The sequence below is a fragment of the Pinus tabuliformis genome, chromosome 9, assembly GCF_031772625.1.
Source record: "Pinus tabuliformis cultivar Carrire ecotype Pingquan chromosome 9, CPIR1, whole genome shotgun sequence".
In the NCBI taxonomy this organism is placed as follows: Eukaryota; Viridiplantae; Streptophyta; class Pinopsida; order Pinales; family Pinaceae; genus Pinus; species Pinus tabuliformis.
Genome location: NC_142307.1, coordinates 24,507,834 through 24,652,012, shown reverse-complemented (window position 1 = coordinate 24,652,012; position 144,179 = coordinate 24,507,834).

The window sequence follows — 144,179 nt, the reverse complement described above, 5'->3', positions numbered from 1 at the left end:
AACTCCTATGTAAAACTCTGAACATCCTGACCTTTGCCTTGCCTTAAATATTGCCAATTCCTTAAAGCTTTTTGCTTGTATCCCAAGGGATAAAATTGTTCCTTTAACGCAGAAATAAAATTAGGCCATGACGAAAAGAGGTTACCCACATTCTTACTACTCTGCAATTTGCTCTCCCACGAAACGAGAGTGGTGCTGCTCAGCCGTAGAGAGGCCGGTTGAATCTTTACCTCATCCTCCACCATCTGCTGAATCCTGTAGTAGACCTCAATATGCCTAATCCAATTATTAAGCTTTTCTGCATTACTTTCACCATTAAACATGGGAAGGTCAAATTTAACATCGAATTTAAAGAAAGGTTTCTTAGATGCATCCCTTGAATTTCTGCGATTATGGTGGTGAGAGGAAGAAGAACTTCCACTCACGAAAGGAGAAGGAGGGGGTTCTTCTCCACCATTTCCATGCGTTGAACTTTGTTCGTCTGGGTTTCTCTCTTCTACTTTCTCTAGCCTTAAAACCAACTTACCGACATTCTCTTCCATTGAGTAGAAGGTCTTGTGGAAACTGCGCTCCTCTTCAAGATGAGCTTCATTTTCTACCATGTTTCTCCTTTGTTGTGCACACCCCGCTTCGGGATCGAAAGGCTCTAGTTCCACTTCATCTCTTCGGAGTCTGTTTTTTGTTAGCATACAAACATGCAATTCACATCTAAAAATACTTGCTCTAATACCACTTGATCCTAGGATCTTTTGCTTATAGATGTTTGAAAAGAATCACATGTAGAAATTGCAGCTTAACATAGAAATTTAATGTGCACACAAGAAAGAAGAAGGAACACATAAAGGCACGAAAAAGAAGACAACAAGACTTGATAATGGAGTTCTTCCAACTCAAACTACGTCTCCGAGCCCTACTCAATCAATGGGGAGGCCTTCATTCATTAAATGGCATGAAAAGAATAGAATACAACCATCAATTACATCAACAAGAGTCTTATACCACTATTCTGGAAAATGGCTGTGAAAATGAGAACTCAGATGGAGAAATGGATAGCACCACTGCGTCTGTGGCATTGAGAGGGTTAGAAACCATATAAAATTTTCCCAATTCAGACAAAATGACCTCTCGCCCTTTCCTGCAAGCTTTGCCTCGAACTGCGTGCCAAAAATCCTCTTCCCTTGCCTTTCGGTGTTCATCAGGCTTTATAATATTTCTTTGTTACAAAGGCCGCTTAAATCGAGGTTTTTTTTTTTATAATAGAAGTCGTTTCCTCGAAAGGATCGGTGGGCTGACCGTCCAACCTTTCTATGCAACAAACCCCTTTAAAATGGCCTTTTTCCATTTAAACAGATAATACACAAAACATTGGAAAAACCTGACCGAAAGCCTTTTACTTGGATTTCAAATTATATGAAATTGGGCTTTATAACATAATTGGGGCTGGTCCCCATATCGTAATTGCATATCGCTTGTTCCATAGTCCTATTAGCGGGGAATTGCTGACCGTCGATCACCGATATTGCTGATCTCCAATCACTGATATCGACGTATCACATCGGCCCGATCGTATCGCTACGTCCTAGGGGTTCTGGTCCTATCCTTTAGGTTTCACCAACCCAATCTGCCGATCCGATCATCCCAATATCGCCGATTTCTTACCCACGACTTCGATTAATCAGAGGTCACTGATCGTGGTTCGGCTACGCCTGCCTTAAGCCCACCTCTTGACTTCTCTGATTGCGATTTTCCTTTTAAAGGCTTAAAGCCATTTTTTAGGGAAAAAACCTCATTTTCCAAAGGAACAAGGCAACCTTCTTTCTGCCATAACTTCATCATCCGAACTCGGATTGGAGTGTTGTTCGCACTGTTGGAATCAGGGTGATGAGAACTTTGATATGATGTCAAGATACTTGCTTTTCTACCACTTTGAATTTGGAGCTTTTCCATGCCATTGTATTTGAAGATCCACTTGGATTAGTGACACTTCTATGAAACCATCAGTGCATTGGTCGACCCATGTTGGTGAAGGCATGGTTTGCGATCATCGCAGTTGTGCAAACCAGCAATCATGAAAGGTATAACGATGAATATGTACACACTCCAAGCTTACAAGCATCCATAGAAAAAAAATGAGTGAAAGTGCATATCATGAACTCTATGGACTTGCCATGGTGTTGTGCTACACTACGTACAGATGTTGAGTGTATGAATTCTCTTGACTATGGCATGCAAGCAAACGTGAGAAAGGTAGACCACTTATGTTGTGCAAGTGTGATTGTTGTGTAAAAGTCCTCCAATGCATGAGCGATGGGATCGTGTAGTTCGCGTGGAGGAAGTGAAATTTGAGTGTTAGATTGATCTTGAATGAAAAGAAGAGAGTGATGAGGAGCCTAGCGTGTTTCAACAATTTCCTGATCATAAGAGAAACCAACCTCAGGACAACGATGACCGGACATAACAATCAGCTTGGGCTGAATTGCCTCAACAGTCTGCAAGGTTTTGACTTTGTCAATAGATAGATCATTGTAGACTAGTGTCTTAGATATATTAACAACGATTTAATCAACATCGTGATTAGATGAAGAAGTAGAGAGATCACAACAACCAAGATCAGAAAATTCATGACGTTTTTCGGCATCCTCATGATTTGGTGAATTAGGTAGTGGGGTAGATGAGAAGCAAGGATGTTCACCCTCTGTGTTTTCATAGATGACAGATGACATATTGGAAGGATTTTTGGAGGAAGAGGTGTCCTCTCCATAATGTACTGATAGACTGATAGCCAACGTGTCATGTGAACGATCGGAAGTAGGAACATCCAGGAATGAGTTTTCATAGGGGAAATCAACAGTGGCATAATCACAAAGGATGTCAGGATAGAGCGGGTGAGACGCGGATGGAAGGGAGTCATCCTTCACCAAGGGGTTCTTCATTAGTTCCCTCACACACTCATCATGAATGATAGTGCAGATTGGCTACATACCACCAACTCCTTTGTCAACTTGATCATCATTCAAAACAGGTGAGGAGTCCAAAACAGAAGAGCACAAGATAGTACAATCTGGAGGATCAAGAGAACACAGGGATGATGGTTGAGGGAATGAATCAATGTGACAACCAACAGGCTTGCAAGCCAAATCTGCGCAGATATCAAGAGTAGATGGGGTGGGACAATGTGACAGTTCAACATATGTGTATGCATGTTCTCCCACATCACTCTGCGGTGGTAGAGTTGTTAGATGAAGTGAAGGTGGACAATCACTTGTGACAACAACTGTGCCTGCCTGTGATTGCGCAGCTCCATCACCGAGGTATGTTGAGAAGGATTCGAATGATTTCAAGAATTGCAGATTTTTGGATATGTAAAGAAGATACTCAAATATTCCATTGAGAAATTCCCAATCAATTTCATCTTCGGGAAATCGGTATGCAAGATTACAAAAGCGTGTGTGAAATTGTTCAACAGATTCATTGGGTGCTTTTCGTAATTCCAGAATTTCTTTGTCGTGTGGTCTATCTCTATGACAAGATGAGAAAGAGAATGAATATATTTTTTAGGCAGCGTGGCACACCAGTGCATGGGGTGCCTTCGAAGCGTCTAGATGAACAATGCGCAAGTCATGTATTCTTCAAAGGTTCCATGTCTTTCGAATGGGCCTACAACACTGACCACGTGCCTAACCAAGGCTGCATAGCCTCCACCATCATATGTCTTATGCGACAAGTTATCTGAGATCTTCTCCAAGATAATGAAGTCGTTTCCATAAGACATACACTCTTGAAGAGAAACTCTGTAGTTAGTCATGATAGATATGTATAGATTTAAGACATATGTGAGGACTCAACTTGTCATATGGCCCTCCTTCTAGCGCCAGAAATGTTGACGATGCTAGACCCACCAACATTTAGGGGATCACCCCGGTATGAAGTCCCAATTAGACCTCAGACCATTTGGTGTGGGAGTCACATTCGATATGATGGCCCAGTTGCTATTATCTTAAATAATTTCCTTAACTCTTTCTTGTCATCACAGGAGAGTGGTCTACTTTGTCTTTCGAGAAGTGAGGTTTGCGTGCCTGGTGATTGTAAGTGCCTCTTGTGTCAATGGTTCTTTCACCGTAGAGGGAGAGGGTGGGTGTGAGTCCCAAGTCGATTGGGAGAAGTCCCAACTCTGTTAGGAAGACACAACACAATAGGACATGCACAGCTTCTGGTGGAACAGTCCCATTGGATGCAACAGTCACAACACATAAGGGAAGATAACACGTATAACACTCAAAGGATTAGTCCGCGCGAGTGTAATGGTTTTTATAGCAAGTTTTATATGAAAGGTTTGTTTGATGTCCGAAATATTAGTCTACATGGGCGAGACAATGCTAATAGAATATACAACACATTTTCATTAATAGATATGTATTATGGCCCGGTTTCCATTATCTTAAAGATTTGCCTCAACTCTTGCTTGTCATAACAAGAGAGTGGTCTACTTTGTCTTTCGAGAAGTGAGGTTCGTGTGCCTAGTGATTGCAAGTGTCTCTTGTTTCAATGGTTCTTTCACCATAGAGGGAGAGGGTGAGAGTGAGTCCCAAGTCAGTTGGGAGAAGTCCCAACTCTGCTAGGAACAGACAACACAACAGGACGTGCACAACTTTCGGTGGAATAGTCCACATGGATGCAACAACCACAACACATAAGGGAAGATAACAAGTATAACACTCAGTAGATTAGTCTACGCGAGTACAACGGTTTCTATAGCAAGTTTTATGTGAAAGGTCTGTTTGATGTCCAGGAGAGTAGTCTACATGGGTGAGACAACATTAATAGCATATACAACACATTTTCATTAATAGATATGTATTACAACAAGTGAATTAGTTCAAGTGTTAAACATAGGTTAAAGCAACATGCATTACAAGTGTTAAAGATTAGTCTTACAACAGTTACAATGCATGTGTGAAAACGTGCTGGCTTGTTAGTAGGCTTCTGAATTAAGCAAAAGTTCCAAGACACATCGTTACACCATACATCACTAACCCCGCGTACGGAGCGTTGGAGCCACTACTTACTCAAAGAAAATATTATTGATTCTCAAGGCTATGTGGGAGGAGCTGAGGTGAAAATTCCCTTGTATGTGCAAATGAGGGGGTATTTATAGCCAAGGTTGAAACTGACCCTTGTGGTTGTTCGACTACCCTCATGATTGTTTGATTTCCATGACTTTTCGACTTTACATGACTCTTCGTACAACAAGTGGGTCTCTTGGACTTCCACGTTACATTAAATTGATTGACACTATGGCCCACATTAGATATGTGGACGACATGACTCACGACATGACTCGTCATGACAATGCTGGTACATTCGTGCTACTGCTAGTGTGCATGTCGAGCTGCAATGTTGGTGGGTGATGGATATCCTCATGGTGTGTCACAGCTTCACCACTGCATAACAAAGTACTTAGAGTCTTTGATGGTCATTAGTTCGCTTGATGTTGCATTCACACATTTCTCATTGCTTGTATGTTGGTAAGCTTGACAGTTCGTTTGTTCGCGAAAGGTGCATGTTCATTTGTCCATCTGTTCATGAACACATCTTGCATGTTTGTTTGTCTGTCCATCCACGAACACATCTTTGCATGATCATCTGTTCACGAGCACATCTCTTTGCATGCATCGTCTGTTCGTCTGTTAGTGAACCTATCATTCTGCATGTGCTCCCTTTGTTCATCCCATCCGTCGTCGCACCATGTTTGTTTGTGTACCTCTATCTACAATCACTCATGACAGGATGACATCAAATCCATAAACCTCCTATTCTACCATAATGCATGATCATTTCAGATGCAGGTGACTGGGAGAGGTGACAATGTTGCGAGGCGGGATGGAGGCTCCAGGTACTGCTGATGGAAATTGCGCAAGAGTCACTGGGTGATGAAGATAGAAAATCTGGATCGACAGTGACTGTTTGTGAGGTCTGGCTCAGCTGGAGGACAAAAATGCGTAGCTTTTGAGAGGAACAGTTTGGGCTACGGAAAGGCTGGGCAGGAAAAATCTACGTAATTTGTGGAATGAGAGGGCAGCGGGAGCTTGGCAGCAAAAACTGCGCAATTCCTAGAGGAAACTGGCAGTTAGCTGCTGGGTCACTAGCAAAAAAAACTGCGCAATTCCTGAGGGGAACTGGCAGTCATATGCCGGGATCTTGGCAGCAAAAACTGTGCAATTCCTCGAGGGAACTAGCAATCAGCTGCTGGAGCTTGGCAGCAAAAATTGCGTAATTCCTAGAGGGTACTGTTAGTCGATTTCCAGGAGTTGCTACTAAGAAAAACTACGCTGATGCTGGGAATTTGGCCTACTGGCCACCTCCACGCAATTTCTCAGTTGAGCGGACTGCTGGGAAGCAGAGGACTTGCTCATGAAAACTGCGCAATTTTCTGGGTGAGCAGTCATTTGACTGTCGGGAGGGTTGGCTACAAAAACTGCACAATTTTTTGAGGGAGACAGGGATGGGCATTGGGTGTCTGTCCAACCTGTCTACGCAATTTTGTCAGTCAGTGGAGTGGGCAAGGTCTGCAACCTCTGCGCAATTTTTGAGGGTAGTCAGTCCCAGGGTGGCTGCCAGGTCAAACTCTTCAGTTGACCAGCATGAATGTTGATTGATTTTCTTGCAAACAACGCAGCTTGAAATGGATTTCTTGGTGCTTCTACGTTGTTTTGGGTAACAGTCGATCAAGTCGATGGTGGGGTGATGGTCCAGCTATCGGAGGGGAATACGGTCATCAAAACTTCAACAAAGTGACTAAGTGTGTGAACGAGCAAAAGATGTATACGTGCTCTTGCAAACACACACTTACATGACTTGGCGACGAGACGACTCAAACCATCCCAACACACATGCTCAACTTGACTGATCGACGGTATAAGCGACAAGCGCGACACTTGTGATTGATCATCGATTGGTCGTGACGACGCTTGCACGACAGTGAATGTGACTTCGTGTGTGAGTGCGACAAATGTTTTCATAGCGAACACAACAAGTATACACAATGTGAAGGCTTTGAGTATAACCAGAACATGGTCACAAGCATGACTTTGACATCAACATGCAAGAGTTTGGGTGAAATGATCAAGCAAGGTGGTGTGAAGACTCACACGAGCTCACAAACTGATCCCGAGTGTGTGCATTCATCAAGGGAAGTTCTCAAGGGAGGCTCTGAAATTGGGTGCAGACCAAAATTTTGGAGGGTGGTTGTAGCTGCTACAACAGTGCCCCATTCCCATTTCCATATCATAAATTGAATTTTGTAAAATAAGAGTGTGGATATGGTTATCTATGTTTGGAATAAACGATCTTTCTTTTCAAGGGTCCTATAGGGTTTATGATTGACAATTTTCATTTAGCTTTTGAGTTTTGAAGGTAAATTTAAAGTGAAAAGAGAAACAAATATAATTTCATGGATTTATAGGTGCCAATTTATGACTTAGTTATATGATTTATGTTCCAAAATCAATGTATACCTTTCTACCTATGTGTAGTTGCAAAAACTAAATAGCTTATGTGTCAAAGTACTTGCATAATAATCCATTCACCAATGAACAAATGAGAAAATATTTTATTAATCTCTAAAACATATTAAAACATGTCTTACTTTTTCTTCTAAGAGCTCTATGGCTAATGGGTTAAGTTAAATTAACTTTGTTGTTGTTTAATGAAAATGTTAAATGTGATTCTGGTATTTAATTGAGAAACAATAAATAATAAAAATTAAAAAGACATAATATGAATAATTTTTATATGTAAATTTATATAAATGAAATTTGGCGTAAGACTCTAAGTTGGTTTGAATCTATTCTAGTTTCAGTCAGGGTAGCTGACATTCATGTGAAACTTTACTCTTTGGGCCCAAGTAATCCCTTGCATCATCTTTTGTCTCTGTTTTGCTTTCTTACTGGTCTCTTCATGTTCTGGTGTCAAGTGGGTTGTTTTCTTAACAAGAATGGTGCCAGTCAACCGCAAGTGAGTAGGTGACATTCCTTTGTCTTGGGAAACCAATATCTCTTTGAGTATGCTTGAGAAAAGGAAAGTCAAAGTGACATTTCTTGTGTCAATGGATTTTTGGACAAAAATGTATCTTTGGCTTGGCCTTTTGAGATTTTGTCATGAAAACTAAGTCACCATACATTCTCATTTACTAAAGTTTATGAGATTGGTGAGATTTCTGAAAACTTTCCTCAATAAAAACTAATGTGCTCTTCAACAAATTATAACTCATACACCTACTTAAAATTGTGATCTCTATTAAAAAAAATTAAATATAATTACTCTTAAAACTAACTTGTTTGAAATAAATTATTATAAATAATTTAATTTGTTAAATAATTTAATTATAATTATAATATAATTTCATATAATTTTATATGAAAGCCACTAAAATATCTAATTATAATATATCTAATGGTCACAATTTTGTATAATTTTATATAGAAATTGTTCAATAGATTTTTATAATTTTATATAAAAATTGAACATGAAATAAGTAATTGTTTTTTCTTAATAAATACAATTTAAATAAATTTTTTTATATTTAAATTTATTTTCAAAATTTATAATTAAAAATATATATTGGTTACAAAACTTAACCTATTTCATATGATTTTTGAACTATTATTTTATTTTAATAATCTTATCTTTAAAAAAACCACTTTAATATATCTCCCGATGTTTCAACTAATGTTGGTCACATTAATCTAGTGGCACTATGATCCGAGCATGGAAATCAAACTTGTGTTTCTGATGCATGCTTGCTTGACACTCCAACATGCATGCATTGAATGAATCTAACAAAAGCTGCATATCATGTTGTGCGTTTTTCCCACAACTCAGAGATTGTCTCTGAGAAATAATTTCTAATTGATAATTAGAATAGGAGAACTATTCATCTCTTAGAAATAATTTCTAATTGACTATCATATGGATTATGGTATATTTAAAGGTATAGAGCTTTCAATGCATGCATGAGGATCATATGAAATTGAGGATTATATGAAATTGACTTTAGGATATTTAAAAATAATCCAAAGGGTGTGTTGTAGTTAAATTTTCGAAAGAATATCTTTGTTCTAACTGCATGGGTAATCTTTCTTAGCTGTTCATAGACTAATTTAATTTAGGATATATAAAGTTTTTGAGTTTACGAATATTTACACTCTCTTTTCCAAACCTATTATATTTTTTAATTTTTTTTCTGACCAATTTGAGAGTTATTATAAAGGGTCATTATCAAAATTAGGAAGAGACTTCAAGTAAGAATAATTACAATATTTGTATGGTTCTAATTAACAACATTATGAATATTTATTTTGATTATTTTGTTATTTACATATGTTTATTTTGAAACATGTTAGTTTGTAGAGATTATTTATTAGAATTAAAATTTTAATTTTTTAAGGAAAGAAATTAAAATCAATAGTAGTTATTTTTATTTTTTAAGATTTAATATAAAGTAATAGTAATGTTAAATTACATAAATATTAATTGAGGGTCAATGTTTCGAACTTTCTAATGAGGTTTATTATCAAGATCAAGATGAAAAAAATGATATATCAATAAGATTAAATAGTAAAGGGATGCATCAAGTTTCAAACCTATCCGTTAGAAAATAATATTATTTTATTTTAGTACTAAGACTAGTCTTTAGTCAAAAAAAACTATTTATTAAGTCAAAAGGGAAAAATTTTATCAAATAAAAATTAATTATAAATTTATTAATTAATTATTATAACAAACTAGGGAATATGTTTATATATATATATATATAATTAAAATTTAAAATTTTATATTAATCTTTAATCAATAAAAATTCTTAATCCTTTCAACCATGGTACTAGAAGTAAAATATCTCTTTCAAAAAAGTAAAAGAATAATGTTTTTCAATATCAACAATTTTCTTGTTCAAAGAACATTAACATATTAACAATGTAAATTAATGACAAGATCCTTTTTGTGATGGTGGACATGTCCTTTGACTTGTCCCGAATTGGAATAAAGGGGTTGTTGGTATGCTTTGATCTTGTGTGCCATGGAAAATGGATTTTTGATTGAATATTTTGTGTTTAGTTTCAATAGTTTGAATTCATATATATAACTTGGTTATTTCACCATATAGATATGGAGTAACAAGACATAAAAACTTGATCATTCAATAACAAATGACATAAATTCAATAATAAACAAAGAATATAGATAAAAATTGTGAAAAAATTGTTTTGAATTAAGAATTGTTTGAATTATTAAATCATAAAAATTAATAAAATGGCTCAGTAATTTGTTGAGAACTCAACAACCTTTATTTGTCAAGAAAAATGAAAGATCTTTCGTATAAAATTTTGGAAATATCGCCTTGCTTTGCATTTGGATTTCTATTTTTAGTGATTTTTTATTTTGTCATTTTCTATATTTTCATCACCCTATCTTGTCAAGACATTTTCAATAATATAAGATATCTCGAATTTCAACTCCCAAATCAAAAAACACTAATGTTTCAAGTTTTTGTGTTTTTTTAACTATTTTTTATTATTGGTCAGATGTCAAGAAGATTCAATTGAGATTTCATTTTATTTCTCCCAACCTCCTCACTATATTATTATTATATTATTATTTGATTTATTTTAATTTATTATTTAATTCAATTTAGTACTAGTCGGGAGTCCGAGATCGAGGAGAGTGATTTAATTTAATATACATGTTTACCTAACCCTAGACTCACTTCACGCAGGTTTATTTACATTAAAAACAAATATTATTTTAACCCCACATGCCTTTATCCCATACCCCATATCTCTAAACATACCAAGCCTTCCCCACAGCTCCATACATACCATTTCATTCAAATAAAAATGAAAACTATTAAACCATATAAAGCCCAAGAGTTCGACTTTTCCCATGCATGTAGGATTTTTGTTAACCGTTGAAAAAAAGCACATAAACGATTCTGCAAATTGCGCATAAGTTGTTACATGACTCAAACTTCCGAAGTGGAGATCTTGAGCTACAAGCCACGAAATCAGGTCCAAAATAGTGATGACAGGAAATCGAGAACAAGAATATAGAAACATTTATTTCAGCAAATCCGCAATCTAAACTACCCAAAATTTCAACCAAAAAAAACTACATTTTTTAATTAAATTTAAATTTCTCCGTTATTTCCTCGAAATAAAATTTGATGCTAAAATTTAGTTGCTTTAATCTCATCAATATATTATCTATCTATCAAAATTATAGCAACATAAAATGATTTGGCTCAGATTTTCTAATATATTGCTAATTCATAGGAATCAAGTTTTCTTTGAGTGATTAGCTTTGATTATTTTAGATTGGTTTTTTTTTTTTAAGTTTTAATATATTTTTAATGATAAATTTGGTGGATATTTTATGCAGAATTTGTAGAGGGTTGTTATGGCTTGCAGCATCAGAATTTATGGATTAAAATTGAAGATAGAAAAAAAGATTATTCAGATTCCAAGAAACTAATTTTTTTTTTTTCCTGAAATTGGCAATATATATATATATATATATATATATATATATATATATATATATATATATATATTTTTAAATTGAATTCTTTGGTTATAAATAAAGGGTTTGTAGAAGAGACAAGGAAAGGTTGAACCAAGGCAAGAAAGAAATGATATTATTGTGGGATCTTTCTTCTCAAATCACAATCCCAAGATGGTTGAAAATTGTTGCACTTTAAGATATTGGTTTTGTAATCAGAGGATTTGAGGCAATTTTTTGAAGACCAGTTAGGTGTTGATGTATTTCTAAATATTATGGTTTGAGTACAACATGATATTTTAATTTTTAAAAGACGTTGTTGGTTTATTATATCATTTTCATTTATATCGATACATATTGAGTGTTGGAATGTACTTTTGTATTTTTTTTTGAAATGATAAAGTATATTGTATTGTCGAATCGTTTTAATTAACTCAGATTTATCTCACTTTATTTTAAGTGAATCAACATTACTTTCTCATACTAAAAAATATAGTTTATTAATCTTGCTCTCCTTATCGAAATATATTTATTTTATGTCATTTAGATTAATTTCATTATATGCAAATAAACATTAAAAAACATAAAAATTATAATCAAATTTTCATAAGCATTTTAAACGAGAGTCCAAAAATCAATTTAAGTGAATGTTTGGACCTACATTCTAGTCAGGGTTATCACTAATTAAAACATATGCGAAGTTCTGCATTTGGGTGATTTCCCCATCCCTTGTTTTTTTTCCCATGGAAAAAAGTCGTAATTTCTATTGATATATGAGAAATTACATTTTGTAGATGCTAAGGCATATGCATATGGAGGCAGAGTTGCCTGTCAAGTTCAAAAAACTGTTGACCAGAAAAAAGAAAAGAAATAGTTGTATCTCCACGCAGGGAGTCTGTTATCTGTTGTACTGTGTCTATGCCTGCTCTCTAACATAGAGAGAACAAGATCAAAATTGAAAGTTGTCTCTTCGCAGAGAGAGAAACTAAGTATCAAAATCTGGACTGTATATCCAAAGTCATAAATATAGACCAAAAAGTTGTAAATACAAACATGATATATACAAGATTATCAGAAAATATTATAGGGCTTAAAGCCCATTTTCTCTAAGATCCACAAAAGGTCTGTGGTAATGCTGGTGGAAGGTCCCATCTATTTCCTCCTAGATCAACCAGTCATTGCCCTGTCTAAGCGCTGCCTCTTTGGAAAGGTGATCTGCCCCCGTATTTTGCTCCCTGTAAATGTGGCGATAGGCAAAGGAGTCAAAAGAAGATATCAATCTTTGTGCTTCTTCTAATATATGCCTCAATGAAAATGCATTACAGTGGGATGCATTATTTAACCAATTACAAACGATTTTGGAATCACCAAACAGCTGTAGATGTCTGCAATGCTTTTCCAATGCAAAATGAATGAGATGTTTAGCAGTACAGAGTTCAGCATAATTATTAGTTCCCCTGCCTAAACTTATTTGGATCTTGAAACAATGTGTATCATTTAGGTAGAGTATGGCTCCGCCACCACATCCTGCCTCCTGCGCAGAGCCATCAAAGTATGCCCACGGTTTTGATTTGTCTATGATTTCTGGTATAATGGTGCGGGGAGGGGCATTGGAGTCCTCCTCGGGAAGAAGATCATAATCTGCAATGGTATGGAGCAAGATGGCGGGCCAATGGGGTGTTTTGTGGTTGAAAATAGAATGATTTCTAGCAATCCATAATGACCAGCAAACTAGAAGAGGCATGTTTCTGGATTTTCCATTTTGGTTTTGACACCATGTACTCCAGGCATCCAGAATGTTGTGTCCATGCCAGTTTTTAAAGCTTGGATAGTGAGTAATGATGGAATTCCAATGTTCCTTAGAGGTGGGGCAATTTAGGAAGAGATGTTCAGTATTCTCTTCATCATTGCAACACAAGTGACACCAGAAAGGGCCATGAAAAGATCTTTTCATCAGATTTGACCCTGTAGGGATCTTATCAAACAAAATGTTCCACATCAGTAAGCGGGTACGAGGGGCTGCCTTAAGCTTCCAGAGTAATCTCCAAGTCAGGTTTATGTTCTAGGGTTTGAATGGTTCCATTAATCTAATATAACCCTCTTTTGGAGAATATGTTCCGTGTTTGGTGAAGGCCCATATAATCTCGTCTGGTCCTTCAGATAGTCGGATGTGTGCCTGTGTAAGAGCATCCGTGTATTCCTACCAATCAAGTCGCCACTGTATAGGGATGTCCAGATCAAGAGCCGATTTCCATGCCTGCTGTAGAAAGGAGGAATTGTTTCTGTCACCGATGTGTTTGATGTGGGTGATACCCCTGCTATGTAAATGCCTTATCAAGTCTGCCGGTAGTCTGTGTGCATTGCCACAACCAACCCATGGGTCCGTGCCAATACGAATAGCATTGCCCTCCTTTATTCTCCATGTTATGCCTTCACGTAGGAGTGGTAATGCATTTATAACTGCTTTCCATATATTGGAGATGTTATTACTAGTTTTGTGCTGCTGTCTGAACCAGTCCATCAGGTTCATGGGCCAGATGTATTTCACTTGTGCAACCCGGGACCAGAGACTGTTTGTGGTGATAAGATGCCAGCCGAGCTTTGCCGCCAGAGCTTTGGAAAAAATATCAAGCCTTTTGATGCCCCATCCTCCCCATCTCTTAGGCTTTGCTATTGTGTCCCATTTGACCCAGGCAAATAACCTACCTGGTTGATTGCCTTTCCATAAGAATCTGCAACATATGCTTTGTAGTCTGTTCAATATACCTTTCGGTATCCAAGCCAGGGTCATCCAGAATACAGGAGTGGCTTCAATCACAACTTTAATAAGGACTAATCTTCCTGCACGGGATAGGTATTTATGGTACCAAACCTGAAGGCGCTTTTCCACTTTTGCAATAAGCCACGTCCAGTCCGCAATCCTGTATCCGTGAGGCTTAAGCCTAAAGCCCAGATATTTAAGACCGTCTTCCAGATTCAGAGAGGTAAAGGGGAAGCGCTGTGAGGTAAATATAATCTCATGTTGTGAGCAGCCAAAGGTAGTAATCATAGATTTACTATCATTTATTGTCATCCCGGTTGCCTGTTGAAAAAGATTGAAGATATTCTGGAGGACCGTGGTATCTCCAATACTGCCATTTAAAAAAATGAGAATGTCATCAACAAATAATAGATGGGTGAGATAAAAATTCTCAGTGATCTTGATGCCAGCCAGTTGATTTCTATTGCGTGCAGATATGATGGCCCTACTTAATCCTTCCATGATAAGTAAGAAAAGTAGGGGGGAGAGTGGACATCCCTGCCTGAGTCCCCTCTCCGAGAGGAAGAAAGATGTGGCTTCCCCATTTAATAACACACTGTAAGATACATCTTTAATGCAGCTCATGATCCATTTAATATATGCATAAGGAAAGCCTAGGTGAGTCAGTAATAATCTAATGTAGAGCCAATTAGCTCTATCAAAGGCCTTTGAGAGGTCCACCTTCAGAATCATGCCTTTCTGCTTCTTCATCTGCATAGTGTGGAGGAGTTCCTGAGCTGTGGCAATAGCCTCATGAATCTGTCTATGTTGTAGGAAAGCAAATTGCTCACAGGATATGTGTCTGGAAAGGATAGGCTTCAGTCGGTTTGCTATGATCTTTGCAATAATATTGTACAAACAATTGCAAATGGAAATGGGTCGGAAATCGTTGAAAGAGGAAGGATTGTCAAATTTTGGAATAAGGGCAATGAAGGTGGATTTGATGGCCGGGGATATTCTTCCACTCCTTCTACAATCCTCCACAATCTTGAGTAAATCGTCCCCTAGGATATCAAAAAAAGCTATGTAGAACTCGATGGTCCACCCATCTGGCCCAGGGCTCTTGTCTTTTTTAAACCATTTTATAGTTGCCTCAAGCTCTTCCTTCGTCACTTCCATCATCAGGTCCTCCGTGTCTTCCTACTGTACAAATCTGGGAAAATGTTCAGCAACCCGCATGATTTCCATAATATTCACAGCTCTAGGCACCTTGTAGATGCTTTTGAAGTGCTCAATGGCTAATCTAGCCAGATCCCACTGTGATGATACCGATTGACCCTGATCATTACGAAGTTCCCAAATAGTATTAATGGCTTTTCTACCGTTGGAAAATTTATGAAAGAACTTGGTATTGTCATCTCCTTCAGTGAGCCAGATTGCCCTGCTCCTGAGCCTCCAGCTCTCCTCCCTTTCCTTCAGTATTTGGGAACGCTTCGTGATGAGGGAGGTATAATGATCTTTGCTTTCTTGTGATAGGAAAGTGCCATTAGAAGTATCCTCATGTGTGGCAATGGCCAACTCTGCCTCCCTCAGGGTGTTGTCATCATTTTTTCGTTTCTGGTGAGCCCAAATTTTGGAGATCCTCTTAAGTTCTGTCAATTTCTTGATAAAACCTTCTGTATGATCCTCGCATTCCAGTATAGGGTTGGTTTGCCAGTAATTAGAGACCATTTGAATGTAGGAAGGATCCTTGAGCCAAGAGGCGTTGAATTTGAAGGGGCTTTTAATCCTTAGGTTTGTATCGGCCAATTCCAAGTATATTGGCCGATGATCAGAAATGCCTCCAGTACCAACCCACTGTCGAATACGAGGATGAGAGCTTAAGAAAGCTTCTTTGATGAGAAATCTGTCAAGTCTTCTTGCAAGGCTGTGGTCTCCACTGCGATTGTTTGTCCAAGTATACTGAATCCTGGCAGATGGAATGTCTACCCACTGATGCTCCTCTAGTAAGGTAGAGATAGTGTCTGTAAGGCCGTCTACTTGGGCCGAGTGTCCCCAAGATTCATTGTACCCCAACGAAAAATTTAAATCCCCTCCAAGAATGATGTTGTCTGCCTGTAGGAATTCTGAGTCCAGAAGGGTTCTCCAAAAGTTTGCCCTATCCACACATGGACCATATACATTCATAATACGAACTTCAGACTCTAATGTGTGGGCATATATATCCATGCCTATAAAACCCCTACCTCCCCAAATGTTCCTGAGCTCCATAGTCTTGTTGTATAGACCAATAGCAGTACCCCCAGATCTCCCAGACGCGTCCAGGGCGTGGAAGGTCCAATTCGGCAGCCAAGAATTAAGAGTAGAAATAAGAGAATCAACCGAACAAAGAGTTTCTTGTAAGAATATAATGTCTAGCTGAGTCGAAGTGAGCAATCTTCTGAGTGCTAGTTTTTTAGGAGGGCTAGCAAACCCTCTACAATTGTAGGATAGGAACTTCATGGAGGGTGAGGCAGAGGGCCATTCCTAGCTCTAAGGGCCCTGTCAATGGTTTGTTGTCGCCCAAGGGCAACTTCTTCACCCGCTGTGTGTCTGGATTTAGTGAGATGAGATGGGCGACCCCTGGAGGGTTTATGGGAGGTAGGGGTAATCTCAGGGTCCAGACCAATCGCGTCATGTCCTCTATCCTTCGATTTGGAACGGAGAGAGTACCGAGGGGATACAGAGGGGGAGGGGATGGAAAGAGAAGGAAGGGAGGATGATGACAGAGATGGGATGCTGGGGGTAGTGATGGGAGGGGGAAGGGGAAGGGAGCAGTGAAGAGAGGAGGGAGGAGCAAATCCCTGAGATCTAAATAATATCGAGGAGACCGAAAATGATAAAGTAGGAGGAGATGTACTATTGTATGAATGGGATGCAAGAGCTTCAGATATACCAGATACAGGAGAAGAGAGAGAGGAGGATGTAGATAACATACCCAACAGCGAGATGTTCTCCTTTGCTGGACTGGTACACGCTGGAGGAGGAGGTGATGAAGGGTTTGTAACAGAGTGACCCTTATCAGTGCCCACTTTATCAGGTGTTCCCTGGGTGTCCTCTGCATCCTTGTCAATCTTCTCTGGTTCAATATCTATATCGTGCCGTGTAGGGTTTCCTCTGGGTTGCTCCGTCTCCAAACCCTGTTCAGTACCCCTGATCTTATGCAAGAGGGGGAAATCCTTGAATAAGTGCCCCACTTTGTGGCATCTACGACAGCGATATGGAATGCCTTCATAATCGATGATCTGCTTGCGGGATGTGTCCCTCCACTGTATAGTGATGTACTCCTGTAAGCCGCCCCGAGTATCAAGATTGATAAGAATCCGAGCATATGCCATCATGCCCGTGTATTGATAGGACTTATCATATTCCATGTAGGAGCCTATAGCGTTACCAATCCGCCTGAAGATGTCCTCAGACCAATATTGCAGAGGGAGACCCGGGAGCTGAATCCATACTGGTCCGATACCTATTTGCTCAGTCTCTGGATCAAAAAGAGGCGTCCAACGCTTCAAGAGAATCGGGGTGTGTTCAAAATGCCAGTAGGAGGACAAAACCCAGTTGGTATGATCAGCACGAGCGAATCTCAGTGCGAACCATCCCCTCACAAAAGTCTGCACGAAGGGGATGTCCACCAGATGGTGACCCCAAACCTCGGATGCCCAAGTTTTCAAACGGGCAGCTGTGTAATTTCATCCTCTGATGCGCTCGACCAAGACTCTGTCAACGAAATCCATAGTCTCTCCCCACTGAATGTCCTCTTCTAATCTGAGAAAGATATCGTCCGCCTTGGACTTGTAACACTTGTACTTCTTCTTAGACCCCTGTAGAGGTGGCTGGTGTTGTACCCGACTCGGAAGAGGGCCTGAAACTGCAGGGGGAGGGTTAGGGTTAGACGAGGAAGGGTTAGGGTTTCCAACGGAGGTAGGAATAGAACCGGTGAGAGGTGGAATAGTGGTAAAGCTGCCAAAAGGTGGAGAAGATGAGGCCTGAGGGGGAAAACCGACAGATCCGATGGTCACCGATGGGGGGATAAACTGCCGGGCCGGCACTCCAGATACATGGAGGTCCAAACCAGGGTTAGGATTTAGACAGTCAGAGATGAAACTGAGGGTAGCCGGGGAATGAGGGGGGGTAGAAAGTGATGGCCAAGTAGGCAGGTCATCCGGGAGGACCACAGACTGAGACCGTGACGGTTCCGCAAAGGAGAATGAAGGATAACTTTCGGAAAGGCCAGAGCTATACATACCTTCAGATGCGGAATACGTGGAGCGCCAGATGGATACCCCCTCCAGTGGGTCTTCAGAGTAATCAACGGCATCGAGGTCATCCATGATGACAGCTGCTCCTTGAAATGGAGGACACCTCGAAAATGCTGGAGAAACGGAGAGTAAACCAAAACCCGGAAACAGACAGCCAGGGACAGGGAGAACAGACCGTCGACAGGTAAACGGCCGGGTAAAAACGTAAAATAGTAATAAACCCCCCAAAGCCCCGACAGGTCAAAATCAGGTTAACGGTGCAGAAAGGAGATAAGGTTAAGTACAAAGCATGGCAGGAGACGTCAAACAGGGTTACCGGTGACCTTCCATGGTTATCTGCTGTAACCTGTAGTACCCACAAACCCTATTCGAAGCCCTCACAAATGATTAACCGCAGATTCTTCCGCTCCATCCATCACCTCCTTCCCCATCCCTTGTTGTTCAGATTGTCCAAGCAATTTCATTCATACACAACAATTTGTATATTTGTTTATATTTACTTGTAAGTATTTAGAATGATTAGATTACGCTAGTTTTCTTTTTTGGTTTTTATGTATATATTTTGAATTTAGATTAATATAGGGAATCGATCCTTTATTCTAGAGAGTATATAGCCACACCATATGAATAGGGGTCTAATTGAGACCCTGATCAAGCCAATACTCACTCGTTATAGGAGGAATTCTTCCGCTTGTCAACAATTTGGTGCTAGGAGGGAAAAACAACAAGCTGATATGTGGATTTTTGCACATTAATTTATTTATTTTTAATGGCTCTTTCCCAAATCCATATTTGGATTTGCATCTCTGAACGAGTATCTTGCAACACTCCAATAAAGATAGTAAATGTCTTGTCGAAAAATAAATTTTATGGTGAGGGTAAAATTATTGCATATGAACATACCAATATATTCTTTCAAAATTGTGTTTCTCATAACATGTTTCATCAAGGTGTCATTTGCAGAATTCTCACCCTTACTTTCGAAGGTCACATGAAGATTTGGTGTGAAACATTTTTGGCCACATCTATTCATTCTTTGGACCAGTTTATAGATGAGTTTTTTTTTTTTTTTTTATTCTTATGATTATGATAGATAAGGTGAGGAAATTAATAATATTAAGGTAGAACCTGATGAATTAGAAGTTTTTTCCACAAGATTAATTCATATTTGTTATGGATTTTCTGATGATGATATGACTTCTATTAGTGAAAGTTTTGAACATCTTATTTGTCTCCTTGATAATCATGAACAAATAATTTATAACAAATTTAAATCATATATTGATTCTCATCCATATAATGGTTTAAATTCTAAGAATATGGAAATTATAAATGAACAACATTGTATAGATAACGAGATTTCAAGTAATCAAAAAGTTTTTTATTTTAATGAAGAAAATTATCTAATTCCTGCAATTAATACGTTTGGCTTAGCGATGGAAGAATTTGACTTAGAAATTCATGTTCATAACATAGACCAAACCTCTCATACTTTAACTGATCGATTCAAGATTGATTTCCACAAAAATCTATCATCAATTATATTTCGTCAGGAAAATATCTTGAATCTTCTAATCTTTATATATCTAATGATATACTTTTCCCTTCATTTTTGGATGATGAACATGATGAGGTTTTAAATAATTCTTCATTAAAAGAGCATATAATGGATGTTGATCAGCTAATTGTTAGGGAAGGAAAATTTAAACAAGATTTCAAGGTTAATGATCCACGAGATGTATTTCATTTTATTTCACCTTGCACCCATTATTCTTTATATCTTGATTTATTTAATGATTTTGATTCTTAGGAAGTTGTTTTAAATCCTGCATATTTCTATTTTGTTGAGTCAGAATTTAATCAAGAGAAAAATGAAATTAATGGAATATTTGCTTCTTCTCAAAATAAAATTTCTGATCCTTCTTTATGGGAGGAGGGAATTTCTATAAAAAATACAATTTCCAAAGAATTTTCCGATGATTCATTTTCTTTTCCAATTAGTGAAGAGTCTTGTAATTTGAATAATATATTTGGTAAAATAGAAAATTTTAACCAATCAAATAATGTTAATGGCTGTCATTCTACAGATAACAATCTATCTGATATAATTATGGATGACAATTCATATAAAATATTTGATTCTACTAATCTACCACGAGATGATTGTTTAATATTTAAATTTTCAGACACTTGTCAAGAAGATGAGACACGTCAGTCGCAACCTATTGTTGTGACATATTCTAATGATCTTGCTAAGATATTTGATGTTAATCACAATAAGATTTTTCCACTAAGTTTAAATCATGATAATTTTACACATAATCTAGACTCATTTGCAAATTTTTCCCATTTTTCACGCCATCCATTGTACATATAAGGAAAAAATAGAAGATTATTTAGAAGAATCTTTCCATGAAAAAATCCCTTTAAATAGTCACATTCTTTTCATGCACATGTTTGATTTAGTTCTACATTTATTATTGTTTTGATTTCTTTTTTTAGTTTCTAGTATATATTTGATTGTATTATTTCATTTTCCTAACAAACTTTGCTCTTATATCAACACTGACAGTTTAGTGGGAAGGGATGCATTTTTTGTTTCGATTGATTTCTTTCAAAATGATGGAACAAAACTGGGATTTCTAATCATTGTTATGCTTCATTATCTTGTTATTTCTTTCAAAATCCATTTTCATGATTCCACACATACTTCAGTATTTGAAATTAGTCCTAGTTATTATTACTAGCCAAATTATTCATCCATAAGCCTTTCTCAGTCTTTAATATCTCTTCAACTTACTTTTTGCAACTCAACTAAATTTTGGTTGGAAGAAATATTGATGAAGAAACACTTGTTACATAATGATTTTCATGATAGAATTGAATTATGGTTGGAGGAATCCTTCCAAGCAAAGTTTTATATAAATTGTTGAATTTCCATGACCTTGGGTCTAGGTTAGAGTCTTAAAATCACTAACGCTACCAAACCAAGAATCTCAATAAGAACTACTTTGCACAGCGGAAAATATAAAGCAGTAAATCACATGTACACAAGTATACACAATTTTTAACAAATATTGTACAATAATGTACAACCCAATCTTCATTATATTAAACCAAATCTGAATAATACAACAGTCTATGGTATACAAGATACAATGACAAACTTCGTTGCAACTTCTATGCCGTATCTTGTCTTGTCGGTCCTTCACTTCCGTACTGCTCTCTAGCTGCCCCTTTGTTATGAAACTAGCTCAAGAAAAGATAGAAAAGATAGATCAACGCCTTAGAATTCAGCCTCTTCGAGGGGGCAACCTCCTTTACATTACATAAATGAACAATTCTTGGATGATACAAATGACAAAACCTCCTTTCTATATATAGGAGTCTAAGGAGTCACAATATAATCCAGCCGACCTAACAATAATAATATAAAGCCACAAAAATAACAATAGAGGGATTCTATGGGGCACAGAAATAACAATATGGGGGTAATAGGGGCACAACAATATAAATAAGGGGTATAACTACAATAGTAATGGGGTAATCACTAGTATTATAGGGACCCAACATTCCCCTCTCCTTAAAAAAAGTGTTGTCCTCAACGCTTGAGCAGTTCTGGATACTTCTGCATAAAATTCTCATCCTCCCATGTGGAATCTTCAGCAGATAAGTTCTTCCACTTGATAAGATACTCTGAAATTGATCGATTTCGTAGCTGTCGAGTTCTTGTTTCTGTGACTGCTTCCGGTTCCAATATAATTTTTCCTTCCTCGTCAAGTTCTGGCAATATTGTTTGAACTGGGAGCTTGTCGCCTATAACCTTCTTTAAACATGAAACATGGAAAACTGGGTGCAATCGAGAAGCTGCAGGAAGCTCCAATTTGTATGCCATAGTACCAATCTTTTCCAACACCTTGTACGGACCATAATACTTTGGTGATAATTTATTATCCTTCTTAGCTTGCTTTAGGGACATTTGCTTATATGGTTGTAGCCGTAGGAATACCCAATCACCTACATCAAAACTTCTTTCACTGCGATGTTGATCTGCCTGTTGTTTCATTCTATTTTGTGCCAACACGAGGTTATCCTTTAAGAGTTGGAGGACTTGTTGTTGATGTTCGATGTGATGTTCCACTGCCTGAACCTTAGAATTTTCTCTTAAATATGATGTGATTGATGGTGGTTGGTACCCATAAAGTGCCATAAATGGGGTCATTTTTGTTGCTGTATGGAAGGAAGTGTTATACCACCATTCAGCCAGAGGCAACCATTTGACCCATTGTGTCTGTTTATCAGATACAAAGCAACGAAGATATCCTTCCAAACATTTGTTTACTATCTCAGTTTGCCCATCAGATTGAGGATGATAAGATGAGCTATGAGCTAACTGAGTACCAAGACAAGAAAATAATTCTGTCCAAAAATTTCCAGTGAAAATGGGATCTCTGTCACTTACAATAATCTTTGGGTTTCCATGTAGCTTTTGAACTGTTTCCATAAATGCAGTAGAAACTGTACTGGCTTTAAATGGATGTGATAATGCACAAAAGTGTGCATACTTGGTAAGTCTGTCAACTACCACCATGATGACACTCTTTCCCTCAGACTTGGGTAAACCTGTGATAAAATCCATTGAAACCTCCTCCCAACGTTGGCTTGGAATGGATAAAGGTTGTAATAGACCCGGTGTCTTAATTGTTTCAACTTTATTTTGTTGGCAAACCAAACATTCCGCCACAAACTTTTGAATATCTGATTTAAGGCCATCCCAAAAAAATTCCTTCTTAACCCTGTGGTAAGTTTTTAAAAATCCTGAGTGCCCTCCTAAGGGAGAAGTGTGCAATTCCATAAGAATCTTTTGTTTTAGCTGGGAATTCTTACAGAGGTATAAGCGATCTTTGTACCATAACGAATCATTTTGCCAGCTAAATGTATCAGAAGTACTGGAATCTTGTTGTAGCTTTCGAATAAGTGCCCACACTTCTTCGTCATTCTTCCATTCCTCCTTTGCTTCGTTTATCCAATCTGGTTGGATAATAGAAATGGCACACAACAATGCTTCCACATCCTCATCCTTTCTTGAGAGTGCATCTGCCACCACATTTTGCTTCCCTTTTTTGTAGATGATTTCAAAGTCATAACCCAACATCTTTGTGACCCACTTTTGTTGCTCTTCAGAGGATAATCTTTGTTCTAAAAAGTATTTAAGGCTATCATGATCCGTTTTTACCTTGAAGTGTCTTCCCATTAGGTAGGGTCGCCATTTCTTAAGTGCATGGAGTATTGCCAACATTTCCTTCTCATAAATAGCTTTGCTTAAAAACTTTCCCTTGATTGGACGACTTTCAAAAGCAATGGGTCTTTCATCTTGCATTAGAACAACACCAATTCCATTTCCTGAAGCATCACATTCCACAATAAAGGTTTTTGTGAAGTCCGGTGTAGCTAAGACCGGTGCTTGGCACATTGCCTCTTTAAGATGTTTAAAGGCCTTTGTTGCTTCCGGAGTCCATGAAAATGAATCTTTCTTCAATAATGTTGTTAGAGGTGCTGCTATTCTCCCATAATTCTTAACAAACTTGCGATAATACCCTGTCAACCCAAGAAATCCTCGCAGATGCTTTATGGATGTGGGGATTTTCCATTCCTTAATGGCTTTAATTTTGCTAGGGTCTACCTTAACTCCTTCATGAGATACAATATGACCCAAATATTCCACCTCCTGGACTCCAAAGAAACATTTGGATCTTTTTGCATATAATTGTTTCTCCTCCAATAGTTGTAGCACCTTGTCAACATGTTCAACATGATCCTTCCAAGACTTGCTGTAGATTAGTATATCATCAAAAAATACTAACACAAATTTTCTAAGGAATGGTTTGAAAATTGAATTCATCAAACCTTGAAATGTTGAAGGTGCATTGGTAAGGCCAAAAGGCATGACCAAAAATTCATAATGACCCTCATGAGTTCTAAATGCCGTTTTCGGAATGTCTTCAATCTTCATTCTGATTTGATGATATCCCGAACGAAGATCCAACTTGGTGAAGTAAATTGATCCATGCAATTCATCCAGTAATTCATCAATGACAGGAATGGGGAACTTATCTTTAATAGTGAGCTTGTTGAGCTCCCTATAATCTGGACACATGCGCCATGATCCATCCTTCTTGTGCACCAATACTACTGGAGCTGAGAAAGAACTTTGACTCGGTTGAATTATACCAGCCTCTAGCATTTCTGCAACCATACGTTCAATTTCACTTTTTTGGACATATGGATATCTGTACGGCCTGATGTTTGGAGGAACACTTCCTGGAATCAGATGAATAGCATGATCATGATCACGCATAGGTGGGAGACCTTTGGGAGTCTCAAATACCTTGGAATGATTGTCCAGGACTTTTTGGAGATCTGGAGAAATAGATGATTCCAATGTGGAAACATCTAGCGAACATAATTGTGCAATTACACCTCTTTGCTCCTTTTTTAGAAGCTTTGTCATGCCATTAGAGCTGATTATCTTTCCTGGTTTCCCTGCAATACCCCTTAATTCAACTTCCTTTCCTTCCACAGAAAATTTCATGAAAAGTTCTTGAAAATTAAAAGCTATTGTACCCAAGGATTGTAGCCATTGGACTCCTAGTACAACATCAGCACCTCCCATTGGAATGGAAAGCATTGGGCTAGTCAATACATATTCTCCCATGGATAGCTTGATATTATGGCACTTTCCAGAACAATTTATTGTTCCTCCATTTGCAATCATCACTTGACACTCTGGTGCTGGATATAGGAAGCAATTCAATTCTTTTGCTACCCTACAATGAATAAAATTGTGGGTGCTTCCTGAATCAATCAACACTATTACCTTTTTCTTCTTGATTTGTCCTTCTATCTTGATGGTTTGAGGAGTGGTAATTCCCGCCAATGCATTACAAGATATGGTCGGATTTATTTGTTCTTCATCTAGGCTTTGTTCCTGGAATATATCCTCTTCTTTTGACCTTTCTTGCTCCTTTTCTTCTTCCTCTTCACAATCTATGTAGAATAATTTCTTCTCAGCACACTTATGACCTTTTGTGTATTTGCTATCACAATTGTAACAAAGCCCTTTTGCTCTTTTTTCTTCCAATTGTTGTGGTGTCAACCTTGTAGGTTGTGGAAGACTATGGGCAACAACACTTCCATCTTTATAGTTGTGAGTGGTATGCTTCCTAGTTGCCATAATTTTGCTTTCCATTTTTCTTGCTAACCTGAATGCCTTCTCTAATGAATCAGGTTCCCAAAGGCGCACATCATGTTGGATATTATCCTTTAAAGACCCTATGAACACATCAATCCTATGCTCCTCTGGAATATCTTTTACCCTTATGTTCAATTTTTGGAACTCCTCAATGTGCTCCATTATTGAACCCTTTTGTTTGAGACTTATCAATTGGCTAAAAAAAGTGTTGCTTTTTGTATCCTCATAATGTGCTATCAATTCTTCCGTAAAAATTGCCCAAGTGATAAATTGTTTACGAGAACAAAGCCATTGATACCATACAAACTGATTTGGTTCCAAATATAAAGTTTCCATACGTACCTTTTGTGTGTTTTGCACATTATTGAGATCGAAGAATTGCTCCATCTGTAATATCCATGTGGCGGGATCCTTGCCATCAAACTTCCTCATATCGATTTTTGGAACATGGTGAGTCTTCGATCCAACATTAGAGTCTATGGAATCATGATTAACATTTCTTTTGTTCTCATCATGAGTTTCCTTTACTACCTTTTCACCATTAGTGACCCTTTCTTGTAGCAAGTTCTTCAATTCTTCCATGTCTGTCTTCAAATCTATCTTCAAATTTACCATCGAATCCTCCATTTTAGCTTCCATGCCCTTTATCTTAGATTCCACGCCATTTATCTTAGATTCCACGCCATTTATCTTAGATTCCACACCACTTATCTTAGCTTCTGTTAGCTTTTGTGAGCGTGACATTTGTTGCACTTGTTCTTGTAATTTTGATATATCATGTAGCATTTCTTCCTCTTCTTCATGAGTCATGCTAGAGCTTTCAGGTTCCTTACTAGGTGTTTGCATTTTCTTTCCTCGGGGCATCAGTTACCGATAATAATGTTTTACTATGCCCTTTGAATTCCGTTAAACCAAGCTTACATAAAAATTTAAAAAAAAACTATACACCTTTTTTCGCTTTATAGAAGCCTGATATTGAATCTGATGTATCTCTGTAATTTCAGATCATCCAGTTCTGAAATTACTACCTGTAGTAGCCTTCTGCGTCCTCTTTCCAATGCCATAAGTCTGAGCCAAATTGGATTCTCCAAGTAAGAGTTATGTGAAATCTCCCACAGTGACTTGCTTTTAAACTGGTTCAGTAGAGCGAACTTGTACGACGTGCCACGAGTCACTGTTTCAACCTTTGAATCTGAAACACACATACAAAAAACTGCAGTCCGTCCTCTTTCTGTACCTTCTTACGAAATTTCAATCAGATCCCCAGAGAGAAAGTTATGACGATTTTCTCCAGGTCACCTGTTTTGAATGTAATTCAAGAGTCTGCAAAAAGACCAAATTCCTCAGATCATATCTCCGCAAATATCGCGCGAAAAGATCTGAAATTTGGACCCAAGGTTCAGCGCGATTTCTTCTCAAATGGGTTTTTTTTGTGACTTCTGAAATGTCACAGAAAAAAAGTTATAGTGAAAATTCCACGATGACCTGTTTGGAGCAGCGAAACCCTAGAATCCAAAGCTCTGATACCAAATGTTATGAAACCAGCTCAAGAAAAGATAGAAAAGATAGATCAACGCCTTAGAATTCAGCCTCTTCGAGGGGGCAACCTCCTTTACATTACATAAATGAACAATTCTTGGATGATACAAATGACAAAACCTCCTTTCTATATATAGGAGTCTAAGGAGTCACAATATAATCCAGCCGACCTAACAATAATAATATAAAGCCACAAAAATAACAATAGAGGGATTCTATGGGGCACAAAAATAATAATATGGGGGTAATAGGGGCACAACAATATAAATAAGGGGTATAATTACAATAGTAATGGGGTAATCACTAGTATTATAGGGACCCAACACCCTTAGTCCTTCAAAGGACAACACAACAAGACTCGAGGAGGGCTGCCACCTAACACTGCTGCAAGTCACTTTTGTAGCATGTACATGGGCTGATCCAATCTTCTCTCTAGGTAGGCCTAATTCCTGAGCTCCAAACTGCTAGGCTAGTAGACACATTTGTCTATCAAGGTGTTGCACTTCGACACCAATCTTATTCCAACCTTCATCTCCTCTTCATCACTTCGAGATAGCTCGTCTAGGGCTACTTTGGGTAGCCAACACACTTCTCTCCATCAGATAAATGGAACCCAATACTACATTGTAATATATGCACTGATGAAGGATTCTGATCACTAAATCAAGTCTTCAAATTGGATCCCACAGGCTACTAGAAAACTGATCCAAATCTGACCCAAAAACACAGATCCACCACACATCAAAACTGTTGTCCAAGTTTGTGTTTGCTATTGTTCCTCACTGTGACTAGTTAGGGCACCCGCGTGTTGCAACAACCCTCAAACAGTCACCCAAAACAACCCTCAAATACTGTGACCTTATCAGGAAGGGTCTACTCCATACATGTTGCTATTCTGGGCACTTTTTAGCCCAAGAACCCTCCATGTTATTCCTGTTTTAGTTAGGAAAGACCTGCGGCCTACCACAGGGACTCGTTGTCACCGACAACCAACCAAAACAGTGTTCGCCTTACCTTGAAGCTGCCCAGTAAGACCTGTAGCTCCCTTCTTGAATCTCAACCAGGATGTAGCATAGAACAACCCTCCACATAGTCACCAAGAGGCTCCAACAACCCTAAAACACCCACACTATCCCTACCTTCTTTGTTTCGGTTAAAGTAGACTGTCCTTCTCTCCAACGCGTTTGTGATCAAGTGTGTGTTACACTTTTGGATGATCAATATTCCTCCATTTCACGTCATATTTACACACAACATGAGGGCTCCACGAATTCATGAAGGGAAATTTTTGTTGGAAAATTTTACTTCAAGCCTACAAGAACTTGAATACCAAATATTTATTTTTCAACTTCAAAAATTCATTTCTCCACTTCTACAATTCAGAATTTGATGATTCTCGAAGCGTTGGATTCTACTTTTCGCCCTTTATCGTCTGATGCCATCACATGTAGAAATGTGCTCTTGGGAATTCCCAAAACATTATTTGGTAGCAAAACACCATCTTTGGATTATAAGCCCACAAGTGACCCTTGTGGTGCTTTTCCCTCCAAACCCCGAACCTTAAGGCTTGGACCACCTCCCAATATATACAAATCAACACTCCCTCTTAGCGAGGGAAGTACTTCCAAGGCTAGGAAGTAACTCATCATCATCATCGCTACTCGCAACACTTTCCCAACTCTTGTCACTTACAATCGCAACAATCCCTATATGGTGAACTACACCCTTCTCAGAAGTGTCACTATCACTACTGGAAGCACCCTAATTCTTCTTCTTATCCTGTAACATCTTCCACTCTTTCCATGATTCCTTCTTGGAAGTTTTAGGAGCACCCTTTCTCCCCACTAACCACGCGCTCTTCTTAGACTACAAAGTCTCCATCTGAATATAGAAGCTCCCTCTTAAACTAGACTCCCTCTAAGTCTTTGGAACCTGGACCTTCTCGGGAAGGTGTACCTTCTTCTTTGGAACCTATACTTACTCCTATGAAGCCTCCACCTACACTTGCTCCTGCTACTCTAGAACCTACACTTTCTCCACCTGCTTCTTTCCATGATCCATAGGCATTCCCGTCAACCTATAGAGACCATGCTCTTTAACTTCGAGTACAATCCCATCAGACTTAGAGCCTCTGGGCCTAAGTCTTGCCTTCCCATCTAGGAACAAGACCTCAAACCCCTTCCTCTTGATCATCGAGATAAAAATCACGCTATATCTTAGTCTTGGTACAAATAGTACATCTTGGACCTACATTACACATCCCGTCTCCATCCTGAATGGCACAACTCTCAATCCTCAGGTCTCCAACTGACTCTTGTCTCCCAACACCATGTGCAACTTCGAGTTCCATTCATCTAGAGTCTCAAAAAATTCCTGTGACCCTATCATATGTTTCTTCGAACCATTGTCCATGTACCATCCATCCTCATCGATAGTACTCTGCAAGAAATGAGAGATCATGGAAAAGTCCTCCTCTTCCAATCTCCTGGTGAGACCATCTATCTCAGCAGAAGTGGAAACACTGACGACTTGTTTTCCTTTCTTCTTCTCTTCATCTCCCTTCTTCTTCATTGGACATCTGGACGAATAATGAGCCATCTCTCCACAGTTGAAACACTTGACTTTACTCAAGTCCTTTTTTTCTTACCCTTCATTCGCACTGCAAGTGCCATGTCATCATCAAAAGATTTTTTCATTGGATGAAGATCCTCATCTCACAATTCTAACTAAATGAAGTCATCACATAGCCTATCCTAGCATGGCAGCTTTTCTTAGGCAACAATTCCTTTGATGAACGGCTTTCATTCCTCGGCGAACCCTTTCAAGGCAATCCTTACCGTATCTCCATCTGAGATAGTCACACCAATGGTAGCAAGCTCATCTTTGACCTGAGACAATCTCATTAGATATGAGGTCACGCTTTCATCCTTTATCTTTTTTCCCCTGGAAAAATCATAATTTTATTCATAACAATAAAAATTCATGTTGTATATGCTAAAAATCATATGCATATTATCTGATCCTGTTTTCATAGAATCCATAAAAAAAACTAACAAAAAAATTGACCTATTCTTTTCTACCTTTCTTCTTTTCCACTGCCAACCACTAGTGTTTGGAGTGGATGTTACAATGGACATTTGATTCTCTTTGCAATTTGTTGGGTATTCTTTCTGAGAATCACATCCCTCGGATCCATGAGTTCGTTTGCTTCCACTACTTCCATTCCTAATGTGTGTGTCTCATGCTTCTGTGAAGGGTTGTTGGGCCTCAAAATGTAGGTATATTTGTGTTCTATCTCGTCCTTTTGTGAGTTGTTGATCTGATTGGGATAATTAGTTTGTTGTACTAAATTCATTTCAGATTATGTTAAAAGTGCTTAAGGATTCATGAGGTTAATTGCAAGTTTAAAACATGAGTTTTTGAGTGCTTTTATGTAAATTTTATGTGCAAATTAACATAAACAAATGATTGAACAACATCATGTAATAGACGTAAACATCAACATAAACAATATCATAACAACACATGATGAAGGAGTTCACCCCTCCTGGGCTACGTCTCCTTGGTCCAGCTACCTGTTGGGTGCAGTATAGGGTCTATAAATGTACCAACATTTAATTTGTCAATCCGGATAGTTCGTGAACTTCGAGACGCAGCACCGGAAATGCCAGAGAAAGCCCCTGACAACCTTCAAAATAAATGCTAGTCTATCCTACGTATTAATCTCATTAATAAGTGAAATCCTGCACTAAAGAGAATTCAAGAAAACATCAATCCATACAATTAAATCATGCAGGAAATAAAATGAAATTAACAATGCGAAAGGAAATTCTAATTACAAGCGAACATAAGGAAAACTGAACTAGAAATCAAGCAATGTTGACATAATAACAAAAAGACTGTAAATGTTGGAATAAATTCAAAAGAAATTCAAAACCATTCTGCTTGCACTAATTCTATGTAAGGTTAACTTGAAAGCATTGTCAAGTAAATATGTTGCATAAATAACTTATGAAAGCAATTAAATTAATGTAAATCTCTCGCCTTCCTTGCCCTGAAAATAAATCTTGAAAACTTTCCAGAAGTTTAATGGAAAGCAAATATTTTTGCTTTCAACATGACACGATTTGCTTTCATCAATAAAAACAATTGGAGAAATATCCCAAGTGTAAGCACAAATCTCAAGGACATGAATAATTTCTTAATGCATCAAATTAATGAGGTTTGGAGTTGAAGGGAAAACGTTGCAGCAAATGAAATGACATTAATTGAAGGCAGAAAGAAACTGTAAATGAATCAAATTCACACAAAAAACCAACAAGAATTGAAATGCTATTTAAAAGATGAGAGCGGTGTCAAGTTGGTCTAGCGGCCAACCCAGCCAGCTCACACCCTCGCTTAACCTTGTTCACAAATTAATTAGATTCATTAAGATGCAATGGATGAATAGACAAAGCATGAATAAAAATTGCTTCAATTAATTAAAAAAACACAGTCTTTTACATCACGCAGACAATGCTCAGCTCCAGCAAGCAAGAGGAGCAATCCACCAGTTATGAACTATGTGAGGCTACATTGGGACAACTCCTCTTCCCTTCTGCGCCTTCCTCTAATGTGCACTATCCCTGGCTGGGTCGATTTCCTTCCTTACTGTAATTAATTGATTAATTAAGCTGACTATCGCTCCAAGCAGTTTATATAGGCATCGATTTACAAATTGGGGCTTTTCCAATAGCCAATTAAAATACAAGAAGATTATTAACAATTTACCAAATTAGGAATTAATTTGAAACTGAGTGTCGAAAGAGGGAACGATTATGGTGAACTGTTCCTCTTTTCCTGGAATAGTTGTTGCTCGAAGGTACGATTTGACTAATCGATCTCTTCCTTGAGTGAGCTTCTCACAAGTTGGCATCAGAGATTTGCAGATTAAACTCATATTGAACTTCATCTTGACTCTGAATTCCATCTTGCCTCTGACTGAGGTTTAAAATACCTATCATTTGAGGGAACCCGTTCTTCTTATATCAGTACCAAACAATATTCATTTGAGTTCTCCTTAATTCCAACACCATTATATTATAATGACAACCCATCCTTACTTCCACGTGTTTGTCGCTAGTTATTTCCACCACTCTCTGAAGAATATTTTACAATAGCTCACGCAGAGAATTTAAAAGCATTGCGGTTCTAGTAATAATAGGAATGGGTTTGGTTTATGATCTCCAGCATAGCATGGCCATAACTGGCCTCATGGAAAGTTGAGTATGCAGGTTGTGGTTCGATGAAGACTCTAGCCAACCTTTTAAGGTTTCCACCATCACCAATAGTTATATAGATTGGGGCCGATATGTCTTTTGTAGGTGAACAATCTCCATTTATAATATTATATGCTATCTTTGAATACCGATACGATCGCTTATATGACCATATGCGCCATATAAATCCAAGGAACAAAATCATATAAGTCAACAGCTGATACAATTCGATCCCCATGAATCGAGGGTTTGAGTACAGGTACAGAGAATGTGAGTTCAGTCCAGGAATCCTTTGGAGTGCAGGAAGCCCACTGTAACTAGTGCAAGAATCCCAATGCATGGTGCAAGCAGGTAAGTGCAATGGTGCAAGCATGTGAATGCACTGGTGTAGGCACATCCCAAAGTATAATAAAACTAGTTTTAATCTTGCAACATACAAGCCTTAATTAAACTCACATTAATGCTATTTTAATCCTGTTAAAACAAAGAAGTAGCAAATACTCTTCAAAAATAATCATTTAGCCAATCGACAACATGAGAGAAATAGATAAAAAATAGGACAAAACGGAGACCCAACATCCCCCCATGCTGACCATCTTGCATGTCCTCATGCAAGGAAATCTAGTGTTGTTACTTCCTTGCAAAAAAACAAAATTAGAATATTTGTAGGCGTTTCAAAATGATGTTCCTGCAATTTTTCGTGATCACCTTTCCTGTGCTAGATAAAGCTTGCTCTAAAACAGAGTGTCTTCTTGACTCTTTATTTGCTTAAACTGATTTCAAGAAAACCTAAAACGAAAGCTGTCATGAAAAACTAAATTTCACGGATGGTGTTATTAATAGCTAACTTTTAAAATTTCCAAAAGGATATCTCGCAAGTATCCCTAATCAGAAGTTACACTTTTAAAATCCTCATTGTAAATGTGAGTGACATGATTTAAAAGCATGGTGTTAAAGGTAGACATAGTAATACCTTCCCATAGTGACCATTTTACCATTATCCATGTATAGTTGAAGCTCCTCTTGCCTAGGCATAGTGAATTACTTGCACTAAGGGTCCCACGTCCATAAAAATCATTCCAAAAAGATAGAACTCCAAGTTATAACAACATAAGGTTTTTAAATCCATTCTCAAAGATATTGATAGTGAGTTCACGCAAAGCAAAAACAACCAAGTAAATTATAGTGTAGAGTCAACTTTAATACCACAGGCATGGCCCTGCTGCCAGCAGGTGTCTATAGCCTCGACAAGGGTACCTTTTAACCTTATGAAATGCTTTTGTCCCACCTATTAGATATAGATTTAGAGTCATTTAAGAACATTTTACTTTTTTCTCTTTTTAGAAGTTAATTGAAGGCCGTTATCCTGGGTTGGTGACCAACTATCGAGAGTGCCATTCATGAGAACTAACAAGAATGAACAAGCTAGCTCGCAATGAGACCTCTTGTCTTCCAGTTTTTCAACTGAAAGCCATTACCCTGGCTTGGTGACCAGTGCGGTAATGTCATTCTCCTTAGGACCCATGATCATAGTAGGTCAGATCACAATGAGACCTCCTATCCCTCAATTAATTCATTTATGTTTTTAGAAAAAAACTCTAATTATTATTAACCTTAGATGGGTTACTTAATAGGTGGGGAAGAAAATATAATCCTTAAGAGTGCAGGATGGTGTGAAAAGTTTTTAATTACTATTCTTTATCGGTTGGTCATGCTACCCTAAGAACTTATCCAAAAAAACATCTTGGATAATGACCAAAAATATTCCTTGAGTTGATCATGTCAGGGTTCTTTATGAAAGCTTATTAGAGTTTTGTAGGCGTGGTCCACCATAGGAGGTTTTTCATTGGTCCCTTCGAAGAGGAACTTAAAAAGATTTTCTAGATGATAGTTTGTTAGAATAGGAAAAAAAAATATTACATGTAACTTATAACAATACTTCACGGACGTATTGATCAACAATCAAAGTCACTTTAAGGGATGAGGTATTAAGTGTAATTCTGACAAGTCTTACCATGAGAGTGCATGATAATAGAAATTTCAAAGTGCTTTTAGGGAATCACAAGTTCAAGAGTGTTATTATGTATCTTTATTCATTATTCTCCTATTATCCTACCCTATTTTTAAAGAAAGAAATATCACCTTTAAGTGAAGGCATACTTCCAATGAATCCATGTGCATAACAAAATACTAAATATACTCACACTCAAGTTTAAAATGCACACTTTAACGCATATCGAAGTATGAGAAACCAACTTACTTACTTGATATGGTACTGAGAGTTTTTGAATGATGAGGGAATGGGGTGTACTAACAATTGTTTGGAACCACGATTCAATAGGACACACATATTCATGGTTCTCCAACTTGTATAGGTCTTCCATAGCTTGAAGATTTCTCTCTTTAGATTGACAAGGATGGTTAAGGGAAACTCTAGGGTTTTCTTCTTTGTGAGTTTCAACAACATTTTCTGAACAAGTTCTAATCATGGATTGCTTCTCTAATGGTTTATGGATTAACATTTCTTCCCAAGGTAAATGTTGTGTGGTAATAGGGGAAGTTTCTAGATTCACTCCTCTCCCCTCTCTAAAAGATATAACATTACATTTGATAGGGGAGCGAGTAGGAAAAATAGGTGTTTTAAATTGATGTGCAACTTGATTTTTGAAATTAGGGTTTGGTTGCACAAATGGTTGGGACCATAGAGAGGGATAACATGGTGGTACATTGGACAGGAATTGCAACTATTGTGGCTCAGGTAATAGAATTTGCATGGGGAATCTCCCTAGACAGAAGGCTTCAAACCATCCTTGAGGCTGTGGGAATATATGGATCTAGGGAGAGGGCCATTGTGGGAATATGGTGGGGTATTGAATCAAAGGAGGATTATAAGTCTGCCATGGAACTATGGGGTTGTAGATGTGTTGAGGAACCTATTGGGGACAATAAATATTACTCCAAGTATTAAATGATGATGAGTTTTGAGTTATACTTGGTGGTCGATTTATTTCCTTACTTGATTCCTTAAATACCTATTGAAACCTCGACAATGATGGGAAATAATTTGTTGAATGATCCTCCTTACACTGCTTCCGTTCTTCCTGCAAATCATCCAATTGTAAATTTAGAAAAGATTTTGTAGCTCCTATTTTTGTAGTAGATTCCAAAAATTGAGAAGAAAGTTCTCTAGAATTCTTACCGATCTTGGAGATTCCTCTTGAATAACTAATGCATAATTTACAAACATCATCATATGGTAAGTGAGAAACATCACCTGCTCCTATCATATTTAAAGGTTCTAAAAATTCATCTTTGATTCCTTTGAGTAGGAGTGTTTTCAAGGTCTCTTTTACCAAATTCTTATGTTTTGATTTTTGGATGTTGTATCTAAATCGCTCCACATAATCCTCCAAGCTTTCATTTTCCCTTTGTTTTATTCCAAAAATATCTTCATCGTCTTGGCAATAGTCTTGATATTTCTCCAATAATACATTCTTCATGTCTTCCCATGTTTGAATGCAGTTCCCACCAAGGCTCATGAACCATCAAAGAGCTTCTCCTTTAAGAGTAAGAGGAAACACTTGCAACCTTTGAGAATTAGTACAATAACCATATCCTCTACAAGTACTTCAAACTCAAACAAGAATATATCTAGGTCTTCATTTTCCAAACCATGAAATTTTGGTAGTGCAGATGGGGAAATATTATGCATTTGAGCCACTCGTAAATCTTTGATAGGAAATTCAAAAGTAACAATGTTTTCCATTTCTTACCAAACTAAAAGAGGTTCTCCATGTACTACTTCGAGACTCCTTCTTTGAATGTTCCTGGAAACTAATCAGTGAAATAGGTGCATTGAATGATTCATATTAGCCTCAAAACTCTTCATTAAAAAAAAAATGCCTCGAAATACCATTTCTTTATCTTTACAAGCTAGTTGGTATATATTGTTAGCACGTGGTTGAATAGATAAAGGGGGGGTTCTTACAACACCCAAGAAATGAAAAAAAACTTAAAAAGAATGCAGGAAAGAAATAAATTCAAAGTAAATAAAATTTGCAAAAAAACTAGGTAAAGAGAAAACCAAACTGCAACAGGTTACCAAGGTCAATCCCCTAAGTGCCTCCTTGGAAATGATGCCAAAATGTTGGGTGCAGTATAGGGTCTATAAATGTACCAACATTTAATTTGTCAATCTGGATAGTTCATGAACTTCGAGACGCAGCATTGGAAATGCTAGAGAAAGCCCCTGACAACCTGCAAAATAAATGCTAGTCTATCTTACGTATTAATCTCATTAATAAATGAATTCCTGCACTAAAGATAATTCAAGAAAACATTAATCCACACAATTAAATCATGCGGGAAATAAAATGCAATTAACAATGCGAAGGGAAATTCTAATTACAAGCGAACAGAAGGAAAACTAAACTAGAAATCAAGCAGTGCCGACATAATAACAAAAAGACTGTAAATGATGGAATAAATTCAAAAGCAATTCAAAACCATTCTTCTTGCACTAATTCTACCTACACTAATTCTGTGTAAGGTTAACTTGAAAGCATCGTCAAGTAAATATGTTGCATAAATAACTTATGAAAGCAATTAAATTAATGTAAATCTCTTGCCTTCCTTGCCCTGAAAATAAATCTTGCAAACTCTCCAGAAGTTTAATGGAAAGTGAATATTGTGATTTTCAACATGACACGATTTTCTTTCATTAATAAAAACAACTGGAGAAATATCCCAAGTGTAAGCACAAATCTCAAGGACATGAATAATTTTTTAATGCAGCAAATTAATGAGGTTTGGAGCTGAAGGGAAAACGTTGCAGCAAATGAAATGACATTAATTGAAGGCAGAAAGAAATTGTAAATGAATCAAATTCACACAGAAAACCAACAAGAATTGAAATTCTATTTAAAAGATGAGAGCGGTGTCGAGCTGGTCTGGCAGCCAACCCAGCCAGCTCACACCCTCGCTTAACCTGGTTCACACAGTAATTAGATTCATTAAGATGCAATGGATGAATAGACAAAGCATGAACAAAAATTTCTTCAATTAATTAAAAAAACATAGTCTTTTACATCACGTAGACAATGCTCAGCTCCAACAAGCAAGAGGAGCGATCCACCAGTTGTGAACTGCGTGAGGGTACATTCGGACAACTCCTCTTCCCTTCTGCGCCTTCCTCTGATGCACACTATGCCTGGATGGGTCGATTTCCTTACTGTAATTAATTGATTAATTGAGCTAACAATCGCTCCAGGCAGTTTATATAGGCATCGATTTACAAATTGGGGCTTTTTCAACAGCCAATTAAAATACAGGAAGATTATTAACAGTTTGTCGAATTAGGAATTAATTTGAAACTGAGTGTCGAAAGAGGGAACGATTCTGGTGAATCGTTCCTCTTTTCCTGGAATAGCTATTGCTAGAAGGTGCGATTTGACTGATCAATCTCTTCCTTGAGTGAGCTACTCACAGGTTTGCATCAGAGATTCGCGGATTAAACTCATCTTGAACTTCATCTTGACTCTAAATTCCATCTTGCCTCTGACTGAGGTTTAAAATACCTATCATTTGAGGGAACCCATTCTTCTTATATCAGTACCAAACAATATTCATTTGAGTTCTCCTCAGTTCCAACACCACTATATTATAACGACAGCCCATCCTTACTTCCATGTGTTTGTCGCCGGTTATGCCCAACGCTTTCTGAAGAATCTTTTACAATAGCTCACACAGAGATTTAAGAGCATTGCAGTTCTAGTAATAATAGGCATGCATGTGGTTTATGATCTCCAGCATAGCATGGCCATAACTGGCCTCACAGAAAGCTGAGTATGTAGGTTGTGGTTTGATGAAGACTCCAACTAGCCCTTTAAGGTTTCCACCATCACCAATAGTTATATAGATTGGGGCCCATATGTATTTTGTAGGTGAACAATCTCCATTTGTAATATTATATGATATATTTGAATACCGATACGATCGCTCATATGACCATATGCACCATAGCAAGCCAAGGAACAAAATCATATAAGTCAAGAGCTGATAAAATTCGATCCCCATGAATGGAGGGTTTGAGTACAGGTACAGAGAATGTGAGTTCAGTCCAAGAATCCTTCGGAGTGCACGAAGCCCACTGTAACTAGTGCAGGAATCATAAAGCATGGTGCAGGCAGGTAAGTGCAATGGTGCAGGCATGTAAATGCACTAGTGCAGGCATGTCCCAAAGTATAATAAAACCAGTTTTAATCCTACAACATACAAACCTTAATTAAACTCACATTAATGCTATTTTAATCCTGTTAAAAGAAAGAAGTAGCAAATACTCTTCAAAAATAATCATTTAGCCCATCGACATCATGAGAGAAATAGATAAAAAGTAGGACAAAATAGAGACCCAACACTGCCAATGGGTTGGCCCTCTCTATTATGCTAAAAAATGTGAATACATCAATTTACAATGGTTAGAAAGCTCCAAAACATGTTCTAATGGCTTCAGAATGCCCAAAAATGCCTATGTAGCCTCTTTCTGGTTCTGATTTGGTAAAAAACTGAAGAAGTTATGGCCTTTCCAAGTTTTTTTCTAATCACACCGCAAATTCCCCAAAATTCGGCACCATCATACAAATTTGCCCCAAAATGCGCTAATGGAGCAACAATTTCGCCAATTTTTAGGCAGAATTGTCAAACACTTTAAATGTCCTCTAACACTTATAGTCCGAAAATTGTCGCCATATGGGGGCCACATGCCCAGGGCTAAGACCAACAACCTGCCCCTGTTGGCTGAGCCACCACTCCCCTTCCATTGGTGGTCATATGGTGGTTGTGCGACCAAGGGTTGACCCCCGTGGGCTGGCCCGTCGACAGAAATGGAGCACATGTCTAATTCAAATATAACCTGAGTTCTTATTTGGTTAAGAACTAATGCTATGGTGTATTGGTGGAGGCTTTGGACTTGCGTTGTGAGGTCGCATGGTCGACCCCCACTATTGCTACCCAGACTTCAACCCAATATTTTGGTGGCCCCTGGGCTGCCACGTGGCAGCCTCCGATTGGGCCATGTGTCAGCTCGTGGTTGGCCACCAATCCAACCAACCAAAAACTGCCGAATTTCATCCACTAAGAACGTGCCACTTGGCACAACTTGATTCGACGGAGGATACTTACCAGTCAACCTCCCACATAGACCTGCACAGTGAGCGCCACTTCAAAAGCATGGATTGCTAACTGGGCTATCAATTTTTTTAAAAATTCCCCTATTTGGGAAAGTGAACAAAACATGATTCTAGGAGCATACGATGTCTGTTTCGCACAAAATGAGTTGCATTGGATTCATGATTACGAGCACTACAAGGTCATCCAAGTTCAACACCGATTCGACAAATTTGAAGTTCAAGCTATTTTTTGAGCATCTGATCATTCCTCCCCACTGGAAGCCTTTTGGACCCCAAAATATCACTTTCAATTGTCTAGCAGGTGAGGGTACAGTTCCCTCACCTTTACAATCTTGATCCATTCATCACCGACTTGGATGTTTTGATCTACACGATGCTTGTCGTGCCTTGCTTTGTACTTGCCTTTTGTCTTTTCAATGAACTCCTTGGCTTTGTCCATGTTATCATCAATAGAAACATCCTTCTTACCAATATGATAAAACACATTATGATGCAAATGGTAAACAAATTCCTCTACTTGATTCCCTTGAATCAATCTTGAATGTACATCTTGAAAGTATGTATTTTTCTGATCATAACTTTCATGTAAAACAAAATGATGCTTGAGGAAAGTAGTTATACAAACAATAGGCCTAGAAAGCATATCAACAAACTTGTCACTTATACCTTTCTTATTCCTTTTGACCAAGTGGAATAGTAGAAGAAAACCCATCCAATGAAAGTGCCTTTGTCGTTGCAACTTAAACATTGCACCATTGAAAATTTCTAAATGAAATGAAATGGGCTTACCATATTTCATAAAGACTGTGCCCATGGCATAGTCGCATACATCAACCTGAAACTCAAATGACTTTTTCAAGCCTAGAAGAGCAAGTATAAAGGCTGAACTAATATTTTGTTTCAAAGCATCAAATGCCTCTTGTTGTTTGCCTCCCCACTGGAAGACCTTTTGCACAACTGCCAAAGAATGCAAATGAGCTACAATAAAATAAAACTTAACAAAATTTTTCCTCCAACATTGGGTTGCTCCCAAAAAACCTCTTATCTTGAGCGCTGACCAAACCATAATGGCATCAATCTTGGAGAGGTCTAACTTCAGCTCAAATTCTCCAATATTATGGCCCAAGTACATCAAAGAAGTTTTACTCAACTCATACTTTGACATCTTCAATAACAAATGTTCTTGACATATGACATCAAGTATTTTTTTTTCACACATGACATGTTCATAATGAAATTTTCTGAAAATGAAAATGTCATCCAAGTAGACTATCATGTCTAGAAATGGCTTCAATACATCTTTCTTCATATGCATGAAAATAGTAGGAGCATGGCAAAGACCAAAAAGCATAACAAGCCATTCAAACAAACCTTGCTTGGTTTTGAATGTCGTCCTCCATATGTCTCCTTCAAGAGCTCTACTTTGATGATAACCACTCCTTCAGTCCCATTTAATGAAATGCTTTCCATTCTTCTTGGGCACCAAAACAATAGGTGCACCACATGGTGAAGGAGATGGTCGGATGATCCTTTTATTCAAAAACCCTTGGATTTGCTTTTTTATTTCTGCACTTTCCCTTCTTGACATCCAGTGCATGTCAATGTTAGGAAGAAGACACTTTTGTTGCAATGGTATTTCATGCTGGATTCTGCTTTTGGAAGGAAATCCCTCTTTTTTTTGAAACACCTCATCATCATGGTTAAATTCTTCAACCAAATCAGTTTTCAATTTTGAGTTACAACCGTCAAACGCTTCATAGGAAACATCAACATTGGGTTTGATCATAAGAAGCACTAAATTCTTGCTTGAATTCACTAGTCTTTTCATTTGCCTTGCATTAACTAATGAAATATTTAGTTTCTTGCGATGAGCTCTCAAATTATACTCCACACCATATTTGAACAAGTAGTACTTGTTTTCATGATGATAGAAGATTTATTTTCTATCATAGAGGTAAGGACTACCCAAAAAAAATCCTGAAATATCAAGCGGTACAACATCTAATTCAACTTCACTAATGAAGTTTGTGTGATTGCAAACCGAAGAATGCATTTTCTTGTAACCTATAAGTTTGTGTCCTTGCATATCCAACCCAATGGATATGGCTTGGGATGTAAAATGGTTTCAAGATCAAGTTTCTTAAATAAGTCTTTAGATATCAAGTTGGCTTGAGACCCACTATCAAATAGTGTGCCGATTTTTGTATGTTTTGAGATTACCCTCACATGAAATAATTCAATCCGTGTTTATTCACTTGGAGTGCTAGTGTAACAATTTGATATAGTAGTGCTAGCAATGTATTCTTTTCCTTTTATACCCATGGCTGTAATTTTAGTTTCATCACCCGGATTAGATCCCAAATCCTCTTGAATGATGGCAGTTGTCTTTTCTTTTCCTTTGTTGTTGAATTTCTTAGGCCTCATCTCAGGATGAAGCTTCCAACAATTAGCTTCATCGTGACCCTCTTTGGAAAAATGTTTACATATTGTTTTCTCTCCTTCATTTTTAATGGATGCATTTTTCTTTCCTTTGAAACCCTTTTCTTTTTCTTTACCCTTAAATGGCCTTTTACTACCCTCTTCTCGAATATGTTTCCCTCTTGCCTCAAGATGAGTGGCTTTCACACACACGCCATCTATATTATTGGGATTGAACATAACAATAGTATGCCTAATGTAACTGTGTAAACCCCCTATGTACTTCAACAATGTGTCTTGTGATTGCAAATCTAAACCTAACATTAGAGAGATTTTTCTAAATTCTTGAGTGTAATCTTGCACATTTTGACCTTTAAGTTGTCTAAAGTTCTGCTAATTCATGATGGATTTCTACATATATGCTAGAGGGTAGAATTGTATTTTAATTTCAGCAATGAAATCAGACCAAGAAATTGAGATCTTACCATGTATTTTATCTCTTCTTGTGTCTTTGATTCCCACCATACTAGTGTTGCACCCTCCAGCCTCAAGGAAGCTAGCTGAATCTTTATGTCATCCTCTTGAAGGTTTTGAATTATGCAATAGACCTCCAATTGATGAACCCAATTTTCAAGCTTCTTTGCATTCACTTCACCATTATACACAGGTAATGCAAATTTAACATCAAGTTATAACATGGGTGATTTACTAGTTCCTTTTGAGGTATGTTGATGAGTATGAGTAAGGGTTGTATTAGTGGCAGAGGGTGAAGATGCCTGTGAAGATGAAGATGAAGAAGATGGTGGAGAGGGTCGAGGTTTACCTCCATTTCCATTATCTCCTCCTCCTAAAGAACCTTCTCCTTTGGGAGGCTTGGAGCTTTCACCCTATAGTCTGGTATTCCTCTCTTCATAGAGGACCTTCACCATCTCTGCCATATCAAAGAAAGCCTTTCTAAAGACCTTCTCATCCTCTGTCACGTTTTTAGACTCTCCTTCATGAGACATGCTCACTGAAGTCTCAACTTCAACTTCAGGAAGAATTGGTGGTGGAGATTGTGGCAACTTTTCACTCCTTCTCCTTGACCCAACTTCAGGGCTTTCAACCAACTTCTCTTCTCCTCTCTTGAGCTTCAACCTTGTAAGAATGACATTCATTTGAAAATAGTTAAATCCTTCTTGCATAAAGAAAACTAAGAGTTGTGATACAAAAAATTGATCTGATTGGGATAGTTAGTTTGTTGTACTAAATTCCTTTCAGATTATGTTAAAAGTGCTTAAGGATTCATGAGGTTAATTGCAAGTTTAAAACATGAGTTTTTGAGTGCTTTTATGTAAATTTTATGTGAAAATTAACCTAAAAAAATGACTGAATAACAACATATAAAATACATAAACATCACCATAAACAATATCACATGAGCACATGATGAAGGAGTTTAACCCTCTTGGGCTGTGTCTCCTTGGTCTAGCTTCCAATGGCTTGAACCTCTCTATTATGCTAAAAAATGTGAATATGTCAGTTTACAATGCTGAGAAATCTCTGAAACCTATTCCAATGGCTCCAGAATGCCCAAAAATGCCTATGTAGCCTCTTTCTGCTCCTGATTTGGTAAAAAATTAAAGAATTTATGGCCTTTCCAAGTTTTTTGCTAATCGCATCGCAAATTCCCCAAAATCCGGCACCATCCTACAAATTTTCCCCAAAATGTGCTAACAGAGCGACAATTTTGCCGATTTTCAGGCGAAATTATCGGACACTTTAAATCTCCTCTAACAATTATAGTCCGAAAATCATGGCCATATGGGGGCCACATGCCTGAGGCTAAGGCCAATGTCCCGTCCCCGCTGACCAGGCCCCCACTCCCCTTCTGTTGGTGGTTGTACGTTGGTTGCGTGACCAAGGGCCAACCTTCGTGAGTTGGCCCCTCCCTAGAAATGGTGCGCATGTCTAATTCAAATATAACTCGAGTTCTTATATGGTTAAGAACTAATGCTATGGCGTATTGGTGGAGGCTTTGGACTTGCGTTGTGAGGTTGCAAGTTCAACCCCTATTGCCACTTCCCGGACTTCGACCCGTTGATATTTTGGTGGCTCCTGAGCTGCCACGTGGCGACCTCTAGTTGGGCCACATGTCAGCCCATGGTTGGCCACCAATCCAACCAATAAAAAACCACCAAATTTCATCCACTAAGAATGTGCCACTTAGCATAATGTGATTCACCAAAGGATATTGATCAGTCAACCTACCGCATAGACCTGCATAGTCAACGCCATGTTAGCAGTACAGACTACTTGTAGATTTTCCGCAAATTCTCTACAAATCTACCTCTGAGATCTATGTAGAAAATATGACTGTAGATTAACTCAATAATGCAATATACCAAAGCAAAATACTATAATCTACTTCTACTATCAAACTTGCAGAAGCTTAAAGATCGAGCTGAATCAGAGTTGAACACATATAACCAGAAGAAGAAGAATTAATGCACATGAAACACAGAAGAATACTCTGGGGAAAGCCTCAGCTAAAAACCCCACTATCTGTGTTATCATACAAGGTGGAAATACATCAAGATTACACAAAGCTTTAGCTCTCATAGCTATCCAGCTCTCAGTACAATCCTCCTAGATGTTCACAGGAAAACAAGGCTTCTCACAAACCTTCTGCTCTACCCTCCAAGCGTCCTATTTCCTTGCGGTTTTTTTCCTGGGTGATCCAGCTGTTACCAAGCGTAACACTGATCACTCACACTAATCTCACACCCTGTAAAACTGCACAATCCTCAAGGAACCTTATTCCTTATGTATGGATGAGTTTCCTTTATAGGAAAACTCATGCAACTTATAGTAACTTGTCCTTGACATTTAGCTCAATTGGGTCTTTCTCTGAATAGACATGAATGAGTTACTGATGAGAGAATCTTCAGTTATCTGGAGTACACTAGTTGGATGCATACATGGATTAACTGACTGAACTCACAATTAGTTCCTCAAACTGTTTGGAACTAATTTAACTAGACATAACTCAGTTAACTGAGCTAACTAATTACAACTCAATTATAACTCAATCTTATCTCCTTAATTAAGGGATAATCTCCTTAATTTAAGGGATAGCTGTTGCATGAATTCAGAGAGACTTCTAACTTGAATTTCTCCAACTAATTAACTCAAGATGAATTAATTAATTACTTTTCAAGCAGCTGGTGAGACTAAATTCAAATTTTAATTCTCATTTTTAATTCAAGGACAAATTAAAATTGGAATATAATGGATTCTATTTTTATCATTTCTTGTTGTTATTTTTAACACTACTCACTCGGTTGTCAAATTTTTGCAAAAATTCACTTGTTTGGGAAAGTGAACATAACATGATTCTGGGAACATACAATGTCCATTTTGCACAAAACGAGTTGCACCGGATTCAGGATGATGAGAACTACGTCATCATCCAGGTTCCACACCAATCCAACAACTTTGAATTTTGAGCTATATTTTGAGCACTTGATCAACTGTTCTGAACGTTCTATTCATCCTTTTCTACATTATTTTTTGTTGTCTCTTCTTCATCTGCTTCTTCTTCCATGGGCTCTGTGCATTGCCAACCTTTTGGCTCTTTAAATCGTTTCTTATTTCGTTTGGGGTCTTTTTTAGCTTGTGGGCAAGCACTGTGAAGGTGACCTGTTTGTAGACATCCACGACATCAAAAATCCGTATTTTTGTAATCTAATGGTTGATTTCACTGTTTATTATTGTGGATTAGTACAATAAAATTTGCTAGACCTTGGCTAAGATCTACTTCGACGCATATTCTAGCGAAAGTAAATATGCCTCTTGTAAGTCTATCTACATCAATCTTGAGAAATTTACCTAGGGATTTCACTATTCCTTCTAAAACTTTATGATGCCAGAAGTGTAGTGGAAGGTTGTGTAACCTGACCCATACAGGTATTTTAGATACCACCATAGTAGTGGCATCAAAACCTGGGAACCAAGGGATCATGAAGAGTCCTGCATTGCCCCAGAACCATGGTCCCTCATTGAGGGCATATTCCTTATCTTTAATTGTGCTGAATCTGACAATAAAAAACCCCTTGGAGCATAAATGAATTTGACAATTTGGTGTCCATGTAGAAAATATCCATTGGTGTAGAGCATCTGATTTAGGCCAAAATCCATTAAATCTACATATGACTGCTTTGGTATAGAAATCTGAATATAGCTCATTTACCTTAGGCAATGAGACTATTAAGGCTGGAATCTGAGATTTTTGTTCCACGATATAGGGCCTAGGTAGTTCTGGAGGTGATGTTGGTTTGGTTTGGGCTTTATCCTTCCCTTTGACCGCAACTTTAAAAGAGCTTGTGCCCTTTGAGCTAGTTCCGGAGCATCCACCTCACAATCTTAGACTAAGGATGATGGTTGAATCTGAGACAATACCATAATCCCGTAGTGTGAAATTATCCTGTAAAATTTGTCCTGAGTAAATCAAATTTTGCATGCATGGTGATATGCCTAGGTGAGTCAGGATTTCGAACTTTAATTCTTGAATCTACCTCCCCTCCGGATCCACTTGCAGATATTCCTTCCTTGTAGCATTTTGATGAATATTGGAATTAGATCCGGATCAGTAGTGAGTGGATCTGTCCGAGAAAGTTGTCGATATGCTTCCAATAGTTCTAGATATGATAGATATGGTTAGAGAAGTACCCTATATATTCCTTGATTCACTGTATCTGGGCCATGGAAGCTTTTTCTCGGGTCACACTCTAGGTCTGTCCACTGTAGGTGCCAAAGCTCCACAGAGGAGCCGGGATCTTTGTAAATAAATGTTGGAACAAACTCGAAGTTCCCTGGAGGCCTAAGTATGAAATTTTCCAAAGGAAGGGCCTTATTTGTAAACCCTCGGTTCGATTGGAATATTATTGTTTGCATTTCATCTGATAGGGACGATGAATGAATTTGTGTTTCCTAGTCTCCTGATAGTGCTTGTCTTACATCACCTTCTCTGCATTTTGTGGCAATAATCCGAAGTAGAGTAGGGCGAAGACATGTACAGACCTCTGGTTTTGACTGGAGAGTTATCCAATCAGTCTTTTGGATGACCAAATCTATTGGATCTTTGATAGATTTGAAGATAATGTTGTGTTTCATGGAGGGAAAGATCAACCTCGATCCACACATAGACCATGCAGATGCAGAAATTTCTGATGCATGGTAAGGACGCACAGGGGGCTGTCCGGCCAAGACAAAATTAGCAATTTCAGAAATGTTGTGAAGTCCCGTGGATCCAGGGATGAGATCTCTGATGTTTTCCTGGACGTTGGACTGGAAAAAAGCATGAGGAACGCCTACAAAAACCCTCTTTGCCGCCATCATATTCGCTCCTCTTCCACTACTATATTCTGCTCTCCTTAGTAAAATTTCATGAATTATGAATATGATGCTTTGTGAAACTTTTCACTTCATGTTTGATATTCTTTGTTATAATTTGGTAACAGTTACAAAAAAATTTCACCCTTTATCATCTTGGTGGACTTAATATTATCCTCCAATACCAGTACCCATTTCTCGTTATTATTCTGGAACAAATTCTGAAGACTCATCCACATCTCATGTGCATTGTTCTTCTCAAGCAAATCAGGTATTAGGGAATACTTCACACCATCTAGGATGATCAATCTCGCCCTCACATCCAAATATTCATATATTTCCAGCTCCTTAGGGTCAGTTTGCTTCTTGAGCCCTTTCTTGGCGAACTCCTAGATCCTGTTGACTTGCAAGACAAACTTGATCCTTTCCTTCCAAGGACTATAGTTGGACAACCCATCCAACCTATCCTCATACTGAAGAGTTGCCTGCAACTTCAACATTGTAGTGAGCCCTTCACTTACAATGTGACCATCTCCCTCTTACGTTGTACTTCACTGCGCACAACTATGATTTACTTACTTCCAAAGTAGCTTAGGCATGCTCTGACACCATGTTGAATTTCTACGACCTTGGGTCTAGGTTAGAGTCTTAAAATCACTGACGCTACCAAACCAAGAATCTCAAAAAGAACTACTTTGCACATCGAAAAATATAAAAAAGTCAATCACATTTACACAAGTATACACAATTTTTAACAAATATTGTACAATAATGTACAACCCAATCTTCATTATACTAAACCAAATATAAATAATACAATAGTCTATGGTATAAGAGATACAATGACAAACTTCGTTGCAGCTTTGATGTCGTATCTTGTCTTGTCGGTCTTTCACTTCCATACTGCTCACTAGCTGTGCCTTAGTCCTTCAAACGACAACACATCGAGACTCCAGGATGGCTGCCACCTAACACTGCTGCAAGCCACTTCTGTAGCATGTACACAGTCTGATCCAATCTACTCTCTAGGTAGGCCTAATTTCCTAGCTCCAAAATGCTAGGCTAGCAGTCACCTTTGTCCATCAAGGTGTTGCACTTCGGGACCAATATTCACCCAACCTTCAACTCCTCTTCGTGACTTCAATATAGCGAGTCTAGGGCTACTTTGGGTAGCCAACACATTTCCCTCTGCCAGATCAGTGGAACCCAATACTAAACTGCAATATCTGCACTGATGAAGTCTTTCGATCATCAAATCAAGCCTTCAAATTGGCTCCCACAAGTTGCTAGAAAACCTATCCAAATCTAACCCAAAAACACAGATCCAACACACATCAAAATTGTTGTCCAAGTTTGCATTTTCTTTTGTTCCTCATTGTGTCTGGTTAGGGTGCCTACGTGATGCAACAACCCTCAAATAGTCACTTAAAACAACCCTTAAATACTGTGGCCTTATCAAGGAAGGGACTCCTCCATATGCGCTATTGTTCTAGGCACTTTGCAGCCTAAGAACCCTCCACACTATCGTTGTTTTAGTTAGGCAAGGCCTGTGGCCTACCACAAGGACTTGTTGTCACCTACATCCAACCAAAACAATGTTTCTCTTACCTTGAAGCTGTCCACATAGAACTGTGTTCTCCCTTCTTCAAATTCAACCTGGCTATAGCATAGAAAAACCCTCCACATAGTCCCAAAGAGGCTCCAACAACCCTAAAACACCCATGATGTCCATACCTTATTTGTTGCGGCTAAATTAGAGTGTCTTTCTCTCCAACAAGTTTGTGATCAAGTGTGTGTTACACTTTTGGATGATCAACAGTCCTCCACTTCACCTCAAATTTATACACAACATGAGGGCTCCACAAATTCAAGAAGGGACATGTCCCTTGGACAGTTTTTCTTCAAGCCTAAATGACTTGAATACCAAATAATTATTTGTCAACTTCGACAATTCATTTCTACACTTATACAACTCGAAATTCGATAATTCTTGAAGCATTGGATTCTCCTTTGCACCCTCTATCATATCATGCCATCACATGTAGAAATGTGCTCCCAAAAATGACAAAAACATGATTTGGTGCAAAACCCCATACATGGATTCCAAGCCCACAAGTGACCCTTGTAGCGCTTTTCCCTCCAAACCTCGAACCTTAGGGCTTGGAGTACCTCCCGAGCTATATAAATAAACATAAATAGCATATTGTACATAATGAATGAAATTGTAAATAGCCAAGTTATTTCTTTTCCTCTTATCATTTTAGTTTTTCCTCTAATACATATTTATGATGTACACATGTTTACATGCTTCAAGTTACTTGAACAGCCTCATTGGCATTACAATTTCACCTTATTCATTTTCAGTACGTAGAATGAAGAGTAGATTTAGGAATCGATTAGTTACTCTTGTTTTTAAATAAGTTCCAACATGTTTACGCTTTAATATCTTTTTTTTATGAATATGTAGGTATGAATTCTCTTGTTAAATATTTACAACACATTCAAGGTCTTTGAAAGGAAGAAGAATAATTGACTAAGGATTTCTATAAGCTTTCTCTGATTCAACTTATTGAATATTTTTAATTATCTTTCTTTTGAGCAAGATTCATTAGAAATTGTTGAGTTAATATCATTTTTAGATGTGATTTACAAGAAAATTTCTATATTAACTCTCTATTCATATTTCCCTTTGATAAGAAAGAAATATCTTATGCATAAATTTTGAAATTTATGTATGTTGATGATGGGACATTTCATTTCCAAGCAATCATTATGTCAAACACTCATCATTCATCTATCAACTAGAGTGAAAATAGGAGGAGAAAGAACCAAGAATAGGTGTCACCCCTTTGCATATTTGACACTTATTTAGTAAAATTTTTGAGGGAAGACCATTCTCTTGTAATTGACATTCTCATTTATAATAATCTTCTTGTGTTCTAATTTTAGTAAGCGAGGATGAAATTTTTTGAAGTTACATTCATCGACCTCTTCGATGATTATCTCTTCAAGATGTTTCTTGGGCCTTATTATTTGAAAATTTCAAATAATATGCCCCTATTCTCTTCAATTACTTGTGAATAAAATCTTGACATAGATAATCCTTTGAATTCCAATGTATTGAAAAAGCATGGGGAAAATATTATTTTGTTAAGCAAGAGAAGCTATTTCATATGTACATGATTTTATCTTGTCTAAGAGAAAGTAGAATTTATTTCGAAAAGATTGATGATGCTAAAATATCTCCTAGGTCGGAGATCGAAGTGTTTCGACGATAAAACTACTAATGATTTAGGAAAATATATTTATTTTGAAGAGTTATTTGGTAGGAAAAAATCATCTTACCTTGATTTCCAATAGCCATTAATATTTATGTCCTGATATATTTATGTTTCTCATGTGTAGATAATTATACCGAATATTCTTATGAGGAGTTAAATAAACAAATGACATTATTGAAAATGATTTATCAAGATGAAGATGAAACATCATCATAATGCTTTCACGGAAGTTTACTTTACATTTTCATCTCTCTTGATTATTTAACATCTTGCTCATAATTACATTTCTTAAATATTTATATTAAAGTACTTGCTTTTACTTATCATTATCAGTTAAAATTTATAAGGACTTAGTTATGAAATATTTACTTAGATTAGTTTTTAAGATTGTGAAGCAAGAATCATTTTAAGAGAATATTGATGGAACTAGATTGATGAAGATTTTAACATTGATATCATAACTCTGCGTTTAGTTTGGAATTTATTTTTACGATGAATTGAATTTTTTATTTGTCTTGTTTGATTTTAATAAAAAATCCTTGAATATCCCAACATGCACTCCATAGGGGAAAGAAATTTTATCCATGTCAATCTTAATTTAAAGGAAACAAAGTAGTTGAAGGATTTAATAGGGAAAAAAGTCCATACTTTTAATTCAATGTATTTCGTGTAATCCAATTTTCCCCTTCTATTTTGAATTGTGATAGGTTGTGATATTTGTCTTCACATTTTCTTTATCGGGATTTTTTTTATTTTCATGGATTAAATTTTAGATTTCTTTTCATTAAATAAATTTTGCAGTTTTGTTTTTTTTTCACTTCCAAGTTTTTTTTTGCTTTACTTGGTCATTTGGTTAAATAAAAAAAATTATACATTCTCTTCGATTAGGTTAATGATTGAATTATGTTTCTTAATTCTCATTTGTAAATATTTTACAATTCCTTTTTATTTGTTTTGTATTTTCTTTTAATTTGGTGTGATTTCCTTGTATTTTGGTTGGCATACTTGAAAGCAAGTCTTGCATTTAAAAATTGAGGTTTCTTGTTTAATTTACCACAAAAATAAGTAGCTTTTTAGTTATGGAGTGAATTATTTCTTATCCAATATGAAAATAGTGTTCATTCAAAAAGAAAATTCTTATCTAATATCGTTATAAATAGCACCATCCATTTCATAACATTAAAACTGACATAAATGATAATAAAAAATGGGAAAGAATAATAGGCTTAGTTTTTATTCACCAACATTTCTTTCCAATCAAATCAACTCCCTAAATTCCCCACTTTCGTCACCCAATTGCATATAGCAATTATTGTTTAATAAAATCTAAAGGGTGAAATTTCTAAATGAGGAAGTTTAAAATATTTAAAGAAGAACATATAAACCCACCGGGGCTATGGATGCTCATTGGCAGCGAGTCAATGTTCACGATTCAAACTAAAGGGGATATACATGCTCGCAAATAGCGAAGAAATGAAATTTTTAAAGAGACGAGGAACACGTGTGTAAAGATTTGGTTTGAATAAAGACTTAGACATTTGTTTGATTTCTTCGCTAGTTAGAAACTTTGTGTTAGTATAACTAATGAAATCTAGGCATGCTCTTTTGACCTATTATGTTAAGTAAAGAGTATTACTGAATGAATAACTAATCATTTTAGATTTAAATAATTATACCCTTAAAATTGATATGTTAAAACGTTAAACCAAGATTAATAAGTTAAATGAGAAAATATGAATATTTTTATCAGAGATTGTTGAAAATAGCAACAAGAAATGATAAAAATAGAATCCAGAAATTTCAATTCTAATTTGCGCTTGAATTAAAATTGTGAATTAAAATTGAATTTAGTCTCAACAGCTGCTTGGAAATAATTAATTAAGTTATTTTGACTTAATTAGTTGGAGAAATTCAAGTTAGAAGTCTTTCTGCAGTCATGCAACAGTTATCCCTTAAATTAAGGAGATAAGCCTTAAATTAAGGAGATAAGATTGAGTTATATTTGAGTTGTAATTATTTAACTCAGTTTACTGAGTTAATTCCAGTTAAATTAGTTCCAAACTGTTTGAGGAACTAATAGAGAGTTAACAGTCAGTTGATGCATATATGCACTCAACTAGTGTACTTTAGTTAACTGAAGATTCCCTCATCAGAAACTCATGCATGTCTATTCTGAGAAAGACCCAATTGAGATTAAAGTCAAGGACAGTGTAATATCAGTTGCATGTGTTTTCCTATAAAAGAAACTCATGCATGCAGAAGGAATGAATTCCTTGAGGATTGCGTAGTTCATACAGGGTGTGAGATCAATGTGTGAGATCAGTTTTCCACTTGGTTGGAGAAGAATCATCCACTAGGAACAACGCAAGGAAATAAGAGCTTGGAGGGTAGAGAGGAAGGCTTGTGAGAAGCCAGGATTGCCTATGACCATTTGTGAGGATTGTACTGAGAGATGGCTAGCTCTGAGAGCTAAGGCTTTGATCCAGGTGGATATTGATGACCACTCACCAAGTCCACTTGGACCCCCACCATTGTTTCTTTTAGCTTTTCAGTTTCCTTAATTGTAGCACAATTTACTATTTTTAGCAGTTTTTCGGGTCCTGAACTTTCGGAGCCGTTTTGAGGCCCTAAACGACGTTTTTTGGGAAAACTGGGAGCAGCATGGGTCCATGGACCGATGTTTCTCTTCCCAAAGTTGTAGTTATCAGATAGATCTTTCTAACGAGATATTGTACGTGTCAAACAGAGATCTTATGCCAAAGTTACGACCCCGGGAAGTTGATGTACCAATTTACCCAAGCGCGACCCATAGTTTGGCGTTTCATCTTCTAGGGTTAGATTTTTGGATGTTTAGGGTTTCCCCATGTTTCTCAACAATAAATAGGCCTTCGAGCCTCATTGTAGCACAGTTCAGAGGCATGTAGCCGCCACATATCTTCTCAGAGATAAGCTACCATCACCCTAGCTGGTTTATTTCCATTGTTGTTTGTAAGCATATTTCAGTATTTTACATTAATGAAATGAAGTATTACTTCCGCTGCATCTCTGTGTTTATGGTTATCTCTATAATTTATTGCATTCATATTTAAATCTAGATCAATGGTATCAGAGGGTTTTGTTTCTTCTCTATTTTTTTGCATGTCCCCAATGAGGTCGGGATATAAGGAGTTAGGGATTGAACTAGTCAAACCTTTACAAAACCAGCCTCGCAAATCCCAACAGCCTCCCATGGTGGATGAGAAGAAAGACGAGGGGCCAGGAGATCCTATCAAAATCTTGCTCGAAGAAGCCCTTGAGCGACAAAGGAATGCGATGATGGATAGCTTTGCCCAGATCCTTCAGCGGCTACCAAGAGGCGATGCATCGGCTTCCAGCAGCTACTCTGGAAACACCACGCCCTTTAAGGTACAAGTTAATTTTGAAATCCCCATATTCGAGGGTTAGATAGACGTAGATGCCGTAGATAAATGGTTAAATCTGCTAGAGGTTTATTTTTCTGTTCATGAATTTTCGAGTCCGGAAAATATTGTTTTCGCTCTTCTCAAAGCAGCCCCCCACGTTAAGGACTGATGGGAAACCTACTGCAAGTAGAAGGATGAAAATACCGGCTCACTATTTTCAGCCGCACCCACCTAGAATTCATTCCAGGATTCCATCAAGGAGCAGTACTACCCTGTCAGAAGCTATGAGGATCAATACATAAAGTGGACCACGCTGCAGTAGGGAAGGGACCAAGACGTGCCAGAGTTTACCAATATTTTCCATACCCTTCGCACAAAGTTGGGTATCAAGAATTCAGAGTAGCATTTGATACTCAAATGTCGCAGCTTCCTGCACAAGTACATCCAGGAAGAAATAGAATTCCTGAACATCTCCTCGTTCGACACGACATACCAATATGCCATCAAGGTCAAGCAAAAGTTTAAACAGAAGAAGCAAGACTTTGGATCTGCGAATCCGAAGCAAGTGAAAGGTGCCCCCAAACTGCAGAACAAAGGACAAAGACAAGGCGGGGTGGCCCAAGACAACCCGCCAAAGCTGCAAGCAAAGAACAGTGCCGCGAAGTCGAAAAAAGAAACGGGAAAATGGTGTGAGTTCCATAAGAGCTCCACTCACAACACAAGTGAGTGTCGGGCCAAGCAGTCGCTGGTGGTTGAGCTAAAGGTTTCAGAATCAGATGCATGTTTCGACTCTAAGTCAGAATCCGACAAGGGGAATGAAAAAGGGAAGTAGATTATCAATGCGGAGCCCAACACCACCGTTGCCACCACGAAGATCCAGAAGGAGGAACCTAAAGATCCAGAGGAGGAGGAGCGTCTCTTCCACTCCCAGATGTGGGTAAAGGGATCCCCGCTACAATTCATTGTCGACAGTGGGAGCCAAAAGAACCTCATTTCGGTAGAGGTTGTGAAGCGGCTGGGCTTACCGACCACAGCACATCCACAACTGTACACCATCGGGTGGCTTCACCAAGGACGGGATCTTCACGTGAGCCAGCAGTGTCACCTTCCATACAACATCAAGCCCTTCACGGATGAGGTATTGTGTGACATTGCTCCCCTTGAAGTTTGTGATGTACTATTAGGACAACCATACTTGTGGAAGTGACATGCGGTGTATGAATCAAGGCCCCGTGCTGTTATTATTACTTTGGGAAATAAGTTGTACAAGATACCAGAGGTAGCACTGCCTACCACCATCTCTTTGGTTACTGCAAAACAATGCAGTAAGCTCATTTCCAAAACCGGAAAATTTGTTTTCCTGATGATACACCCTCAAGGAAAGAAGAAGACGGTGGCCACGCCCTCCAGACAGGGCCCCTCTACACGACAACTACAGATGGACAAGGTCGTGGAGGAGTACGAGGACATCTTCACCTCCCTCGCAAGGGTTCCTTTGCACTGTCAGGTCATGCACTCCATCGATCTGACCCCAGGTACATCGCTACCCAATGGACCAATCTATCGGCGCTCCGTTCTGGAGAACGATGAAATCAAGAAGCAGATTCAGGAGCTACTGTAGAAAGGTCGCATCAGTCCGAGTTCATCGCCCTGTGGGAGCCCGATCGTGTTGGTACAAAAGAAGGATGGGACTTGGAGACTCTGTATTGACTATCGGGCACTGAACAAGATCACTGTCTGTAATAGGTACCCAATCCCACGGATTGATGACCTCCTGGACCAACTGAATGGGGAAAAATATTTCAGCAAGATCGATTTGAAGTCAGGATATCACCAGGTACCAATCAAACCCTCCGATGTGTGGAAGAATGCCTTCAAAGCCAAGGAGGGCCTTTTCGAATGGTTGGTTATGCCTTTCGGATTGACGAATGCTCCTGCAACCTTCATGAGGCTAATGGATGACATCTTGTGGCCATTCACCAACTCATTTGTAGTGGTATACTTGGATGACATCCTGATCTTCAGCCAGAGCTGGGAAGAGCATCTCCACTACATCCGACAGGTTCTCCAAACACTGCAGCAACACAAGTTATGTTCCAATTTGGAGAAATTCACTTTTGGCATGACCCAAGTTCAGCATCTAGGATACATTATTGATGAACAAGGGGTGCATGTGGATCCAGCCAAGATCCAAGTCATTCGGGATTGGCCCTCTCCAACCACTCTAACAGAGCTCCACATCTTTCTAGGTCTTGCCAACTTCTACCGCAAGTTTGTGTTGGGATTTTCTTATATCACTTGGCCCTTGAGTCAAGTCACCAAGGGAGGAGTGAAAGAAAAATTCTTTTGGTATGAATCTCAACAGAAGGCATTCACAGAGTTGAAAGATCACCTCTGCTCGACACCAGTGCTCGCATTACCAGACTTGCAACAACCATTTGAGGTCGAGACAGATGCCTCTGACTATGCTATTGGGGCAGTCCTTACTCAACACAGGCATCCAGTGGCATATCACAGTGAGACACTTTTAGACACAGTCCGAAAGCATCCCACTTATGACAAAGAGATGTATTCCATTGTGCAGGCCTGCTGACAATGGAAACATTACATATTGGGGAAGGAAACGGTCATCCACACAGACCACCGACCCCTCCAGTTCATACAGACCCAAGGGAAATTGCAGAATGATTGCCATCATAAGTGGTCCACATACCTGCAAAAATTCCATTTGAATATCAAGTATAAGAAGGGTAGCACCAATAATGTTGCAGATTTCCTCAGTCGACCACCGATCATGGCATTAACCACCGTGCTCAACTCTTGTGGGCACGAGACTTCTGATTGGCCACTTCTCTACAAAAGCGATCTAGAATTCGGCCACACATACCAGACACTCTTGGAGGGTCGACATGTTCCATATTTTCACCTCGAGGATGCCCTGTTATGCCACCTGGGTCACCTTTGTGTTCCTTAAAGCGAGTATGCCAAGATGATTTGGGAAGCACACTACAGTCAGACTGCTGGGCATTTCGGGGTTGAGAAAACGGTGGTAGTACTGCAAAAGTATTTCTATTGGCCAAATCTTCGACAAGATGTCAGGAAGTATATCAGATCATGCATTGCCTGCGCCATTGCCAAACCGACTGTCAAGAAGCAAGGCCTCTATACCCTGCTACCTACCCCTAGTCAACCTTGGGAATCCATCTCCATGGATTACATGTCAAGCCTTCCTTCCACTAAGCATGGAAACGACTGTGTTTTTGTGGTCGTCGACAGGTTCTCGAAGATGGCCATTATGCCGGCCTGCAAGAAGAATATCACATCAGAAGCCACTGCTAAACTCTTCTTTGAACGAGTGTGGGTACACCTTGGGATCCCACAATCTATCATCTCAGATCGGGACAACAGGTTCCTCAGTACAGTTTGGTCCAGTCTCTGGTTGATGCTGGACATCAAACTCACTAAGTCCACAACCTTCCATCCTCAAACTGATGGCCAAACAGAGGTTGTCAACATGATGATTGTACACATTCTGTGCATGTACAACTCAAAGCATCCACGCACATGGGATGAGAGCCTCCCCTATGTTCAACACAGCTACAACTAGGCTCTCCACAGCTCGACTGGCCATAGCCCTTTTCAGGTGGGCTTAGGATTCCAGCCACTATGTCCCATTGATGTGGCCATGCCATTTGCAACTACTCACGCAGATTCGGCTCATGTCCAGTCCGAAATAGATAAGGCAAACAACTTCATTGAGCACATCCAACATATTCGCCAGTAGGTCCATGACATTCTGGAGAAATCAAATGCCAAGTACAAGCAACGACATGATCAACATCAGGTGCCACACAAGTTTTAGGTGGGTGACAAAGTTTGGTTGCATTTGCAAAAGGAACACCTTACCAGAGCCTATCGGAAACTCAGACCACTCTGATATGGTCCTTACACCATTAACAAGGCGGTGGGAGACAATTCATTTGAGCTTAGAATTACCCCATTCCTTAGCTTGCACTCAGCGTTCACTATGGACTGCCTTTGGCCATACTTTCAACCATTACTAGACACATCCGACATTGCAGAACAGCTCACACCCACAGAGTTAAATCCAGATTGCATGGAACAAGTTGCAATTGATCGGATCATGGACGCACAGATAAAGCACACTCGCCAGCAAAATATCCAACTGTATCGAGTTTTCAAAGCAGGTCAACTCCTTCACCAGCGCAAGTGGCTCACGAAGGACCAAGTTCAGCAGAAGTTTCCTCATCTCATGGAGGAACTCAACGCGATGGGGACCATTGCTTCCTGGGGGGAGGAATGATCCAAGTGGATATTGGTGGCCACCCACCAATTCCACTTGGACCCCCACCATTGCTTCTTTTAGCTTTTCAGTTTCCTTAATTGTAGAACAATTTACTATTTTTAGCAGTTTTTCGGGTCCTGAACTTCTGGAGCCGTTTTGAGGCCCTAAACGAAGTTTTTTGGGAAAACTGGGAGCAACATGGGTCCATGGACTAATGTTGCTCTTCCCAAAGTTGTATTTCTTGTGAAGATCTTTCTAACGAGATATTGTATGCGTCAAACGGAGATCGTATGCCAAAGTTACGACCCCGGGAAGTTGATGTACCAATTTACCCAAACGGGGCCCACAGTTTGGCGTTTCATCTTCTAGGATTAGGTTTTTGGATGTTTAGGGTTTCCCCATGTTTCTCAACAATAAATAGGCCTTCGAGCCTCATTGTAACATAGTTCAGAGGCATGTAGCTGCCACATCTTTTCTCAGAGATAAGCTACCATCGCCCTAGCTAGTTTATTTCCATTGTTGTTTGTAAGCATATTTAAGTATTTTACATTAATGAAATGAAGTATTATTGCCATTGTATCTCTGTGTTTATGATTATCTCTATAATTTATTGTGTTCCTGTTTAAATCCTGTCAGGCTTTGTATAATTCCTATGTATTTCCACCTTGTATGATAATACATATAGTAAGGTTTTTAGCTGAGGCTTTCCCCAAAGTATTTTCATGTGTATTGGATGATTCATTCTTCTTCTTCTGGTTATATTATTCAGCTCTGTTCAGCTCGATCTTTAAGCTTTCACAAATTGATAGTAGAAGTAGGTTATAGTATTTTGCTTTGGTTATATTTCATTATCGGGTTAATCTATAGTCAGATTTTCTACATGGTCTTAGAGAGAGATTTGTAAAGAATTTGTAGAATTTCTACATGGTATCAGAGCCAAGTTTAACAGAGTTGTGAATAGTATATTGAGAAGACAATTCAAAGTTTTAAGTTCGGGGTTGCAGGTGCAAAATCGAATTCATATCATACTTCAATTGAGATGGGACATTATGCGACTAATTGCCCATCGAAGAAGTCCAAGAAGGGATCCTCGGAAGGATCGAAAGGTGAGGCATTAGCCTCTCAGTTCAAAATGGACTTTACCCTCATCATATGCATGGTGTCATCGATGATGGGTTGTATTTGGTATCTTGACAGTGGAGCCTCATTCCACATGACCGGTGATAAAATTTTATTCAATACCTTGGAGGAGAAAGACCTCAAGATGCGCATAGAGATGGGTGACGATGGAAGGTATAGTGTTTCAGGAGTGGGCACGGTTGCTTTTCAGAGGGAGCATGGAGCTCCTATCACCTTGATAGATGTGAAGTATGTTCTTGGACTAAATAAGAACTTGGTATCGGTCGTGGTATTGGAAGACTATGGCTATGATGTGTTTTTAGTAAGGGAAAGGTTTTCCTTAGACACATCACCACGAGACAGGTGAAACAAATCGGTTCACGAGTTAAGAACCTATATGCTCTTGAGGTTCAAGATGCATGCAAAGCCTTGAGGAGCAAGGAAAATGTTAGAGACTTGGTGGTTGAGAGGGAGAGTAAATTACCTCTCAACATGCAGCCCCAGAAGAAGTCTCAAACAATTGTGGAGGAGCCACAATTGGAGAAGCAGAGAGGAGACTGAGTGAAGAGATCTACTCATGCATATACCTCCATTAGGGGGGGATTTCAATCCAAGTGGACAGAGGGATCACATGCAGCCATACCTCTAGGTGTGAGGTGGGGCGATGTGAAGTGATAGTCCCATGAAGGCTGAAATTGGGCAGGGTCCATTGAGAGGTTTTATCTCATGGATCGTACCTTGCTATGGGAGCCCAAAGTACATAGTAGCGGGAGGAATCAGTAGGATTGATGCAGTTAGAGATCAAAGTGACAGAGGTTAGAGAAATTAGATACTGAAGAGCGCAGAGAGGGATTGACAACAGTGTAGAAAGGCAGAGTCAGCAGAAGCACAATTTTTTCAGTTGATAGAGGCAATAACAGTAAGAGACTTTGATGGCAGATGCATCATACTGATTCAGGTTGGATGTTTTTTTGTTTCTGGAGTTGCTGGAGCAACAACAGTAGAGAGAAGTGTTGCATGCATAACATTCCAAAGGTTCATGATCGAGATCAAGTTGAATTCCTTTCTTGTTGAGAGGGAGTGTTGAAAATAACAACAAGAAATGATAAAAATAGAATCCAGAAATTCTAATTTTAATTTGTCCTTGAATTAAAATCGAATTTAGTCTCACCAGCTGCTTGGAAATAATTAATTAAGTTATTTTGACTTAATTAGTTGGATAAATTAAAGTTAGAAGTCTTTCTAAAATCATGCAACAGTTATCTCTTAAATTAAGGAGATAAGCCTTAAATTAAGGAAATAAGATTGTTGGCATTATGACATAGGTTTGGCGCTATGATACAGGTGTTGTCCTTGATGGAAACTCACTCAAATGATAGATCTCAGTTCAGGCTCTCAGAATAAAATAAAAAGAGATATATGCAGGTTCCTCTTAACAAAGTCGTGTATACACGCGGGATCGCAGATCAAAAATGCGCGTATACGTATGCACACACTTTCATGCAAGGAAAAGTGCGTACATGTGGGAAAACTTATTTTTTGGTACATAGTATTTAGTCTTTGGTATTTGGACCTATGGTTTTGGACCATGGTATCTCATCCGAAGTGTTGAACCCAGGTATTGGGTCCATGGTATTGATTCTCTATGGTTTTGGACCATGGTATTGAGTAAGGCCTAAGACTATAAAAGGGGAAGGAGATCATTAGGCAAAGGCATTCACTCAAGCATTGAATATCTTATGAAGAGTAAGATCTAGAATTGGGTTATGGTGCATAGCTGGATCTAAAACAAGGAGGAACCTAAGCGCTAGAAGAAGGATAAGTTCTATTGTTGGGTCAAGATCTTAAGGCTTGAATAGTAGTATCTTTGTGTGATTTTGATCTGTTATATTTGATGCATGACTTGATCTATAAATCTGATAATCTGGGTATAATTCATGTCTGAATAAGTGAAAAGGGTAATATTATCTTTTATATAAATGTACGCAGGTTCAACGAAGCAAAGGTGCGTATACACGCTGGTTCGGTAATTTAAAATAGCGTATACGCAGGTTGGCCTTAATACAGCAGCATATGCACGCAAGTTCTACATATTGAAGTAGCGTATGTCTCATGAAATATGTTTTAGCTACTTCTATTTATTGTTGCAGTGTTCTGGGTTCAAGATTGGTTTCTGGTTACTGTCAATGTATTCTGGTTACAACATTCAGAGAAGTAATTGTTTGATTCAGTTTTGATTGAAGCAAAGGAGATTGGTTGATGAAGATGTATTTGATGTTTGATTATTGTCATTGATGGATCCAGTCTGAAAATTTATGAAACGTGGTCCCTGGAAGAAAAGAGAAGGTTGTAGCCTTCTGTAGGTTAGCACCTACGTACTAGTACATTAGCTAGTACAAGAGCTAAGGGGTTTGTAGCTCCCTTCCAGGAGAAACTGGAAAATGAGAGAAGGTCGTAGCCTTCTGTAGGAAGAAGCCTACGTACTAGTATAAGACTGCACCAGTACAGATCCATTGTAAAAAGAAGTTTCTAATTGAAAGAAGATAGAGACGAATTGCAGCAGGTGGTTTTCACCCACATTGGGTTTCCACCTTATATCTTGTGTTCTTGTGTGTGACTGTCTGTTCTATTTTACTGTTCCTGGTTATTGTTTATATGGTTCTGACACACATATTAATGATCAACATTTGAAGAATAAATTAAATTATAAGTCTGCAAGTTATACGCGAGTTTCCTTAACTGCAGTTGCATATATACATTGTTTCCACTAACTGAAGTAGCGTATGCAAATCTGATTATGAAATGAAAAATAATTGACTTGATAATACTGATTCACCCCCCCTCTCAGTATTATTTCCAACAATTGGTATCAAATCCGGTCCTTTAGAAGAAGCTTGATCGCTTGAAGGAAGATCTATCATCATGAGCAGCTACGAAAAAGAGGTATCGATCAGGCCACCAATCTTTGATGGGAGCAACTTCGTCTATTGGAAGGTAAGAATCACAACCTATCTTCAATCTCTTGGTATAGAAGTTTGGGATATCGTGGAAGCAGGATACACATTTCCATCAGCAAATCCTACAGATACGGCTGGTAAGAAACAGTATGAAAAAAATGCAAAGGCTGTCAATACTCTATTAGGGAGTTTATCTCAATCAGAATTTGTCAAGGTTATGCAGCTCAAAACCGCAAAAGAAATATGGGACAAGATCATTCTGAGCTATGAAGGAGACAATCAGGTAAAACGTGCAAAACTACAAACTCTCAGAATTCAATATGAAAATCTCAGAATGTACAATGATGAAAGTGTGGCTAATTATTTCTTACGTATAGATGAGATTGTTAATCGTATGAAAAACTTGGGTGAAGAGATAAAAGAAGTTACTTTGGTTGAAAAGGTTCTAAGATCTTTGTCTTCTAATTTTGAATCAAAAGTCTCTGCCATAGAAGAAAAACATGATCTACAAAGTATTACCTTGTCACAGCTACATGGAATCCTAACTGCTTTCGAAATGAGAAAAGGGGGACCATCAAACAGGAGAGAAGTTGCATTCAAAGCTTTAGGAAAAGGAGATTACAATGAGTCAGGACATATGTCAGAAGGAGAGGAAGAATCAAAATTTGTCAAGAAACTTCAACGGGGTTCTGGAAGATTAAGAGGTAAGCTACCTTTCAAATGCTTTGCTTGTGGAAGAATCAGTCACTATGTAGCCAAGTGTCCTCATAAAGATAAGCTTGATAAAGGTAAGGAACCAGTTAGATGGAACAGAAAACAGAATGTAAGTAAGAAGAGATATTATACACATGAAGACAGTGATGTATTTTCAATTAGTGATGAAGATGAACAATGTAATGATTATAGACTTTTGATGGATTTTGAAGATGATGATTTCTTGGATGCTATAGATGAAGATGATCTCTATGAAGAAATTTCTAAACTTAAAATTTGTTTAGAAGAAAAGAGTATGATCATAGATACTTTGACATTCCAACTTGCTGAAAGAGGAAAAGACAATGAAAAGTTAGAATGTGAAATTGTGGGACTTAGAAAAGATATTGAGAAAACAAAAGCTCTTAATCTTAGATTTGCTAAAGGATCTGAAACTTTAGATGAGATTATCAAAGTGCAACATTATCCTCTAATCAAGACAGGTCTTGGATATACTGAAGAAGCATCTCAAGCACAGAATCCATCCACCTCCAAAAGTTATCTTGATGCAGCAAGGAGAAGTGAACGAGTTGACAATCGACAATAAATGCATAAAGCAAATCACCAGGTAAATCTAGGTCAATCTACTTCAAGGATGAACAGAGATCACCAAGTACATCAGGGGCAATCTACTTCAAGGATGAATAGAAGCTACAACCAACCATAGGTAAATCATTCTCAATTTTCCTCAAGAATGAATGTCTATGGAAACTACAATCACCTAGATGGTAGGTTTGATAATCGTAGGAATTTCTTCAATGGCCAATGTTTCTCTTGTCATAACTTTGGACACACAACAGCTTAATGTGTTACCTACAAGACCATCATGACTAGAGAAGAATGAAATCAAAGGAGTGTGACTGGGATCATGAAAAGGACCTACAATAACTTTTCCGCTCTTGAAAATGAAATAGAATGTTCTATTTGTAACAACTTCGGTCATGAAGATTTTGAATGCAGGAGTAGGTTTCGGCAAACAACTCAAAAGGAGCAAGCTCCATTGAGTCCCAAACCATGGAGAACGAAAGAGCCGCAACCAGAAAGATGTGGTATATCCTTATATGCAGAAGGACATGAAAATCAGTGGTACATCAACAGTGGATGCTCGAAACATATGACAGGTGATAAAGAAAAACTTCAGTCATATAGTGCCTTAGAAAAGGAAAGGAAGGCCTCATTTGGAAATGACACCCCTGCACTCATAAAAGGTAAAGGTTCTATTCTTTTTTAAAGAAAAGGTCAAAGCTGGAAATGTTATGTATGTTGATGGCTTAAAACATAATCTATTGAGTGTCATTAAAATGTGTGATCAAGGAAATGAGGTAATATTTCGATCAAATGGATGTATTGTTCGTGAGTTTGATACAGGAGAAACAGTGATCAAAGGCATAAGAACTCCAAATAATTTATACATACTCAAGGGAGGACAACAACAATGTTATCTAAGAAAGAATGATGAACACTGGCTATGGCACAGAAGATTTTGGCATCTGAGCTTCTCTCAGATAAGGAAAGCATGCAAATATCAAGCAATTCATGATCTCCCTGACATCAGAATTCCAGACAATACAATATGCAAATCATGTCAGTTCGATAAGCAAACCAGAACTAATTTCCTTGAGAAGGAAGGATTAACTAGTAAGCCACTTGAACTTGTCCATACTGATGTATGCGGTCCATCCAGGAAAAAGGTCACCTCGAGGAGAAGAATACTTCATATTGTTCATTGATGACTTTTCCAGGATGTGTTGGATAGGACTATTGAAGCATAAAGACAAAGCTTTCAAAAATTTCAAAGCATTCAAAGCCTTGGTTAAAAACGAATCAGATCGCAGAATCAAATGCCTCAGGTCTGATCGAGGAGGGGAATTTACCTCGGATGAATTTTTCAATTTTTGTGAAGAACATGGAATAAGAAGGGAATTCTCTACTGCAAGGACTCCTCAACAAAATGGAGTAGTGGAAAGGATGAACAGAACGGTTCAACAAATGGCTCGTGCTATGCTTGATGAATCTAGAACTCCCACAACCTTCTGGGGTGAAGCTGCATTTGCTGCCGTTACTATTCTCAACAAGACAAACATCCGAGTGAACAACACTCAAACTCCTCATGAACTTTGGTATGGTAAGACTCCTACGGTAAAATACTTCAAAAATTTTGGAAGCAAATGTTACATCAAAAGGACTGATGAAAACCTTGGCAAGTTTGAACCTAGAGCAGATGAAGGCATTCTCCTTGGTTACTCTCCCCAAAGCAAAGGATATAAGTGTTACAATAAAAGACTTAGAAAAATTGTTGAAAGTATTGATGTAGTGGTTGATGAAGAAGGAAACATTCCAAGGTAGGTAAAATCCGAAGATTTCGAAGATGATGAGGACTATCCTTCAACATCAAATCAAAATAATGATGAAGAAGAAACCTATGAGGTACCAGAAGAACAGATAAGGGTAGAAGAAAAGACTCCATCCAGGTATGTCTAGAAGAATCATCCAGAAACTCAAATTTTGGGGCAGAAAGAGGCAGGTGTACAAGCAAGAAGAACTATTTCGGAAGCTTCAAGCTATCTAGCATTACTCTCCTCCATTGAACCACGAAATGCAAGTGAAGCATGCAAAGATGAATGCTGAGTCAAGGCCATGAATGAAGAACTTGAGCAGATTGAAAAGAATAACACTTGGGAGTTGGTTCCTAGACCAAATGATAAGAATGTCATAGGGACAAAATGGATATTCAAAAACAAGTTGAATGAGAATGGAGATGTTATTAGAAACAAGGCCAGACTTGTTTGCAAAGGGTATGCTCAACAAGAAGGTATAGACTTTGAAGAAACTTTTGCACCAGTTGCTAGACTTGATGCCATAAGAATGTTCCTTGCTCTTTCTAGCTTTCAGGAGTTCAAAGTATATCAAATGGATGTGAAATCTACCTTTCTAAATGGAGACTTAGAAGAAGAAGTGTACATTGAGCAACCAGATGGATTCATCCTTGGGAATGATCCAAAACTTGTATGCAGACTCAAAAAGGCTCTCTATGGCCTTAAACAGGCTCCAAGGGCTTGGTATTATCGTTTGGATAAGTACCTCCATCAATAAGGTTTTTCAAAAGGATCAACAGATAACAATCTATATATAAAAATTGATAATGATAAATTGCTAATACTTGTTGTGTATGTTGATGATATCATCTTTGGTAGTAATGAAGAAGCCATGAGTCAAAACTTCGCTTTGGTGATGCAGAAAGAATTTGAAATGTCCTTACTTGGTGAGCTCACATATTTTCTTGGTTTACAAGTCCAACAAAACAAAGATGATATCTTTCTATCACAAACCAAGTACCTCAAGAAGATCTTGAAGAAATATGGGATGGAGGACTTGAAACCAGTATGTACCCCTATGGTAACAGGATGCAGCCTCAACGCAAATGATGAATCAGCAGCAGTGCATCAACCAACTTATAGATCAATGATTGGAAGTCTTCTCTATCTAATAGGTACCTGACCAGACATCATGCATGCAGTTGGAATAGTCGGAAGATTTCATGCAAATCCAAAGGAAACTCATCTTCAGGTAGTCAAAAGAATTTTCAAGTATCTTCAAGGAACTCAAAATAATGGCTTATGGTATCCTAGAGATACAGATCTCACACTTCATGCATATACAGATGCAGATTAGGTAGGAAGCGTGGATGACAGAAAAAACACTAGTGGTGGTGCATTCTTTATGGGTTCCAAATTAGTATCTTGGTTCAACAAGAAACAAAGTTCAATTGCATTATCTACAGCTGAAGCAAAATATGTGGCTGTTGCATCTTGCTGCACACAACTCCTTTGGATGATGCAAACATTGCAAGACATTCAAATCACTTGTACTCCACCTATCTCCATTTTTTGTGATAATACAAGTGCAATCAGTATTTCAAAGAATCCAGTCATGCATTCGAAGACCAAGCACATACCTATCAAATATCATTTTCTCCGAGAACAAGTGCTTGAACAAAAGGTCAAATTGGAGTATGTCCCCTCCAAGGAACAAGTTGCTGATATATTCACCAAACCACTGCCCAGGGAGACATTTGAATACCTCAGACAGAAGCTGGGAGTAGTTGATGCATCATCTTGCTGTTGAAATTATTTGTTTCAGAGAACAGTGGTTGTACGCGAGTTTCATGAAGTGTATCCACGTACATACGCAGGTGTCTGTAGACACAGTCGCGTATATTATGGTTTGAAGACAAACAGTGGGGCCAGACTCAGGATGAAAAGAGTCTGATATGGGTCTGACAGAGACCATCTGGCACAAGTTCAGGGGGAGCATATACTTCTAATAATGCATTGTTGGCATTATCTTAGAAGATCTTTGGTTCATTTTCTTTCAAGTGGAACAGGTGCAGAGGGAGATCATGGTTTCTGGCTTGATTGATGATTGACAGATGCTGCTGATGATTAGTTGCCGATCATAGAAAATTTTAGGGGCGAATGTTCACCCTTTTGCGAAATTAAGGGGTTTTAAATTTTTAGTGGGAGAATATTTTGTATCATAGTACATTTTTACAAATCACCTCAAATAGCCCACCTTATTTTAAGGGAGAGGGTAAAAAAGGTAAATTTAGCCCTTGAAATTAGGAGTTACAACCTTCCATTCGCCCATTTTCAAGAATAGATTTTATTTAAGTGAATCCATTCGCCCATTTTCAAGAATAGGTTTTATTTAAGTGAATCCTATGGGCCAAATACCATATTTATAAAAGAGGTATGGTAAATTAATAAAAATATAAATAAATGAGAGGTATGGTAAATAAATAAAACATTTTTTATATTTACTCCATAAGTCACCTTATATACATGCAAGGGTGTAAACAAATAAAAATATAAGTAAAGTGGAGGTATGGTAAATAAATAAAACGTCTTTTTATACTTACTCAAAAGATATGGTAAATAAATAAAAATATAAATAAACTAGACGTATGGTAAATAAATAAAACCTCTTTTTATATAAACAAATAAAACATTTTTTTATATTTACTCCATAAGTCACCTTATATTTAAGAACACTCAAAAAATGCGTTATATTTAGGCGAAACCTATGGACAAAATACTATGGGACAAATACAATGGACTAGATTGTTATTAATACCATGCAAAAAAACATTATTAACCCTAATATTAGTATTAATAAAAATAAAAATGGCACATTGTATTGACCCATGGTATTCACCAAAATGGCACCTGTTATTGAACCATGGTATTCACCAAAATGGCACATGGTATTGACCCATGGTATTCACCTGGAATGTAGCCTATTTAAATGGGGGAATTAAACTAGCATAGATCCATCTTTACTCTGGATCTACTAACCCCCGAGAGGTATCAAATATTGTGATATGCAAACTAGCATAGAGTGAAAAAATATTTGATCCCTCTCGGGGGTGGATCAAGAGTAAAAATGGATGTTTACTCTGGATCTACTAACCCCCGAGAGGTATCAAATATCGTGATATGCAAACTAGCATAGAGTGAAAAAATATTTGATCCCTCTCGGGGGTGGATCAAGAGTAAAAATGGATGTTGTAATTTAATGTATGTTAAACATTTTAGCTTGGTTAAAATAAAAAATAAAATAAAAATCAACTATTAATTTTATTAATTTTTATAAATTACTAATAGTAACTTTTAAGCTCCAGGTCAAGAGTAAAAATGGATGTTGTAATTTAATGTATGTTAAACATTTTAGCTTGGTTAAAAAATAAAATAAAAATCAACTATTAATTTTATTAATTTTTATAAATTACTAATAGTAACTTTTAAGCTCCAGGTTTATAATAACCCATGGTATTGACCCATGGTAATGCCAAGCTCTTACAAGATTTTATAATTGAGTAAAATATTCGCCATGCCTGGTGAGAGATTCGCCAAAAATGATATATACATATTATATTATTGATAAAATCGCCTTCCATTTTTCCTATATACCATGGAGATTCGCCCATTTATTATATATATAAATTTAGGGGGGGTTCTTAAAATTTTCCCTATTGCCGATGACTATCATAGTCTTTCATTTTTTTTAGTCTCTATGTCATGTATTTCCTTTATTATCAAGGTCATGTAATGGCCTATGTTGGTTTCCCCACTATGCCTGGGATGAATGATGTAATGTTCTTGTTTTATCTTGTGTAAAATTTTGGTGTATCCCCACTTGGTTAGGTGGATGAGTCAATATTGATATATCCCCACTTGGTTGGGATTTGGATGTATGTGTGAGTCTTTGGTGATAGGAAGGTCATTTATGATGTATAAAGTCATGTTTCTTCTTGTAGAACATCTTCTTGTAGACCTTGCCTACAGTCAGGGGGAGCATGGATAGCATAGAAAAGCAGAGATTTCAGCATGTACTTAGGGGGAGCATAATCCTTTGCCCTTGATGACAAAGGGGGAGAATGACTTTGAGTGACTTGGGGTTTCCATCAAGTCCAAAGGGGGAGATTGTTGGCATTATGACACAGGTTTGGCGCTATGATACATTTGTTGTCCTTGATGGCAACTCACTCAAATAACAGATCTCAGTTCAGGCTCTCAGAATGAAAGAAAAAGAGATATATGCAGGTTCCTCTTAACAAAGTCGCATATACACGCGGGATCGCAAATCAAAAAGGCGCATATATGTATGCACACACTTTCATGCAAGGAAAAGCGCGTACATGTGGGAAAAATTATTTTTTGGTCCATAGTATTTAGTCCTTGGTATTTGGACCTATGGTTTTGGACCATGGTATCTCGTCCGAAGTGTTGAACCCAGGTATTGGGTCCATGGTATTGATTCTCTATGGTTTTGGACCATGGTATTAAGTAAGGCCTAAGACTATAAAAGGGGAAGGAGATCATTAGGCAAAGGCATTCACTCAAGCATTGAATATCTTATGAAGAGTAAGATCTAGAATTGGGTTATGGTGCATAGCTGGATCTGAACCAAGGAGGAACCTGAGTGCTAGAAGAAGGATAAGTTCTATTGTTAGGTTAAGATCTTAAGGCTTGAATAGTAGTATCTTTGTGTGATTTTGATCTGTTATATTTGACGCATGACTTGATCTATAAATCTAATAATCTGGGTATAATTCATGTCTGAATAAGTGAAAAGGGTAAGATTATCTTTTATAGATTTGTACACAGGTTCAGCGAAGCAAAGGCACGTATACACGCTGGTTCGGTAATTTAAAATAGTGTATACACAGGTTGGCCTTAATACAGCAGCGTATGCACGTAGGTTCTACATATTGAAGTAGCGTACGTCTCATGAAATATGTTTTAGCTACTTCTGTTTATTGTTGCAGTGTTCTGGGTTCAAGATTGGTTTCTGGTTACTGTCAATGTATTCTGGTTACAACATTCAGAGAAGTAATTGTTTGATTCAGTTTTGATTGAAGCAAAGGAGATTGGTTGATGTAGATGTATTTGATGTTTGATTATTGTCATTGATGGATCCAGTCTGAAAATTTATGAAATGTGGTCCCTGGAAGAAAAGAGAAGGTTGTAGCCTTCTGTAGGTTAGCACCTACGTACTAGTACATCAGCTAGTACAAGAGCTAAGGGGGTTGTAGCTCCCTTCCAGGAGAAGCTGGAAAACGAGAGAAGGTTGTAGCCTTTTGCAGGTAGAAGCCTGCGTACTGGTATAAGACTGCACCAGTACAAATCCATTGTAAAAAGAAGTTTCTAATTGAAAGAATATAGAGGCGAATTGCAGCAGGTGGTTTTCACCCACATTGGGTTTCCACCTTATATCTTGTGTTCTTGTGTGTGACTGTCTATTCTGTTTTACTGTTCCTAGTTACTATTTATATGGTTCTAACACACAGATTAATGATCAACATTTGAAGAATAAATTAAATTATAAGTCTGCATGTTATACGCGAGTTTCCTTAACTGAAGTTGCGTATATACACCGTTTCCACTAACTGAAGTAGCGTATGAAAATCTGATTATGAAACGAAAAATAATTGACTTGATAATACTGATTCACCCCCCCTCTCGGTATTATTTTTCAACAAAGATTGAGTTATCTTTGAGTTGTAATTAGTTAACTCAGCTTACTGAGCTAAGTCCAGTTAAATTAGTTCCAAACTTTTTGAGGAACTAATAGAGAGTTAACAGTCAGTTGATGCATGCATGCACTCAACTAGTGTACTCTAGTTAACTGAATATTCCCTCATCAGAAACTCATGCATGTCTATTCTGAGAAAGACCCAGTTGAGATTAAAGTCAAGGATAATGTACTATCAGTTGCATGTGTTTTCCTATAAAGGAAACTCATGCATGCAGAAGGAATGAATTCCTTGAGGATTGCGCAGTTCATACAGGGTGTGAGATCACTGTGTGAGATCAGTTTTCCACTTGGTTGGAGAAGAATCATCCACTAAGAACAGCACAATGAAACAGGAGCTTGGAGGGTAGAGAGGAAGACTTGTGAGAACAGGATTTCCTATGAGAATCTGTGAAGATTGTACTGAGAGCTGGCTAAGCTGTGAGAGCTAAGGCATTGTATAATTCCTATGTATTTCCACCTTGTATGATAATATTGATAGTGGGGTTTTTAGCTGAGGCTTTCCCCAAAGTATTTTCATGTGTATTGGATGATTGATTCTTCTTCTTCTGGTTATATTGTTCAGCTCTGTTCAGCTCGATCTTTAAGCTTCTGCAAATTGATAGTAGAAGTAGGTTATAGTATTTTGCTTTGGTTATATTGCATTATCAGGTTAATCTACAGTCAGATTTTCTACATGGTCTTAGAGCGAGATTTGTAGAGAATTTGCAGAATTTCTACAGAAATAACTGCTTTGTTCCAGCGTGTCACCATTTTTTGAGGCCCCAACAACCCCTCCTTATTTTTCAAGAAAAATGAAGGGTCACTCATATAAGATTTTGGAAATATCACATTGTTTTGCATTTGGATTCCTATTTTTAGTGGTTTTTATATTTATTATTTTTTCATTTTTGAGATTTCCATCACCTCCACCCTGTCGAAACGTTTTCAACGATATAACATTTGTCAAATTTCAACTCCCAAATCAAAAAATGCAGTTGTTTTTGTGTTTTTAAACTATTTTTTATTATTTTTTTATATTATTTTATTATTGGTCAAAGGTCAAGACAATTCAATTCAGATTTCATTTTGTTTCTCATGACCTCCCGAACATATTATTATTTGATTTATTATTTAATTCAATTTGTTACTAATCAGGGTTAGAAGTTGGAGAGAATCATTTAATTTAATAAACAACATATTCACCCGAACCCGACTCACTTCACATAGGTTTGAATTTTTATTTTTATTTTTACATTAAAAAAAAATTAACCTCACATGTGTTTATCCCATAACCCCATATCTCCAACATACCAAGCCTTGCCCCATATCTCCATACATACTATTTAATTCAAATAAAAATACAAGCTATTAAACCATATAAAGACCAAGAGTTCGACTTCTCCCATGCGTGTGGAATTTTTGTTAACCATTCAACAAAACCCACAAATGATTCTACAAATCGTATATAAGTTGATACAAGACTCAAACTTCCGGAGTGAATATCTTGAGCTACAAGGCACAAAATTACGCCCGTAATAGCTCGTTGGAAAGAGGGAATCGAGCAAAACAATCTGGAAACATTTATTTCAGAAAATATACAATCTAAACTACCTAGAAATTCAGCAGAAAATTGGCTACATTTTTTTTTATTAAATCTAAATTTCTAGGTTATTTTCTGGAAATAAAACTTGATGCTAAAATTTTGTTCCTTTGATCTCATTAATATATTATCTACCTATCAAAATTAAAGCAACAAAAAATGATTGGGCTCAAATTTTGGAATCTATTGCTAATTTATAGGAATCAAGTTTTCTTTGAGTGATTAGCTTCGATTATTTTAGATTATTCTTTTGTTTTAAGTTTTAATATATAATTAATGATAAATTTTGTGAAATTTTATGCAGAATTTGTAGAGGTTGTTACCACTTGCAACTTCATGACTTATGGATTAAAATTGTAGATAGGAAAAAGGATTATTCAAATCCAAAGAAATAAAAAAATAAATTTCCCTGACGCTGTGAGGAAACAATTTCTTTTTTAAAATTAAATTCTCTAATTATAAATAGAGGATTTGTAGAAGAGTGAAGGAGAGGTTGAACCAAAGCAAGAAAAAATTGAAATAATTGTGGGATCTTTCTTTTCAAATCACAGTCCCAAGATGGTTGGAAATTGTTGAACTTTAAGATATTGGGTTTGTAATCAGAGGATTTGAGGCAATTTTTTGAAGACTAGTTAAGTGTTGATGCATGTCTAATTATTATGTTTTAAGTACAACATGATCTTTTAATTTTTTGAACGATGTTGTTGGTATTTTATTCTATCGTTTTCATTTATATTGATACATGTTGTGTGTTGGAATGTACTTCTACCTTTTCTTTTTAAATGATAAAGTATATTGTATTGTCGAATTGTTTTAAATAACTCAGATTTATTTCAGTTTATTTTAATGAATTGACATTCATTTATGATATTCAAAAAGACAGTTTATTAATCTTGATCTCGTTTGTAGAAATTCCTTGTAGATTCAAACTGCTTATGTAATTTTTTAAAACAAAAGACTTGAATATACTCTACTCATTAGCGGAAACAATTACACGATTGTGAAATCACAAAGTATACAAGAGAAATAATTCAATCAACACATTACATAATTATTTCCTGGGGAAATCCACAACTAAAAACTCATGCTATTTGTATATTGCAATAGTTAGAAAATATGAGAATATTACAATGCTTTGCTAAAGACCGAGCAACCTATGCATTATCTCTATCTGTCTCACTACTTCCTAGACAAGCCTTCACCAATACTTAGCCAATTTCCTTGTCTTCCAAGTTCCTATTTTCTTACGCTATTCAATGAGGAATTATTCCCCTATTTAATATCAATTTTCCTCCATTGGATTGTTCAGTTCCTTTAGGATATTCCTCTAACTACATGAACCATCTGTACAATTCAAATAGTTATACAACTGATAGTACACTGCCCTTGAACTCCAATATCAACTAGATAAATCTCAGATCCGATATGCATGAGTTATTTATCACTGAATTATTAGTTAAGTAGTTAAATACATGAAGCAACAGCCCACTGTTATACTTCCTACTAGTTCCTCCATTAGTTGGAACTAGTTTAACTGACTTTAACTCAGCTAAACTGAATTAATTAATTACAACTCAAAATAAACTCAACGAGGGCTCCTATAAAGTAGGAAACACTCTACATGATTCAAGTTAGACCCTCAAATTGAATTAACTGAACCAACTAAGTCAAATTAACTTAGTTAACTCATACAAGTCATCTTGTGATGTGGACTTACAATTTTTCTCCTAATTTAATTCAAGGAAAAAATTAGTTTAGGAATTTCTTGCTGCATTTTCAACACTCCCTCTCAGTAAGAAAGAGATTCACATCTACCTTGATCCAACACCTTTGGAATGTACTGCATGCAATGCCTCTCACTGTTGTTACTGCTACTGCAATATCTGCAATTGAGAATAAAAAATAAATAAAAAGAATCACTGAATCAATTTGCGACCGTCTATTGGGAAAACTGTGTTGCTACTAAATTTGCTACTGAACCTCCTGTTGTGTTTTCAACTCTACTCTACACTCCATATTATATGTCCGACATTGATGCTCCTGCTAGTAAATGCTCTAGGCCCCTATAGCAAGGTAATGATCCATGAGACAGAAAACACCTCAATGGACCTTGCCCAAATTTCTGCAACTCTTGGGACTATTGATTCACATCACTGCACATCACACCAGGAGTTATAACTGCATGCAAAGTGAACTCTGATACACTCATATTGTTGTTGTTATTTCTCTGTTGCTTCTTCTGCAAGGTTGCTTCAACTAATATAATAATGAGTTTGATATCCCCATATCTTGAAGTACTAACTTCCATAGGGTTTCTCCCTCTGAGTTTCGATCTCCCTGTGGGAAATATCTCTGCTCCTCAATCTACCAATGTCAATGATCACAAGTCCTTTTTATGTCACTAAATGTTGGCTCACTGATCTGACTACTAATATCCTTCTAGGTCCGTTAAGAATTCTGCACATAGGGTCTTCTAGATCTGCCCTGAACTAGAGCTCCATCAATCTGTAATTCGAAAGTCCTGATCTAATGTGAATCCTGCTCTGATAGTGTGATTTCAACTCTGATACCATGTAGAAATTCCTTGTAGATTCAAATTGCTTATGTAATTTTCTAAAACAAAAGACTTGAATTTACTCTACTCATCAGCAGAAACAATTAAACAATTGTGAAATCACGAAGTATAGAAGACAAATAATTCAATCAACGCATTATACAATGATTTCCTGGGGAAGCCACAACTAAAAATCCATGTTATCTGCATATTTCATTAGATAAAAAATATTAGAAGATTACAATGCTCTGCTCAAGCCGGAGCAACCTATGCACTATCTTTATCTGTCTCACTACTTCCTAGAAAAGCCTTGGTCAATACTTAGCCAATTTCCTAGCCTTCCAAGCTCCTACTTCCTTGTGTTGTTCAATGAGAAATTAGGCCCCTATTTCATACGAATTTTGCTCCATTGGATTAGGAAGTTCCTTTAGGCTCTTCCTTTCACTGCATGCACCATCTGTACAATTCAAATAATTATACAACTAATAGTACACTACCCTTGAACTCCAATCTCAACTAGGTAACTCTCAGATCTGACATGCATGAGTTATTTATGACTTAATTATTAGTTAACCGGTTTAACACATGAAGCAAAACCCCATTGTTAGACCTCTTACTAGTTCCTCCATCAGTTGAAACTAGTGTAACTCACTTTAACTCAGTTAAATTGGATTAATTAATTACAACTCAAAATAAACTCAACCATGCATCCTATAAAAGTAGGATACACTCTACATGACTCAAGTTAGATCCTCAACTCAAATTAACTGAACCAACTAAGTCAAATTAACCTAGTTAACTCGTACAAGTTGTTTTGTGATGTGGAATTACAATTTTTCTCCTAATTTATTTCAAGGACAAAATTAATTTAGAAATTTCTTGTTGCATTTTCAACATCGTTATTGAGATAGATTTATTTTTTGTCATTTAGATTAATTTCATTATGTGCAAATAAACATTAAAAAGCATAAAAAATATAATCAATTTTTTCATAAGCTCTTAAAAGTAGAGCCCAAAAATCAATTTAAGTAAATGACTTGACTTGCATTCCGGTCAAGGTTGCCACTAATTAAAACATATGTCATGTTTTTTCAAAGTTCTGCATTTGGGTGTTTTCCCCATCTCCCATTGTTCAGATTGTTCAAGCATATCCATTCACACACAACAGTTTGTATATTTGTTTATATTTACTTGTAAGTATTTAGAATGATTATATTAGATTAGTTTTCTTTTTTGGTTTTTATTTATATATTTTGAAGTTAAATTAATATAGAAAACCAAACCTTTGTTCCAGAGAGTATATAACCACACCAAACGAATAGGGGTCTAATTGGGACCCTAACTAAGCAATTACTTACTCATTGCAAGAGAAATTCTTATGTATGTCAACATAATTGAATTGTAAAAATTAATAAAATACTTCAGTCATTCAATTATATAAGGGGTGGAATTGCAAATATTTTCAAAAATTAAATTAATTATGAAAATTGTAAAAAAAACAAACAAACAACTTACCTAAAATTGAATAAAAAATAATTTTTATTAAAATCTAGTTATTATAAAAAGAACTATGGGGTGCATAATCCATAGTACCTAACATGCTAAGGTTAACGGAGACAATTCCAAGTGAGCACAATGTAAAAACAAACAAATACAAGTGAGTATGACACCACTGGTGGCCATGATTATAAAAATGTTTTATTTATTGGAAACATGGATTGATTTTTTATGAAAATTTAGCAATAATATAAAAAAAAAATTAGAAAACGTTCTTACCTATTTTCATTTCATGCAAATAAAGGTAATAGTGTGTTACAAATTCATTCATAATTCTTGATTAATCAGTTAAGGACAATGAAGAATGATGAGGTAGTAAAGAAGGTATTTGACCTAGCTCTTGTTTAAACTAATCTTTTGTTTGAAATCCATATTTTACAATATGGATTTCACGACATGGAAGAAAATACAATCGAGAATTGTATTAAATCTTGGGAAGAGATAAAATTCAATAGAAATAAAAAAAAAAAAAAAAGTTTAGGATATGGAAAAGCAAAAATATTTCAATGTTCTAAACTACTCCAAACTAATTTAGTTTGTGAGTGTCATATTTCTTGCTAAAATTTGAAGGGGAAGGTTTTAATTATTCAACAAGTTGATAAAGGAGTTAATGATACAATTGATGATAAATAAAATGAGGAAATTATTGATGCGTGTTAGCATTGTCATCTACTTATTTATATAGAGACAAATTGTGTTAACGAGTGGACGACATTGGACTTGTTTGATTGCTCTGGAACGGAAAATCAAAATCATCGAGAGTTTGTAATGTACAGTTTGAGCAAAAATTCATGGACTTTGCTTCCAAGTTGTCCCTTTGCAGGAGTTTCAAAGAAATCTTGTCTCATTTTGTTTGAAGTTTACATTTTTTTAGTGGTTGATTTATTTCTTTAAGCATCTGTAAAATATTAATTAGCTCTTTCACTTTGTAACTAAAGATAGAGATCCATGTTCGCTATAAAAATGACTTGTTAAAAAAAATATAAAGTAATTTTTTAAATTACTAGAATATATTGACACTGAGTAATTTTTTAAATTGGTAAAATATATTAGATGTGTACGAGAAAATGGAGATAGTAAGTGTAAAGAAGGATATTTTTTGACTATATACATGAAAGTCTACGAAAGTTTTGATATGAGCAGTTGTATATAATTATTAAATTAATTCAGTTATATATATTAAACTGTTGATGAACATTTTTATGATGATGGTTAATCAAACTACATTTAAATTGCATAACAATTTGTTTTTAATATAAACACATTTATACATTGGGTTTATAATATTAGTCCCTTGGGTTTAATATTATTCCCTTCGGTTCATAATCCCTTGGGGTTGTAGTATTAATTCGTTGGATTTATTATTCCTTTGGCTTTCTAATATCAATCCCTTAGGTTTATTATTCCCTTAGGTTTATAATATCAATCATGGTCAACCATTGTCAATCATAGCCAAACATGGTCAACGATGGTTGAATGTCGCATTGTGACAAGGATTGTCTCACCATGAAAATAAACCATGTTTATTTTAGTGTTTGTAATATTTATATTTGGGTTTACCAATGTTGGATTTATAATATTAGTCCCTTAGGTTTAATATTATTCCCTTGGGTTCATAACCCTTTAGGGTTTTAGTATTAATCCCTTGGGTTTATTATTCCTTTGGGTTTATAATATCAATCCCTTGGGTCTATTATTCCCTTAGATTTATAATATCAATGATGGTCAATCATTCTCAATCATAACTAGCCATGATCAACCATGTTTGAATGTCGCATTGTGACAAGGATTGTCTCACCATAAAAATAAACCATGTTTATTTTAGTGTTTGCAGTATTTATATTTGGTTTTATCAATGTTGGGTTTATAATATTAGTCCCTTGGGTTCATAATCCCTTGGGGTTTTAGTATTAATCCCTTGGTTTTATTATTCCTTTGGGTTTATAATATAAATCCTTTGGGTTTATAATATAAATCCCTTGGGTTTATTATCCCATTAGTTTTATAATAACAATGATGGTCAAACATCTATTTTTGGTAAAAAAATCTTGACAGATAGGAGCCTTCTCCCACCCCGCCAATCTCTTCAGAGGAAGCATTCCGAAGTTTACTAATACAGAAAGAGAAGAAACTTTTGATTCCAAAAGTCCCGAAATTCATCAAAAGACTGGAGGAAATTCCTGAGGTCGCCCTGCCAGAAGACCAACCGATAAAAATTGCCCTAGCCCTGGCTAACAGAGGGTTGGTAGGACAATTTATGGGATGCTAGCCATCTACAAAAACAACAGATAACTGGATCCAATGCAACTGGAGGCCCCAGCTGAAAAACAATGTGATCTGCTATGCTGTCGGAAGAGGGTACTTCATTATCGAGTTCACCTCCAAAGAAGATCGAGATTTGGTTTTCAGAAACGAACCGTATTTTATGGGAAATCAGGGTCTATATCTTAATAAGTGGACCCTCGACTTCAATCCCTCAATCGAAGCCCCTAAAGAGGTCCTAGTCTGGGTCCGGCTTCCCAACCTTTTGATCCATTGTTGGACCTATCACAACCTGCAGAAGATTGGAAATGGTCTAGGTCGTTTCATTGACAAAGCAGATAAAAAGGGCTAATATACATGTGCAAGAATCTGTGTGGAATTCGATCTGGAAGCTGAATTGCCCAAAGCAGTAAAAATTACAGTCAGAGAATGGCATCACTATCAAAAATTGGATTATGAGAAATTTCCTTTCAAATGCAGAACCTGTCATGAACATGGACACTTCCAACAAAATTGCCCAAAAGCTCCAATCGGGGACAAAGTGGACGAAGAAGGATGGAAAGAGATCAGAAAGGGTAAGGCAATCCCAAAACCAAATGAGAAGAAAAATTCAGGGCCATTGGTGAAGCCCCAGCCTAAACCAAAAGCCAAAGAAGTTCCAAAAGAAGGTTCTTCCTCTGGGGAAAAGACGGATGCCATTGGGATCCAAAAGGAACGAGAAGACCCATCGAAGAAAGTGAAAGAAGCCGAGGCAAAGTCAGCTCTTCCTCCATAAGAGGATGATCAAGGGGAAAAAGAAGAAAACAAGGAGCACATCAGCTTGGGCTCTGATTCTGAGGGAGTTTTAGAAGATGGAGTCTCCGAATCAGACAGCTCGCAAGTCACTCCTATCAGGTCGGCCAGGGTTCAAAAGTCCAAGAAGAAATAGAGAGAGGAAAAAACTTATCTAGATGTACTCCAAGGCTCTCAAAAAACTCTCAAAGGAATGATGAATACCAGATCTAGGCGCAAGCATGTTCAGGCTCCAAAAGGAGCCACAACCTCCCAAGCCAGTAAATAATGAAATATGTCTCCTGGAACTGCAGAGGGTTAGGTAGCAGGCTGAAAGAAGAAGCTCTGAAAGACATTGTGAGGATGTACTCGCCTGAAATCCTTCTCATACAGGAGACAAAGCTGGAGGACCTTCTACTCCTCCAAGCAAGCAAAGCATTCTAGCATTAAGGTCAAGGGAGAGCAGTCTGCGCCAGAGGCACCTCTGGAGGGATTTCCTCCTTTTGGGACAGCTCCAAATATGAACTGATTTACAAAGAATGTTTCCCCCATTGGCTACTCACTAAGCTCCTCCATAAATAATCTGGCCACCAAGTAAGTATGTTCAATCTATATGCTCCGGTCTTACCATCTGAGAAAAAAATTTGTTGGGACTCGCTCCAGTCCTATCGTTTCTTGCACAATCCATAAAATATTATTATTGCAGGTGATCTGAATGTTATGTTAGCTGCAGAAGAGAAAAAGGGGGGCTCACTGGTCAGGGACCCAGCAAGAGAATGGGTTGAAGACCTCATTTTAGATTGGGAATTGGAGGATATCAAGCCCACATCTGGGAAATTCACCTGGTCCAACAAAAGGATAGTCCCCAGCCACATTGCTGCTTGCTTGGACAGATTTCTAGTCCAATCCTCCTTCTTGACATGTGGTCTAATGGCCACCTCTAAAATTCTACCGAACTACACCTTTGACCATAAACCCATTTTGCTTGAGCTCTCCTTGGATGGAAATCTTGGCCCCATTCCCTTTAGATTTAGTTCTCTATGGATTCATCAAGAAGGTTTCTAGGAGGTGGTCTTCGAGGCTTGGAACTGGCAAGTTCAAGGATCCCCTTTCTTTGTGTGGGAAGAAAAATTGAGGGGACTTAAAAGAGAGCTCAAGGAGTGGGCTAAAAGGTTGAAAATGCCCAGTGCCAAAAGAAAGGAGATGCATGACAGTTTAGTTGGCCATCAATTAACAATAGAGAATTCTGATGTAACTCAAATCCTTCTTCAAAAAGAAGTAGAGCTGCAAAAATATCTCCATAGAGCAAGTAGGGAAGAAGAAGAGTTCTGGAGACAGAAGTCCAGAAATCTTTGGTTACAGGTCAGAGACAAAAATACAAGCTACTTCCATAAGCAAGTTGAAGCACTCAAGCACTTCAAAACAGTAAATGAAATTCACTATCAAAACACTGTGGTTAAATATTTTGAAGGCATAAAGCGAGCAACCCACTCCTTCTTCAAAGATCTTTACTCGGCCCCAGAAGACCCTCCTATTGATTCTCAAGCTTATCTGATTGATCTAATTCCTCACTGTGTTCCAGATTCTAACAATATTATACTGACTGCTCTGATCAGTATGAATGAGATTAAAAAAGCTTTGGATTGCATGGAATCGGATAAAGCCCCGGGCCCTGATGGGTTCACAGCAAGGTTCTACCTGACTTGCTAGTCTACAATTAAAAAAGATCGTTTGAGAATGGTCCGGAAATCTTAGACCTGTACCAAGATTGAAGGCATTACCAACTCGGCCTTCCTTGCCTTGATTCCAAAAGATAAAGGCGCCAACGATTTCAGCAGATTCTGGCCCATCTCTCTGTGTAATACAAGTTATAAGCTGATTACAAAAATAATAGCCAACCGTCTAAAGAAAATTCTGCCAGTCATCATCCCTGAAAACCAAGGAGGATTCATAAAAGGGATAAAGATTCTTGACAATATTGTGCTGGTGCAAGAAGCAATTCATTCAAGCTATCATCGAAAAGAGAAAGGCATGGTGAGTAAGCTAGATCTGACAAATGCCTTTGACAAGGTGAGACAAGATTTCCTGTTTTCTGTGATGGAGAACTTTGGCTTCTCAAAAGCTCTCATAACATGGGTGAAAGCCTGCATAGCCTCCCCTTGGATAGCGCCTCTAGTTAATGGTCGCTCAACAGAATTCTTCCAGGCCTCGAGGGGGCTAAGACAAGGTTGCCTTTGTCCCTGCTTCTTTACACCATTCAAGCTTCGGTGCTCAGCTTCTAGCTAGACTACTGTCAACAGATCCAAACTCTGCCAGGCTTGAGGATGGCTCACAATGTTAAAGACATAAATCATGCCCAGTTTGCTGATGATACATTATTTCTTGGAGGAGCTAGCATAAATTTCGCTAGAACCTTCAAGAAGGAGCTGGACATTTATAGGGAGGTTTCGAGCAGCAAGATCAACCATCTAAAAAGCACGATCTATGGTTGGAATTGCTCAATCAAGGATATGACAGACATAGCAAGGCTGTTAGAAATGGAAGGAAGCCTGACCTGGGAGTTATTTAAGTATCTTGGGATCCCAATCTTCAAACCAAATCCTAAGGTAGCTCACTGGATGCCCCTGCTAGACAAGCTAAAACTCAGAATTCAAGCTTGGGGAGCCTCATGGTTGAATAATGTTGGGAAGGTAATCCTAATGAATTTTGTTCTCATAAGTCTACCGGTATATCAGAACTCCATTCTACTAGCCCCTAAAACCTTTATTAGTAAAGTTGATGGTCTCCTGAGAAGATTTCTGTGGGAGGGAGGGAAAAATAATGAAAGAAGGATCCATTTAGTAAACTAGGACACTATTAAGAAGCCATTCTTGGAAGGAGGTCTCCATATGTGGGATCTGACAGCCCAAAATATTGCTCTGGGCTCCAAGATCCTTTGGAACATTGTTTCTGGAAATCCTAGCTGGAGTAAGAGAGTTCTATGGAAAAAATATTTTCATGGGCAGCATTTGAGGTGTTTGGACCAGCCTCCTAGAATAACCAGAGGATCACCAATATTCAAACTCTATCTCACAGCTATGGAACATTTCAGTCACAAGCAATACTAGATCTCGGGTAATGGGAAAAAAATAAAAATTTGGGAAGATTTGATTCTTGGAGATCAACCCTTGAATCAGATGGCAGAACTTGAAAATATCAGAGTTTGGCTTCATGCCAGCAATTTGGAAACCCTTTGGGACATCTCCAATTGGACAAATGATGCAGAAAGCCTTTGGGATGGTTGGAATCTGGGGGAGGTCCCTCTTTGGCCGGATGGTGAAGCCACTTTATTGTTGGATTTGCTCCAAGGAAAATCTCCCTTAAAGGCCTCTTCCAAGGACAAAAGAGGGTGGGGTTCTCTTTCAGGCTCATACTCAGTAGCAGAAGGTTACAAAAGTATGATGGTTGTCCCAAGCGTTCCCTTAGAGCCAACTCAATGGAAATTTCTTTGGTCTTTTCTTGCTCTCCCCAAAATTGACTTCTTTTGTTGGACTCTGGCGCATAAAAGTATCCTCACTAGAGATAACCTGAGGAGGTGTGGAGTGGAAGGTCCCTCCAGGTGCCCTCTTTGTGTTTCGGATGAAGAATCAGCTAATCACCTATTGTTATTGTGCCCCTTTGCTCAAGAAGTTTGGAGGGGTGTCCTGATGTTAGGACCTGACAAAATAGAGCTCCCAACAAATATTCTGGACCTGATAAGAAACTAGGCCAAGTTATCCCCGTTCTATCTCTCCAAAAAAAGCCTTCTTAAGACTGGCTGGATGTGGATTCCCAAATTCACATGCTGGAAACTGTGGCTGGAGAGGAACAACAGAATTTTTAGGGAGGAGAGTTGTAATCTGGTCATAATTATCACTAAGATCAAAGCTCTGTTGGGTGAGGCCTTAGAAGCCAAACCAGCCATAAGAAATGGTATGATTTTGGACAGCGAGGAAGATCAATGGCTAAAAGAGCTAGTTCCAAATCATCAGAATAGACCCATTCCACCTACTAAAGCCCTTTCTCATTGGAAAATTCGTCTGGAAGAATAGGAATTCATCAAATGGAGATCAGCTTTGGATGATCACTGCCTATTCTTCGATGGGGCCTCTAAAGGTAACCCAGGAACGATGGGTGGAGTGGAGTTATCTTGAGTCCAGATGGCTCAACTGAGCTGCGCTTTGCTTGGGGTCTGGGGCATGAAACAAACAACGGAGTGAAGGCTCTTGCTCTATGTCAGGGACTAAATCTGGCTATCAAGAGGAATCTCCTCTCCATCTCAGTCTTTAGAGACTCTAGATTAATTATCCAGGCTATGAACTCTCAAAAGATCCCTTCTTAGGTATAGTTAGCCCCCACTCTCAAAAAAGTCAAACTAGTTTTGCCCAAGTTTCACAAAATCTCCTTCTATCATGTTCTGAGGAAGTTAAACTCTCAGGCAGACTTGGCAGCCAACCTAGGCTCTGTCCAGAGCAGGAGATCTCTGTTAGTAAATGATGTTGAATCGGACTGCAGCATTCCATAATTCTGGAGAAGACTGGACCTCTATTCCTATGAGCAATCCACTGGTTCAGATTCCTCTCCATCACCCAGAGCTTCGGGCCCGGACCAATTTTAGCTGGCAGCCGTTAGGAGACGCGAAATCTTCCACAAGGGAAAATTCAGAACGCAACCTCGACATTTTTGATCTCTGCTAGTTGTTGGAATTCACTATTGCGTCTCTCTGCAATCAGTTGGGTAGGTGCTGGGGGGTTCACGAGGGCCTCATCAAGGCTAGTTTAGTTAGCAGAAAGGCCTCTGCTACGTTCTATGTTGAAACGGCAAACAATGCCGGCAATGCTGACACCGTACTTGGCAATCTTGAGCACAATGTAACAATCCGCCAGAAAAATCAAAAGAAAACAAGCAGTGAGCCATGGGATGACCTGACAATCCGGCGCGATGGAGCTCCTCTCTGCAAGCTAGGAAGCAGAGCTAAGTCGCGGCAAGCAAAAGCAACGGAAATCCAAGGCGCCATTCTGAAACCAAATCAAGTACATATTCAAGCCACTATCTGCAGTCATAGTGTAACTTCTTCAATGGACTTATCAAAAGCCAAATCTACTCTCCTTGCCTTTTGTAACAAGGAAATACAGAGTATCCGTGTTAAAGCACTCGACAGTTGATTTGCTGATTTTTAAATAAAAAATAGCCGTTAATGTAAAAAAAAAACAATGATGGTCAAATATTGTCAATCATAGCCAGCCATGGTCAACCATGGTTTAATATCGCTTTGTGACAAAGATTGTCTCACCATGAAAATAAACCATGTTTATTTTAGTGTTTGTAATATTTATATTTGGGTTTACCAATGTTGGGTTTTTAATATTATTCCTTTGGATTCATAATCCCTTGGGTTTATTATTCCTTTTGGTTTATAATATCAATCCCTTGGGTTTATTATTCCCTTAGATTTATAATATCAATGATGGTCAACCATTCTCAATCATAGCCAGCCATGGTCAACCATGTTTAGATTGTCTCACCATGAAAACAAACCATGTTTATTTTAGTGTTTGCAGTATTTATATTTGGGTTTACTAATGTTGGGTTTATAATATTAGTCCCTTGGGTTTAATATTATTCCCTTGGGTTCATAATCCCTTGGGGTTTTAGTATTAATCCCTTGGTTGTATTATTCCTTTGGGTTTATAATATAAATCCCTTGGGTTTATTATCCCCTTAGGTTTATAATAACAATTATGGTCAACTAGTGTCAATCATAGCCAGCCATGGTCAACCATGGTTTAATATCGTATTGTGACAAAGATTGTCTCACCATGAAAATAAACCATGTTTATTTTAGTGTTTGTAATATTTATATTTGGGTTTACCAATGTTGTGTTTTTAATATTATTCCTTTGCATTCATAATCCCTTGGGTTTTAGTATTAATCTCTTGGGTTTATGTTTCCCTTGGGTTCATAATATCAATCCCTTGGGTTTATTATTAACTTGGGTTTATAATATCAATCATGGTCAACCATAACCAACCATGGTCAATTGTGGTCAATCATGGTCTGATCTCACATTATGAAACAAATTGTGTCCACTCAGGGTTTACATACCTTGGGTTTATAATATTAGCCCCTTGGGTTTAATATTATTCCCTTAGGTTCATAATCCCTTGGGGTTTTAGTATTAATACCTTGGGTTTATTGTTCCTTTGGGTTTATAATATCAATCGCTTGGGTTTATTATTCCGCGGTCAACCATGATTTATTACGAAGTCAACCATGGTAAACCATGGTCCAACATGGAATTGTGATAAGGATTGTCTCAATATGAAAATCAATGATGATTAATCATGTTTATTTTAGTGCTTATAATATTTATCTTAGGGTTTATATACATTGGATTTATAATATTAGTCCCTTGGGTTTAATATTATTCCATTGGGTTCACAATCCCTTAGGGTTTTAGTATTAATCCCTTGGGTTTATAATATCAATCCCTTGGGTTTATTATTCCGTTAGGTTTATAATATCAATCATGGTGAACCATTGTCAATCATAGCCAACCATGGTCAACCATGGTTGAATGTCGCATTGTGACAAGGATTGTCTCACCATGAAAATAAACCATGTTTATTTTAGTGTTTCTAAGTTTATGTCATGGTTTACCAATGTTGGGTTTATAATATTAGTCTCTTGGGTTTAATATTATTGCCTTGGGTTCATAATCCCTTGGAGTTTTAGTATTAATCCATTGGGTTTATTATTAACTTGGGTTTATAATATCAATCATGGTGAGCTTTATTAATCTCTTGTGTTTGTAATATCGATCCCTTGCACTTCTTGATCCCTTAAGTTTTTAATATTTATCCCTTGGGTTCACTAATTCCTTGGGTTTATAATATTAAATGGTTGGGTTTATTAGTTCCTTGGGTTTATAATATTAATAATCCCTTTGGTTTATTATTCCCTTGAGTTTAAAATATTAATTCTTAGGCTCTATTAATTTAACCATGTTTATTTTAGTATTTTTAATATTTATCTTAGGGTTTGTATCTTTTGGGTTTATAATATTAGTCCCTTTTGTTTAATATTATTCCCCGGGGTTCATAATCCCTTAGGGCTTTAGTATTAGTCCCTTAGGTAATAATAATATAATAATATTATTATAATAATAATACAAAATAATTATTGTTGTTGTTATTATTATTATTATTATTATTTTATATTATTATTATTATTAAATTTTTTTGGTAGGTAAGCACTCATGGGGGATTTGAACTAGTGACCTATCGCAAGGAGTGCCTTAACAGTGCACCCATTCACCGTCAATCCAAAGCCCCATGGGCATAATTATTATTATTATTAATATAATAACTATTATATTATTATTATAATAATATAATAATAATTATATTATTATGATAATAATATAATAATAATTATATTATTGATGATGATGGTGGTGGTTAACGTCCACTGGGACCAAACTTTGGTCTATCAGACCTAAAGAAACAAAATATTTAGTTTGATTTAAGATTTTATTCCTATGTTCAAAAAGCTTGGAGAGAAGCCTCCCGAGCTCACTGTAATTTTGACAACGTAAAAGGGTAGGAAGGTTAGTATTGCAAAAAAGATTTTGAAACTGAGATCTAATATGGTTGTATGCGGGGAACTCTAAGAGGAAGTGATTTTCATCCTCGATGTTCATATTCTCAAAGAGATGGCAGAACCTTTCCATCCATGGTGTTTTAGGAACTTCCCAAGACCCGTTTCACTATGGAGCTCATGAGAGTTCGTTCTAATCTTTGCTATATTAATTTTATTCTTTGAGCTAGTTAAAACAGAGAGATACTTTTGATCTTCTAGGGTGGGGTTGATGACCTCCTTATAATATCTTAATTTTCTTTTAGCTGCTAAATCTTTCTCACACCACATTTTTTCTTTGAACTTAGAAGTAACAATATTTTTAATGTTATTAATGTTTTGCAATGCAACATTCTCGTCGATCTCCCAATGGTTTAACCAAGCCCTGGTGTCTTTATACCAACCTAGTTTGAGCCTTATGTGGTTTTGGCTGGAATTTAAAGCTATCTTAGGATGTCTATGGTCTCCTATGTTATCGAGTTTGTGCTTGTACAATAGAAGCCTAGTCATAGCTAGGCTCTCGATAGGGAAAATACCCACTTCTATAAGGAGAATAGGATAGGGTGTGTTACTTTTAATTTTGACATTATACGTTATAAAACGCTTTTGGATTTGCTCAATCTTTCTCCAGGATTCTCTAGAGATGCTACAACCCCAAACCTCACATCCATATAAGATAACTAGAGTGACTAAAGTTTCAAATAGGAACTTCTTTCTATCCCACATTACGAGGTTTGTCGTTTTACAATTATTTTCAAGACCAAAATAAGCTTTCCATCCCCCATTAATCCTTTTCTCAATGCTATAGTTCTAGTTGAGCTCGTGATGAATATCAATTCCTAGGTACTTATAGGAAGACACTTCCTCCAAGTTACTATTGTCATACATAAAATTAGCATAAGTGTCCTTCTTGGATTTGATAATCATAACTTTTGTTTTGTCAGTGTTAACAATCATACCCATGGTAGAGTAGAAATCCTTAAGAAGTATAAGTTGCTTATCAAGATCAGATGGGCACCTTGCGAGAAGAACAATATCATCAGCGTAGAGAAGAAGGATGATGACTACACCAGTGAAGATTGTGCTAGCACATCCTGCTTCCTCTAAACAACCTTCTAGCTTGTCGATGTAAGTTCAAAATAAGGTAGGGGAGAGGGGGCAACCTTGTTTAACTTCGATATTACACTTATAATAACATAATATTATTATCCGTTATTAGTATTATTAATTAATATTACTAATATTATTATGAGTTAATATTATTATTATAATATTAATATATTAATCATATAATAATATATATAAATAGATAAGAATATGTTTGTTATTATTTTTATAGTTATTAATAATCATAAATAGTTGGTGTTTAAAAAAATATACATAATAATTATTAATATGGTTGTATATATGTTTCATATAAGTCTATCAGCGTATATCAATCACATTGGTAAATGTGGTTGTGCTAGTATAAACACCTTTATGAAAATAATAACATTTTCAAAAGACAAAAATATCAAATTTATTGCACATAATTCACATATTAATTACCATGTGGAAAATGTACATGTCAACCTATTACAAATGAAAAAATAACAACATGATAAGTAGCATTGTTAGAAATATAACCTATGCAATTGGAATTCGAAGTTTAGACTTATAGTTAAATAAATTTCACTTGGTTATTTTAAAAAATCTAAAGATTATAGATTAATCTTTCACATTTTTTTAATCTAAAAATTATACATTAATCCTTCATTGTTGTTGTTTTTTTTTTTTTTTTTTCAAGATGAATTGTTTCACATTTTTACATGGAAAACACTTTTTGGCAAAGATTTTGTAGGAACTTTAAATTTCCTTTCCCTTTATACATAGGAGAGGTTGTTTTTGAGCAAATAAAATAGGTTGGATGGGTGCACTTACATATACGATGCATCACTATGCTTTAGATAGGAAAAATAATGTGTTTTATTTGAAAAATATCAAATAAAATAAGCACATTAAAGTAAAATCGAGAAAGGAAAAAATTACAATATCATAGTTTTATTTTATTTTTTATTTTTATATTTTATATTTTATTTTTATATTTCTTAATTGGTTTATTTGTCTAGTAGAATTTAGTTATTTTGATATTTTTCAAAAAGATGTCATCAAATTTTGTTATTCTTCAAAAGATACCAAATTTAAACAAGGGGGTTACAAGGCAGTGAGTCTTTATTTTGCAAGAGTTGCATAAATGTTTGCAAGAATGGTTATCTTGCAAGAGTTACATAAATGTTTGCAGCATTGGTTGTTTCCCAAACTGTTGTAGCCCTTCAAATAGCTGAGAAGGAACTAGGGTAACCTTTTTGGAATATATTTCAAGAATAAGAAGTGATACTCTAAGAACAACTAAAGAGTTTGTCTATAAATGATTATATTGATTGAGCAATTTATTCTTATTGAGAATACAAAAGCAACCAAATTAGGAATGCATAAGCAAGATTTTACTTAAAATAGTAAAAATTTAACAACAAATATTTTAAATATGGTTTTTCCTATAGAACAATGAAATTAATATGTAAAATAGGTTGGGCACATTGCACAATAAATTACTCTGGGTATAAAGTGAAGTCTAGATCTTTCATGGAATTTTTCTTGGTAAAAATCTCAAATCAGAGGAAAAAGGTAAATCAGACCTAATTGAAAGGTTTGGTATTAATTTTGTTGTAGAGTGTGCATATAATTTAGGATTTATGTTATTAGATGTTAGCGGATGGCACTTTCAGTTGTTGCCTAATTGAAAGCCTTGGTATTAATTTTGCTTACATTCTTGTAACTAGAGCTATGAGTCATCAAAGTGAGTGTATTCTAAAATAGTTTCCTGATGCAAGGTCATTTCTATAGAAATTGCCTTTTCTAAATCTTCACTACTCCTTTTCAAAAAGGGTCAAAAACTATGATTGATAAAGGAGTAAGAAACTATAATTAATATTGGAGATAACTCCTTTGCACTCAAAATCTAGAAACAACAGGGATTTGTGGGGACTGTTCATAGCAATACCATGTTGTATATTGTATGCCTGGCAACAATAAATGTTTAAAAAGGTCAATAAGATAAGTTAATAACAATCTGACAAAATAACTATTTTACTAATTTAGTGACACTTTAATAGAATAATTATATTAATTTTGGACAATTCAAATACTACCCAATCTAATCATGTGTACAATTCAATTGGAACCCAATATGGGGAAATGCCTTGATTCTAAAGTTTTTGCGTCTTAGAACATGGGAATTTTTTATTAAATTAACCGTGGTTATAAACAGAAAATATCCTCACTCAAACTTGGCATTGTCATTCAATGAAATGAGTTCTAGATCAGCTCCAAATCTCAATGATGAAGCTACAGGAATTCATTGGTCCCAATGACAAAGCTACAAGAATTCATTGGTTGGATTGCAAAGTTTTCGAAGATTTAGGACAAGATCTTATGTTGGTTTCAAACCTTAGGCCAGATTAACCTAGAAATAATTGTTGTCCTACACGTAGTAGGAAACATTTTACCACAACCCCATCTCAGTATTGGATCTCTTTTGGAAAGAATATTTATATCCACTACAAAGATGACCCCAACAAAGCATGCTAAATTCCTAGAAAAATATATATAATTACAGAGTGCACATTCTGTTGCAGAAAGTGCGGTCATATTGTATCTCCTAAGATAAGCATTAATGTGGATCTATATTTTGTTTTTGTAACTTGCGTTGATGGAAAATTATATGAACTAGATGGAAGGTGGCTTTCTCCCACAAGCCATGGACCTAGTTCACTTGAAACCTTATTGCAAGATGCTATAGTAGTCATTCAAAATGTTAGCAATAAAATTCTTGATTCAGTGAATTTTAGTGTTATATCCCTTTCAAATAAAAAATAAGCCCATACCATATCAATCATTATCTTGGAGTTCTTATCTTGGGTATTTTGGGAGTGGAATGGGAGTTCTTATAGACCTATTGCTTCTTTGAAGGAATGGTTGTATTTATGGGAATAAAAACAATCATAACACTTCCTTTTGTATTGTGACCAAGGGGAAGAGATTAGTTGAGCAACATCAAGAAGTAACAGGTCGTGTACATTCATTTCATCCTCCACTTCAAATGAAAGTTTGTAATGCATCTCGTAAGAAACAACCCCATGGAAACACGTCAAGAAACTAAAAATTTGCTACATAGATTATTAAGACCTCGAAATTAATCCAAGATGACAATATCCTCTACTGACACGATTCATTGCACAATATGGCAAAATAAGAAGGAAAAACCTCCACTAAACAAAAACCTATCACTTTCAAATTTCTAGCCCATGGAAACATGTCAGGAAACTCTAAATTTGCTAGTCATATACTATTATGTTGTAAAGTTGTATTTTAAAAAATTATGTTTAGACATTTGATATCTAGTAGTGTTTTCCCGGTGCATGCAGAAAGGCCCCTCTATTGACGTGGTCTACCAGGACAAAAATTACTTTGGGTGCAGTGTAGGGTCCAACATTTCTTCATGGAGGGGTTGACATACCAGTGATTGAGAGGGATTTTAAAGTCCAATATTATATTGGATTCTAGTTGTACTGACAACTTCAACTTCTGAGATGTCTCAATAGTGCACTTTGGATTATATTTGAGTCAATAGACACCCATCATGCACTAGCGTAAGAAATTGGTATACGCACATCTTTTTGATAATGGTTCGGCTAAAGTATGTTACCCACAACATATTCAACAACCCAACTTTTTCGACCCCCGCGACCCACTTCATAGTCTCCAGTCACATGACTCTAGTCTCCTCATAGTAGATCTTCGCCAAATATTTGTTTGTCTCTAAGTGCGGGGATTTCTCGTGATCAGCTAGACCCCATTCATCCATTTTGAGTGTGGGAATGCATCCTAACTGTGCGCCTTCAAAGGGTACTTTCTATGGCAATAGTGGTGGAGAGGCCATAAACTTTCTTGAATCTAGATCCTTGGGTACCTTCTCTTTGCCCTTTCATAGAGGGATATAATCTGGGAGCCTAATGATAGGCTTTCCCTCCTCAGCATCCAACTCTTCAACCTCTTTGCAAAGCTCCTCTTCGTCCAAATCTAGGGGTTCGTATGGCTATTTTTCTTTGTCCATCTTCGCTTTCTGCTGAATCTCTGTAGGGTTCTTTCTTGGGGACTACTTCACTGGTATAGCCTGTGGTTTCTTATGCTTCTCCATAACAATGGATGGTTTAGGCCTAGGCGACCTCAGAATTATAGGCACAGACGGTGTAACTTCCATTTCCAATGCAATTTCAGGGGCTGCAGCGTTACAGACAATGACTTGGAGACAACGGCTTATGTAGGATTAGTTGCAGTAATTTTCTCAATAATGAGCTCATGGTTCCACTCAGGTAGATTTTTGAACGTCGACTGTGACATAAGTACTTCCCAATCTTCTCGATTCATAGGTTTCAGACAACAGAGCTTACAAATAATTTTTAGAAGGCAAAGTGTTCTACTACAGGCCAACATGCCCAATTTATAGGTAATTTCGAATTCAAATCCGACTGTTCCCTCCAATTTCTGCTCATAAATGCATCTTTGGTGGCAGATTGCCAAGGATTTGTGCCATAAATGCCACCTACTCGCTACTTCTAATGGGATTTTATCCATCCAATCAGCTACAATGCATCCAAATTCTATTTTTAGACTCATCTGCACAACACCATCCTTCATGGCATAGCTCCTCCTAGCACACTTCTGGCTTCCCTCGCGCAACCCCCTTACTTCGTTTTCTCATTCTTCGGGTAGTGTAGTTTATAGTCCCGTACTTCCTTGCAGCTGCCTGGAGTACTAAGACTATCCTACTACCATGTATTCATTACGCAGGGGCAGGATCCCCTTGATATAACTTCAGTCGACTCCCATTGACTCTTCCCGGAAATATTTCCCCATTCAGCTTCGCAAGCTGAACTGCGCCACCATCTGTAATTTCCTTGACTACATAGGGCCCCAACCAGTGCATTTGAAACTTCCCAGGGAACTTCATGAACTTTCTATCATAAAGTAAGACCAAATAATTCACCTTGAAGGTGTGTAACTTAATATGTCGATCGTGCCATGCCTTTTAGCGCTCCTTTTTCACCTGTTGGTGAAATCCTGCTAAAAAATTATCTTCTTCTAACTCCAACAACTGCGTGAGGTGCTCCTCTGTAGTTTCACGGTTTGCCATATCAGTCAATGTTGCAATTCACAAACTCGGAACAATATACTCCATGGCCATGACAACCTCTATCCCATAGACCAATCTGAGAAAGGTTTGTCCAACCAACTTCTTACACATTGTCCCATAGGATTGCTGGTATGCACACATCCCAATCATTTCTCTGTGTGTTGCAAACCTTCGTCAATGCGTTCTCCAAGATTTTATTGAATGCTTCAACCATACCATTTTCCTAAGGATGATAGGGCGTACTCTTTTGATGATAAACCTGAAATTCTTCAAGCATCGCGACAATAGTTTCATTGAGGAAGTGCGTACTCTGTCACTCGTTAGTATCTTAGGACACCCAAACATGGTTAGGACATACTCAAATAGGAATTTCGTGGTTGTAGCGGCGATACAGTCCTTCACTGGTTGTCCTTCTGCCCACCTCATCAAGTATTCAGTTGCACTAATAATATACCGTGTGCCGGTCTTTTTCCGTGGGGGATGTATTGGCCCCACAATGTCGATAGCCCATTTGTCAAACACCTGTAATGAAATCTGAGGATTCAAGGGCAATTCATCCCTTCGCAATGGCTTTCCCATCCTCTGACATGCATCACATGCCTTAGAATTCTTATGTACCATTGGCCACCATAATCCTATGCCGCAAAATCTTTTGTGCGGTCGCTCTACCTGCATAGTGTCCTTCTGCCACTCCTCCATGTGCTTTGGTGAGGATACTGGATCTTGCAAATTCTAGAATGTATCGGCATAATATTTCATCAGTACCCATCTTATACCAGTGTCCCGCAATCACAGAAAAGTCAGTTGCGTAGACAACCAATTCCTTCTTCTCTAGTAGTTAGAAACTAATTATATCAGAAAAGTGATCATCTGTGATGCATACAACAAAGATTTGTGCATCCATCAACCATTCTTCCAAACTAGTTGGTTCTTCTCCTGTCTCAATTCTAGATAAATGATCTGGTCCCACATTCAACTGCCCAGGCTTTATAATCACCTCGAAGTCATACTCCTAAAACAGTAATAACCACCTGCAGATCTTCCCCCCCAACACAGGCTTGTTGACCAGGTACTTGAGAGTGGAGTGATCTGTATACATTTTGAAATGTGCACCCAACAAATAATGTCGAAACTTCTGTAGCGCGTAGACCATCGCTAATCCTTCGCGCTTGGTAGTCGAATAGTTCTTCTCAACCTTTGAGAATTTCCTTCTCACGAAGGCTATTGGTTGATCTATCTCGCCTTCACTCGGTTGGGTCAATACCGCACCCAACGTAATACAAGAGGCATCCACATGCACGTGGAACTCTCTCCTCCAGTTAGGAAACACCAAAATAGGTGCAGTCACCATCTTTTCCTTTAATACATCCAAACTGCACTGACACTCTTCGTCCCAGCAGAAGGTCGTGTCCTTCTTTAGTAATTTCTCCATCGGCATGATTATCTGTGCATAAGATTTGATGAACTTTTTATAGTAACTTGTGTGACCCAACATTGCGCGTAGCTGGTTTACATTCTTCGGAGCTTCTAAATTGACAATCACTGTTATCTTTGTAGAATCTACCCTTAATCCCTACTTGCAGACCACATGACCTAGCGGTATCCCATAAGGCACTTAAAAGATACACTTTTCAAACATAGAGAAATTTGGTATTTGCAACAAGTATCCAACATAAGGTGCAGACTTGGAACATGGCATTTTACCAGTCCAAACATAGTCCAGTCATCAAAATACACTTCTAAGAATTTATGGATGAAAACCTTGGAACGAAGGGATCATGAAGACTCTTGCATTGCCCCATAACCATGGTCCCTCATTCAGGGCATATTCCTTATCTTTAACTCTACTGAATCTGACAATAAAAAATCCCTTGGAGCATAAATGAATTTGACAATTTGGTGTCCATGTAGAAAATATCCATTGATGTAGAGCGTATGATTTAGGCAAAAATCCATTAGATCTACATATGACTTCTTTGGTATATAAATCTGAATATAGCTCATTTACCTCAGGGGGTGAGACTGTTAAGGCTGGAATCTAAGATTTTTGTTCCACGATATAGGGTCCAAGTAGTTCTGGAGGTGTTTTTGGTTTGGTTTGGGCTTTATCCTCCCCTTTGATTGCATCTTTAAAAGAGCCTGTGCCCTTTGAGCTAGTTCTAGAGCATCCACCTTGCAATCTCAAATTGAAGATGATGGTCGAATCTAAGACAATACCATCATCCAATAGTGTGCAATTATCCTGTAAAATTTGTCCTGAGTAAATCAAGTTTTGCATGTATGCTGATATGTCTAGGTGAGTCTGGACTTCAAAATTTAATTCTTTAATCTTCCTCCCCTTCCAGATCCGTCTGCATATATTCCTTCATCACAATGTTTTGATGAAGATTTGAATCAGATCTGGATCAGTAGTGAGTGGATCTGTCCGAGAAAGGGCTCGATCTACTGCCAATAGTTATGGATCTGATAGATCTGGGCAGAGTGGTACCCTATCTATTCCTTGATTCACCAGATTTGGGCCATGGAAGCTTTTGCTTGGGTCACACTCTAGTTCTGTCCACTACAGGTGCCAAAGCTCCACAGAGTAGCCAAGATCTTTGTAAATAAATGTTGGAACAAGCTCGATGTTCCCTAGAGGCCTGAGTATGCTATTTTCCAAAGGAAGGGCCTTATTTGTAAACCCTGGGTTCGATTGGAATATGATTGTTTGTATTTCATATGATAGGGACAATGAATGAATTTGTGTTTTCCAGGCTCCTCATAGCGCTTCTCTTACATACCCTTCTCTGCGTTTTGGGGATGTAATCCAAAGTAGAGTAGCGTGAAGACATGTACAGACCTCTAGTTCTGGCCAGAGAGTTATCCAATTAGTCTTTTGGATAACCAGATCTGTTAGATCTTTGAAAGATCTGGAGATAATGTTGTGCTTCGTGGAGGGGAAGGTCAACCCCGATCCATACATAGACATGTAGATGCAAAAATTTCTGATGCATGGTAAGGACGCATAGGGGGTTGTTTGACCAAGACCAAATTAGCAATTGTGGAAATGTTGTGAAGTTATACAAATCCGGGACTCAGATCTCCAATGTTTCCCTGGATGTTGGACTGGCAAAAATCATGAGGAATGCATGCAAAACCCTCTCCATCGTCATCATATTCGCTCTTGCACTACTATCTTCTGCTATCCTCAGTAAAATTTCATGAATTATGAATATGATGCTACGTGAAACTTTTCATTTCATGTTTGATATTCTTTGTTTTAGTTTGGTAATGGTTACAAAAAACTTTCACCCTTTATCATCTTGGTGGACTTCATCTTATCCTCCAATACTAGTACCCAATTCTCGTTCTTATTGTGGAAAAAATTCTAAAGAGTCATCCACAGCTCATGTTCATTGTTCTTGTTGGAAAAATCAAGTATTAGGGCATCCTTCACACCTTCTAGGATGATCAATCTCACCCTCACATCCAAATATTCATATATTTCTAGCTCCTTAGGGTCGGTTGGCTTCTTGACCCCTTTCTCAGTGAGCTCCTAGATATTGTTGACCTGCAAGACCAAATTGATCCTTTCCTTCCAAGGACTATAGTTGGACAACCCCTCCAACTTGTCCTCATACCCAAGACCCTCCTGCAACTTCAACATTGTAGTGAGCCCTTCACTTACAATGTGACCAACACCCTCTTACAATGTACTTCGCTGCACACAACTATGATTTACTTACTTCCAAAGTAGCTCATACACACTCTGATACCATGTTGAATTTCTACGACCTTGGGTCTAGGTTAGAGTCTTAAAATCACTGACGCTACGAAACCAAGAATCTCAACAAGAACTACTTTGCACATCGAAAAATATAAAGCATTAAATCACATGTACACAAGTATACACAATCTTTGACAAATATTGTACAATAATGTACAACCAAATCTTCGTTATGTTAAACCAAATCTGAATAATACAACAATCTATCATATGCAAGATATAATGACAAACTTCAGTGCAACTTCTATGTTGTACCTTGTCCTATTGGTCCTTCACTTCCGCACTGCTCACTAGATGCCCCTTAGTCCTTCAAAGGAAAACACATTGAGACTCCATGAGGGCTGCCACCTAACACTGCTGCATGTCACTTCTATAGCATGTACACAGGATGATCCAATCTTCTCTCTGGGTAGGCCTAATTCCCTAGTTCCGAACTACCAGGCTAGCAGTCACCTTTGTCCATCAAGGTGTTGCACTTCAGCAGCAATCTTCACCCAACCTTCAGCTCCTCTTAGTGACTTCAATATAGCTCGTCTAGGGCTACTTTGGGTAGCCAACACACCTCCATCCACTAGACCAATGGCACCCAATACTATACTGCAATATCTACACCGATGAATTCTTCCTATCACTAAATCAAGCCTTCAAATTTGCTCCCACAGGTAGCTAGAAAACCAATCCAAATCTAACCCAAAAAACAGATCCAGCACACATCAAAATTATTGTCCAAGTCTACATTTTCTTTTGTTCCTCACTATGTCTGGTTACGGCACCCATGTCCTACAAAAACCCTCAACAGTCACCCAAAACAACCTTCAAAAACTGCAACCCTATAAAGGAAGGGTCTCCTCCATACATGTTGTTGTTTCAGGCACTTTTCAGCCCAAGAACCTTTCAAATTATCGTTGTTTTAGTTAGGCAAGGTCTGCGGCATACCACAAGGATTTGTTGTCACCTATAGCCAACCAAAACGGTGTTTCCCTTACCTTGAAGCTGCCCACATAGACTTGCGTGGTCCCTTCTTCAAACTCAGCCGCTATAGCATAGAAAAACTCTCCACACAGTCACCAAAAGGCTCCAACAGCCCTAAAACACCCACACTATCCCTACCTTCTTTGTTGCGGCTAAATCAGAGCATCTTTCTCTCCAACGAGTTTGTGATCAAGTGTGTGTTGCACTTTTGGATGATCAATAGTCCTCCACTTCACCTCATCTTTATACAAAACATGAGGGCTCCATGAATTCATGAAGGGACATGTCTCTTGGACAATTTTACTTCCATCCTACATGACTTGAATACCAAATAATTATTTGTTAACTTCAAAAATTCATTTCTCCACTTCTACAACTCAAAATTTGATGATTCTTAAAGCATTGGATTCTCCTTTCTGCCCTCTATCATTTCATGCCATCACATGTAGAAATGCACCACCAGAAATGCTCAAAATATGATTTGGTGCAAAACTCCATACTTGGATTCCAAGCCCACAAGTGCCCCTTGTGGCGCTTTGCCCTCTAAGCCCTGAACCTTAGGGCCTGGAGTACCTCCCAAGCTATGCAAATAAACATAATAACATATTGTACATAATGCATGAAATTGTAAATAGCCCAATCATTTCTTTTCCTCTTATCATTTTTTTTTCCTATAATACTAATTTATGATGTACACATGTTTACATGCTTAAAGTTAATTGAATGGCCTCATTGGAATTACGATTTCACCTTATTCGTTTTCGGTAAGTAGAATGAAGAGTAGATTTAGGAATATATTAGTTACTCTTGTTTTTAAATAAGTTCCAACATGTTTATGTTTTAATATCTTTTTTTGTGAATATGTAGGTATGAATTCTCTTGTTAAATATTTACAACACATTCAAGGTCTTTAAAAGAAAGAAGAATAATTGACTAAGGATTTATATAACCTTTCTATGATTCAACTTATTAAATATTTTTAATTATCTTTCTTTTGAGCAAGATTTGTTAGAAATTGTTGAGTTAATATCATTTTTAGATGTGATTCACAAGAAAATTTCTACCTTAACTCTCTAGTCACATTTCTCTTTTATAAGCAAGAAATATCTTACACATAAATTTTGAAATTTATGGATGTTGATGATGGGACATTTCATTTCCAAGCAATCATTATGTTAGGCTCTCATCACTCATCTATCAACTAGAGTGAAAATAGGAGGAGAAATAACCAAGAATAGATGTCACCCCTTTGCATATTTGACACTTAGTAAAAAATTTCGAGGGAAGATCATTCTCTTGTAATCGACATTCTCATTTATAATAATATATATTTTTTTTTTTTTTTAATTTTAGTAAGTGAGGATGAAATTTTCTGAAGTTACATTCATGGACCTCTCCGATGATTATCTCTTCAATATGTTTCTTGGGCCTTATTATTTGAAAATTTCAAATAATATTCCCCAATACTCTTCAACTTCTTGTGAATAAAATCTTGACATAGATAATCCTGTGAATTCCAATGTGTTGAAAAAGCATGGGGAAAATATTATTTTGTTAAGCAAGAGAAGTTATTTCATATGCACATGATTTTATGTTATCTAAGAGAAAGTAGAATTTATTTTGAAGAGATTGATGATGCTAAAATATCTCCTAGATCGATGTGTTTCAATGATAAAACTAATAATGATTTAGGAAAATATATTTATTTTGAAGAGGTATTTGGTAGGAAAAAATTATCTTACCTTGATTTCCAATAGCCATTAATATTTATGTCCTAATATATTTATGCTTCTCATGCGTAGATAATTATACTGAATATTCTTATAAGGAGTTAAATAAACAAATGAATTCTTGAAAAAGATTTATCAAGATGAATATGAAACATCATCAAAATGCTTTCAGGGAAGTTTACCTTTTCATCTGTGTAGATTATTTAACATCTTGCTCATAATTACATTCATTAAATATTTCTATTAAATTCCTTGCTTTTACTTATCATTATCAGTTAAAATTTATAAGGACTTAGTTATGAAACATTTAATTGGATTAGTTTTTAAGATTGTGAAGCAAGAATCCTTTTAAGAGAATATTGATGGAACTAGATTGATGAAGATTTTAACGTTGATATCATAACTCTGCATTTAGTTTGGAATTTATTTTTACAATGAATTGAATTTTTTATTTGTCTTGTTTGATTTAAATAAAAAATCCTTGGATATCCCAACATGCACTCCATTGGGGAAAGAACTTTTATCTATGTCAATCTTAATTTAAAGGAAACAAAGTAGTTGAAGAATTTAATAGGGAAAAAGTCCAAACTTTTAATTCAATGTATCTCTTATAATCCAATTTCCCCCTTCTATTTTGAATTGTGATAGGTTGCGATATTTGTCTTCACATTTTCTTTATTGGGATTTTGTTATTTTCATGGATTAAATTTTAGATTGGTTTTCACTAAATAAATTTTGTAGTTTTGTTTTCTTTTCACTTCCAAGTTTTCTTTTCGGTTTACTTGGTCATTTAGATTAGTAAACTTTTTTATACATTCTTTTTTATTAGGTTAATGATTGGATTATGTTTCTTAATTCTCATTTGTAAATATTTTACAATTCATTTTTATTTGTTTTGCATTTTCTTTTACTTTGGTGTGATTTCCTCGTATTTTGGTTGCCATACTGAAAAGAAAGTATTGCATTTAAAAATGAGGGTTTCTTGTTTAATTTACCACAAAAATAAGTAGCCTTTTAGTTATGGAGTGAATTCTTTCTTATCCAATATTAATATAGTATTTTGGTTGCCATACTGGAAAGAAAGTATTGCATTTAAAAATGAGGGTTTCTTGTTTAATTTACCACAAAAATAAGTAGCCTTTTAGTTATGGAGTGAATTCTTTCTTATCCAATATTAATATAGTGTTTATTCAAAATGAAAATTCTTATCTAATATCGTTATAAATATCACCACCCATTTCATAACATTAAAATTGACATAAATGATAATCATACATGGGAAAGAATAGTAGGCTTAGTTTTTATTCACCAACATTTTTTTCCAATCAAATCAACTCTCTAAATACCCCGCTTCCGTCACCCAATTGCATATAGCAATTATTGATTAATCAAATCTAAAGGGTGAAATTTCTAAATGAGGAAGTTTAAAATATTTAAAGAAGAACATACAACCCCACCAGGGCTATGGATGCTCGTTGGCAGCGAGTCAATGTTTGTGATTCAAACTAAAGGGGATATACATGCTCACAAATAGTGAAGCAATGAAATTTTTAAAGAAATATGAGGAACACATGTGTGCAAAGATTTGGTTTGAATAAAGACTTAGGCCTTTGTTTGATTTCATAATTGGTTAGAAACTTTTTGTTAGTATAAATAATGAACTCTATCTTTATGCTCTTTTGAACTATTATGTTTAGAAAAGAGTATTAATGAATGAATAACTAATCATTTTAGATATCAAGAATTGTACCCTTAAAATTGAAAAGTGGAAACGTTAATTCAAGATTAATAAGTTTAATGAGAAAATACCAATATTTTTATCAGAGATAACTGCTTCATTCCAGTGTGTCACCATTTGTTGAGGCCCCAACAACCTAGAAAAATGAAGGGTCCCTCATGTAAAATTTTGGAAATATCCCATTGTTTTGCATTTGGATTCCTATTTTTAGTGATTTTTAGATTTATTATTTTTTCATTTTTGAGATTTCCATCACCTCCACCTCGTCAAGACGTTTTCAATGATATAACATTCGTCGAATTTCAACTCCCAAATAAAAAAATGCAGTGGTTTTTGTGCTTTTAAACTATTTTTTTATTATTTTTTATATTATTTTATTATTGGTCAAAGGTCAAAACAATTCAAATTTCATTTTCTCCCAACTATATTATTATTTGATATATTATTTTAATTTATTTCTTATTTAATTCAATTTATTAATTTCATAAACAACATATTCACCCGACCCCGACTCACCTCACATAGGTTTGATTTTTTGATTTTTATTTTTACATTAAAAAAAAATTAACCTCACATGCCTTTATCCCATACACCATATCTCCAACATACCAAGCCTTACCATATCTCCATACATACCATTTAATTCAAATAAAAATGCAAACTATTAAACCATATAAAGACCAAGAGTTCAACTTTTCCCATGCATGTGGAATTTATGTTAACCATTCAACAAAATGCACAAATGATTTTACAAATTGCGTATAAGTTGATACAAGACTCAAATTTCCGGAGTGAATATCTCGAGCTAGAAGGCATGAAATTAAGCCCAAAATAGCTCGTTGGAAAGTGGAAATTGAGCAAAAAAATCTGGAAACATTTATTTCATAAAATGTACAATCTAAACTACCTATAAATTCAGCAGAAAAATGGCTACATTTTTTAATTAAATCTAAATTTCTAGGTTATTTTTCTGGAAATAAAACTTGATGCTAAACTAGATAAATCTCATATCTGACATGCATGAGTTATTTATGATTGAATTATCAGTTAAATGGTTGAACACATGAAGCAACACCCCACTGTTATACTTCCTACTAGTTCCTCCATCAGTTGGAACTAGTTTAACTGACTTTAACTCAGCTAAACTAAATTAATCAATTACAACTCAAAATAAACTAAACCAGGGCTCTTATAAAGTAGGAGACACTCTACATGACTCAAGTTATACCCTCAAATTGAATTAACTAAACCAACTACGTCAAATTAACTTAGTTAACTAATACAAGTTGTCTTGTGATGTGGAATTACAATTTTTCTCCTAATTTAATTCAAGGAAAAAATTAATTTAGGAATTTATTGCTGCATTTTCAACACTCCCTCTCAGCAAGAAAGGGATTCACATCTACCCCGATCCAACACCTTTGGAATGTACTACATGCAACACCTCCCACTGTTGTGTTGCTACTGCAATATCTGCAACTCAGAATAAAAAATAAATAAAAATAGTCATTGAATCAATTTCCAACCCTCTACTGGGAAAATTGTTTTGCTGTTGACTCTTCTACTGACCCTCTTGTTGTGCTGTCAACTCTGCTTTTCACTCCATAGTATATGACTGACATTGATCCTCCTACTACTGAATATTGTGGGCCCCTGTAGCAAGGTAATGATCCATGAGACAGAGAACACCTCAATCGACCCTGCCCAAATTTCTACAACTCTTGGGACTATTGTTTCACATCACTCCACCTCACACCAAGAGGTATAACTACATGTAAAGTGAACTCTGATATACTCATACTATTGTTGCTATTGCTCTATTGTTGCTTCTTCAATGCTGCTGCAACTACTACAATAATGAGTTTGATCTCCCCATATCCTGAAGTACTAACTTCCATAGGGTTGCTCGCTCTGAAGCTAGACTCCCTCTGAGTCTCGAATTTCCTTAAGAATTCGGCACATAGGGTCTTCTGGATCCACCCTGAACTAGAGCTCCATCAATCTACAATCCAAAATTCCTTATCTAATGTAAATCCTACTCTGATAGTGTGATTTTAGCTCTGATACCATTTAGAAATTCCTTGTAGATTCAAACTTCTTATGTAATTTTCTAAAACGAAAGACTTGAATGTACTCTACTCATCAGTGGAAACAAGTAAACGGTCGTGAAATCACGAAGTATACAAGAGAAATAATTCAATCAACACATTATACAATGATTTCCTGGGGAAGCCACAACTAAACTCCCCTGCTATTTGTATATTGCATTACACTGAAAATATGAGAACATTACAAGGCTTCGCTCAAGCCCAAGCAACCTCTGCACTATCTCTATTTGCTTCACTGCTTCCTAGAAAATCCTTGGCCAATACTTAGCCAATTTCTTAGCTTTCCAAGCTCCTACTTCCTTGCATTGTTCAATGGGGAATTAGGGCCCTATTTAATAGGAACTTTCCTCCATTGGATTGGGAAGTTCCTTTAGGCTCTTCCTCTGACTGCATGCACCATCTGTATAATTCGAATATTTATACAACTAATATTACACTACCCTTGAACTCCAATATCAACTAGGTAACTCTTAGATCTGACATGCATGAGTTATTTATGACTAAATTATCAGTTAACGAGTTGAACACATGAAGAAACACCACACTATTAGACCTCCTACTAGTTCCTCCATCAGTTGAAACTAGTTTAACTGATTTTAACTCAGTTAAACTAAATTAATTAATTACAACTCAAAATAAACTCAACCATGGATCCTATAAAAGTATGATACACTCTACATGACTCAAGTTAGACCCCCAACTTGAATTAACTGAACCAACTAAGTCAAATTAACATAGTTAACTCGTACAAGTTGTTTTGTAATGTGGAATTACATTTTTTCTCCTAATTTAATTCAAGGACAAAATTAATCTAGGAATTTCTTGCTGCATTTGATAGATTTATTTTCTTTCCCTTAGATTAATTTCATTATATGCAAATAAACATTAAAAAGCATAAAAAATATAATCATTTTTTTCGTGAGCTCTTAAAAGCAGAGCCCAAAATTCAATTTAAGTGAATGATTGGACCCACATTCCAGTCAAGGTTGTCACGAATTAAAACATATGTTGTGTTTTCTCAAAGTGTTTATTGAAATATAGTCATTATAAAAAGAACTATGGGGTGTGTTACGCAGTAATTTGTCACCGTCTCTGTTACACCTTTCCCGCACTTTGGAGGACTCATTCTGGGACCTGTGAGAAGTGACATAACTTGAAAACACTTGCATTATGTTCCCCTAAGTATGGACTTCATATGCCTTGAAGACATCTCCTGCAGAATATCCTTAAAAAGTCCCCTTTTTCCATTAGCGCGGATCCACAGTGTATTACCCGCGCCAATGGGGGAAATCCTCCAAAGAGGGCGCGCCAGTTGGCGCTCTGTCTCAGAACTATACCCGCGCCAACCAAGTTTGGAAAAGATTTTTAACAAACGCATGCGCGAAGGTTTTTTCCTTTCGACTCATGAAGCTTTTTAAGGATAATGCCAATCCCATGGATGTCCTGATTCATCATATCTCCCTTTCCTCTATCCATAATAGCTTTTTGAGGATAAACCCAATCCCATAGATGGTGTGATTCATTGTATCTCCCTTTCCTCCATCTATAAAAGCTTGTTCCATTGCCTTTGACAAGCTAGTTCGAGCATAGGGAGAATTATACTTTCAGAAGTCTAAGAGATTGCTGTAAGAGTCTTCTTTGCATTCATAATCAAAGAGAGAGAGGCTTGTTCCCAATCCCGACAAGCTTTGCAAGGCATATGTAGCTGATCACCCAGCCAAAGGAGGATTTGACGTCAGAATTATGGTTGTATTCTTCTTTGTTGTTTATCAATAATAGATGAATATCATTATGGTTCCACTCTTGTTGTTCATTGTAATGATGTTTGAGTTATATCTTTTCTGACCGATATATAATTACATCTATTGGATTTTATGCTTGTATTTGTGTCGTTCTTTTCATGTGCAAGTGTCCATTCACGGAGGTCATGAGGATCGTGACCGGCCGGAGCAAAGGAACGAGAGTGTCGACTCTTCTACAACACTAGAGTTGGAATCCAAGTAGGCTCTCATCATTTACCTTTAATTTGTAATTAGGAACCTACGTGTTAGCATTGTTTGAATGTTGCTAGACCCGATCTGGGCTAGTAGGGATCACCTCTGTCCGCAAAGGGGATTTACCTCTCCAACAATTTGGAAACTCCGCTGGGGAATCTGCATAGAGAGGTACAACCAATAATGACAATGGCCCTCAAGGTACTATAGGTACAATCTACGACGTGTGAATCAGTGAGCTGGCGTCGAACACCCATAGAATCATTCGATCAGAGGCCAATGATGAGAACCTCACGTCAAACACGAAGTACCTGCCATTGAGGCATGCAGGCTCCAAGGCACCGAAAGGGAGTCTCTAGATCAGCTTCCTGGATAATGAGCTGAAGTCGAGGTAAATTGAGAGGAGAGGGGATGTACCTCGATTTGCGTTATTATGCTGGGGGCATGCGAACTGATAACAAGCATAGTTTTTCGTTTCAAGATTATGTAAACATGAAACCGAATCTAAGCAAAGTTCTCCATGGTTCAAGCTTGTGTAAAAATGAACTCGTACCTGATTTACATCTCGTGATTGCCTTTTATCTGCTAAATTCTGTTAGATGAGCCTTGGTTGTTTCATTCCATCGCCACCATCTCTTTGGCCAATCATATGCTTTCACTTGGTTGCTTATCCTTTCCTGAGGAACCGTAGCGATGAGTGGTTTTATTAGCCAGTCTCTTGACCATTACATGTTTTGAGTAGTTCCACCATTGCCGGAACCAGTTGCTACCCTTTATACCACTCGTTCCTCTAGGACGAGTCTCCTTTAAGCTCTTTTCAGACTCGTAAAAGATGAAAAGATTGCCGAGTACTTTTCCCTTTTCGACTCGTTAAAGAGAATAAAAATGGAGGTCTACTTTCATCTCTTTTCCGACCATTTAAAGACGAAAAGATCGCTGAGTTACCCCTATTGACTCGTTAAATGTGAATAAGAGGCAGTCGTCTTTAAACTCTTTTCTGACTGTGTAAAAAATGAAAAGATCATTGGACCCTTGTCGTTTCAGGTTCGTTAACAGTCACAAAGCGACGTGGTTTCGATCATTTTTTTACTTTTTCAGGTCGAAATCACTACTCATGAAAAGTAGTCCTCGATCGTAATGGTCGGGCGGTTCTTTCGAGCATTGTTTTATACTTTTTTGGGCTCGAGAGACACAACTTTACGAAAAAGGACACCCTTGGAGTTTTCTTTTATGTTGTCTTTTCAAACTCTCTAAACATGAAAAGACGTCGAGTTCTTCCTCTGTTAGACTCGTTAAAACTTGATGACATTGGAGTCCGTCGAGATGACGTTACAAGCATATGCTATCCCCGTCAAGCTTGTTAATAAAAATAACTGGGGTACCCACCAGAAATGGTGGGGGAAAATGGAACCATAATTATTGTCGTGTCGGTAGTATGTCATTCTTGAACATGGCATTTGTCTGCTTTCGTGTCTGGGTGGGGACATCTCATCTTGTTTTTCACTAGCCTCCATGGATTTGGCCTCCGATCGAATGATTCATCGGGTCTCCCTTTCATCGTATCTCCCTTTCCTCTATCCATAATAGCTTTTTGAGGATAAACCCAATCCCATAGATGGTGTGATTCATTGTATCTCCCTTTCCTCCATCTATAAAAGCTTGTTCCATTGCCTTTGACAAGCTAGTTCGAGCATAGGGAGAATTATACTTTCAGAAGTCTAAGAGATTGTTGTAAGAGTCTTCTTTGCATTCATAATCAAAGAGAGAGAGGCTTGTTCCCAATCCCGACAAGCTTTGCAAGGCATATGTAGCTGATCACCCAGCCAAAGGAGGATTTGACGTCAGAACTATGGTTGTATTCTTCTTTGTTGTTTATCAATAATAGATGACTATCATTATGGTTCCACTCTTGTTGTTCATTGTAATGATGTTTGAGTTATATCTTTTCTCACCGATATATAATTGCATCTATTGGATTTTATGCTTGTATTTGTGTCGTTCTTTGCATGTGCAGGTGTCCATTCACGGAGGTCATGAGGATCGTGACCGGCCGGAGCAAAGGAATGGGAGTGTCGACTCTTCTACAACACTAGCGTTGGAATCCAAGTAGGCTCTCATCATTTACCTTTAATTTGTAATTAGGAACTTGCGTGTTAGCATTGTTTGATTGTTGCTAGACCCGATCTGGGCTAGTAGGGATCGCCTCTGTCCGCAGAGGGGATTTACCTCTCCAACAGGGTGCATAATCAGTAGTATCTAACATGCTAAGGTTAATGGAGACAATTCCAAGTGAGCACAATGTAAAAAAACAAATGCAAGTGAGTATGACACAATTGGTGGCAATGATTATAAAAATGTTTTACTTATTGGAAACATTGATTAATTTTTTTATGGAAATTTAGCTATAATGTGAAAAAAATATTAGAAAATGTTCTTACCTATTTTCATCTCATACAAATAAAGGTAACAATGTGCTACAAATTCATTCACAATTCTTGATTAATCAGTTAAGGAAAATGAAGAATAATGAGGTAGTAAACAAGGTATTTGATATAGCTCTTGTTTAAACTAATTTTTTGTTTGAAATTGATATTTTACAATATGGATTTCAAGACATGGAAGAAAACACAATCAAGAATTATATTAAATCTTGGGAAGAGATAAAATTCAATAGAAGAAAAAATATGTTTAGGGTATGAAAAATGAAAAATAATTCAATGTTCTAAACTACTCCAAACTGTGAGTGTCATATTTTTTGCTCAAAATTTGAAGGGGAAGGATTTAATTATTTAACAAGTTGATAAAGGAGTTAATGATGTTAATGATACAATTGATGATAAACAAAATGAGGAAATTTTTGATGTGTGTTAGCATTGTCATCTACCTATCTATATAGAGACAAATTGTTTTAATCTCCACTCATCTCTTCATTGTGGGAAGACAAATCATACTTCAAAAAAAATGTTGAAAGAAAGAAAAACTTAAAAAGAAAAGAATCCATTATGGTTGGATGAGCTCTTCATGATATCATTTGAAAGTCAATATTTTGCATAAGTCTTACTATCAAGTTCATATACAAGAAAGACATATAACCATGGAAGAGATACAAAAGTAGACAGATTTAAATCAATTTTTTATAGATGTTAATTTTGGGCATGATTGGGCTCTAATTCTAAAAATTTAAAATTTGAGTCAATGACTCCAAATGGTACTCCTTGTTATAGCATCTTATCCCACATTTGATTGGAGATGCTTAGATTGGCATGTTCTTATCATCCCTATCCCAATTGCAAACATATTTCCCTAAAATAAATATTTAAAAACATAATTTGAGTTCACACACATGCTTCTTGTTCTGACATAATACATATGCACATGACCCTCCCAAGAGCAAAGTGCGTATATATGCTAGTATCCTTAAAACATTTAATGTATGCCTTAAAAATGGACTAAAAAATATAAAAATTAAATATGTGCATTATCACACATCTTGGGTAGGGTTTACAAATTTTAATAAAATGTCTCTAACCTCTTTCTGAGGGTATTTATTCATGCCATGGGTCGATAAAAACACAAATACTGATCAAGTATCCTTATATTGACAACTTCAATTTCCTTGGCTTTTAAGCCCCTTTTCCGAGTAAGGAAACCTTAATTTTTTGATCTTCCTATTGTTTTCAATCCTTGAGAAGAGTTTATTTCTCTATCTCATTTGGGAGAAGAAGATTTGGTGAAGAGACCTTTAGTGGCCTAGGGTGGAGGAAACCACGGAACAATTCCAAGCAAGTGCCTTCATCGAGAACTAGGTGATATATTTACTTTTCTAAATTGATTCACATTGAATTTTTTTATTATTAATAGTATTTTTTTGAATGTTACATATTAATTTGATACTAAGAATTAAATGAATTATATATCTCTTTCTAATTGAATTTTTTAAATTTTGATTAGCATTGAGATATTTTATTATGATCAACACAAAAATATTTATTCCTTTACATTCTCTCTATATGCATATGCATGAATTCGAACTTGAAATAAATTAGTCAACATGAATACATAAAAAGTTTATTCAAGTCATGTATTGAAATTCTTTTAAATTTTTTATTTAAATCATTTAATAAATATTTTTTATACAACTTTCTCATATTCAATAGTGATTTTTTTTTTTTTTCCTAAGCCATTTATCTGTCTATTAAGTTGATATAAAATTATGATATTTTGTATGGACATTAATCTTAAATTTATTGTTGAGTGAGAGTAAAATATGTAACTTCATTTTTGTTTTTTTATTATTGCTAACATTTTTTTATTTAAAGGTTTTTATTTAAGGATAAGTGTTAACTCAAGGTTTTTTATATTATAGCAGACATTTTTTTATTTAAAGATTTTTTTTAAAGATATTTTTTAACTCAGGGTTGAGCACCAGTTACATCTCCCTCATATTGAGTTGTAGAATAAGCCTCTCAGCTATAGTTCAGACCAAGTGCCAAATTCTAAAGTTGCTAATCAACTTTTAACTCTCAAGTTCTAGAGTTGCTAATCAACTTTTAACTCTCAAAAAAATGTTAGAAATATAATCCTTAACATTATGATAAATTTATAATACTTACTTGAAAGGAAAATCAAAAGTCGTGAATAAACTTGAATAGCGTTTGGGAATCCCAAGGGCCTGTTTAGAAAAATAAAACCAACAGCCACATAATATTATATTTAAATATATGTATCTGGTTAAGACTTATCCAGCGCTCCCTAACAGTTTTTATGCTGGATAACATAAATCTTATCCAGCATAATCTGAAGGACTCTCTGTAAAAATTAAACATTTTGTAGAGTCCAACTGGAGAGAGCAACTGAATGTCTTATAAATCTCAGGCACATTTTTCACGTTGAGATATCTGCCAGCAGAATACATCTGGAAACTGGGTACATTTGGAAATGAACAATGGAACAAAAGTCCATGGTTGATTGCAGGTGATGTGGACAACAATCGTGATTGTTGGGCATACTCCACCAACACAAGGGGAAAATGGCAGACAGCTGCTCTGTCCCTCCCCTTCATGAATTTGTATCAAGAAGATGCAGAGCAAATTCTCGTTCCCTTTAGTTACCTGGCATCCACCGCAAGCTTGTTCTTGTTTGAAAGAAATTTCAGCCAGTCCATATATGTTTGCAACCCTGTGACAGGTAAGTTCTTTACCCTTCCACCCATGGTATCACCAGAGGATTATGACATAGGGGAGATAGGTATTGTGCAGAATGGGGATGGGTACAAAGTGGTGGCATTGCACTACGCAGATACGCATAATGAAAAGACCATGGTGGGAGTCTACGATTCTACTGACAAGCAATGGAGGATGGCGGGACGCTTGCCGGTGTGTGTGAGTACAACAGATGCGGTTCTGAATAGAATGGTTTTTTCCGGAGACGACTTCTATGAGATAGGAGATGATGAGGTGCACGACATTCTGGGTTTCAACTTGCAAAAGGGGACGTTTTTCTTTGTTTATTATTTTGCAGTCAACTATGGTTCAACATGGAATTGTGATAAGCATTGTCTCAATATGAAAATCAACGATGATTAATCATGTTTATTTTAGTGTTTATAATATTTATCTTAGGGTTTATATACATTGGATTTATAATATTAGTCCCTTGGTTTTAATATTATTCCCTTGGGTTCATAATCCCTTAGGGTTTTAGTATTAATCCCTTGGGTTTATTATTCCTTCGGGTTTATAATATCAATCCCTTGGGTTTATTATTCCCTTGGGTTTATAATATCAATCATGGTGAACCATTGTCAATCATAGCCAACTATGGTCAGCCATGGTTGAATGTCGCAGTGTGACAAAGATTGTCTCACCATGAAAATAGATCATGTTTATTTTAGTGTTTCTAATATTTATATCAAGGTTTACCAATGTCGGGTTTATAATATTAGTCACTTGGGTTTAATATTATTGCCTTGGGTTCATAATTCCTTGGAGTTTTAGTATTAATCCATTGGGCTTATTATTAACTTGAGTTTATAATATGACTCATGGTTAGCTCTATTAATCTCTTGTGTTTGTAATATCGATCCCTTGCACTTATTGATCCCTTAGGTTTTTAATATTTATCCCTTGGGTTCACTAATTCCTCGGGTTTATAATATTAAATGGTTGGGTTTATTAGTTCCTTGGGTTTATAATATTAGTCCCTTTTGTTTAATATTATTGCCCGGGGTTTATAATCCCTTAGGGCTTTAGTATTAGTCCCTTAGGTAATAATAATAATAATATATTATTATTATTATTATTATTATTATTATTATTATATAATAATAATAAATATATTATATTATTATAATAATAATACAATATAATTGTTATTATTATTATTTTATATTATTATTATTATAATAATATAATAATAATTATAATATATAATAATAATAATAATATAATATAATAATTGTTGGAAATACTGGGGGTGAATCAATATTTCTTTTTCAACTATTATTTTACTAGTTAAAACATTTATACTTAGAACACAAGATGAACAACAAGTATCAATGCCTTTATTAATATAATCTTTGCAATAAAATAGATACAATATATAAATGGTTGCAATCAGTCACCAAGCACCAACTTGGACTTTTGTGAGGTTCCAACCTCCACAGCTCCAACTCTGTTTCGCCAAGGCAACAATCTTGGACTTAGGAGCACCAACTCCCAAGGACTTCAATTCTTCCAGTTCCTGAGACACCAATCCTTCCTACTTCTGAGGCACCAATCCCAAGGACTCCAATCCTTCTTACTTCTGAGGCAACAACCCCAAGAACTCCAATCCTTCTTACTTCTGAGGCACCAACCCCAAGGGTTCTGACCCAATCTTGTCAAGGCATGTTTGATAGTAATGTTCTGCTCTCAGAACTCTTCTTTACTAAGTTCTGTCTGTTTACAGCTTCACTCTAGTCTCCATGCTACAACATTAATGACAACTAGTCTTCTTATGGAGTCTTTACAACTCTTCATACTGTCCACACAGAGTCTACAATAGATGACCTCTGAGAATGTCTCCACACAGCTTTAGTGAGTCTCATATTAACTGCACTAAGCTCTGCATAAGAACCAACTTTCTATTCAAGCATCTGTTCTTACTGTCACAGTAAATTCTTCAGCATAACGGCTTCTCTGCTGACTACTTCTCCCTTCAAACAATGTCAGATAAAACTTTATTTATTACATCCCAGAATTGTTCTACAAACTGCATTGTGTACCTGATTAATTCTTTCACAGGGTAACATGATTAGCAGAGAAGCTCACCCTTCGAATGCCTCCTATCCTGTTCGTCCTTTGGCCCTTTTCTGTTCTATTGGACCCTACAGCTGCCTCTGTTTCCTCCAGCTTTTTTCAACAACACTTCCACTTTCCTTGTTCTATGTTTTTGTGTCTTCTTGATGCCTCTGACTGTCGGTTTCCTCTTTCTACTGGCTCTTTGGCTTCCTCCTCAGTCGTTGTGGTTTCCTCTGCCTCGCTTGATCCTTTGGCTTCCCTCCTCGGTCGCTGTAGTTTCCTTTCCCTCGATTGAATTAACCAATGCAACAAGGGACACGTTCAAGAGGAAGAGGGGCCGAATTACCATAGAATTTATGCTTATTAAAAGATATCAGATAGATCCTTTTTTTCTTTAATCATGTTCATACACAGGGCTTTACTGTTTACGGAGAGATTGTACCAATCAAGAGGCCCCACATGCCACGTCACCCTCGCAATCACAATCGTAGTCGCCATCATTTAGGTCTGCTGAACTATCGAAACCGTTATTTATGTATTTTGGCCTTCAAAAACCCCGGGCAATACAATTTTGAAATACACAGGAATATATGGAAAAACCTGATTGAAACGCTTAAGGCCGGACTTCAAAAACATTACACCTGCATCTATAACTTCATCAAGTCCGCTGTGTAATCGCAATCGGTAGTCGTAGCTTCTGGAAGTCCTGTATAAGTTGAGCCCATAGCATCGTCGATGGCCGATGGCCCTGCTGGACGCGATATAGTATTAAGTTGTGTTACAATCGGACCTTTGGGTCCGCAACATATATCGCAATCAGCACTTCCAATGCGGAAAGGCCTTAAGCACTTGCGATATGGAGGATGCGACATAACATTAAGTCATATTGCAGTGTTGCAGCGGGTCCGCCCACTTTATCGCAATCGACGCTTTCAGGGGTGACACCCCTTTGTATATTGCGATATGCGAGTTCCGATGGGCAGATGTGATATAGTATTAAACCATTGCATAATGTCACAGTGGGTCCGCAACATATCGTAGTTATATGATATATATGTATATATCGCAATTTGCATGTTTTAACGTAGCAAGGCTTAAAGCCTGAATATATGAAATACAATAAAAAACCATGCTTCGACACACTTAGCGGACTTCACCTGTTTATACACCTAGACAGATATGTCTCGTTGGGTCTGCACATATATATCACTGTCGGGGGTTTCAGGTAGTGGCTCATAGTAGAACCCGTCGATTACAATATCGCCGATATATATATACTTCGCCTCTATACTCCAATATATATATATATATATATATATATATAGATATATATATATATATATATATATATATATCTCTCCTCTCCTTTAATTCTTCCACTCTTCTTTATGCTCTGCTCCTTTAACTCTTCCACATATATATGTATCTTGCTCTTCTTTGGCTTTTTGGCATATATTACTCCCAATATGGCTGCGGTAGCTCCAATAGCTCCTATAGCTCTGTTTTGCTCCTCCGATATGCTCTTTGATAGCTTTGTTTTGCTCTTTGCTCCTTCAATATGCTCTCCGATAGCTCTGTTTGGCTCTTTGCTCCTCTAATAGCTCTTTTGATGACTTCTTCCTCTCAGTTCTTCTTGGGCATGTATTACATGCGATGCTCCTCCAATGTGGCTCCTCTTGATCTAATGTCTTCCTTTGGCTTTGCAATGTCTTTCAATGACCTTCTCTGATAACAAACTCTTACTCATGGCTTGGCTTTCCTAATGGCCTTGCTCCTATTTCTTCATGGATCTGCTCTGCTTCCCCTTGGCTTTATATCATCATCTAGTATCTAGAATATTGCCATATTGACATCAATGACAACCTAGGTCAACAATCTCCCCCTTTGCTATTGATGGCAATATTCTTCTTCTCTCCCCCTTTGACATCAATGGCAAAGGAGTTCTCTGGGACTCCCCGTATCAAACTGCTTCTGTTCTTTATGAATGGTAGATCTCCATGGGTCTATGACCCCCCGTATCAAACTGCTTCTGTTCTTTATGAATGGTAGATCTCCATGGGTCAAGATAGAAGGATTGATGCTTTATTGTCAATTAACACATTATTCCCTCTTCATGTCCCATAACTACTTTATCATGGCTTCAACAATGCTTAAAGATGCTCTACTTCAATGCTTTCAATCAGATTGTAAAAGCCATACACCAAGTGTCCATGTCTAGGTTTTTATGCTTCAATCCATATTGTTATCTCCACAGTCAGAATTGAGAGGCCTTCATAGTCCGAATCAAGAGAAAATGCCACTAAAATTTTCTTTCTTGTTATCTTTCTTCAGATCCGAGCTCCTTTGTGTTTCTGTGCTTCTCCTCAAGTCACTACCATCCATTGTTCAACATCATTCCATTTGGATGAAATGGTGAGAGGTTGTGCCTCACTATTGCTATATTTTCTAAGTGACCAATATCAACATAAGTTATATTTGACTGCACAACATTCTCCTTTCTATGAATGATCTTTTCCTTGTGTTTTTGTACATATCTCTGCAAGTTATTTCTGCTAGCAGATTTAGATATCCTATCTATGACTATCTTTTACATTCATTTTGCTGATTTGCATCTTCTTGCAATGCTTCAGTTTTGTTAGATGTTGCTAGCTGCTCTTACTTCAAACTCCATTCCAGATGTATCTGTTTGTTTGAAGATTGCCTCTATTAGTGTCCATAATTTATCTGTTCTCACATTAAATCCCTGAGTCAAGACATTTAGCATCTGTAATATCAGCACCATAGTTATTTTCCCTATTTCTCTAGCATTAGATGACTTTCTCTATTGCTTCGAATACTACTTAGTGATTAAGTAGAAAGCATATTTAACAACAGTCCAAAGAATGGTTACAGAATTATGTTCTTCAATGGAGTACTCCTGAGAAATGATCTTTATCAAAGAATGATTGTTAATATAGCTCAACAAGGATTTCATAAGGACCCTTTCACTAATAGCTTCTGCAATAAAGATCAAGAATCACAGGCTCCCCCTAACTGTATGCATCATCTCTTTTGGCAGAGTCTTCCCATCAAATGCTTAGATTGTCAAAATTCAGGCCAATGACATGTGTTGTTGGCTAGAGAGTTCAAGGGACTTTTGGATTGTATTTGCTTCCTTCTCCATACTTGTGTAACTTTCTTCTTTTGCATGGTTCTAGCTCGTGTAAGGGCCCAAGTTAAGTTAAAATCACGTGCCATATGACCAATGTTATGACACTTGAAGCATTCTACTTTTTCATGAATAAGAATTCATGATTTCTTCCTACAAAATTGTTTCTTGGATATTGTTGGGGACCATAATATCTATATTTATGAGATGGTTGGGGACCATAACATCTAGATTTGTGATATGCTTCACAATCTTTTTCCATTTGACCAAAGTTTGTACAAGAATAAAAATAACCAAAAAATGAACTTTGGTACCCGGGAGATGGAGATTTCTTTGATGTACTTCTGAAGCCTTTCTACCTTGGGATCCTTTGATGATAACCATTGCCTCTTGCATCTTTGACATCATCTACATTTCTTCTTGGAGCAGGATTTCTTCCATTGTAGCCTTGATGTTTCTCCTTGCCTTTGCTGGAACTAGGAGCATCACCATTTCTTTCTGGCTTCTTCACATCCCTTTTGTTTGAAGCATTATCATTCTTGTTTGAGGATTCACCTGCATACCCGAGACTTGATTTATGAAATGGACATCTGTGATAGTTGAGCATGTCATCCAAGACCTGAGAGCTCTTCAAGATTTTGTTCATCCCTTCAACCTTTTTTCTAAGGAAGACAATCTATTCTTCCAATCTTTCACACTCATTATTCTTCTTAGCAAGTTGTTTCTCAATTTCTTCCTTGATACAAGTAGCTTCATCTGTTTCTATTTTAAGGGAGATGATATCTGACTTCATTTTGAAGATTTTTTCATCCTTTGCTTTTAGTTGAAATATCATGGTGTTTCTTTCCTTTCCTGCTTCATCAACTTGTCCTTCTATGACTTCCAATGCTTCCATTGTCTTCTCAGCTCCTTATGCTTGTTTCCTTACTTCTTGTAGTTGAGATTTGAGAGAGGAGACCTCTACCTTGTACTGGCCAATCTCTTCTTCAAGTTTTTTTAAGCTCTTGTGCCTTTGTTCAAGTTGACTTGACAAGGTATCTTCCCATTTCTTTACTTTATCCCATTGATTTGTCATGGATATGACTTCTTCATGATGCTTTCTTTTGCTTTGATGAAAATCCTTCTTAATCTTGGCAAGCTCTTCACCCCTTTCTTGTACTTGACGCTTGATAAGGTCAACTTTCTCCCTTGTTTTATCTTGGTCGCCAGCTAGTGCTATCTTCTTAAGTTCCTCATTTTCCTTTTTCAAATTATTAATCTCTTCCATGGCAGCCATAAGTTGAGCGAGGAGGTCTTCTACAAAATCTTTTTCATTCTCTTCATCTTCTAGGTCTGCTTTAGCCTTGATGTCATCATTCTCATTTTCAGCTTCTATGATGGGTTCTAGATTTCCTTCTTGATTTCCATCATGTTCTTGAATGATGGTCATGGTCAATGCTCCTTTTGAGTGAAGTTCATGAAGTTTGTCCCATATACCCTTTGTTGATGAATATTTTCCTAAATTGTTCTTTATAGAATTAGGTAGCCCATTCAAGATTGCCTTCATTGCTTTTGAATTGTACTCCTTGGATTCTCCATCTATCCTGTTATCACCAATCACTGATTTCCAGATTCCAATGCCTTGAGTCTGTAAGAAATTCTTCATTCTTGCTTCCCATATATTAAATTTCCCATTGAACCATGGAGTCCCCTCAAATTGATTGTCTTCTATTTTAGTAGTAGAGGGAGACACATCCTTAGGAGGATTGGAGACTTTCTTCCTTGACTTCACCATTTGTGTTCTAAGGATCAACCTTCAAGCTGTTAGGCTTTGAATGAAGGTACTTGCTCTGATACCAATTGTTGGAAATACTGAGGGGGGGGTGAATTAGTATTTCTTTTTCAACTATTATTTTACTAGTTAAAACATTTATACTCAGAACACAAGATGAGCAACAAGTATCAATGCTTTTATTAATATAATCTTTGCAATAAAATAGATACAATATATAAATGGTTGAAATTAGTTTCCAAGCACCAACTTGGACTTTTGTGAGGCTCCAACCTCCACAGCTCCAACTTTGTTTCGCCAAGGCAACAATCTTTGACTTAGGAGCACCAACTCCCAAGGACTTCAATCCTTCCAGTTCTTGAGACACCAGTCCCAAGGACACCAATCCTTCCTACTTCTGAGGCACCAATCCCAAGGACTCCAATCCATCTTACTTTTGAGGCATCAACCCCAAGGAATCCAATCCTTCTTACTTCTGAGGCACCAACCCCAAGGGTTCCGACCCAATCTTGTCAAGGCATGTTTGATAGTAATGTTCTGCTCTTAGAACTCTTCTTTACTGAGTTCTGTCTGTTTACAGCTTCACTCTAGTCTCCATGCTACAACATTAATGAAAACCTGTCTTCTTATGAAGGAGTGTTTACAACTCTTCGTACTGTCCACATAGAGTCTCCAATAGATGACCTCTAATAATGTCTCCACACAGCTTTAGTGAGTCTCCTATTAGCTGCACTAAGCTCCGCATAAGAACCAACTTTTTATTCAAGAATCTGTTCTTACTGTCACAGTAAATTCTTCATCATAACTGCTTCTCTGCTGACTACTTCTCCCTTCAAACAATGTCAGATAAAACTTTATTTATTACATCCCAGAATTGTTCTACAAACTGCATTGTGTACCTAATTAATTCTTTCACAGGGTAACACGATTAGCAGAGAAGCTCACCCTTTGAATGCCTCCTGTCCTGTTGGTCCTTCGGCCCTTTTCTGTTCTGTTGAACCCTACAGCTGCCTTTGTTTCCTCCAGCTTTTTTCAACAACACTTCCGCTTTCCTTGTTCTATGTTTTTGTATCTTCTGGATGCCTCTGACTGTCAATTTCCTCTTTCCACTAGCACTTTGGCTTCCTCCTCGGTCGCTGTGGTTTCCTCTGCCTCGCTTGATCCTTTGTCTTCCCTCCTCGGTCACTGTAGTTTCCTCTACCTTGCTTGAATTAACCAATGCAACAAGGGACACGTTCAAGAGGAAGAAGGGTCGAATTACCATAGAAATGATGGTTATTAAAAGATATCAGAGATATCCCTTTTTTCTTTAATAATGTTCATACACAGGGTTTTACTGTTTATGGAGAGACTGTACCAATCAGGATGCCCCACATGCCACGTCACCGTCACGTCACCGTCACTATTGTTTAGGCTTGCTGAACTATTAGAACTGTTATTTATGTATTTTTGCCTTCAAAAACCCTGAGCAATAGAATTTTGAAATACATAGGAATATATGGAAAAACCCGACCGAAACACTTAAGGCTGGACTTCAAAAACATTACATCCGAATTTATAACTTCATCGAGTACACTGTGTAATTGCAATCGGCAGTCGCAGCTTCTGGAAGTCCTGTATAAGTTGAGCCCATAGCATCGCCGATGGCCGATGACCCTACTGGACGCGATATAGTATTAAGCTGTGTTACAATCGGACCTTCAGGTCCACAACATATATTGCAATCGGCACTTCCCATGTAGCAAGGCCTTAAGAACTTGCGATATGGTGGATGTGACATAGCATTAAGTCATACTGCAGTGTTGCAGCGGGTCTGCACACTTTATCGCAATCGTTGCTTTGAGGGATAATACCCCTTTGTATATTTCGATATGCAAGTTTTGATGGGCAGATGCGATATAATATTAAACCATTGCATAATGTCGTAGTGGGTCTGCAACATATCGCAGTTATATGATATATATGTATATAATGCAATTTGCATGTTTTAACGTAGCAAGGCTTAAAGCCCGAATATATGAAATACACTAAAAAACCATGCTTCAACACACTTAGCAGACTTCACCTGTTTATACACTCGGATAGATATGTCTCGTCGGGTCTGCACATATATATCGTTGTCGGGGGTTCCGGGTAGTGGCTCATAGTAGAACCCGCCTCCGCTCCTTTAACTCTTCCGCATATATATGTATTCCGCTCTTCTTTGGCTCTTTGGCATATATTACTCCCGATATGGCTCCAGTAGCTTCGATAGCTCCGATAGCTCTGTTTTGCTCCTCCGATATGCTCTCTGATAGCTCTGTTTTGATCTTTGCTCCTCTGATATGCTCTCTGATAGCTTTGTTTGGATCTTTGCTCCTCTGATAGCTCTTTTGATGACTTCTTCCTCTGGGTTCTTCTTGGGCATGTATTACATGCGATGCTCCTCCAATGTGGCTCCTCTTGCTCCAATGTCTTCCTTTGGCTTTGCAATGTCTTTCAATGACCTTCTATGATAAGAGACTCTTACTCATGGCTTGGCTTTCTTGATGGCCTTGCTCCTGTTTCTTCATGGATATGCTTTGCTTCCCCTTGGCTTCATATCATCATCTAGTATCTAGAATATTTCCATATTGACATCAATGACAACCTAGGTCAACAATAATAATAATAATTATTATTATTAATATAATAACTATTATATTATTATTATAATAATATAATAATAATTATATTATTATGATATTAATGTAATAATAATTATATTATTGATGATGGTGGTGGTGGTTAACGTCCACTGAGACCAAACTTTGGTCTATTGGACCTAAAGAAACAAATTATTTAGGTTGATTTAAGATTTTATTCCTATGCTCAAAAAGCTTGGAGAGAAGCCTCTCGAGCTCACTGTAATTTTGACAATGTCAAAGGCTAGGAAGGTCAATATTGCAACAAAGATTTTGAAACTGGGATCTAATGTAGTTATACGCGGGGCACTCTAAGAGGAAGTGATTTTCATCTTCGATGTTCATATTCTCACAGAGATGGCAAAACCTTTCCATCCATGGTGTTTTAGGAACTGCCCAACGACCTATTTCACTATGGAGCTCATGAGAGTTAGTTCTAATCTTGGCTACATTAATTTTCTTCTTTGAGCTAGTTAAAACAGAGAGATACTTTTGATCTTCTAGGGTGGGGCTAATGAGCTCCTTATAATATCTTAATTTTCTTTTAGCTGCTAAATCTTTCTCACACCACATTTTTTCTTTGAACTTAGAAGTAATAATATTTTTAATGTTATTAATGTTTTGCAATGCAACATTCTCGTCGATCTCCCAATGGTTTAACCAGGCCCTGGTGTCTTTATACCAACCTAGTTTGAGCCTTAGGTGGTTTTGGTTGGAATTTAAAGCTAGCTTAAGAAGTCTATGGTCTCCTATGTTATTGATTCTGTGCTTGTACAACAAAAGCCTAGTCATAGCTAGGCTGTCGATAGGGGAAAGACCCACTTCTATAAGGAGAACAGGATAGGGTGTGTTACTTTTAATTTTAAGGTTATACGTTATAAAATGCTTTTGGATTTGCTCAATATTTCTCCAGGATTCTCTAGAGATGCTACAACCCCAAACTTCACATCCATAAAAGATAACCGTAGTGACTAAAGTTTCAAAGAGGAACTTCTTTCTATCCCACATTACAAGGTTTGTCGTTTTACAATTATTTTCAAGACCAAAATAAGCTTTCCATCCCCCATTAATCATTTTCTCAATGCTATAGTTCCAGTTGAGCTTGTGATGAATATCAATTCCTAGGTACTTGTAGGAAGACACTTCGTCCAAGTTACTATTGTCATACATAAAATTAGCGTAAGTGTCCTTCTTGGATTTGATAATCATAACTTTTGTTTTGTCGGCGTTAACAATCATACCCATGGTAGAACAGAAATCCTTAAGAAGTATAAGTTGCTTATCAACACCAGATGGGCACCTTGCGAGAAGAACAATATCGTCAGCGTAGAGAAGAAGGGTGATGACTATCCCAGCTAAGATCGTGCCAGCACATCTTGCGTCCTCTAAACAACCTTCTAGCTTGTCGATGTAAATGCCAAATAGGGTAGGGGAGAGGGGGCAACCTAGTTTAACTCTGATATTACACTTATAATAATATAATATTATTATCCGTTATTAGTATTATTAATTAATATTATTAATATTATTATGAGTTAATATTATTATTATAATATTAATATAATAATCATATAATAATATATATAAATATATAAGAATATGGTTGTTATTATTTATATAGTTATTAATAATCAGTGATTAAAAAAATACACATAAATATTATTAATGTGGTTGTATATATGTTTCATATAAGTCTATCGGCGTATATCAATCACATTGGTAAATATGGTTGTGCTAGTATAAACACATTTATGAAAATAATAACATTTTTAAGAAAACAAAAATATCAACTTTATTGCACATAATTCATATATTTAATTACCATGTGGAAGAATGTACATGTCAACCTATTACAAATGAAAAAATAACAACAGCATTGTTAGAAATATAACATATGCAATTGGAATTCGAAGTTTAAACCTATAGCTAAATAAATTTCACTTGGTTATTTTAGATAAATTTCACTTGGTTATTTTAAAAAATCTAAAAATGATAGATTAATCATTCACTTTTTTTAATCTAAAAATTATAGATTAATCCTTCGTTGTTTTTTTCCCGGATGAACTGTTTCACATTTTTACATGGAAAACACTTTTTGGCAAAGATTTTGTAGGAACTTTAAATTTCCTTTCCCTTTATAAATAGGAGAGGTTGTTTTTGCGCAAATAAAATAGGTTGGATGAGTGCAATTACATACACGATGCATCACTATGCTTTAGATAGGAACAATAATGTGTTTTATTTGAAAAATATCAAATAAAATGAGCGCATTAAAGTAAAATCGAGAAAGGAAAAAATTACTGAATCATAGTTTTATTTATTTTTTATTTTTATATTTCTTAATTGGTTTATTTGTCTAGTAAATTTGGTTCATTTTGATATTTTTTAAAAATATATCATCAAATTTTGATATTCTTCAAAAGATACCAAATTTAAACCAGGGGGTTACAAGGCAGTAAGTTTTTATTTTGCAAGATTGGTTATATTGCAAGAGTTACATAAATGTTTGCACGATTGGTTGTTGCTCAAGGTGTTGTAGCCTTTCAAAAATAGATGAGAAGGAACTAGGGTAACTTTTTTGGAATATATTTCAAGAATAAAAAGTGATACTCTAAGGACAATTAAAGAATTCGTCTATAAATGATTACATTGATTGAGGAATTTATTTTTATTGAGAATACAAAAGTAGCCAAATTAGGAATGTATAAGCAAGATTTTATTAAAAATAGTAAAAATTTAACAATAAATATTTTAAATATGGTTTTTCCTATAGAACAATGAAATTTTAAAGTTTTTGCTTCTTAGAGCATCAGAAATTTTTTATTAAATTAATCGTGGTTATAAATAGAAAATATACTCACTGGAACTTGGTATTTTCATTCAAGGAAATGAGCTGTGGATCAGCTCCAAATCTCAATGACGAAGCTACAAGAATTCATTGGTCCCAATGACAAAGCTGCAGGAATTCATTTGGATTGCAAAGTTTTCGAAGATTTAGGACAAGATCTTATGTTGGTTTCAAACCTCAGGCCAGATGAACCTAGAAATAATTGTCGTCCTACACATAGTAGGAAACATTACCACAACCCCATCTCAATATTGGATCTCTTTTGGAAGACTCTTTATATCCACTACAAAGATGACCCCAACAAGGCATGCTAAATTCCTAGAAAAATATATATAATTACAGTGTGCATATTCTGTTGCAGTAAGTGCGGTCATATTGTTTCTCCTGAGATAAGTGTTAATGTGGATCTATATTTTCTTTGTGTAACTTGTGTTGATGGAAAATTATATGAACTAGATGGAAGGTGGCCTTCTCCCACAAGTGATGGACCTAGTTCACTTGAAACCTTATTGCAAGATGCTATAGCAATCATTCAAAATGTTAGCAAGACAATTCTTGATTCAGTGAATTTTAGTGTTATATCCATTTCAAATAAAAAATAAGCCCATACCATATCAATCATTATCTTGGAGTGCTTATCTTGAGTATTTTGGGAGTTGAATGGTAGTTCTTATAGACCTATTGCTTCTTTGAAGGAATGGTTGTATTTTGGGAATAAAAACAATCATAACACTTCCTTCTATACCGTGACCAAGGGGAAGAGATTAGTTGAGCAACATCAAGAAGTAACAAGTCTTGTACATTCATTGCATCCTCCACTTTGAATGAAAGTTTGCAATGCATCTCGTAAGAAACAACCCATGGAAACCCATCAAGAAACTAAAAATTTACTACATAGATTGTTAAGACCTCGAAATTAATCCAAGATGACAATATCCTCTATTGACACCATTCGTTGCACAATGTGGCAAAATAAGAAGGAGAAACTACCACCAAACAAAAACCTGTCACTTTCAAATTTCTAGCCCATGGAAAAATGTCAGGAAACTCTAAATTTGCTACATATACTATTATGTTGTAAAGTTGTATTTTAAAAAATTATGTTTAGACATTTGATATCCAGTAGCTTTTTCCTAGTGCATGCAGAATGTCCCCTCTATTGACATGGTCCATTAGGACAAAAATTACTTTGGGTGCAGCGTAGGGTCCAACATTTCTTCATGGAGAGGTTGACATACCAGTGACTGAGAGGGATTTTAAAGTCCAATATTATATTGGATTCCATTTGTACTGACAACTTCAACTTCTGAGATGTCTCAATAGCGTACTTTGGATTCTATTTGAGTCAATAGACACCCATCACGCACTAGCGTAAGAAATTGGCGTACGCACATCGTGTTAATAGTGGTTCGACTAAAGTGTGGTACCCACAACATATTCAACAACCAGACTTTTCAACCCCACAACACTTCATAGTCACCGGTCACGTGACTTCAGTCTCCTCATAGTAGATCTTCGCCAAATATTTGTTTGTCTCCAAGTGCGGGAATTTCTCGTGATTATCTAGACCCCATTCATCCATTTTGAGTGTGGGAATGCATCCTAATTGTGCACCTTCAAAGGGTACTTTCTCCAGCAACAGTGGTGTAGAGACCATAAACTTTCTTGAATCCAGATCCTTGGGTACCTTCGCTTTGCCCTTTCGCAAAGGGATATAATCTAGGAGCCTAATGATAGGCTTGCCCTCCTCATCATCCAACTCTTCAACCTCGTCGCAAAGCTCCTCTTCGTCCAGATCTAGGGGTTCATATGGTTGTTTTTCTTTGTCCATCTTCCCTTTCTGCCAAACCTCCATAGGGTTCTTTCTTGGGGACTACCTCACTGGTACAGCCTGTGGTTTCTTCTGCTTCTCCTTAACAGCAGATGGTTTAGGCCTAGGTGACCTCAGTACTGTAGGCATAGATGGCATAACTTCCATTGCTGATGCAATTTTAGGGGTTGCAACGTCAGAGACAACAGCTTTGGAGAAAATTGTTATAGACATTTTTGTGCCTTACAGCATTGAGCATGAAATGTCCATAATCCAAGGGATCCAAAGTCCCTAAAAGAGTTGTTCCTACCCCTAAAGGAACAAGGTCAACCAATGACAGCTTCTCCTAGAAGTTCTCCACCAAAAACCACTCAGAAACAGTCAATTCAGGATCAATTCAGAGGCTCCACTAGCTGCCTGCGTTGAAATGCAGAGGTTACACTGGCTAGGTGCACTGCAACGTAGGTGGAAGCACTACCAGGGTGCGCTGAGCGGGAAATGACAAATGGCAAGCTCATTCAACGAGGTGGAAAGGCCCTGGAAGCTTCCAGAATCTTCTCCAATGACACTTGCCTCAATGATTTCGACTAGTGATGAGTAAGAGGCTCTCAACCTCCAAGCGGAAGCAAGAACTGACAGAGAGAAGCCACAAGTAAAAACATAAGCTGAATCATCCTCTCTGCTTACATCTATATATGGATCTCTCACCCAAAGGTTCAGGAGGCTGGAATTTTGTACTTTGCAGAGAATTGTTGTTGGTTTGAGATTGAGATTAGTACATTGGGTGATTTATGCTTTGTTGGAGGAAAGGAAGGGATTCCTTTGCTGGGAGGTAGATGCTGGATCGGGACTCACTTGGTTGTATCCCCTCTTGAACTTTATTATCATATCAATAAAGCTATTTGAGTTTCTCCTATATGCTTGTATATCAATGATGTTTTGTTATATTTGCATATTTAGTTTATATCTGATCCTAAACTAGTTATGAATGTGAATCTATGTCTTTTGTGTAGTTTTCCTCTCTTGTGATCTTGCAGGAACTGGGTGAAGCTAGACCAGTGAAAGAGCAGGCAGCGGGAAGCGAACAAAAGAGAGAGTGATTGGATCGACAAACTAGCGGAAGACACCGGTTAGTTACATCCTTCTTTCTCTATTTATATCTCATAAAGAAGAATACTCAGATAGTTTTCCTTGTTTGTTGCTAAGGCACTATCACACCTTAGAGTGGGATAGGGGCATTCCGAATTGGATACTTTTCCCAACAACAAATTGGCGACTCCACTGGGGAGAGTATCTTGTTAGTTTAATTGTATTTCTATTGCTATTCATTTCATAAACTCAAGAGTGCCGAATCGAACTGCATTTGCCATTTACAAATGCAAAGTAGAGATCTACTACTCTAGTCCATTCGCTGGGCCTGTTTATGATCTGAACAGCTGATCCACAAGTGCTCTAACAGCCCTTTGTGATAGATCTTAGTCCTCCTATAAATCATCCCTCTAATTGTACCTAATTGATAGCTTTTATCCGGCCAAAAACCGTAGATTAAACTGCAAACCGTAACCCAGAACCCAGAAACAACTCTCGTTTCTGCTTCAGCGCAGACTCTGTGAAGAGGTTCTGCATTTCAACGCAGGTCCCGTGAAGGCTACCTGCGCTGAAGTTCAGTTTCTCTGTGCTGAGGGTGCGCTGATCAGTCTTTGCCTTGTGCAGCTGTGGTTCCCTGCTTCCTTTTGCTCAGTTTTATCTCTGTTTTTTGTAGCCTGTTATCAGTCAGTGTACCTATCTGAAACCCCTTTTCTTTGCCTCAATTCTGCCTCAGTTTTATAAAGAAACTGTATTTGTTCTTTGTGTATTTGTTACATCATTTGCAGTTTCCCATTACAAAAGTAAACTAGTCATACTGTCGCCCTTAGATCTAGACCTGTCGTAAGTGTCGTTTTGATCTTAGGAGTGATTTTGTTTGCTGTTCACAGTTGATTTAGCTTTTACTTTTGTCTTTTGGTTTGAATTTATGCATTTCAAGTGTCGAAACAAGTAAATCATAAAGTGTCGTAATCGTCTTTTTGATTTCGAAAAAGGAACTTGTTTGTGTTTTTCACTTGAAATCGAATTCAAATTTATACAACAGCTTTCTTTTTAGGCATCAATATTAAGAAAGTGAAAACAAATACATGCATATGTGCATTTGCATTTTGACAGTTTGTATGTTGATTTAGGGAAAAGTGCATTACTGTGTGCTCTATGCTCTTTGAGAAAAGATGGTGTCTTTCTTTTCCCCTTGTAGCTAGGATTTTCATTGTTGAAAAGATATAAAAGCTTGCTTATCATCTTTAGACTGCATTTAGGAATTGTATCATACATCTCATGGTGATCCAAAAAGGCAAACTTCTAAGAAAGATCAACCTAAAATAAATTAAATGAACTTAACAATGCTTTGTAACATAACGCACAACATAGAGGTCTAGGCTAGAGACGTGTTCCGGCGTCGTACAACCTGGTCACTGGTCGCCTCGCTGATGGTTGGGTGATTCCTCCTGAGAGACGATAAGTGCCAGTACGGATTGTGCTCCCACGTACCGTCGCGTATATATTGGGAGACCCCTATAGGAATAAAACCTTTATCCATAGGAAGATGTGTCGGCCGCCCTACTGATCGCAATGCACTGAACACAGCATTCGGGAAGATTGATCGCCCGTACCCTAAAAAGTATTCTGCGGTTTTGCGAAAAGTTTGGCACACCCTCTACCTAGAACTTTAGAGCAGTTCCTTTTGGCCTTTTTCAAACTCTATAACGGAAAAAGTCCATCTGAGCATTTGTCACTTCGGGCTCGTTAAAGCATCGAAGGAGACTAGAGTCATCTTTAGCTTTTTCTCGACTCTTTAAAATTGAAAAAGCAAGTTGTGTCTAAGCGTCGTTAAAATTTATTTTAAACGGAACAATCACCCCTTTTTCCTGCGTTGGTCTTTAGGTTGAGAAAATGGAGCCCACCAACCAAGGAATTCCCCTTGGTGGAAATCCTAGTCCCTTCTCCTCTTGGGGAGATGTTGGTGCGCCCCATATGGCCACATTGTCGCTTCCAGGACTGACAATTGGCCTGCCGGTCTGGCTCTTCTCAACCAATGTCGTTCAGAACACCACTTTTCCTGAACAGTGGAATCAACAATTAGACGAGTCCAGAATTTCCCACCAACCTTCTACTTCCTATAATTCTTCCTCTCTTCCTTCCTCTTCGCGTGACGGGACTGGTAAAACAAAAAACCAAGTTCCTAAGGAGAAGAAGGAAAAGAAGAAGAAAGAGAAAAAGAAGAAGGGGCCAAAGGCAAATAAGGGAAAACAAGTGTCATCTAATGAAAATCCGCGCACAGCACTGACCAGGCCTAAATCGCCATGTGTCATCTGCAAGGGAGAACACTTTCACAGAGATTGTCCTTGCATCCCTCGGATACTAAGGGACTGGTCTCCCCGTTTGCACAATCCGGTGTCGTCGACCTCTGATAGCCATGTTGAAAGTACACCGTCAACTAGCGAAAGTGAAGTCCCAGGACAAAAAGGGAGGGCTAGACCTCCCTGTAGACTGTGCGAAGGCAAACATGCCCTCCACCGTTGTCCCTTCTTAGACGAGGTTAAAAGAGTCTTGGAAGATCGCCCGGTTTCACCGTTACAACTTCCTCCTGGATATAAAAAACTCTTGCCAAGTCCTTCGTTAGTTGAGAATCCAGCTGGCCCGCTCAAGTGGTCAGCTGAAGCGTCTATCATTGAGGATAAACCGACTGAATCCATACCAGATGAAAGTCAAAAGGTTGAGGCGGCAGTTGACCCGGTCTTGCCTTTAGAGGATTTATCTTCGAATGATACAGTCACTGAAGAGGATAAGGATGACACCATCCAGATTCTTTTCATCAACATAGACTCCGGCGAACACGGGGGCAATGCACCCATTCCTTTATCGCAGGAAGGAAATTCGTCAGAGCGATATCCGGCCGTCTATTCGGTCCCACCACCAAGCAACCTAGTTGTGTCCTTCGACTGGAACCAACTAGGCAGACCCCGCTTGCCAGCCAGCATACCATTCAGAATTATCGTTCAAATATACAGAATGGTAATGGCTGGCACCATCATTGATGAGGGGGCATCTGTGAGTATCCTTTCCTCTATTGCTTGGAAAGCGCTTGGTTCGCCAACGCTTTTGCCTGAAATGAGAAATCTATCAGGCTTCGATAAAGGAACCAGTCGACCTTTAGGGATCCTCCCCAATGTGCCTATCACATTGAAAGGGAAGACCGTTCAAATGAACGTGATGGTCGTTCAAGGACCCTTGGATTATAACCTACTCCTTGGACGAGACTATATATATTGCATGGGAGCCATCGTCTCCTCACTCTTTAGAGTAATGTGTTTTCCGCACGAAGGAAGAGTGGTCAAACTCGTGGACCATCTTTCATTTCCCGGATCACGCATCGCAAATAGTCATATACCATCCCTAAATGGTCTCTTCACGCAATAAATGTCTCAACCCATGGTCCGTCCTCCCGATGAGCGCGAGTGATTCGGAAGGATATGACTGGAACCCAGGGGGCATGTGTCCTGGTCTGCTTCGGCAGGAAAACTTTGGGTATAGGGTAGGTTTCCACGGGAGAATATGACTAGTCCGTACCCCGTCCGTGATTGGAAGAGGGGTTGTTCTAGAATAAGATTCTTTTGTCAAAGTTATGTGAATCGGCGGGCGTCGTCATTCACCTTTGTTCATCTCGGTGGACATTGCCGAAGAAATGTTTTGTTTGCTGCGCAAATGAGACAATCTTTGGTAACCTGAAAGAGGTAGGCCTTTCCTGGTAGAACAAATGTTTTATCTGCAAATTGAGGGGTAACCTTGAAATCGTACTTTATACCTGGGGGCATGCAAACCTTTTGGAGTGCAAGCAAGGGGCGGCTATTTATTTTTTAAATTTTTAGGTCCTCCCTTTAAACCTGTAGGTCTAACCCTTTAAACTCGTAGGATTAGTCATTTCCGAGCTTGCATAAAGAAAGGATTCCGGGGCAAAGCTTTATGAGGTGCAAGCCCCATAAAAAATGGCATCTTAAATGAGACATTCTTATCATATGACTAGATAATCGAGCAGTTTTAGCACATAGTTCATGCTCGTTAAAAAATAAACATAAGATCGAGCAAGTGTTTCAATCCGCGTTTAAGCTCGTTAAAAAATGAACTATCCTCCTGTAAATAACCACCGTGAATGTAAATTTCTCAGCCATTAAAGCCTTGGTCGTGTTTGCACCGTCACCTCCACTTTTCCATTGGCCGATCATTCACCTCCATTTGATTGTTTACCCATTTTGAGGAACAGCTGCGAAGAGTGATTTCACTAGCCATCCTTGTGACACTGCCGTGATTGGAAAATTCCAACCCTTACCTGGAATCAGCTGCTAACCTGTTTCATCACTCGTTCCTCAAAAGACGAGTCTTCTTTAAGCTCTTTTCATCTGACTCGTAAAATATGAAAAGATTGCCGAGTTTTGGCCTTCTAGCTCGTTAAAGTGACCGGAAGTGCTATCCCTCCTCTAGATTTTAATCTTTTTGGACCTGAGGGATTATTGCACAAAAAGATCGAGCGCTTGTTTTGTTCGGCTCGTTAAAACTATCGAAAATCCATCCCTTCTGTATTGTTTTATACTTTTTCGGACTTAAGGGATTAGATGACGAAAAAGGAACTTTGGAGTTATCTTTACGTACCTTTTCAGACTCTCTAAAATTGAAAAGGACCAAGTTATCTTTGTCGTTAGACTCGTTAAAAGCATTAATAGCGACAAACTTGTCTTTAGGCGAGAACGAGTTTCACTATCGCTAGGCTCGTTAAAACATAGCGATGGGTTTGCCCGAAGGGAAAATTATAGAACAAGCATATGTTATCCTCCTCAAGCTTGACAAAAATAAAGAGGTACTGGTCAGAAATGACTGGGGAAAATTGGGAAGAAACTCAAAGAACTTTTATTGGTAGCAAGTCGCTCTTGAACATGACACTTCCACTCTATACCCGAGTCGGGTTGGGTTGTTTCATTCACCGGTCACATCACCATGGTCTCGCCAATACCATCCACCTTTGGGGTAAATGCTACCAATCCATCACACAAGTGTCGCCGATATGTTCAAGAGAAGTCACCCAGAGAAGTCAACCGTGTCCCATCCACTACCATACATTATCCTTCATCCTTTCATGACCGCCACCCTGAACCATATATCATCGAATCGTTTTCACCTCCATCAAAATCATTTGCTCCGTTCTGTGTCACTGATGTGGGATACATTAAGGCCCTCCTTTGACGGATCGCTTCTTGTCGACATCGGCTCATTATCCAAAAAGTTGATCTAGGAACACCCCCTTCAGTACTTTGAAGCTTCCATACCTCAATGGCAAGTTTCTCACTTCCGGCGACAGGTATACATCAATGACCTTCGACCGAAAGATTTTGTGTGGTGTTCGACGCCAAGTCCTTTATTCACACCACGTGAATTGTACTGCGGTACCTTGAGGGTCATTATCATTATCAGTGATTCCTCTCGCGCTTGTTAACAGTTTACATCATTGACTGGTAATCAAGCGATGTCTTTCCATGTTCGACTTCAGAACATTTCTCACATGGATCGACTTGTACTTAGAGTGGAGATCGGACGAGATTGAAGACCCCAGATCTAGTTTCATCCATCCGGGCTGCAATATATATTCAGGAAAAATAAATACATTGACATGTACAGCATTGCAGCACAGATGATCATCCTACCAAAAGGATGATGATTTCATCAAAATCATCAGTCTACCATCAGACGATTGTCTGTTCTATGTACAGAAAAATGAATTTATAAAGTTGAGTATGGGAATGCTCGCCTCAGCTAGATCATGAAAGCAGTATGAAAAATAATGTATTGTATTGTATCTTATTACAGGTCTCCTCCCAGCATTGGAAGAACTTCAGATCCTCCTAATAAAGCATTTCACCCGATAAACGACCTCATACTTTAGGGGGCAACTGTTATAGACATTTTTGTGCCTTACAGCATTGAGCATGAAATGTCCATAATCTAAGGGATCCAAAGTCCCTAAAAGAGTTGTTCCTGCCCCTAAAGGAACAAGGTCAACCAATGACAGCTTCTCCCAGAAGTTCTCCACCAAAAACCACTCAGAAACAATCAATTCAGGATCAATTCAGAGGCTCCACTAGCTGCCTCCGTTGAAATGCAGAGGTTACACTGTCTAGGTGCACTGCAACGTAGGTGGAAGCACTACCAGGGTGCGCTGAGCGGGAAATGACAAATGGCAAGCTCATTCAATGAGGTGGAAAGGCCCTGGAAGCTTCCAGAATCTTCTCTAATGACACTTGCCTCAATGAATTCGACTAGTGATGAGTAAGAGGCTCTCAACCTCCAAGTGGAAGCAAGAACTGACAGAGAGAAGCCACAAGTCAAAACATAAGCTGACTCATCCTCTCTGCTTACATCTATATATGGATCTCTCACCCAGAGGTTCAGGAGGCTGGAATTTTGTACTTTGCAGAGAATTGCTGTTGGTTTGAGATTGAGATTAGTACATTGGGTGATTTATGCTTTGTTGGAGGAAAGGAAGGGATTCCTTTGCTGGGAGGTAGATGCTGGATCGGGACTCACTTGGTTGTATCTCCTCTTGAACTTTATTATCATATCAATAAAGCTATTTGAGTTTCTCCTATATGCTTGTATATCAATGATGTTTTGTTATATTTTCATATTTAGTTTATATCTGATCCTAAACTAGTTATGAATGTGAATCTATGTCTTTTGTGTAGTTTTCCTCTCTTGTGATCTTGCAGGAACTGGGTGAAGCTGGACCAGTGAAAGAGCAGGCAGTGGGAAGCGAACAAAAGAGAGAGTGATTGGATCGACAAACTAGCGGAAGACACCGGTTAGTTACATCCTTCTTTCTCTATTTATATCTCATAAAGAAGAATACTCAGATAGTTTTCCTTGTTTGTTGCTAAGGCACTATCACACCTTAGAGTGGGATAGGGGCATTCCGAATTGGATACTTTTCCCAACAACAACAATGGCTTCTGCAAGATTAGTTGCAGTCATTTTCTCAATAATGAGCTCATGGTTCCACTCAGGTAAATTTGTGAACATCGGCTGTGACATAAGTACCTCCCAATCTTCTCGGTTCATAGGTTTCAGACAACAGAGCTTACAAATAATTTTTAGAAGGAAAAGTGTTCTACTATAGGCCAACATGCCAGATTTATAGGTAATTTCGAATTCAAATCCGACCGTTCCCTCCAATTTCTGCTTATAAATGCATCTTTGGGGGCAGATTGCCAAGGAGTTGTGACATAAATGCAGCTTACCCGCTACTTCTAATGGGATTTTAGCCATCCAATCAGCTACAATGCATCCAACTTCTACTTTTAGACTCATCTACATAGCACAATCCTTCATGGCGTATCTCCTCCTGGCACACTTCTGGCTTCCCTCATGCAACCCCCTTACTTCGTTTTCTCATTCTTCGGGTAGTGTAGTTTATAGTCCCGTACTTCCTTGCAGCTGCCTGGAGTACTAAGACTATCTTGCTACCATGTATTCATTACGCAGGGGCAGGATCCCCTTGATATAACTTCAGTCGACTCCCATTGACTCTTCCTGGAAATATTTCCCCATTCAGCTTCGCAAGATGAACTACGCCACCATCTGTAATTTCCTTGACTACATAGGGCCCCAACCAATGCATTTGAAACTTCCCAGGGAACTTCATGAACTTTCTATCATAAAGTAAGACCAAATCATTCACCTTGAAGGTGTGCAACTTAATATGTTGATCGTGCCATGCCTTTTCACGCTCCTTTTTCACCTGTTGTTGAAATCCTACTAAAAACCTATCTTCTTCTAACTCCAACAATTGCGCGAGGTGTTCCTCTATAGTTTCACGGTCCGCTATATCAGTCAATGCTGCAATTCACAAACTCGGCACAATATACTCCATGGACATCACAACCTCTATCCTATAGACCAATCTGAGTGGGGTTTGTCCAGCCAACTTCTTACACATCCCAATCATTTCTCTATGTGTTGTAGACCTTTGTTAATGCGTTCTCCAACATTTTATCGAATGCTTCAACCATACCATTTTCCTAAGGATGATAGGGCCTACTCTTTTGATGATATACCTGAAATTCTTCAAGCATCACATCAATAGTTTTATTGAGGAAGTGCGTACCCTATCACTCATTAGTATCTTAGGACACCCAAACATGGTCAGGACATACTCAAATAGGAATTTCGCAGCTGTAGTGGCGATACAATCCTTCACTGGTTTTCCTTCTGTCCACCTAATTCAATCGCACTAATAATATACTACGCGCCAGTATTTTTCCGTGGGGGATGTATCAGCCCCACAAAGTCGATAGCCCATTTGTCAAACACCTATAATGAAATCTAAGGATTCAAGGGAAATTCATCCCTTCGCAATGGCTTTCCCATCCTCTGACATGCATCACATGCCTTGCAATATGCCTTAGAATCCTTATGTAGTGTTGGCCACCATAATCCTATGCCGCAAAATGTTTTGTACTATCACTCTACCTACATAGTGTCCTCCTGCCACTCCTCCATGTGGTTTGGTGAGGATACTAGATCGTTCAAATTCTGGAATGTATCGGCACAATATTTCATTAGTACCCATCTTATACCAGTGTCCTGCAATCACAGAAAAGTCAGTTGCGCGAATAACCAATTCCTTCTTCTCCCGAGTAGAATATCCTTTCGAGGCTCTTCCAGTAGTTAGAAACTAATTATATCATAAAACTGATCATCTGTGACGTGTACAACAAAGATTTGCGCATCCATCAACCCTTCTTCTAAACTAGTTGGTTCTTCTCCTATCTCAATTCTAGATAAATGATCTGGTCCCACATTCAACCGCCCAGGCTTTACAATCACCTCAAAGCCATACTCCTGAAAGAGTAATAACCACCTGCATATCTTGCCCCCCAACACAAGCTTGTTGACCAGGTACTTGAGAGTGGAGTGATCTGTATACATTTTGAAATGTGCACCCAACAAATAATGTCGAAACTTCTATAGCGCATAGACCATCGCTAATCCTTCACGCTCGGTAGTCGAATAGTTCTTCTCGGCCTTTGACAATTTCCTTCTCATGAAGGCTATTGGGTGATCTATCTCACCTTCACTCGGTTGGGTCAACACCACACCCAACGCAATACAGGAGGCATCCACATGCACGTGGAACTCTTTCCTCCAGTTGGGAAACACCAAAATAGGTGTAGTCACCATCTTTTCCTTTAATACATCCAAACTGCACTAACTCTCTTCATCCCAACAGAAGGTCGTGTCCTTTAATAATTTCTCCATTGGTGCGATTATCTGTGCATAAGATTTGATGAACTTTCTATAGTAACCTCTATGCCCCAACATTGCGCATAGCTGGTTTACATTCTTCGGAGCTTCTAAATTGAGAATCATTGCTATCTTTGTAGAATCTACCATTAATTCCTACTTGCATACCATATGAACTAGCAATATCTCGTAAGGCACACAAAAGATACACTTTTCAAATATAGAGCAATTTGGTATCTGCAACAAGTATCCAACATGAGGCGCAGACTTGGAACATGGCATTTTACCAGTCCAAATACAGTCTAGTCATCAAAATACACTTCTAAGAATTTATGGATGAAAACCTCAAAACGAAGGGATCATGAAGACTCTTGCATTGCCCCATAACCATGGTCCCTCATTGACGACATATTCCTTATCTTTAACTCTACTGAATCTGACAATAAAAAACCCCTTGGAGCATAAATGAAGTTGATGATTTGGTGTCCATGTAGAAAATATCCATTGATGTAGAGCATATGATTTAGGCCAAAATCCATTAGATCTACATATGACTTCTTTGGTATATGAATCTGAATGTAGTTCATTTACCTTAGACTGTGAGACTGTTAAGGCTGGAATCTGAGATTTTTGTTCCATGATATAGGGCCCAGGTAGTTGTGGAGGTGATTTTGGTTTGGTTTGGGCTTTATCCTCCCCTTTGATTGCATCTTTAAAAGAGCCTGTGCCCTTTGAGCTGGTTCCGGAGCACCCACCTCACAATCTCAGATTGAAGATGATGGTTGAATCTAAGACAATACCATTATCCTGTAGTGTGCAATTATCCTGTAAAATTTGTCCTGAGTAAATCAAGTTTTTCATGCATGCTGATATGCCTAGGTGAGTTTGAACTTCAAAATTTAATTCTTGAATCCGCATCCCCTTTCAGATCCACTTGCATATATTCCTTCATTGCAATTTAATGATGAAGATTTGAATCAGATCTGGATCAGTAGTGTAGAATTTCCCACTGTAGATTAACAGATTATGAAATATATTAAAGCAAAATACAAGATCTAATTCTACAACAAAGTTTCAAAAGCTCAATTGAATATGAGCAAGATCAAATAGAACACATATAACTGAGAATGAGAAAGCAATCACACATGAACACAAAAGAATACTCTGGGGAAAGCCTCAGCCTAAAACCCCGATCTCTGTAATATCATACAAGTGGAAATATGTTCAGATTACACAAAGCTTCAGCTCACAAGCCATCGAGCTCTCATTAAAATCAAACAATACAACTCACAGACCGAATAGACACAACATATGCCTTCCTCCAGCCCTCCAAGCCTCCTATTTCCTTGCGCAGTTTCTCTTGGGGCCAATGCTACCACCTGTGTGAATTGGCCTCACCACACAACCATCAAACTCAAAAGTAACTGTGAAATCTCCAAGGAATGAATTCCTTCTGCATGCAAGAGATATCCTCCTTGGAATATTCCTGCAACTGATAGTACAATATCCCATCACCTAATCTCAATTGGGTCTTTGACTGAACTGACATGCATGAGTTATTTAAGAGAGAATATTCAGTTATCTGAAGTGCAACAGTTACATGCATGCATGCATTAACTAACTGAACTCACAATCAGTTCCACAAACTGTTGGAACTAATATAACTAGACTTAATTCAAATAACTGAGCTAACTAATTACAACTCAAAGTAAAACTCATCCTAATCTCCTTAATCAAGGGATAACTTCCTCAATCAATGGAGAAATTGTTGCATGTCTTCACATAGACTTCATGTTTGATTTCCTACAACTAATTAACTCAAGATGAATTAATTAATTATTTTACAAATAGCTGCTAAGATCAAATTCAAATTTTAATTCTCAATTTTAGTTGAGGGACTAACTAAAATTGGAATGTACTCCGAAATGCTATTTATAGTAGTGCTATTTTTAGCACTTCTATTTTTAACATTTCTTGTTTCTATTTTCAACACTCCCTCTCAACAAGAAAGGGATTATCAGTAATCCCAATCCTATCTTTGTGGAACTCGAACTTGCATTTTGGCAATGCCTTAGTCAAAATATCTACATCCTGTTCCTCGGTCGAAACATACAACAACAACATGATCCTCTTCACCACATAGTCTCGAAGATGATGGTACCAGATATCAATGTGCTTGGACCTGTCGTGAAAAACTGGATTCTCAGAGAGTTTGATACAACTCTGATTATCGCAGTAGATCACAGTTGGATCCATCCTCTGACCAAACAATCCCACTACAATATTTTGCATCCAAATGGCCTTACATGTTGCCTGACTAGCAGCCATGTATCCAGCCTCTCCTGAGCTAAGTGAAACTAAATTCTATTTCCTGCTGTACCAGGAAACTGTAGCTGAACCAAGGTTGAAGATTCCTCCAGAAGTGCTCTTCCGGTTTGATGGACTTCCTACCCAATCTGCATCTGTGAATCCCTGAAGCTTCACTCCCTTTGTCCGTTTGTACCACAATCCATACTGAGATGTGCCTCTGAGGTATCTTAGCACATGCGTCACCGCCTTCCAAAACAGCTTGGTAGGCTGAACCATAACTTGACTTAGATGGTTCACCACAAAGCATAATTCTGGTCATGTGTTCACTAGATACATAAGTGAACCCACAAGCTATCGATAAACAGTAGCAACTACTACCTCACCTGAAGTAGCATTCTCCTTCCTCCAGTTACCAACTAGAGGAGTCTGCATGGGCTTGCACTTCTCCATCTGGAACCGCCTGAGTATCTGATTGGCATATTTGCCTTGAGACACAAAAACTTCCCCATCCTTCTACCACAATTCCATGCCTAAAAAGTAGTGCATAAGACCCATGTCTTTTGTCTCGAAATCTCTTGCAAGACTTGATCAACTGATCATCACTGGTCAAAATCAGATCATCAACATAAAGAACAATGATCAATGGCTTACCTTCTACCATGATGTGGTAAAGGTTCACATGTGCTTCACTCTTGGTGAAGCCCAACCCGGTGAAATAACTATCGATCCTGGTGTACCAAGCACGAGATGCTTGCTTCAGCCAGTACAAAGCCCTCTTGAGTCGGCACACATGCGACTCACGATCGAAGGTCTTGAAACCTTTTGGTTGCTCAATGTACAATTCTTCCTCAATCTTCCCGTTGAGGAACATTGTCTTCACATCCATCTGATGTATCTTCCAACCCATTTGAGCTGATAGTGCCAACATTGATATGATAGATGAGTACCTTGCTATAGGAGAAAAAGTCTCATCATAGTCGATCCCCTCGACCTATGAGAAACCACGGGAAACAAACATTGCCTTATGTTTCTCAACACTACCATCAACTGCCTGCTTTACCTTGTAAAGCCATCTGGAACTCACCACTGACTTTGTTATGGAACCAGCTCAAGAAAAGATAGAAAAGATAGATCAATGCCTTATAATTCAGCCTCTTCGAGGGGGCAACCTCCTATACATTACCTAAATGAACAATTCTTGGATGATACAAATGAAAATACCTCCTTTCTATATATAGGAGTCTAAGGGGTCATAACATAATCAGAGCCGACATAACAATAATAATGTAAGGGCACAATAATAACAATAGTGGGCTTCTATGGGGCACATTAATAACAATATGAGCACTACATGGGTACTTCAATATAATAAGTGGGTTGTACTAATAACAATAAGGGGTTACACTAGTAGTATAGGGGCCTAACATGCCCCTCTCCTTCAAAAAGCGTTGTCCTCAACGCTTGAGTAGTTCTTGATGCTTCTGTATAAAATTCTTGTCCTCCCATGTGGAATCTTCAGCGGGTAAGTTCTTCCACTTGATGAGATACTCTGAAATTGATCGATTTCTTAGCTGTCGGGTTCTTGTTTCTGTGACTGCTCCAGGTTCCAATATGATTTTTCCTTCCTTTTCAATATCTGGCAATATTGTTTGAATTGGGATCTTTTGCAACTTTTGAATAAGTGGCCATACTTATTTGTCCTTCTTCCATTCATCCCTTGCTTCGTTTATCCAATCTGGTTGGATAATAGAAATAACACAAAACAATGCTTCCACATCCTCATCCTTGAAGAGTCTTCCCATTCGGTAAGGTCGCCATTTTTTAAGTGCATGTAGTATTGCCAACATTTCCTTCTCATAAATAGCTTGCTTTAGGTGTAGCAGTAAAAATACCCAATTGCCTACATCAAAACATTTTTCACTATGATGTTGATCTACGTGTTGTTTCATTTGATTTTGCACCGAAGTGGCGCTATCCTTTAAAAGTTGGAGAACTTGTTGTTGATGCTCGATGTGATCTTTCACTGCTTGAACCTTTTTCTTCTTGATATGTCCTTCTATCTTTAGAGTTTGAGGAGTGGTAATTTCTTCCAATCCTTTACAAGATATGGTCGGATTCATTTCTTGACGCTCGATGTGATCTTTCACTTCTTGAACATTTTTCTTCTTGATATGTCCTTCTGTCTTGCTAATTTGAGGAGTGGTAATTTCGACTAGTGAATTACAAGATATGGTTGAATTCATTTCTTCTTTCTTGATGTGATCTTTCACTTCTTGCACCTTTTTCTTCTTGATATTTCCTTCTATCTTGAGAGTTTGAGGAGTGGTCATTCTTGCCAATAGTTTACAAGATATGTTCTGATTCATTCTTCTTTCTCTGGGGTCGGTTCCTGGCATATATCCTCTTCTTTTGATGTTTCTTGATCATTTTCTTCCTCCTCTTCATACTTTATGTAAAATAATTTCTTCTCAGCACACTTATGACCTTTAGTGCATTTGCTATCACAATTATAACAAAGCCCTTCTTCTCTTTTTTCTTCCAATTGTTGTGGTGTAACCCTTGTAGGTTGTAGAAGGCTAGGAGGAACAACATGTCCATATTTATAGTTGTGAGGGGTAGACTTCCTTGTTGCCATAATTTTACTTTCAAATATGTCACAAAGCCCTTTTACTCTTTCCAATTGTTGTGGTGTTGCTCTAAAGAAGGTGTTGCTCTTTGTATCCTCATAATGTGCTATCATTTCCTCCGTGAGAATTGGCCACGTAACAAGTTTTTTACGAGAACAAAGCCCTTTATACCATAAAAATTGATCCAGTTCTAAATATGAAGATGCAATAAATACCTTTTGTAACAGTGGTACACCATGTAGATCAAAATATTGCTCCATCTGAAGTATCAAATTTACCGGATCCTTGCCATCAAACTTCCTCATCTTGCTTTTTCTTGATTTTACGACCTCGAACTTCAAACAACTGTAACTCTGTACTTGCAGATATTTGAGTTTTGAAATTGCTACCTGTAGTAGCCCTCTGTGTCCTCTTTCTAATGCCACCAGTTTGATCCAAATTGGATTCTCCAAAAAAGAGTTATGCACAATCTCCCAAGATGACCTAATTATAGACCTTTCCTTAAGAGCAAACTTGTATGAAGTTCCACGTGTCAATTTTTCGACCTTTGGCTCTGAAAAAGATATACAAGAAACTATAGCCTGTCATATTTCTGTATATTCTTACGAAATTTCAATCCAATGCTCAGAGAGAAAGTTATGACTATTTTCCCCAGGTCACCTGTTTGGAATGTAATTCAGGAGTCTGCAAAAAGACCAACTTCCTCAGATCATATCTCCGCCAATATAGTGCGAAAAGATCTGAAATTCGGACCTGAGATTCAGCACGATTTCTTCTCAAATGGGTTTGTTTTTCAACTTCTGAAACATCGAAGAAAAATAGTTATAGCGAAAATTCCACGATGACTTGTTTGGAGCAGCGAAACCCTAGAATCCAAAGCTCTGATACCAAATGTTATGGAACCAGCTCAAGAAAAGATAGAAAAGATATATCAACGCTTAGAATTCAGCCTTTTCAAGGGGGAAACCTCCTATACATTACCTAAATGAACAATTCTTCGATGATACAAATGAAAAGACCTCCTTTCTATATATAGGAGTCTAAGGGGTCATAACATAATCAGAGCCGACATAACAATAATAATGTAAGGGCACAATAATAACAATAGTGGGCTTCTACGGGGCACATTAATAACAATATGGGCACTACATGGGTACATCAATATAATAAGTGGGTTGTACTAATAACAATAAGGGGTTACACTAGTAGTATAGGGGCCTAATAGACTTGTCCTAAGGTCCTGGGACAACATCCCAAACACAGTTCTGAACGATGGAGTCGTACTCCTCCACCATTACATCAACCCAGAGTGGTTGCTGCACTGCCTCCTTGAATGAAGAAGGTTCAGGCTCTACACACTCCCTAACCAGGGCCATGTAACCAGTGTACCGCTCAGGTGACCTCCTCTATCTGTGCTGAGAAGATGGCTATCCCACATTCTCTCGTGCATCCAACATCAACCTGTCAGCTTCCCTTGAGCATTTCCGCCCATCTCTGGAAGACTCAGCATGAGTGGATGTCTCCACTCTCGGATCCTCTGCATGCAACTACTCTGCATCAATCCGAGGCTCCTCCTCCTTAGGAACTAAAAGTTCCTCCTCTGCATGCAACTTGAGCTCCCTCTCAAGTGATACTCGCATGGCTTTCTGCTCGTCGAACTTCAGATCTCTATGTACCACTATCCTCTGACTGGTAGGCAGGAACACCTGATAGTTGTGGGGTGTATCAGTGTACCCCACAAGTATCCCCAACTCAGCTACTGGATCTAGCCTCTTTTGGGCATCTTTGGTCACATGGAAATAAACCGATGATCTAAAGATCTGGAAGTGACTCACATCTGGTCGCTTCCCGGAAAAGGCCTCCATAGGTGTCTTCATTCCCAATATACGGTGCGAGCTTCTATTCTGCAAGTATACTGCTGTATTGCATGCCTCAACCCACAAATGAAGTGGTAGGCTTTGGTCATGCAACATCTCTTGAGCTGCTCCCACAATCGATCTGTTCTTCCTTTCAGCCACCCCATTCTAATGTGGGTTATGGGGTGTCATCAACTCTCGTTTAATTCCTTCTGCAGCACAGAAGTCCTTAAACTGTTGGGAGACATGCTCTCCACCATTGTCGCTACGCAAGGCCTTTATTTTCTTTCCAGATTCTTTCTCTACCAAGGCTTTAAACTCACAAAACCTCAAGAAGGTCTGATCTTTCTTTTGCATAAAGTAGATCCAACATCTATGAGAAAAGCCATCAATAAAAATAACATAGTACCTTTGTTTAGTGGTGGAGGTTGTAAAGAATGGTCCACAAACATCTATGTGAACTCGCTCCAGGATTGCTCCAGCTCTACTATCTCGATCCTGAAAGGAAGATTTGGCATACTTACCCAAGGTACAACCTTTGCATGTATCCGTTTGCTCTAGTTTTCCCTTGGGAAGTCCAGTAGAAATCTGTTGCATGACCTTTAGGGCTCCATGGTGCAAGTGGCCTAATATTCTATGCCATAGCTCGCCAACATCTTGGCTCCGCACCAACTCAGCTTTGGAGATATGTTAGGGTCCCACCCTAACCCCCTTATTTATGTAATGGGATCACGTCATAGTCAAGAGTCAATAAAGCCCATATTAATAATTGTAAGTGGTTAATCTGCAATTAATGACGGAACCACAGTTAGTTGCAAATGGGCCGTAGTATTAGATAGATGGTATTAATAAAACCCACGGTATTGGCCCGTGGTATTGCATATATGAGTCATATATAAAGGATAGAGACTCCCTGCGAGGAGCATCGTGTCTTATTTTGTAATCGAGCTCTGCTCTATTGGAGGTTGCCCCCTCGAAGAGGCAAGTGAACATTACTCTCTGAATAATAAAATCGTTGCTATTCTATGTTCTGG